Here is a 144,179-nt window from a genome sequence, read left to right on the forward strand (position 1 = left end):
TCTAAACAAGCAATGTGAGTTACTATATCAACCATCTTCTTATTCCATATTTGTGACCCTGGCTGGACCACAAAACCAGTCTTAAGTGTCAGTTTTTCAAAATTGAGATTTATGCATCATCTGAAAGCAGAATAAATAAGCTTTCCATTGATATATGGTTTATTAGGATCTGACAATATTTGGCTGAGATACAACTATTTGGAAATCTGGAATCTGAGGGTGCAAAAAAATCAAGTTGTCCCAAGGAAGTTCTAGCAATGCATTTTACTAATCAAAAATTAAGTTTTGATATATTTACGGTATGAAATTTATGAAATATCTTCATGGAACATCTTTTAAATATCCTAATGATTTTTGGCATAAAAGAAAGATCTATTATTTTGACCCATACAATGTATATTTGGCTATTGCTAAAAATATACCCCACTGACTTAAGACTGGTTTTGTGCTCCAGGGTCACATTTATGGTAGGCATGCACAGTATATCGGTACCATATCAGTTTTTTTTATTTATTTTTTTATATACATTTATCAGTCAAAAATTTATATTGTGCATCCTCATTTCTGTCGGTTCTTATCTTTGACATCAACTATTGCTCAAAAGCTTTAATAACAAATGATTTTATAACACTGATAAATGTCATATTTAGCAAGTCTCAAAATAAAAATCTCTCTTTAATACATTACCTTTTTTCAGTTTCCACAAATATATATATATATATATATATATTATATATATATATTATTATATATTTTTTATATATATATTATATGTTTTTCAACATATTTTTTCAACATTTATAATTGTTTCTTGAGCACCAAATCAGCATGATTTAGGATATTCTGTTCAGCTTTGCCATCACAGTAATAAATTGCAATTTAAAACACCCTACAATAGAAAACTGTTATTTTAAATTATTAATTTGACTACATCACATTTACATATATACATCTGTTTCTTTGATCTTTTATCAAACGAAAATTCTGTTCAACAGCTCTGATCACAAAAACAATCCTTCTATGGTCAGTTGTTTTATTTTAAATTATTATTATTATTATTATTATTTATCTCTTGTGCTGCCTTTATTTGACACAAATTACAGTGAAACATTAATATTGTGAAATATTAGTGAATTAAAAACAATTGTTCTCTATAATATATATTTATATATACAATTTATTCCTGTGGTAGCAAAGCTGAATTTTCGGCAGCCTGGAGTAATAGCTTCAGTAAATGGTCTTGAGTGTCACTTGAACCTACAGAAATCTTTTTAATATGATGATTAGTTGTTCAAGAAACATAAATATTGAAAATTTCTGTGCATCTTAATATTTTTTGTGGAAACTGATACTTTTTTCACATGATTCTTTGATGAATAGAAAGTTCAAAAAACTGCTTTTTAAATAGAAATCTTATGTAGTATTATATAAGCCTTTAATGACACTTTTGGTCATAAATAAAAGTATTAATTTCTTTATTTTTTACTGACCTCAAAGTTTTCAAAAGTGGTGTACGTAACTTTCCAAAGCTGTCTATGTTATGAGAAAGACAAGTAATATAAAAGCCTGTTGACCCTGCCTCACTTTCTGCTTTCACCTTCATCAGCCAAGGCGGATAAGAAGGCAGCACAAGCCAAGATCCAGCAACAAGAGCACAAGCGACAGGTAAAAGTGTGGGTGTACAGTTGTTGTGTGGGTGTACAGTTGGTATGTGAGTGGGTAGGGTTATTCCAGGTAGATCTGAACTTTAACGCTCAAGTTTTTGTTTTTTTTCGCCTCCCATCACAGGAACGAGAAGGAGTACTTCGTGCAATGGCACGGAAAATACGCATGAAGTGAGTCCGAGCATGTATATACATGTGCAGCATGTTCATGTTGTGGGAACTGTCCTCTTAGTTTGTAAAGAAGAGGATACAGTTTGGTCATTGTTTGGTCTTGTAGGGAACGGGAACGGCGGGAAAAAGAGAAAGATGAATGGGAGAGGCGCTACGGACGTCAGAGTCACTCGCCCTCCCCCAATGCCAAATACGGTGAGTTTATTTGGACTGTAAGAGCCTCCCACCAAAGAATCCCCTCTTCGTATAGTGATAGTCATGTTGTTATCCACATTATGAAAGACTCGTTCTGTGGACTGAATTGTGCTTTATTCTTGGTAGTGAAGGATTCTGTAGATACACAGGGTGGTAACAATTAAGACATATGCAAAATCTAACTCCTGAAGAAGATTCTAATCATAAATCTTGAACACTCCACAGGTCGAGACTACAGCTCATCCAGGAGGTATGCTGAAACCAGTCTGAACCAGACACATGTCTATTTCATCTAAATGTACTGTCGTTGAGGCTCATTTCAACCATTTCTACTGTCTTCCTCAATAGGAGATCACGCTCAAGATCACGGAGTCCTCATTACCGGCACTGAAGCATCTGCTGATAAAACAGTCAGGCCTCAAGACGTCAAACAGATGTTTAAGGAGTGAATGGTGACCATGATGGCAAGAGTTTACATAGAATTTTGGGGAAAACCATATCAATAAAATCAATTTCACTCACTTCTCTTTTACATCTTCTAAAGCAAGGGTGTTAAACTCGGTTCCTGGAGGGCCACAGCACTGAACAGTTTAGATATAACCCTAATTAAACATCTGATCCAGCTAATATAATCATTTAAGCTTATTTGAAAACTACATGGTATGTGTGTTGGAGCAGGGTTGGAACTAAACTCTGCAGGGCTGCGGCCCTCCAGGAACTGAGTTTGACACCCCTGTAGTAAAGGATGAAGTGGAAACAGTCATTTCTAAAATGTGAAAATTAACATGCTCTGAAAACACATTTCGTCTGCCATTCTTGATGTTACGCCGCAGGGCTGCCAGGAATGCTTTGAGCTGCTAGGATTCTAATAAGCTTTGCAGGTTATTTTGAGTCAATCTGTGGTGAATTTTGTGACATAAGATTGGGATGAATCTTATCCTTTCCCTCGTGTCTCTCACCCCCATTAAAGATTGAGTTCACCTAAAAAAAACTCTTAATTCTGTCATTTACTCACCCTCATGTTGTTCCAAACACACATGACTGACTTTAAGGAACCACGTCATTCTGCCTAATGTCTCCTTTTGTGTTCAATGGAAGAAAAACAAGATCAGCGAGGGTCACTAAAACTTGTTTTGCGGTTATCCGTCTCTATTAATGACGAATCTACACATTTTACCTCATCATTGTATATAATACATTCATTTAACAGTGATGAAATTTCTTTCACAGAAAATGTAGATTTTAAATGCCATAATCTTTTTTACTTGGCAATGTAAATATCTGGTGTTTTTTTTTTTTTTTTCTTGTAGTAGAAGCAGTCATCAGTGATTATAGATTTTGACATTGAAATAAAAACCTAATCGTTGATGAAAATATCCCTGGCGTCAAGTGTTTTCCTCATGTACGTAGAAAACAACCGTTACCTTTTGTAACCGCCAGATGGCGCGCTCCACCATTAGAAATAGCATGCGATTCGACTCATATTGCTGTTTTTTGAAATTTTGAATGGGCACTTGACCGCTTTATACACGAAGACACCTTCCAGCAGTCCTCGCGTGGCTGCACTGTCCACAAAAGAGAAGCAAGTGTCTGAAAGTAAAGCGACAGTTACTTTGGGTTTCGAAATAAGCCGGACAGCAAACAAACACCTGTCTCAGTCGACCTCGATAAAGCCACTTCCTCTTCACCCACATCCTTAACCAGCTCGTTTTATTGGTGTCAGAGCAGCAGCTGCGCGCTATCAAAGCGACTATTTACATAATTATCCTGTACGACAGATAGATAAGGAATAGAAAGAGTTTGGATCATTTAAAGTGCCCCTGATGCTGCTGCCTAAGCGGAGTTGTTTAACGAGGTCAGTTATGATAAGACTGAGGGCTGATGAGGATGAAGAGGATGAGGATGATGATGGGCGGGCTGGAGGCGTTCCTCATGCCCTCCTCCTCCTCCTCCTCCTCCTCCTGTAGGGCCAGCAGACAGTGTGAACTTGAACACTGACGGGCACGGAACTGAACGACAGTCAAGTCACGCATCACTGCCGTTTTATGAGATTTATAGTGTGCGCTTAGTTCTGGTGTAGTCTCAGAGGATCTTCTCTCACTATGTCCAGACGGAAACTCGGCAGCAGGCCGCAACACCTGAGCGCAATGCAAGGTAAGCTGGATTTAAGACAACTTTATCCACTTTTAAACGCTAAAACGCAACATATTTATGGAGAACCTACTATGGACCATGTGGGAGTGTGAGAATGAGAGTATGAGTGATCAGTAACCGATAACGCGTTATCAATGTAATAACTTTTCACGTGGTTTGTGGCTCTCTCCAGTGCGTGTAACGTTACAGAACTTGACATTGGAGTTGAAATAATAAACCTACCCTCATGTTTTTATTTGTACGTGTTGCTGACGAGCGTTCAGTATCTTATCAGTAGCCATTCCGTTCAAATTTACATTTACAGGCTATTTAAGAGATTTTAGGGTTAAGTGTCTCAGACACTCTGACCGAGTTAGAGCAATAACATCGCACTTCCTTATTGCATCTTCACAATATCTGTGTCTTGTGTCGTCACTTTCATACCTTAACGTGAACTTCTTAATTTTTCCATTAGGTTTCATTTTATTTACACACATCCTCATTCTCTGACGGTACTGAACACGTTTGTTTTACCCGTTGACAAGTGCGCTTCGTCTGAATATAATTTTGTTTATTGATCTAAATATTTGAATGATGAACATAGTCATCGTAAAACGTGTGCGTATACATATTGCTGTGAAATATTGTTTTGATCATGACAGGATCTTTTTGTTGTTTGTTTTATCTTCTCTAACTGCGGGCAGCTGTGCGTGCCTCGCCTGACCACAAGACTTGAGTTTAGTTTAATGTGTGTGTGTGTTATATTGTACAAACCGTAAATGTTCTTTGATTTGGATTTGTTCAGTGAAGGATTTCACTGAAAAAATAAGATACTTTAAAAACCGATTTCAAATGTTTATAAACTTATTCAAATGTTACGGCGTGATTGTAGCTATTTATCAACACGGATACGAAACAGTTGCATTTACGTAATTAATTTTTTTAACATAGTTTAATTTGAGATGCAAGTAAATTTTATTCTTGTTTATAATGCAAATACAAATTACATTTAGTTTCTAACTGACTTTTTGTTTGCTAAATCATGGCTACAATTGAACAGAGACACATTAAATCACAGTAAACATCCACATTAATAGAAAACAGCAATAAACCGCAACATGTGCCTATTAATGGCTTTACTGAGCGATTTAGAGCATGTAATATATTCCCACAGCGAGATGTTTTCACGTTATCACGTGGTCCTTGACAACCGCTAAACGCTCGAAAGAACCGATTCACTTAAATCAGTCGGACTTCCAGTTACTGATGTGTGTATGAGAAGAGCAGCCGCGCCTTTTGCGTGTCGGCACAAACAACCAGAGCTGCTGAAACAGGAAAGGTGACATTTTTGAGTAACCACTGGTGAAATCCTCCCTTCCTCGGGACTGTCTGTACCTGCATCGGCATGGACAGCCTAGCCCGGGCAGGTGGATCCAGTCCAGGCTGTGAGGTGTGTGTGTGTGTGTGTGTGTGTGTGTGTGTGTGTGTGTGTGTGTGTGTGTGTGTGTGTGTGTGTGTGTGTGTGTGTGTGTGTGTGTGTGTTTGCGCGCGCGCGCGCCCTGGAGTCCGTGATCACAGCGGCACCCAGGCCAAAGGGCAAGTTCCTCTCTGAAGTCGAAGTCTCTATACAGCCAAGTTAAAGGTGGTCGGAGTAGTGAAATAAAATAAAAATAAAAGATGTAGTAAAATATGCAGATTTGATCCACCTCAGGTGGCCCTAATGCTGCTTTGCTACTGTGTGAATGAAATGCAGCAACATTGCAGCATTGTCTTTTACTATTAGAGTTGGAGAGTATATATTTGAATGTTTCTATGTTCATGAATTCATTTTAAAAGATTAATTTGATAAAAAGAAAAGTAATTCTTTGTGTGTCCGCTGTGCAGCATTATTCAGTTTAAATGCACTTTTTGCAGAATATATGCAGCTTCTTTGCCACCTTGCAGTGTAAAAATAGCATTACATTCACTAAGGGACAAAATATTAAAGTGATTTCCAGTTTAGACACAGATACATTTTTAAAAGTTTGTGTTTACCCACTCAAAGTAGGCATTTTTTATTGTCTTGGTTGCAAAATCCTGTTTGGCTAAGCTTTGGCTTGGCTAGATTTACATACTGCATTGCTCATTCACCACAGCGGTTATGAGTGGTGTGAAAGACACCTTGTTTAGATCAGCAGACTTGTGAGTGTGGTAGGACGACTACAGTGCAATGTGCCTGATATATCAGCATGCTCTAATGGGCGAATTGCTCAAGTGGGTCGGAGCTGCATCGTGCTGCTTCCTGTGCAAAGCAAACCTCGGTGGCAGAGACACAGGAAGTGGTCAGTATCTGCTGACCAGACAGAGCCGTGCTTATGATGACAGTTTAGCAGTATGCAGACAAATGCAGAGAACTGAAAGTAGCACATTAGAAGAGAAACAAGGCTTTTGCAAAGCCACTCACTTGGGTCACTTCAAGAGTTCTAAGGGACTCTCTGAACAAAGAGTGTTTTTACAGCTTTTTTTGTGTTGTTCCGCTCACAGACGCTCTGGATTCCACAGTTATCCCCGCCGACTCTTCGCCATCACCTGAGCAGGTGCCTCAGCCTGATGATGGAGGCCGTGACCTGTTGACATGTGGCCAGTGTGGTCAAGCCTTTCCATTGGCCCACATCCTCACCTTCATCCAGCACAAACAGGGCGGGTGCGGCACAGCTAGAGCCAGGCCTCAGGTCCACACTCCTCCCTCTCCGGCCAATCGGACGCTGCGATACGGCCAAGGAACGCAGGTGGAGGCGGGTTACGTGGAGCTCCGGCGTATGACGGACAAGAGATGGAAGGAAGAGCCAGGTGTGAGGGTGGAGGCCAACCGAGCTGGTGAGTTCTAGGTGCTAATTAGTGTCTTTTTTTTTTTTTTTTTTTTTTTTGTAAAACTGTCCCCTCATTTAACAACCTTGTCCCCAGTCCGGCTCATTAGGCTGCCGTTGCTGTGGCGCTGAGGGCTTGGTGAGTTCAGGAGTTAGAGACTCTGGGCCTAATTGTGTGGAAGAGATAGGTAGTTCTGCTACACACGCGAGCAAACGTACACTTATGCATGCACCCTGGGGGATGGCAGAAAGGCACCTGAGCACACCTGAGCATCTCCTTAGCTCTGTCTCTCAGGTGAAGTGGCCAGGTAAACACGGCACAGTCAGGCCACCAAACTGCACAACTCCCAGAGCTCTCGCACACACACACACACACTTTCCTCAAACCCCTCATTATTCCAGCACTGTCAGTCAGAGCAGGTGCTGATATGGTGTTATTCCCAGAGTCCTGTGTGAATTGCTTCGTTCCTGTCCTCTTATGGCGCTATTTAAAATCGTCTCGAAATTTGATGTTTTTCCCGTTGTTGACCTTGAGTTATGAATCTGTTGCCTGTTGAAGCACCGCACAGTTTTAAAAATAAAGGTTCATAGAAAAAACATTTTGGGTTCCCAAAAGAACCTTTCAGTAAACAGTTCGTAACAGTTTGTTTACTCATCTTCATGCAGTCACAGATCTATATGATTTTTAATCTTCAGATGAACACAAACAGTGACTTTTAGAGAAATGATCCATCTCCGTGAGTCTATGTAATGCAAGTGTAGATGAACGCTAAAGTTGACGTTTCGAAAACCACACAAAGCTAGTAATCCATACGAATCCAGTTAATGAATCAATGTCTTCTGAAGCAAAACAATAGATATGTGTAAAAAAAATTCTAATTAAAGAAAATTAACTGTAAACTGTCACTTCCAGCCAAATGGTCATATGCAGGTTTTAATACTTTAACATATTAGTAATCTAAATAACCTTTTTAAAAAAGAAGTTATGGATTATTGAATTAGTGTAGACAGTGTATCAATAGTCTTATTAAAGTTTCCATGGATGTTGAAGGTTCTTTGTGGAAGCTAAGATGGCAATAAAAAAACCTTTATTTTTAAGAATGTAGAAGAATTGTGGTGAAACATTGAATTCTGTTGAATTTTTAAACAGGATGTTGGTGTGTGTGTCAAAGCTACTTCAGTGTTTTTCAGTGCAGTAGTTGGCCCTAAAGGGAATCGGCGGCCTGTGCAGGTGCTGGTGTTTCTCAGCCTGATGTTATTGAACCGTGACCTGAACTGCTTCCTCATATGGGCAGGATGCTTTCACCCTACAGCATGAGCAAAGCAAACATTTATTAGTTTATAACTACAGACAGTTTATAGAGGCAAGCAAATGATTATGATTGATCGTTATCAACGAAACATGTATTTGCTTTCAGGTCACTCCCTCCTGTACGTACACATGTTTGCGCTTCCTTCCTCTTTGTGCTCTGCTTCCGTCCGTCCACGTTTCTTGCTTCTCTGGGGTTCAGTCACTTTTGCAGAATTTTTTTTTTTTGGTTCAAAAAATTCCAAAATATTGTGTGTGTGTGTGTGTGTGTGTGTGTGAAGGTGTATGTTGCTGATAAAGGTGTCAGGGTTGAGAAGTGCAAAATATGCTTATGTGTTACTTCCTCACTGTCAACAGTCTTGGGTTATTATCGATGCAAAGATTTTGAGTCTTCAATGACAGAAGAATGAGAATGAGAGATGGGGTCTGAGAAGGAACTGCCTGAAGTGTAAAAGTTGTGCTTGATAGACAGTTCAAAATGAGTATATGTTATTAGTGTAAGTGAATGATGACTTGTTTTAACAGACAGGTCAGGGTTGCCAGGTCCATAATATTTCTTATCAATGTTCAAAATGGTTGTTGAACAGCATTTATTTAAAAATGGAAATATTGTAACAATTAAGACGCCTTTACCATCAGTATTGATCAATTTAATCCATCCTTGCTAAAAGAAGTATTAATAAAAAAAATCTTACTGATCACAGTCTTTAAAATCCTTGCCAATGCCACCCCAAAAACAAATACACTGAGTCCCTATTTTAACTATTTAGCATTTCCACATTTCAATTGTAGGAATAGGGATAACATATGATGTAGGTTAAAGCATTAAAAAAAAAAAAAAAAAAAAAAATCAAAGTTCATCATAACCATAGAAAAAAAGCCATTGCTATTTTTACCATATGTATTTTACTTGTGTTGTGTGTAGTTAGATCTATTATATTGGTACCATATCGCTTGTCTGCTGATATTAGACTTTGCTTTTAGGATATTAACCCATACTGGACACTCATATTCTTTAAAAACTCAATAATTTAATAACCATTAAAAGTAATCTTTAGTTTATCTCTAAACAAGCTTGTATTGATTTAAAAAGTATTTGTATTGGTTAAAAAAAACTGTATTTTTAAAGTCATCCAATAACCCCTCCCCCCCCCCACCCCCATAGGTGCCAAAGATTTAAAGTAGCCCAATTCTTGGCAAATCTTGGACCCCAAAAGGATAGATTTTTGTGCTGCTTGGGTGGATGAGGGCGTTTTATATGTATGTTGTATTTGCGCTTTCATTTTGACTCATCCAATGAAAATTCAGTTAGCCCACAACCCATGAGACAGGAGTGCGTGAGTGTGTGTGCGCTTATGTGTGGGTGTAAAGGTGACAGAGAGAGATTTTGGAGACCGCGGTGCAGCAGTTATGGATTATTGAATTAGTGTAGACAGTGTATCAATAGTCTTATTTTTATTTCCTCCAACTTCTCTTAGCTCTTCATTTCAACTCTCTCTCTCTCTCTCTCTCTCTCTCTCTCTCTCTCTCTCTCTCTCTCTCTCTCTCTCTCTCTCTCTCTCTCTCCTCTCTCTCTCTCTCTCCTCTTCTCTCTCTCTCTCTCTCTCCTCTCCTCTCTCCCTCTCTCTCTCTCTCTCTCTCTCTCTCTCTCTCTCTCTCTCTCTCTCTCTCTCTCTGTGTGTGTGTTCCCTAGAGAGAGAAGATTCTGCCTGCTGCTCGTTAGCGCTCTCAGCCAATCTGCATTTTTAATTAGCAGTTATTGCTTCTGCTTAATATGCAATTGCTACCCTGGGCCAAATGGGAATCCTTACAAAAAGAGTGAGGGGAAGAATGAAAGCGAGAGAGGCTGGGTATTGTGTTTCACTTCAAGACCCTGAGACAAAAGCCCCCCTCCACCCTCCTTGCGCTCTCCACCCGAGGGAGAGATTTGGAAGCAGAAGGGGTGTTGCTTGGAGCGGGCGAAGGTGCAGTCACAGGGGTGATGATTTTTCTGTTGTTTTTCATGACCTGTGCAGCTATTTCTTTTTGTTTTTAAATTGAACACTACTTCTTCCTTTTCGTCCCTGTTTTAACCTCTGTCCCCAGGGCTCAGAGATCGGCTTCTTGCTTTTCGACTCGAGTTCTTCTTCAGGCACAGAGTACAAGAGAAGAGAATAGGAGAGGCTCTTTTTAATCTTCTTCTTTGCTCCCTCCCAATAAAATGCAGAAGGATTTTGACTTGAGGAGATGTAAAAGAGGCTTATAGCACTCTGCTTTGAACTCTTTGTAAGAGAATGGAAAAAATGAAATGAATTTTCCTCACAGTTTTGGGATCCTCTTTGCAGACAGGCCCCATTTATCAAGGAGGCTGAGTCAGAACTCATTTGCATAAAACCTTCGTTTGCCCCGTTCTGCTAATTAGCAATTTGCAGCTTAATTGGCGAGCAGATCTCTGAAATAGAGACAAAGCTAACCACGTTTAAAAATATCACCAGAGCTGCTAAAGGAGCCCATCCGTGCTCATTTGCTTCTGTCTCAATCTTTCGCTCCGCAGTCATTCGGCTCTCCTGTGAGCACACCTTTAATCATGCAAGGCTTTCTGCTCAGGTCTGACTCAACAGTGGTGCTATTACCAGCTCATTACTCTGACACCTGCAGGGGTTTGTGACATGCAGCTTTTCTTAAAAAAAAAAAAGATTTGCCTGAGAAATTAGAAAAATGAGGAAAACGTGTTCTTGTGAGGTGATGTAGTAGGTCAGGGTGATGAGTTTTTGTCACTTGTATACTTTAGCATACTAGTAGGACTATTTAGCAGGATGCAGATGTTGATGATTAGCATGAAAACATATCCTGGTCGCATTTCTTTCGAAAATGAGAAGGGAAAAAAAAAAACATGAAAAATTATGGTAAAGATTTTTTTGACCTCAAGAAAATATTTTTATGATATTAACGATTTCCTCAAGTTCTCATTACCGTAAAGTTCGACAGTTTGACAAAATGTCACAATCTAAAAAATCTTAATGGTCCGAAAAATAGGCTACATTTTCAGAACAAAACAAAATGTAAGTTCTACTTTCTGGTAATTCTACTACTTTTGGCAAAATGTGCTGTATGCAGCTGGAAGTCATGTTCACCATGATTTCTCTTTCTTGAAATCACTATATAAATTACTAAAACTACTATATAAATTAAACCATATAATCTCTAAGATGATATCACCGAATTGAGCATGCATTGTATTGAGGTATTTGAAAATATTTTAAACCGTTACAGTTTAATTTTGTTTTTAGTATTGGGTATTATACAATTTGAGTTGTGCAATATGCTGTAAGAAGCATGTTAGTATTCTTTTCTAAACATAACCTTGGACTGTAATTACCCTGTTTTCACATGTTTTTGTGGTTTTACCTGTTTTGTTCCGCTTTCTGTAAATGATCAAGTTCGCCTGCAGACTTTCTTTCTGATGTTTCATTTTCATGTCGTCATGATGATCAACATATTTCCGGTCCATTCAGCATATTTTGTCAGAAATATACAGGGTGATATAGCATGAGAAAGGCTTTGTTTGTTTGCATTTGACCCACATTGAATCTCCTGAATGTACTGCCATTTATAAAATGCCATCTGTTCATGTGTTCTAAGTAATTTTAGCATGTAAATGTAGCTTTTAGGTTGTTTGACTAATAAATTTATTTTCTCTCTCTTTCTTCCTCTCCAAAACAGAAGAGCCCTCCATTTTCACCTGCCAGGTGTGTCAATGTGTGTTCTCCAGCGCATGGACTCTCCTCCAGCATGCTCAGAATGCACATTCTCTCAACATTTACCAGGTGGAGGATGACACCATCACACAGACGTCTAAACCGGCAGCCATAATGGATCCACGTCACCTGGGTGCTACACTGGCCTCTGCATTCCAGCTGTCATCTCAGCGATCTACCCCCCTTCACAAGCCTCCCCACGGCTCCAGCCATGCACCACGTGACCTGCAGGGCATGAACTTCTCCATGTGTTTGCAGCGCCTGGCGGAGGTTAGCTGCAACAACGGTGGAGTAGTACCTTCCCCATCCCCATCTCCACCGGCCGCTTCACCTTTTCCCCACTGTTCTCCGCCACTTCACGCAGCCTTCTCCTGCGAGCTTTGCGGTCAGGGTTTTCACTCTATGCGCAGCCTGTCCGCCCACCGCCGCACACACGCCTGCGATAGGCCCTACCACTGTGGTGTGTGCCAGCTCACGTTCTCCCAAAGTGGCGAACTGGCACGACACATGAGGAGTCACCGCCGCTCTGCTGCTGGACAGGAAACTGATCCCAACTTTGCCAGTGCAGATGAGGACAGAAAACTTTCTGGACAAGGAGATAATGATATTTCCAGTGGTCATGGAACAAGTATGGAGGCTGGGAAGCCTTCGGGAGGTACTATCCTGATCCTGACATCTTCGCAGTCCAGGGCTGTGGATCGCAATCTGCTGCGCTACTATCAGCCTCCGAGAGAAGCAGATGAGGAGGGTCAAGGTGAACCGCAGCAGCCGTCTCCCTATGGCAGCCCCTCAGAGGGCTCTCTGGAGAGCGGAGATACAGGTGGAAGCGGCGAGAGTGGGATAGCCAGCGGCAACTGCACACCAAAGCGTCCAGAACGGGAGGATCGTCCTCAAGGCGAATGGGATGGAGAGGTGGAGGCCGTGGAGATGGTCCAGGACTGGCAGAGGGAGAATGAAAGGAGGCAGGTCACCAGCGGAGGGGGCAAGAAGAAAAAAGAAGAGGCTTGCGAGTTCTGCGGAAAGTGTTTCCGCAACAGCAGCAACCTGACGGTCCACCGACGCAGCCACACGGGCGAAAGACCGTACCGCTGCGGCCTCTGCAGCTACGCCTGCGCGCAAAGCAGCAAACTCACGCGTCACATGAAAACACATGGCGCCCGTGGGACCCGTGCCCCTTTTCAGTGCCACCTATGCTCCGTCCCGTTCACCGTCTATGCCACACTGGAGAAACACCTCAAGAAGGTCCATGGACTCACTCACGCCAATGGCGGCGCCTACAGTCAGGGCCCGCATGCTGATTACAATAACCTCAACATCACAATGGAGGACGACTCGGTCCGTGAACAATCAGGAGCACCCATCACAATGCTCACAGAATCAAATGCGAACCTATCAGAGCAGCACAAAGAGGACGACGCTGAGATGAGGGTCAGCGATGATGAGCCACCTACCTCTGAGGAAACAGACAGCACTGTGGTGTTAGGTCAAACCACAGTATAAACATAGCATATGACTTCTACACGACACTCTGATCGTGACCAAAACCACCAAGCTTGATGATCTTCTGCCCGCAACCCAGTATGCGCATCTTATCAAAAAACCGAGAGGACCTTTGTCAATTTCACCACAGTACTTAGAAACACTGTAGGGTGCAACACTGATACTGTTCGAGATTTGATAGATTTTCATATCAGTACAAGTGCCTAATGTTAAATCCTTACATGCAATATCGAAAGACTTCTGAACTCTTTGGCCCAACCGTCATTGTCAAGGCACTTCGAACCCAGAATTGCGACTAGTAGAGCACTGTCAGAGTATATGGAGACAGTCGCAAGTCACCTTTTTATGAGCCCAAAAGACAATCATACAAGAAGACTGAGCAATGTGCAGGTGATCTGCCAATGTGATTATGAATTCTACAATGCAATTATGAAGTGGACACCTTCGGATTACACTGTTGTGGCACTCTTCTGCAGAGCCTTAAAGGTTCATGGTTTATAAAAATCGAAATTGGGAATGGTCTACATCAGGGGTGTACAGTCCTGCTGCTGGAGGGCCAGTGTCCTGCAGAGTTCAGCTCCAACTCCAATCAATCAAACACACACCTGAAACAGCTAATGGAAGTCTTAAGGACCTTTACTTAAATCTTTCAAGCAGTTATGTTTGAGTAGGTCGAGCTAAACTCTACAAGAGATTGACCCTCCAGGAGCAGGATTGTACACCCCTGGTTAGGTTAATAGTATGACCTGCACAAATGACAGAAGTCAGATTTGAGCTTGTTTTCCAAACTATCCGACAGGGTTGTTTCCTTTTTTGAGACTGTATGTTAAACAGGACTGATTGGGTCTGTGGCAATACATGTTCACTGTCACTTATTACTGTTGAAGAGAATTTGTTTGCCATTTAGAATGTCAGTGTGTAAATATAGATTTTAGTTTGTGCTGGCATTTTGTAACACATTCCACAAAAATGTATCACATATGTTTATTTAGCCACTCTACTGCACAACAGATTTTTTTCCCCTTGTATTTTGTGAGCCTGTTTAGTCTGTTTACAGACTATATTGTTTTACTGCCGATTACATAGAAATGCTATGAAAAGTTATTTTTTCTTTTTTTGTCAGTGGTTTCTCCAGGTTGTGTTTTGTGGTCGTGTGAATGAAAAGCCTCATTTCTGATGAAAGACTGGCTAGGAAACAAAAGCGCTGACCTTGTTGAATGGTGGCCCCTTTGAGAGAGCACTTCTGTATATGTCAGAAAGACTTAAGAGACTAGATATATGATGAATCTATACAGGGAATGTTTGCATTGTTACAGTTTTTTTTTTTATGATTATCAGTGTCAGGGAACTGTTATGTTACAGTTTATGTTTGTGTGGTAACAAATATGGTAGAATAAATAATCAAATGTAATAAGCAATTTTTTTGTATTAACAAATGTGAAAATAGATGGACATCCAGTTGTGTCCGTTTCTTCAGGGAGCAGCGAAAACAAAGCTCTTTTTGTCCTCTGTATATTGTTATAATAATTTTGTTGATTGAAATGTCATGTCTTATGTGGTTTCTCCCAGAATTCCCTGTGTAGCCCACAACTTTGCGGTGTAATTTGTTTTTCTATGCCTATTTGTATGGTAATTAAAAAGGCAGAGGCAAAGTCAGAAGGTGTGTGCGTGAGTATGTGAGAACCAGAAAATGTGACCGCACGAATGGTGAAGTTGAACCTGCCACTACATGTCTCAGATCGCATCACGAATTCACAAGTATTTGCACAGATGAACCACTCTTCTTTAACGGCTATCGTTGAGTCATAGTCTGTTAGTAGTACAGTCATATCTGACTAAACTGCTGGGTCATTCAGGTTGGCCTTTAAAGAATAGGGTTTGATGGAATAGATGACATTGTCAGGTACGTTACGTGTCCAAAAAAGTGAGATTCTACATATGGAGAGATGAGGAAGACAAAGCCTGGAAAAGAGTGCTGCGATTGAAACGGCTCTCTTCTTTTCAGTGGGACAAAACCTTCACGCCGGTATCTCTGGCCCCTTTTAATGAGTGGGACGCTCTATGATCACTATAGCTCATTAACAAGCAACCTTTTTAATGAGCTTTCAGCCTGGGCTGGGGGAGGTTGGATTGAAGGGACCATATGTAGCTCTCACCCCATCTCCAATTATCGCCATATCGGAGAACGGGAGAAAGATAGCGAAGCATAAGGAGGGGTCTGAAACGTCATTTACAACTCTGGTAGTTCAGCTAAAATTCACAATACTCTGAATCACAGGTGATCGCCCTGGGACCTACATCACTTCTCCTCTATCAAAACCTTATACACCCACCCCAGCCACGCACCATTTGGTGGCCGCACGGGCCCAATTACATAATGTAACACGAGCTTCTGCGAGTTAAGATGGCTTCTGGCAGACGAAAACATTCCCAGGTGCCCTTTGTCTCTTTTGGGCCGCCTCTCTGCACCTTTTCTCAAACACGTCGCCCTTGTGAGCTGGGACTGGCCCGTGTTTATCTTTACTGACCAATCACGGTGATGCATTCCTATCAGGGCGTGGTGACGGGGAACTGACCGCTCAAAACCTGCAGGTGCGTGTGGACTTTGAAATGTGTTATGAGTGTTTTGAGTTCGAGCACAAACCACAATAAATGCCCCACATTCGTAGCACTGCTACCTAGGTGAAAAGGGAAAGTTTGTGGTTTTGGGGTCTCAAGAAAACTACATCTAAACCTCCACGCCTTCTCAGGGTGGGAAATGTCTAAATGCATTTAACTGTAACTGTGTTCATTATGAATGTGTCTATATGAATGTCTTTAAAACACTCTCAAGACGTTCAATGTCTTTACAATGCTCTCGAAACATTGACAGAAACCTCTAAATCAGGCCAAGGTCCCTTTTAAATAGATAGACAGAGCAAGGGGGGCCCTGTTATATTGTGAAAAAAAAAACAATTGTCTGTCTAATAACATGCATATAGTACCATATTACATATTGTGTTGATTAAATTGCTTATGCATTAAAAATAATATTTTAATACATTAATATAAATATTGATTTATCACCTGCATTGATTGGGGCAAAGGGACATTTAATTTTTAATTTAATTTCTAATGTAATTTTTATTATTATTTCTAAATGTTTTTTTTTACATTTGTGTTATGAGGATTGCATATATGTAAAGAAATAATATTTTATATCCATAATGATTTATCGACTGTATTGATTATGGTAAAAGTACATTTACTTTGTTTTATTTCTCATTTAATTCTTCGTATTTTTAATATTTACCAATGTTTTACATTTAAGTTATGGTGCTTAAACTGCATATACATTAAAATAATATTTGTATCTAAAAACTGGATATTTTATCCATACTGAATTATCACCTGTATTGTTTATGGTAAGTGTACATTCATTCATTCATTTGTAATTTTTTATGTTTATTAATTGAGTTATGATGATTAAACTGCATATGCATAAAACATATTTTTAGTGTATATTGATTTATCACCTGTATTAGAGTAAGGGTACATAATTTTTTTTTAATTCCTTATTTAAGTTTTTATGAATTTTTTTATTAAAAAATATAATTTAGGAGAAACAACATTTAGCTAAACCTTTCCCTTTCCCTTTTTTATTTTTTTATTTATAGATCAAACAATAATTTTTTAGGCCCCTTGCAATATTCCCTACTGGTCATGGCCCTGTACAAATTGTGAATAAAAACAGAATGCAATGATGTGGAAGTTTCAAATTTCAATATTTTATTCAGAATACAACAAAGATGACATATCTATCAAATGTTTTGCTTAAACTGAAAATGTATCATTTTGTATTAAGGGGCTACTGTGTAAAACCCGATTCCAAAAAATAAGTTGATTTTAAATTTCATGGCATCAACACATCTCAAAAAAGTTTATTCAGACAAGGACATGTTTACCACTGTGTGGCATCCCCAACACTTCTTTTGTTTATAACAGTCTGCAAAACGTCTGGGGACTCACAGAGACAAGTTTCTCAAGTTTAGGAAAATGTTGTCCCATTCTTGTCTAATACAGGCTTCTAGTTGCTCAACTGTCTTAGGTCTTCTTTGTCACATCTTCCTCTTTATGATGCGCCAAATGTTTTCTATGGATGAAAGATCTGGACTGCAGGCTGGCCATTTCAGTCTCCGGATCCTTCTTCTACCCAGCCATGATGCTGTAATTGATGCAGTATGTGGTCTGGCATTGTCATGTTGGAAAATGCAAGGTCTTCCCTGAAAGAGACGACATCTGGATGGGAGCATATGTTGTTCTAGAACTTGGATATACCTTTCAGCATTGATGGTGCCTTTCCAGATGTGTAAGCTGCCCATGCCACACACACTCATGCAACCCCACACCATCAGAGATGCAGGCTTCTGAACTGAGCGCTGATAACAACTTGGGTTGTCCTTGTCCTCTTTAGTCCGGATGGCATGGCGTCCCAGTTTTCCAAAAAGAATTCAAATGTTTATTTGTCTGACCACAGAACAGTTTTCTACTTTGCCACAGTCCATTTTAAATGAGCCTTGGCCCAGACATAACACCTGCGCTTCTGGATCATGTTTAGATATGGCTTCTTTTTTGACCTATAGAGTTTTAGCCGGCAACGGCGAATGGCACGGTGGACTGTGTTCACCGACAATGTTTTCTGGAAGTATTCCTATAAGCCCATGTTGTGATTTCCATTACAGTAGCATTCCTGTATGTGATGCAGTGCTGTCTAAGGGCCTGAAGATCACGGGCATCCAGTATGGTTTTCCGGCCTTGACCCTTACGCACAGAGATTGTTCCAGATTATCTGAGTTTTTGGATGATATTATGCACTGTAGATGATGATAACTTCAAACTCTTTGCAATTTTTCTCTGAGAAACTCCTTTCTGATATTGCTCCACTATTGCTGCAGCATTGAGGGAATTGGTGATCCTCTGCCCATCTTGACTTCTGAGAGACACTGCCACTCTGAGAGGCTCTTTTTATACCCAATCATGTTGCCAATTGACCTAATAAGTTGCAAATTGGTCCTCCAGCTGTTCCTTATATGTACATTTAACTTTTCAGGCCTCTTATTGCTACCTGTCCCAACTTTTTGGAATGTGTAGTTCTCATGAAATCCAAAATGAGCCAATATTTGGCATGACATTTCAAAATGTCTCACTTTCAACATTTCATATGTTATCTATATTCTATTGTGAATAAAATATAAGTTTATGAGATTTGTAAATTATTCCATTCCTTTTTTACTCACAATTTATACAGTGTCCCAACTTTTTTGGAATCGGGTTTGTATAAACCACCAGGGCCTTATACAGAATTCCTAAAAGAATTTGTTGATAAACCGTTGTTAAAGCACTAATTGTCTGAGATTTTAACATTCACGTTGATAATAGAAATGAAGCATTATGGCTTGCGATTATCGACCAAATAAACTCTTTTGGAGTCAAGCAAAATGTCACTGGGCCCACTCATCGTTTTAATCATACGCTAGATTTAATTATATCGCATGGAATAGATCTTACTGATATAGATATCGCACCTCAAAGTGATGATGTTACTGACCATTTCCTTGTATCTTGCATTCTGCATATTACTGATATTAACTATATGGCTCCGCGTTTTCGTTCCAGGCAAAACTATTGTTCCAGCCACCAAAGACAGATTCACAAATAACCTGCCTGATTTATCTCAACTGCTCTGTGTACCCATAAATACACATGAACTAGATGAAATGACTAGCAACATGGGCACTATCTTCTCTAATACATTAGAAGCTGTTGCCCCCATCAAATTGAAAAAGGTTAGAGAAAAACGTACTGTGCCATGGTACAACAGTAATACCCACTCTCGCAAGAAAGAAACTCGTAGTTGTGCAAATGGAGAAAAACTAACTTGGCAGTTTTTAGAATTGCGTGGAAAAACAGTATGTCCAGCTATAGACAGGCTCTAAAAACTGCCAGGACCGAGCATATCCACTAACTCATAGAAAATAACCAAAACAATCTAAGGTTTTTATTTAGCACAGTGGCTAGATTAACAAATAACCAGACGCCACCCAATCTAAATATTCCCTCACAGTTTAATAGTAATGACTTTATGAATTTCTTCACTGATAAAATAAATAACATCAGAAATACAATAACAAATGTAGATTCTACAGCGTCTTGTACTTCAGCTTCATTCATCACACCCAAAGAAAAACTGCAGTGCTTTACAACTATAGGACAGGAAGAGCTAAATAAACTTATCACTGCATCTAAACCAACAACATGCCTGTTAGATCCTGTACCCACCTAATTACTGAAAGAGTTGCTACCTGTAGCAGAAAAACCGCTTCTCAATATTATTAACTCGCCGTTATCTTTAGGTCACGTACTAAAACCATTCAAGCTGGTGGTTATTAAGCCTCTTATTAAGAAACCACAACTAGATCCTAGTGAACTGGCAAATTACAGACCTATTTCAAATCTTTCCATTTATTTATTTAAGTTGTGTCTGCTCAATTGTGCTCCTTCCTGCAAAAAAATAAAAATAAAAAAGATATCTATGAAGAATTTCAGTCGGGTTTCAGGCCCCATCATAGCACAGAAACTGCACTTGTTAAAATTACAAATGACTCGCTATTGCGTCAGACCAAGGCTGCATCTCATTGCTAGTTTTACTTGATCTTAGTGCTGTGTTCGACACCATAGATCACGACATACTTATAGATAGATTACAAAACTATACAGGTATTCAAGGGCAGGCTTTAAGATGATTTAGATCCTACCCTTCAGATCGCTAGCACTTTGTTTATTTAAATAGGGAGTCATCTCATTTATCACAAGTAAAATATGGAGTCCCACAAGGATCTGTCCTAGGTCCTCTGCTATTTTCAATATACATGTTGCCCCCTGGTAATATTATTTATATTAATATTATTTATAATTTTATTATTTACTTATAAGGCCCTTAATAGCTTAGCTCCTGCGTACCTAACTAGTCTTCTACCACGCTACAATCCATCACGCTCCCTAAGGTCGTAAAACTCTGGACTTTTGGTAGTACCTAGGATAAGAAAACTCCTCTAAAGTAGGTAGAGCTTTTTCGCATTTGGGTCCCAAACTCTGGAATAGCCTTCCTGATAATGTTCGGGGTTCATACACACGCTCTCACTTTAAATCTAGATTAAAAACACATCTCTTTGGTCAAGCATTCAAATAATGCATCTCATAATCTTGGACTGCAGTTATATTAGATTAGATTAGATTCAACTTTATTGTCACTGCACATGTAAGGTACAAGGCAATGAAATGCAGTTAGCATCTAACCAGAAGTGCAATAAGCAGTAAGTACAGAACATACAGTGTCTACAATATGTACAATAACTATACAGATAAGTATTATGGACATAATTTACAGATTTTAAATTTAAATACTATCAGCATGATATACAGATGGTGTACTATGAACATACTATACAGATGGAATATGTGAAAGTGTATGTACACTACAGGCAGAACTATGAACATATGAACATAATTTACACTATTGCAATGGAAAGTAAAGTGCATAGAAATATTTCAGTGTGCAAATGGGTTATTCAGTGTTTCTGGATGAACAGACAGTAGTGCAAGTAATAGCAAGTTTACTGTTTTGCTTGTTGTAAATAAATAATAATAAATAAATCAGTCAGATGTAGTGATGAAGTGGGGGAGTAGTCTGTGTGTATGGTGTGGGGGTTGTCAGAGGGCAGAGTTCAGCAAGGAGACAGCTGTAGGAAAAAAGCTGTTCCTGGATCTGCTGGTCCTTGTCCGGAGGCTCCTGAAGCGCCTCCCGGAGGGCAGGAGGTTAAACAGTCCATGGTCAGGGTGAGAGGAGTCCTTAAGAATGCTGCGAGCTCGACATAGACAGCGCTTCCTCTGGATGTCCTCAATAGCAGGAAGTGGTGTCCCTGTGATGCGTTGGGCAGTTTTCACCACCCTCTACAGTGCTTTGCGGTCAGCCACCGAGCAGTTCCCATACCAGACTGTAATACAACTGGTCAGGATGCTCTCGATCGCACACCGGTAAAAGTTCAGCACTATGGCTGAAGACAGCTGGTTCTTCTTCAGTGTCCTGAGGAAGAAGAGGCATTGGTGAGCCTTCTTGACCAGGCTGGAGCTGTATATCTGATCAAATGCACATTATTATTCTTTAGCTTGGGTTAAACTAATTAATTTTACTTGGTTGGAACAGCAGCTACGCTAATTATGTCTCTATTTGTTTCTCTGTTTTGGTAACTAGGATTTACACAAGCTCCAGTCTGGATCCAGAACACCCGAGAAGAGATGATGCCAACACCTCAGAAGACCTCAGATGATGCCAACCATGAAACAACATACAGAACTACAAGAATTTTGCTATAAGTTTGATTGCATCATATAATAATTGCTGTTAATAGTGTTCATCCTCTGCTTTTTTATTTTTTTCATACATTTCTACCATATGTACATAAACTTACAGTCACCACTGATAAGCTACTACTAAATATTGTAAAAACTTGTTGCTTTGCAACGATTTGTATCGTAAAAAGCACTATACAAATAAACTTGAATTGAATTGAATTGAATTGAATGGTAAGATCAAAAGATACAAAACCAGTTCTCATGAAACATGATGTGAATAGTAAGACGGTTGGTGATTGTCAGGCTGGTACATTTACAGATATTAGATCAGATCAGAAGCACATCTGTAGACAATTAAATAGCTGCATATAATTGCATTATTTGGTGGGTTGTGCATGCCATGTACAGCCCTTTATGTGTATTAATAATGGAGATCTTTGCACTGTAGGCCAAGCTTAATAGAGACAGTATATATGAACTGGTATATGGTATATTCTTATAATTATTAATTTTAATAATTATTTTAAAAGCCAATTAATTACACAAAATAAATTTTATTAAGAAGTGCCACTGAATTCCTCATCTTTATTGCTACAGGACCATTTCTGCTGTGATAGTATCAGTGAAACTGGAAGGTTGTGTGAACGAGATAAACCACAGAAAAGCTCTCTAATGTTTCTTTATCCTCGTTCCCAAGCCTGCATCCAATACCATCCTCCTCCTCCTCCTCCTCCTCCTCCTCCTCCTCCTCCTCCTCCTCCGCCTCCTCCTCCTGGTAATGGTAATGTTCCTCCTTACTTCCGCAAAGACCACTGAGAGAAACCTGAACCCTAAAATTAACCCCCTGCCACAGTGATGTGTTAGTGGCCTTGCATGGGAGAGGAAGACCACGGTCCAGCTGTCAACAAACAGTCTGTGCTGGATGAACAGGTGACAATTCCACAGTGCCATGGAGGGAGATGCCACAAATATGGGTTTAAACATGACCCATCTCACCACAAAAAACACAGTGATAATCCTGTTACGACTGATACTCAATAACATTCCCAGCGGCTGTGGTGGAAGTGGTTTGGCATTTCATGTTTTCATTATAATGTGATGATTTCCAACCAAATCCACAATTAATTTTCTACCAAAACAAAATATGCAGCTGTTTTGATAAGTTTGAAGAAACCAGATTTTAGAGGGACAGTTTTCTCAAAAGTGAAAATAACGTCATTACTCAACATCATGAACCAGTATGCTATTATATTTTCAGTGGGGAATTTGTACAAATGTATTGTTGAAAATAACTTAACAAAAAGAACATAAAAATGTTAAGATTGATAACAACACTTAAAAATCAGTGGTGTTTGGCCACCAACAGCAAACAAAGTGCACTAAAATGTTTGAACCTGAAAATGAATTGACAAAATTTATATACAGTCATGGCCAAAAGTTTTGGCAAGGACATAAATTTTGTGTTTCGCAGAGTTTGCTGCTTAAGCTGCTGTGGTTTTCATTCATTCTAGTTTATTGTGTAGAGTGATCAGATGCATTTGAAATAATTGCTAAAAGCTTCATTGGCCAAAAAATTCACAAAAATGTTACTGTTTTTTTTATTCTGACACAAAATAACCAGCTAACATTAATTGGCTAATCATATCAGCAGCACATGTGAAAGTGTGAATGAGTACTAGTCAGGTAAAATCACTATCATACTAATTAGACTGTAAGAGCAGACTGATTGCTACAAAAGGAGGAAAGAAGTGCTTCCAATCATTGTGTTCTTGTTAGCAACAGTTACCTCCAAAGAAACACGTGCAGCCATCATCACTTTACATCAAAATGGCCTCACATGCAACGAAATTGCTACAAATATTATTGCACCTGAAAGAACCATTTACCGGATCATCAAGAACTTCAAGGAGAGCGCTTCAACTGCAGTGAAGAAGTCTTCAGGACGTCCCAGAATGTCCAGCAAGCGCCAGGACCATCTCCTCCTGAGGAGTCAGCTGAAATCGTGTCTCCAGCAGAGCAGAGCTTGCTCAGGAACGGCAGCAGGTTGGTGTGAGAGCATCTGCATGCACAGTGAGGCCAAGACTTTTAGACAACGGCCTGGTGTGAGGAAAGAAGCCACTTCTCTCCAAGAAAAACGTCAAGGACAGACTGAAATTCTGCAGGAAGTAAAAAGATTGGACAGCAGAAGACTGGTGCAAAGTTATTTTCTCTGAAGAGGCTCCCTTTCGACTGTTTGGGACATCTGGAAAAGCGATTGTTCGGAGAAGAAAAGGTGAACGCTACCATGAGTCCTGTGTTGTGCCAACAGTGAAGCATCCTGAGACCATCCATGCGTGGGGTTGCTTTTCAACCAAGAGACTGGGTCTCTCATAATTCTGCCCAAAAACACTGCCATGAATAAAGAATGGTCTCAAAAACGTCCTGCAAGAGCGACTTCTTTCAAAGATCCATGAGCAGTTTAGTGATCTGTGCATTTTCCAGCATGATGGAGCACCATGTCACAAAGCAAGAGTGATGAAGAAGTGGCTCAAAGATCATTACATTGAAATGCTTATTTTTTATGAAGTTATTTATACAAGGATTTATAGCTCCGGCACAAATGTGGCACAATAAGGTCAAATTAGGTGACAGGAAACCTGCGCAACACCTCTGCCTTCCCACATAAGTTTTCACACACATACAACAATTCTATGCCACTCCTTAATAACCTCCCAAACGGGCTGTATGTGATACTGAGAAGGTGGGTGGGGGTGGTGAATCACACAGCACCTGGCGACCTCTACTCTCACACAATGAGTGAGATACAGGTCAAAACAGCCATCTGAGGCTAGACAGACAGACTGGTTGAACTAGCCTTTACTCCAAAGAAGAGCTTGTGGGTCTCGTTGTCATGTTCCCAATGCTGTGACCTGTCCTGAGGGATCAACCCATACTTACATGAGTTAACTGACTCGTCCTTCGCCCCTCAGAAAACAACACCTTTTCAGTTTCTTGCACAGAATGCAGTGTCTAAGAACATAGACTGGGAAAAGAAGGAAAGTAGTGTAGATGTGCATTATGCATAGAGTGCATTATGTGATTGAATAGCATTTGGACACAAGTTCTTTCTACATATGTATGTGTTTAAATAGAGAGAGAGAGAGTAGCAGGGTGACACAAATGTAAAGAGTTAGAGATGGTTAAATAGAGTGCCACGTATTGAGGCAGGATAGTTAAATAGCATGATATAGAGTAATTGTCTTTCTATTCTTGACCTCCTGACCTTCTTTCATCCAATTCTAATGCATCCTTGCATTGGGCACCACAGCAGTGCCTGGGAACCGACTGGTGTTAATTGATGCCTGTGAGCAGATAGGCTCTGGGTTTGGGTTGTGGGAGCAGTAGGGGTCGTGGACGTGCCGGGAGTGTGATAATGTTCTGGGCGGGTCAGCGACCTTTGTCGTTACCACATAATCCTCTCCTAACTGAAAGACCATATGTAGCCTACAGAACATGGGCATCAATAACAGAGTTAATCATGAGCAATCGTTCACATCCGTCTCATTATGAGCTGTGTTTATTTAGCCCCTGTAAGCTTGTCTGAATGTCTTTAGCAAAGCGTGGCCAGCTAGTGAAAGAAAGGCAAAGTTTCAAGGTCAGGTGATTTGATTTGTACAAATGTGTTCATTTATGTTTATCTTCAGGTTAATCTTAATATTAGTGTGTTTGAAAGTTTCTAAAATATATATGATGTTCTATAATGCTGTGTGTGGTTTGGTTAGTGGAAAGAATAAAAATGGCATCTGACAGAGCAGTGGTAATGTCTAAATAAAAGAAATATATTTGTATTAATAGTTTTTGATGCATGACTCCATCTATACCCAGAAATAACCATTGTAGTGATAAATATATTTTCTTAGTTATCTCTAAAACTCATCTTAGAGGTAGTTGCCTTCGGTTTCTGACAATGCTGTTTGTCAAATCTCGTTACAGAAATATGTAAAACGTCATTATATGACAATATTTGTGTTATAAACCACTTTAAACTTTAAACGACAAAGTACAAGTAAAATATAAAATATAATTTATTGTTTAATCTACTTTTTATTGGATATTATGTCCTAGCAATGAGCAATTTTCGACCCTGTAGTTGTGCTTTTTTTATAGAAAAGAGTGTCGTTGATTATCCAGTGAGTAAAACATAACTGGGAAGAAATTGGAATTCATGTGTTTATCTAATTTAAAATCCACAACTGAGTAGAACTAAATCTGAGGTAGTGACATCGCAGCGCCATCTAGTGGTAAATGTGTTATTTCACACACACACACACACACACACACACACACACATAGGCATAACATATGTTGATTTTTGTTGAATTTAAATTCCCTGGTGTATAAATGTACGAATATATATTTTTAAAGGACGTTAGAGATTCAGCAACACCTACATTATTTTCTTTTTCTTATTTTTTTGGTATCGAAGCGTTCGTTTGCTAATAACAGACAATTAACTTATCTAAATATTAGCAGTAAGACTCGAGTAAGATGTAGATCGGTTAGCAGTCCAGATAGCCAGCTAGTCGGACATTATCAGACACGTCTCAAGTTTCTATGCCTCCCAGGGGCAGTGAACTTGAGAGGGTGGGAATAGGATGGGATGTGCTGCTGCTCCAAACTTTTCTAAAGCTTAAAAACTTCAGCACAGGCTTACAGTACTAGCACATCTGATCCTCCCTACTGATCTGTAGAGATGTCTGAGTTAGGCTCCTTTGACAATCCGGTTAAATTCAAAGATCAAGACTATGACGTCCTGCTGCAGAAGTGCCTCAAATCTGCAGTTCTGTTCTCAGACACGGTGTTTGCAGCGAACCAAAGCTCCCTCGGTATTCCTGTGGATCCTGCTTCACTACTTTGAGAATAGTCTGTTTTGTCATTAGCATAATTTAATTTCAATATATATATATATATATATATATATATATATATATATTAATTTAATTTCAGATGGACTTTTTGTTTCATATAGATAGATAGAAATATATATTGTCATTAGCATAATTTGATTCATAAATAACTTATTGTTTCATAATAACATTCATCAGAAATAGATAGATAGATAGATAGATAGATAGATAGATAGATAGATAGATAGATATGTTACAGGTTTGGATTGTATACCATTAATTTACAGCAAATGTAATTGATAAAAATGTATAATAACATTCATCAGCAGTCACATCCTACATACAATATTTGAAAGAAACTTTATTTATTTAAATTTATAAAAAAAAAGATAAATAAAACCAGAAAATAACTATTCAACAGTCTTTATTTATTTTTTGTTATTTAATTACAGTTGAAGAATATCAGAAAAGGTGGATTCAAGTAAAATTACATTACACATAAAATGAGACTGGATGAAGACAAAAAAAAACATACAAAACATTAATTCATTTCATAATTTATGCACCCACCAACCTTTATGCATTTTTTTCTTCTGCTGAACACAAAAGAAGATATTTTGATAAATATCCAAGTGTGCAGTGAGAATATTTAAAGGGATTGTCCACCCAACTTTATCTACAGAAAAACAAAAAAAAAACCTTTATGCATTTTTTTCTTCTGCTGAACACAAAAGAAGATATTTTGAAGAATGCTGTCAGCTAAACAGTTCTGGTTCTCGTTGACTTCAACTGTATGGACAGAAAATTCAATGGAAGTCGAAGGGAACCAAAGCTGTTTAGATATTCTTCAAAATATCATCTTTTGTGTTCCACAGAAGAAGAAAAAAATCGTACAGGTTTGAAATGGCATGAGGGCGAGTAAATGATTTTTCATTTTAAGGTGGATTATCACTTTAAGATAGACAGACCGACCCTATACCTGTATATTTCTTGTACACATGCATGTGTTTTCCGATGTCCTCATCAGTCCATCACATGTACTTGCAAATTGTTTTTGGCTCACACCCATTTTCCTGCCCCACCTCTCCCCCTCTTCAGGAAATCACAAGTAATGCTGTCTTTGTTGAGGGCACCATGGGCACCACCGATATCTGCCAGGGCCAGCTGGGTGAGTGTATGCCCGTGTTAGCGCATGGTTGTTCATATTTTATGCCAGGATAATGGGATAATGCCTTACTGCACCTCTCAGAAACCAAATCACCCGAAAGCACCCTCAAGGCATGAGCGCTATCAGTGAAATAACTGTCTTTGGCAATGCTCCCACTCTTCCTCTCCTTATCATGCAGATTCCCTTCCCCCCCATCTTCTTCCTCCCAGATCTTCCTCATCATGCTTAATGTACTATCCCCATTCTGCCCCTGTAGCCGCGAGCCACTGCGCTGATCTCAGGGCCTCCTGCAGAGTCCCTGCTGAGAGATGCAACATGGAGCCGCCACAGGCCACTCACATCAAAAACACGACAAATGTACTAGAAACAGGGAGAGATGAAAGCAGAGGGAAGAAAGAGGGAGTGAGAGGTGGGATTGGCATCATCTGTACACCCCTCCCTCTCCTGTCCCCCATTTCCACCCACCTTAAGAATATCAATTATTGTGCACAGCGGGTATTGTTTTATTGTTTTGACTTACCCCTCTTGCTCCCTCTCTACATATGGCGTTGATTTGGTGTTGATGGAAAGTGTTTTTGTTGATGTGCAGTGCTGGCGAGATATTCAACGTTTACACGCTCTGTTGTATTCTATAGTTTGGCATTTCCCAACCTTTTTTTGTCTTTCGTACCCCCAAAGTCCCATGAGAAAGGGACAAGTTCCCCTTTATCAACACCAGACCAGAAATCTGTGCCTTTTCAACTCATATCAACAAGGTATACAATATATCAGGTGAAATTATAATTTACATTAAGTCAATATGATGTAAAAGTCTTTGTTACAGAAATAAGCTTAAATCCGTAAAAAAAAAAAAAAAAAAATAAATAAAGCACTTAACAATCTAAAAAACACCAAAAATACGCAGCATGATAAAAAAACCAAAACCATTACACAAAAGAATATAAAAAACCAAAAAAAAGTTCACTAAGAAAAAAAGCTAATAGTAATTCATGACTATTATCAAATAACTCAAAAACTTAAGATCATACAGTTACTTTAAAAAAATATTGCTTTCATTTTCAGTTTATTCATTTACAGTTTGTATTTACAAAGTAACGTGTAAAAGATATGCACATACGTTAACCTTTGTAAATAAAAAAAAAAAAGCATATTACATTGCAAAATTGATTTTCTTAGAAATTAGGCCAACTCACTCATTAGCCACTTCCCACGTTAACCTTTGTAAATAAAAAAAAAATGGCTAATTACTGTTAAGATGCCATCAACTCCAAAATAGAGATAAACTCTGTGATGCCAATAATCAGAAATGACCTTTAAATTCTGCACCGTCCTCTTAATCTGCACAAAAGCGCTTTAATTTTAATTTAATTGCTGTCTTATACTTGGAAGGCTGCACCCTGGAGAGGTCACATTTGTTTGGAAGCATATGTCAAAAGTGAAACAGAAAACACACACAAAAAACAGGGAACACTGAAACACACACACACAAAAAAAAAAAAAACAAAAAAAAAAAAAAAAAAACACAAACAAACATGTACTTCTTCACACAGAACCCTGCATGCATCTCAAGTTTTTAAACACCAAAGCACATTCTATATGAGAGCCTTAACATGTTTTTGCATTCCACTCTGCTTCTTTTCCATTGTTTTTCTATGTAAACATGCAAACTGACACATTTGATCATTGCGCTTGCATTTTTTACAGAGTCAGAACTTTATGATTGGCCTAATTCAGACTTGTTACGTCAATGTGTCCAAACCTTGTACATGCTCATACCAGCAGTCTTATGTTTGTTCACATAAAGCATCAAAACTGTAATTTACCATAACTTCTCATTCCAGCAAACTGCCAGAATGGATTTACCAATATTTCCCAAAAGGTCCTGTTCACACATGATCTTTAAATGGTAATTAATCGTTAATTTTCTGGAAAGGGCTAACTCCCTTTTTGTATATCCCCAAGGACACAATACCATTTAAGGGGTATCCTTAGATACTTGAGTTGAAATACCAAACAATATCCTTGTCACGGCAACATCTGGCTATCATTTATTGCGAAATCCAACATTTCTGACTTTTTTTTTTTTGAGTTTTCTTGTGTTGGTGAAACACACATGCAAAGAACTTTGGGCCTCTTGCATCAAAGCAGGCAGATGCTTTGCTTAAATCATGAAGGGTGCATTTGCCACTAAGGATTTGGATGACCCCTCTAAATAATATATGAACATCGCAATGCATCACTAGAATAACAAACGCATGTAAATAATCTCATTTGAATGGAAATCTACCCAAATAATGCTTTATTCTTTGCACTTCAAGCAGAAATTTTAATTGTTTGTTTTCAAGTGACTTTCCACATTAACGTATCCAGCCCTTTTTCTTGTGGTCTGAAGATTAATTGGACGTATTCCATTGTAGAGCTCTGTTTGGTGTCATTCCTATGGGAGCTGCCATGTTAAGTATGTTTTTTATGAAGTGTTGTCATGCCGAATCCATTTCTGTTTCCCCCACACGAGGCAAACGAACAGCTGTTACCTGTTACAGAGGAATGTCACTGTGCATGAGACAGACTGTGTGTCTCCTGCTTCTTCAAAGCCTGGATTTCCACTTTGTGTTTAAGGCTGTGGTCTTCTGTCATAAATATTGATGGAATTGATGTGTTGTTTCGCCTGTTATCATTTCCTGCTGCAGGTAACTGCTGGCTGCTGGCAGCACTGTCCTGTCTCACAATGCACCCGCCTCTGTTTGTGAAAGTGGTTCCATCTGGACAAAGCCTGAGTGAATCCTACGCTGGCATCTTTCGTTTTAGGGTAAGGGGGAACAGGAATCCTAGATTAAAAACAAGACACTTATGAATATATGAGGTTATTCTTTAGAAATAATAAAATATGTCATGTTTTTCATCCACAATTGCTGTTTAATCTTAAATTAAACTGAAGTTAGTTAATACAATGTGTATAGAGAAAGCATGAAAGAACCCATACATATATATACGTCCAATATAGTACGTCCAAGGAAATGGTAATTAGAATCAGTCTTGGACCTTACCATCCTTAACAGCTGAGGCTCATTCCAGAAACAGCTCCTGTCATATTCCTTTTGTCCCTATGACATGTACATCTGCATGCCCCTCCCCCTTTAAACACGCACCACCTTGACAGAAATTATAATAATTCAGCTGTCTGTTTTTCATTCACAGAGAAGGAACATTGCGTTTCTGTTTGTTCCCATGTTGTATATTTGTTGCAGACTGCTTATAAAAATCAGCTTTCACCCTCTAGCTACAGTACCATTCGCTCAGTCCACTAATGATCTGATTAAAACCATGCCGGTCAATTAAATCCAAAGTTTGGAATGACCACACCTCTTAAAATTATCTTGGAGTTGCAAACTCTCACGTATCAGTGCTTGCCTACACATATTCCACAATTACTAAGAAAAAAACACAGATAAGACCAGAATAGTCTTTATTTTGTCCACCTCTCAGGAATCCTGTCAGGCAGGAACCACCAGAGAGATACACTTAAAAAAGAAAGATGTGCTTATAGCCTGAAAAAAGAGGCCCACTGTGAGACTCAAGACAACATGAAAGTGAACTGGTTTACTGAAAGAAGTGAAGGTGGGTGGAGTTTGTACATTAATCCCGTCAGTCACAACACAAGTCTATATAGAGTGCAAATTACAGGAGGCTTTAGGCTAAATTAAGTTTTATATGATTTTTTCTATTTTAATAGATACGTTTACTGACAAATTTAACTTCAAATTTAACTTCATGTAGAAAAAAAAAAAAAAAAAAAATGAAATAAAAAAAATATGTGGTATATATGATAAATAAACTACACATTTCACTCGCCTGTTCCTGAAGCAGGAAAGTGATGAATGAACCACTGCGGGTGTAATTATTACTGCAATTCTTTTTGTTTCAAAGAGTTCACCTTGACAAAGCATGCACCAAAACAAGCCACTACAGCTCTCGTGGCTTGTGTGTGTGGTTACAAACTGAGGTTAAACTTGTGTGATAATGGCACAGTTAATTAAACAATCAAAACATATTAGCACTGAAAAGCTCTTATGGAAGGTTGCTCAGCGTTATGTAATTGTTATGCCATCCTCATCATATCATTTCCTTCTGCCTGCCATAGTACTACATTCAGAGGCTAAACAGGTATGTGCAACATGACTTGACCTGATCCAGGAGGGTTAGAGAGGACAGGAAAGAAAGAAGACACATCAAAAACTGAGTGACAGGAGAGAAATTGGTGTTGATTGGTGGACGATTCCTGAAATGTCTATCGTTACTGTAGCCCAAGGACATGGACACAGACACATGGACATACACGTGCTACATGCAGGCCAACAGGTCCATACCTGCCTGTCTAATATCACATAAAGTCTTTCAAATTCACATTTAAGGGGTCATTCATGCAGTTTTTCATTACTTTAATAATATGTATGTAAGTGTTTTACATCAAAACAGTCATCATTTAGATTTCCATGACTATTTTTCACCGTTTTGCTGCTGTGCCTCTATGACTCTTAGCTAAATTAAAGTGCACTACCATTTGAAAGAAATTAATATTTTTATTCAGCAAGCATGCATTAATTTGATCAAAAGGGGACATTTCTAATGTTACAAAAGATTTCTATTTCAAATAAATACTGTCCTTTTGAACATTCTATTCATCAAACAATCCTAAAAAAAATTTATATACCATGGTTCCCACAAAAGTATTAATCAGCACAACTGTTTTTAACAATGATAATAAAAAGAAATGTTTCTTGAGCACCAAATCAGCATATTAAAATGATTTCTGAAGGATCATGTGACACTGAAGACTGGAGTAATTTTTTTAAATATATTGAATTATAAAACCATTAATTTAAATGTTAATATTTTGAGCAAGTAATACAGCTTTGGTGAACATAAGATATATATATATATATTTTTTTATATTTTTTTTTTGGTCTAAGTCATAGAATATCTATTGAAATACAATTGGTGCACATATATATATGTATATATGTATATACACAGTGGTGTGAAAAAGGTGTTGCCCCCCTCCCTGATTTTTTTTTTTTTTTTTTTTTTTTTTTTTGATTGCAAACGCTTGATTGCAGTTGTTGCTGCTAAGGGCGGCCCAACCAGTTATTAGGTTTAGGGGACAAACATTTCTTCACACAAGGCCATGTAGTTTTGGATTTTGTTTACCCTTAATAATAAAAACCTTAATTTAAAAACTGCATGTTGTGTTTTACTTGTGTATTTAAATTTGTTTGATGATCTGAAACATAAGATCTGAAACATTAAAGTGTGACAAACATGCAAAAAATAAGAAAAAAACAATTTCACAAAAACTTTTACACACAAATATATATATGTCTATAGATATATATATATGTATATATATATATATGTGTGTGTGTGTGTGTGTGTGTGTGTGTGTGTGTGTGTGTGTGTGTCAACAATACTAATAATAATAATATTAAAAAAATATTATTTAAAAAAAACACTTACCAAGCCCAATTTTTTTCCCTCAAATTCTTTTTTACATATTTTCATATAATGTACATCAAGTACATTGACCCCTTTCAAACAGAGGTAACATACTGGTCAAAATGTTGCAAAACTGTGACAGATACAGAACTGTAAAACAGTCTACTTTTTTTGGGTGCATCAACACCAAAATATGCTTGGACAGAGCAAATATAACCCTGTTCTCTCTCTCTCTCTCTCTCTCTCTCTCTCTCTCTCTCTTTCTCCGTGTGTGTGTGGTGTAGTTCTGGCAGTATGGTGAGTGGGTGGAGGTGGTAGTGGATGACAGGTTGCCTGTGAGAGAGGGCCGTCTGCTTTTCAGCTACTCTCGCACCACCAACGAGTTCTGGAGCGCCCTGGTGGAGAAAGCTTATGCCAAGTCAGTTCCAGCATATGTGTCCTTGACTGTGTGGGTGTGTGACTGTTCATTAGTGACACCACTCACGTGAAGGCCATTGTTCCTTTTGTGTTATTTAAAGACTGATATTTTTGGAAAAAACATCCAGTTGTGAAAAATTATCAAATGCAATTTACAGATGTAGAATAATTAATGTGGAATCAATAGAAGCCCATTAGTAATATTTGTGTGTGTGTGCCTGTCTGTTCTTAAAGGCTGATTGGCTCTTATGGCAGTCTGAAGGGGGGAATTGTCTCAGAAGGAATGGAGGATTTTACGGGGGGCATTGCCTACTCCCTCCACGTGTCTTCTCGGCCCCCACGCATGCTCTGGAGAGCCATCACAGCTGCCCTGGCCAGGAGCAGTCTGCTCAGCTGCTTCATACAGGTATAGACTCATATTCACACAGGCACAGCGACATACACACACACATCCACTACCTTTTAAATGTTTGGGGTCAGTAAGATTTTCTCTTTTAGTTTTAAAGAAATTAATACTTTAATCCAGCAAGGATGCATCGAGTTAATCAACAGTGACATTAAAGACATTTATAATATGACAAAACATTCCTATTTCACATAAATGTTGTTTTTTGAACTTTCTGTTCATCACTGTTTCCACAAAATATTAAGCAGCACAACTGCTATCAAAATTGAAAATAATAATAACCAGCATATTTGAATGATTTTTAAAGTATCATGAGATACTAAAGACTGGAGTAATGGCTTCTGAAACTTCAGAATTAAATTATGCTTTTAAATGTATTATAACAGAAAACACTTATGTTAAATTGTCATAATATTTCACAATATTAGTGTTTCTACTTTTACTTTCTAATGTGGCCTCAGTGAGCATAAAAGATGCATACAGTACAAGTATACATGACTATATACATATTAAACACGCATACGTTGTGTTTTGAGTGCAGGCTGCAAGTGTGAAGGAGATTGGCAGTGTGACATCAGAGGGTCTTATCAAAGGTCATGCCTATGCCATCACTGATACAGATAAGGTATGAATATAATACACACATATAATACACAAAAACACATAAATCACATTGTTCTTTAATATAGTAAATCATACAAAAATACATTACTTTATATTACAGTGTTCTTTAATATAGTAAATCATACAAAATTACATGCAACTAATCCAAAACCAAACCCTATTCCTGATTCTAACCCTATAGTAAGTACATGTTCTTAAAGGGTTACTCTTCCCCAAAATGAAAATTTTGTCAATAATCTTTTATCCCCATGATCAAAATCTAAACACAAATCACTTACCCCCATATCGTTCCAAACCCGTAAAAGCTTTGTTCGTCTTCAGAGCACAATTTAAGATTTTGGATGAAAACCAGGAGGCTTGTGACTGTCCCATAGACTGCCAAGTAAATAACAGTGTCAAGGTCCAGGAAAGTATAAAAAGCATCGTCAGAATACTCCATCTGCCATCAGTGATTCAACTGTAACATTATGAAGGGACGAGAATACTTTTTGTAGATGAAGAAAACAAATATAGCGACTTTATTCAACAATTCCTCTCCTCTGTGTCTCTCCAAATCAGTGTAGTGCCATTTTGGCAATTCTGAGCAGTACGCAGATGGCGTACACACTTCTGTGTCAGCCGCGCTGCACCGATATGCTGTTTGCTTTCAAACCAAAGCATAAATACACGTAAAAAATTTATCTTTGTGGCGAGGCTGATACAGAAGAGTGTAAGACGCCTGCGTACTGTAAATAAAGTTGTTATTTTTGTTTTCTTCGTGTACAAAAAGTATTCTCGGCACTTCATAATGTTACAGTTGAATCACTGATGGCAGATGGAGTATTCTGACGATGCTTTTTATACTTTTTCTGGACCTTGACACTGTTATTTATTTGGCAGTCTATGGGACAGTCTCAAGCCTCCCGGTTTTCATCCAAAATATCTTAAATTGTGTTCTGAAGACGAACAAAGCTTTTACGGGTTTGGAACAACATGGGAGTAAGTGATTAATGACAAAAAAAAATTATTTTGGGATGGAGTATTCCTTTAATTAATATTACTCAGTACTTACATGTATAATTATACTTAAAAAGGGACACTTTAATATAAAGTCAGAGAGTCATCCAACTAGTGATTTTAACAGCTTTTGGCAAACATCTCTGCGTGTTAGTACCCTTGAGAGCCTAATATACACCACATATGTTCTCACATGCTCTGTTTGTGTGTGTGTAGGTCCAGAAGGCGTCTGAAGAGGTCTTACTGCTGAGGCTGCGTAACCCCTGGGGGTTTGTTGAGTACTGTGGACCCTGGAGTGACAAGTGAGAAAGACCTCAACAGCTACTTTTTCTTACCATCTCCGAGTTGCATCTCAGGGCTGCTAAAGACTGCACATTTGTGTTTGTGTGTGTGCAGGTGTCAAGACTGGGATTTTATAGATAATGCTCAGAAGGCCAGACTTGAGTTGGCCAAAGTTGAAGATGGAGAATTCTGGTAGGTAAATGTCCACTGTACACAATTCTCACACAACTCACACAATCAGAATTTTACCTTGGGACATGCATAGAAAAATTATTATTTGTATATGAAAACATTTAATATCAGAAAACTGTAATAAATAAAGTGGCTTTAGTAGCTCTGCAGCATTCTAAAAATAAAAACAGGCTGCTCATCAGTTGAAGACGCAACTGGTGCTTCAAGTGTTGACAACACCATTGATTTTATCATGGGAGTGATCTCCTCACACACACACACATCTCTATCTCTGTCTCTTGCTATTGTTGAGCACTTGCCAAACAGGAATCAATTAAATGCCAAGAATTATATAACACTGCTAATACTACTACTAATAATAACTGCAACTGCAGTCAGCGCATCCTATAATAGGCCATTTAGTTAAAGGAATAGCTCACCCAAAAATGAAAATTCTGTCATCATTTAGTTTTTCCAAACCTGCATGAATTTTTTCTTCTTCTGTTGAACACAAAAGAATATATTTTGAAAAATGTAACCAAACAGTTACCATTAACCAATGATTTCCATGGCTACTATAAACTGTTTGGTTACCAACATTCTTCAAAATATCTTCTTATGTGCTCAACAGAAGAAAGAAACTCTTTTGGAACAGAAGAAAGGTTTGGAACAGCTTGAGGGTGAGTTAATGGTGACAAGATGTTCATTTTGGGGTGAACTATCCCTTTAAATCTGCCTGTGTCTGGAATTCTTAAGCATTTATGTTTTTTAGGATTGGAATAGAGGACTTTTGCCGGCTGTTTAATACAGTGGAAATGTGCAGTGTGAATCCGGACTCTATGTCGGGGGAGGCGAGTGATGACACGGCCACCCCGTCCTGGACACTGAGCTCACATCAAGGCACCTGGGTCCCAATGTGCTCTGCAGGGGGCAGCCGACGTTACCCCAGTAATTGCATGTTTGTTAATGAATATGTCTGATTTATATAATATAGAAAATATTATACACTCAGACAGTAATAAAGTAGAAGTGTGGTTATTTTTCACTATTATTTATTTGCTCTAAAAATCTTTTTACAATGTAACTACTTCCTCTGCTTCCTTAGCGTGCTTCCTCGTCACTTATTCCTCTTATTCAATCCTGCAGGATCTTTCTGGAAAAATCCTCAGTTCCAAATGATTCTGTCTGAGAAAGACGTGGATGAATATGATTATGGAGAGGATGAGGAAGGGGAGGAAGTAGATGGAGAAGACGATGAAGAAGGTGTTGTGGTGGCTCCTATAAGCAAGACTGAGAAACAGGGAGAGAAAAAGAAGAAGTGCACGGTACTGGTGGAGCTTCTCCAGAAATACCGCAGACAAAAAGATAAAGTCCACTTTCTCTACATCGCATTTCACATCTACAAGGTGAGAGATTAGGATCCCCTGTTACATATTATATAAAACTGAGAGGTGCACTTTCAGCCAGGCCTATAATATGTCTATAGTATCATAGTAATGTATTTTCATACTTTATGATGCAAAGTCATTAAATTAATCATTATTCATGTATAGAGTGATGCAAATGAGTAATGGCTGCGGAAAATTCAGCTTTACCATCATAGGATTAAATTACACTTTAAAATATACTGAAATAGAAAACAGTGTCATATGCTATTTTAAATTGTAATAATACTTCCCAATATTACTGTTTTAACTGTATTTTAAATTATATAAATGCAGCCTTTGTGAGCATAAGAGACGTCTTACAAAGACATTTAAAAAAAGTATATACTGTGTGTGTATGTACAGTATATACAAAAATATACAAAATATCATTTAGGCACATACAAATACTGTTACATGTTGTGTTTTGTGTGAAGGCTAATAAAAATATTTTAATAATAAAATAAAAATTATTTAATTGAAAAATGACAATTAGCTCCATTTTTTTTTTTTTGCAAATTTATAACCTTTCAGCTTTTTTTTTTTTTTTTTTTCTTTTTTTCTCTCTATTGTCTTACCTCTTCATTCTCTTTTTCAGGTTCCCCTTGAGATCAGTTTTTTTTTTTTATTGCAAATTTATTTAGCCCTTTTTTCTCTCTATTGTCTTACCTCTTCATTCTCTTTTTCAGGTTCCCCTTGAGGTGAGCAGCTGAATGAATATCAGCTAGCAGCATTAAAATACAGACTCACGGTCTTAAACACTTATCTAAAACATTTCTTGATACATGACGCTATTAAAATACAAACACACTTTCACATCTTCTCTCCCCTTAGCTGCAGGACAAACCAGGATCTCTTGATCAGCAGTTCTTTTCCAACAACCGTCCAGTTGCTCGCTCTGGAAAGTACCGCAGCATTAGGAGCGTGTGGCGGAAGGTGCACCTAGAGCCCAGCAGTTATGTCATCGTAGCCTCCACCTACAGGCCCAACCAGCAGGGGGAGTATACATGAGGGGAGTTCAAAAACAAGATACATTTATAAAAAACAAAACCAATAACGTGGTCAAAATCATGTTTGTGCCGTGTTTACACCAAAACCGGCAACATACAGGGGTACACAGAATGAAAAACATCTCATTTCTATCTGTTCTGCATTGTGATTTTGACACAGTGCTGTTTACAGTAAGTCCGTCCAGCGGTTAATCATATAAAAGTTTCAAATCTGCTTTATAGGTTCCAGGATTTCCCCTGCACCAACAACTACTCTGTGGTAAGACATATACTGACCGAAATGAGAAAGAAGAACAACCATCTGTATGTGTAAATACAATATTTTTATTTTATATTACTCTCACCATTTATGTGTGTGTGTGTGTGTGTGTGTGTGTGTGTGTGTGTGTGTGTGTGTGTGTGTGTGTGTGTGTGGTGTGTGTGTGTGTGTGTGTGTGTGTGTGTGTGTGTGTGTGTGTGTGTGTGTGTGTGTGTGCTTGTTGTTCCATAGATGGTGATGTCAAAGCCAGTTTTACCAGAGGATCTGTTTAGAGTGCAGAAGTGGTTTGATGAAAAGGCTGGATCAGTAAGCATCTCAGTCCCTTCCAGTCACATTCTAGTCTGGAAAAGATTTGTGGGCATCTGATGAATCGTTGAAAAAAACAAACATTTCCAGATATGTCTTTATGTTTTTCACTTTCCAGGATGACAGAGTGAATGCTGTGCAGTTTATGAATCTGGTGAACTCAGGTCAGGATGAACACATTTAGTACTAACTGTCTGTCACCGCAGGGATTGTTCACAACATTAAGCAAACATACTTGCTGTACCACAAATGGCCACAATGTGGAAGTATTATGTAGCTTCTCTTACAAAGTAGTTAAGTCGGTGAGATGAATTCCAGCAGCATGTTGCTATACATTAAAATAAACTAAAACTAAAAAGTGTAAATAAAAATTACTAGTACTGTATAAATAATGTTTATATAATACATTATTGTTTATAATGAAATTACTTACACATGACAGTAGCATCCATATCAGTAGCGTAAAGCTTTATTGAAAGGGGTCACCATGTCATAATACATGACTCACTAAACGTTTGCTTTTGGTTCACATTTGTTTCTGTTTTAATTGTGTTTTAGTGTTGGAAAAAGACTATGAACTTCCTCTGGAGACCTGCAGACAGCTCATCTTTGGAGAAGATGTATCTTTCTCCCAGTAGCTATATACACACACACACACACACACACACACATCTAGTCATTTAGCAGACTCCTTTTAGCCAAAGCGACTTACAAATGAGGACAATAGAAGCAAGCAAAACCAACAAAAGGGCAATATGTAAGTGCTGTGACAAATCAGTTAGCCTAATGCAGTACACATAGCAAGGTTTTTTTAATAATAAATATAGAAAAACAAGTAGATAGAATAGAAAACAATAGGGAACACTAAAGTTAGAGGGTCTTTTTTTTATAAAAAATAAAAGTCAAAAGAATAGAAAAAGAATAGAGAATGCTAGTGTTAGAGGATCACTTTTTATAATGAATAAATAGAAAAACAAGAAGATAGATAGACTAGAAAAGAATAGAGAATGCTAGCATCACATAAACACTCCCACTCTCACATCAAATAATACCAATAGAAATAAGTTTTTAGTCATTTCTTAAAGATGGCTAAAATCTCAAAATTAATATATATATATATATATGTATCATACTATTTCACATGGAACAAAAAAATGCATGTGTATTTTTCTTCCATTCTTGGTTGATATTCTTAACAGCTGTGTGTAGACTGGTGGCAGAGGCCGTCTGAACAGAGCTCAAGCAGAGAAGCTGCTCACCTCCCTACGCAATCTGCAGGTATCTTAGTTCTCATGCATGAAAAGGTCACTCTCAGCTTTGACACAGTGTTAGAAAGAGCAGTGAGGACGCTGAGCTGTGACAATTATCAGGTCGTCTTGCACAGACCAAAAGACCTTGGAATGTTGTTGCTGTTGTTGTTTATCCTGTTTATTAACTCATTTGCATCAGTGCTCTGTGCCAGTATCGTATCGGAGCTAAATCCCAAACACTGGCTTCCTTTCAAGAAAACATGGAGAAACTACTGCTTGATATTACAATGCATAATTCTTTTCCGCCGCAGTCTGTCTTTTTCCAGTTTGATGAGGATTCATCAGGAACTATGAGTCCGTTTGAACTCAGTTTGGCTCTGAATGCCGCAGGTGATCACATATTTACAAAAACACCACACCCTGTGTTAATATACAAAGAGAAAGTTACAGTCTATACACTCCTCTGAGGCACTCAGGTTTCCTCCCCCACTGCTGTGTCTGTTTCTGCCCTCAGGTGTGGAGTGTGACAATGTTGTGGTACAGATGTTGTGGGAGAGGTTTGGCGCTGGTGAACAATACCTGCCTTTCTGTGGCTTTGTGTCTTGTGTTGCCAGACTGCAGGTGCTCTTTGGTAAGTCCATGACCAGAGAGTTCTTCTGATCCATTTTTTGCAACACTATCCTTATTTAGCAACGCAGAACTAAGCTATTTTGTGTGAATGTTTGAGACTTCTGATTCATTAGCCTCTATATGTACTAGAAGAATAACAAAGTATCAAAACTTCCATTCTTCATCAACAGTTCACAAAACGCATACCGACTAAATTTTATAGTTTTTTAACTTATTCAGCATTAGGACAATTTTTTTTCTGGAATTATTCCTAATTTGAAATGCAGCATACACTACTTCAGAGGTTTGGGGCCATTTTTTGTTTCAAAGTAATGCTTTTTTTCAGCAAGGATGCGTTAGGCTGATCAAAAGTGACAGTAAAGACAGTTAGAAGGTTACAAAAGAATTCTGTTTCAAATAAATGCTGTTCATTTGAACTTTCTATACATCAAAGAAATCTGAAAAAAAAAAATATATATATATATATATATATATATATATATATATATATATTACAGTTTCCACAAAAATATTAAGCAGTACAGTTGTTTTTATCATTGATAATAATAAGATAAAAATACTAATATTAATAAATGTTTCCTGAGTACCAAATCTGCATATTAGAATGATTTCTGAAGGATCGTGTCATACTGATAACTAGAGTAATGATGGCTACCAAAAATTTAGCTTTGCTGTCACAAGTGTAAATGACATTTTTAAATATATTCAAATAGAAAACCGTTCTTTTAAATTGCAGAAATGTTTCACAGTATTACTTTTTTACTCTTTCAAAATAAAATAATTGTGGCCTAAGAGGCTTGTTTTACAAAAAGAATTTAAAAATCTTACCAACCCCAAACTTTTCAAGGGCAGTGGGTGTTCCTTTATAATATATAAATGCAGTGGTCATTTTATTAGCTACACCTTTTTAATATCCAAACAGCCAATCATGCAACAGCAATTCAATGCATAAAAGCATTCACACATTTAAATAATCAGTTGTCATTCAATCCAGAAGTCAGAATGAGGAAGAAATATGATCTAAGTGACTTTGACCATAAAATGATTTTTAGTGCAAGACAGAATGGTTTTCATTTCTCAGAATCTGCTGATCCTCTGCATTTTTGTGCACAACAGTCTGTAGAATCTGCAGAGTATGGTGTAAAAACACACACAAAAAACATCCAGTGAGTGGCATTGCTGTGGACAAAAATGCCTTGTTATTCAGAGAGGTCAGAGGAGAATGACCAGACAGGTTCAAATGTATGGGAAGGTGACAGTAACTGAAATAAGCAGGCATTACAGCAGCGCTGTGCAGAAGAGCCCCTCTAAACACACAGCATGTCAGATGTGCTACGGCTGCAGCAGGCCACGGGTTCCACTCCTATCAGCCAAAAATAGGACACTGTGGCTATAGTGGGCACAAACTCAGCAAAACTTGTCAGTAGAACACTGGAAAAACATTGCCTAGTCTAGGGAGTCCATTTCTTCTGTGACATGCAGATGAAGGGGTCAGAGTTTCTTGTAGACAGTGTGAATCAATGGATCCATCCTGTGGGAGGTCCAGGTCTAGAATCTCTGAGCATCTTGTTGGACCCATGTTATGATCAATTAAGCCTTTGTGAGGAAAAGTACACACAGAATATAAAGCTTAAAGGATTAGTTCACTCAAAAATGAAAATTTGCTGAAAATGTACGCACCCTCAGGCCATCCAAGATGTACATGAGTTTGTTTCTTTATAGAAACAGATTTGGAGAAATTAAGCATTACATAACTTTCTCACCAATGGATCCTTTGCAGTTAATGGGTGCCGTCATAATGAGAGTTCAAACAGCTAATAAAAGCATCACAATAATTCACAAGTAATCCACACGATTCCAGTCCATCGATGAATGTCTTATAAAGTGAATAGCTTGAAGTGTTTGTAATAAATAAATCAATTATTAAGACATTTTTAACTTCAAACCATTGCTTCCTGCTAAAATATGAGACCACTATCCATAATATTGTTTCCTTCAGTTAAAAAAAAATATATAATCTGAATCAGGAGAGAAATATGCACAGATCAAGCACAATTTATTAGTGAAAACAAATCGAAATAGTTTTAAACAAATATATCGGAAGAGTTTGATGTGAGAGAACAACAGGAGCGTGGGTATTTTCACTGGAGAAAGTGTTACTGTGGATTTTGGCCATAACTATAGTGATCAAATAAATTAAAAATTCCCTAATTACTAAACATTAACTTAAAAACACACAGCTTTTTACTTCACATTAATTGACCAACTAGAGTCATGTAGCTTATTGTGATGCTTTTATCAGCTGTTTGGACTCTCATTCTGACGGCACCCATTCACTGCAGAGGAACTGTTGATGTAATGCTAAATTTCTCCAAATTTGTTCCGATTAGGAAACAAACTCATCTACATCTTGAATGACCTGATTAAATTTTCAGTAAATTTTCATTTTTGTGTGAACTATTCCTTTAAGCCCTGAAATGCCGCTCTTTATATCACACACACACACTGCAAAATGATAAATGAACCAGATACATCTCTTTGTATGAATTCAAAAGTGGTTGGAGAGAAAATCATCTGTTAATGCAAAAACGCTACTCATGCTATCAATTATGATTTGTGTTACTTATTATCAGAAAGGTGTACCTTTTAAAGTGTCATCTGATTATAGGTAGCCAGTTATTTATTATTTTTTGTTAGATTGTATTTGTTATGCCCATTTACATATGGTTATCACGACCTGCTTCTAGTGTGAAAGTAAATATAATTGCGTATCACTGCATCTCATCATGCTGTTTACTGGCATGCCTAAAAGCTGCCGAGATGTTCATGACGTCATTAGCATAGATGTGAGAGTCTGTAAACATGTTAACTGGAAGAATTCAGCTTGCCAATTGTTTCTCCTCAGATCTTTTTGAGTCGGAGACCAATCCAGAGGTGAAGGACAAGGGCATCAATGCTGTAAGATCTTGTTTGTCAAAATCAGCTCATTTATTTCAGTCTCTCCCACAGCCATCTCTGATTTCCCTTTGACTGATGTTAAAATGAATAACACTTTTTAAAATCATCACTGTATGTCCAGCTATACTCAAGATAAATTTGATATAAGTTTCTTCCAGATTAAAGTTAAAGGCAATTACAAGTACAGGAAACAAGAAGTGTCATTTTAAATGTATATTATTAATATTAAATTAAATTAGAAATAATTAGCTAAATAAATAAATAAAAATGAAAAAGCCACAAAAACTCCTATTTCAATTTCTTCAGTACCTAGAAAAGGTTTTAATAGTGACATTTAAAGAGATATTTTGAACAAAAATGAAAATTCTGCCATTTACTCACCCTCATGTAATTTTCGAAGCTGTATAACTTTATTTCATCTTTAGAACGCAAAAGATGATATTTTGAGAAATGTTTTGAATATGAAAGTAAGTGGACACCAAAATATCTTTTATGTTCCACTGAAGAAAGAAAGTCGCACATATTTGGATTAACATAAGTGTGAATAAATGATGATAGAATGAAGATTTTTAGGAGAACTATCAGTTTATGGTTACGTAAATATCTATACCATGTATGTATAATATAAGGGTATATTCATTAATAATGTGCACAGCACGTTCCCTGAATCATTTCTCTGGTCTTTGTGCAGTGGCTGCTCAAGCTGTTGGCTGTGTGAGCCTGTCCAGACCCGACACCTCAGCGGGACAGACCTGCTAGGCCAAGACCACTCTGACGTCATCCACCTGAGCCTACATCTCCCCCTTCTTCTATCTCATTTGTGATCTGCGGACCTTTGCCCTGCAGTTGCATCCACCCACTCACCGCTCCATCAGTTGGGGTCTATGACCATATAGGTCATTACCGCCTGGATACAAAACAGGCTTTCGCATTTCATCCCCCTCGCCCCACCCTAACATAATGTGTGTGTGTATTTGCATTCATAATAAGCAAAACATTTGAGATATTTTAACAAGAATATTTTACTTGTAAATGAACATTCTGTCATCATTTACTCACTCTCATGTCATTCCAAACCCATATGACTTACTTTCTTGTGGAACACAAAAGAAGATATTTAGCAGGATGCCAAAGCTGCTGTTTTAATGAAAGTGAATGGAGACCAGGGACAGTCGTGATCACCATTCACTTTCATTATAAGGAAAAGAGAAGCTTGGACATTCTTCTAAATATCTTCTTTAATGTGATTTGGATTTGAAAGGAAGGTAAATGATGAAAAGAACAATGTGTTTAAATCTATATTTTAAAAGAATTACAGCACATTTACTCATTTCATTTGCAAAGCTGTCAATTTAATGTTAATTTAGGGTGATTTAGTGCCAGCAAATTTGATATGTGATTCATCAAAATATCATGTAATTTTGAGTTGTTAATTGCTTTAATTATTTTTCATGCATCATAGATTCTGAACAGTCATATATGCTTTCATATGCTTTTAGAAGTCGAGCAAGACTGTTAATGCATTTAAACCAGGGGATCGTTATTATGCTCATGCTTGTAACAAGGAGCCTAATTGCATTTTTTATTATTATTTTTTTTTATTCATACAGCATGAGTTGTACTTCCTCCTCTAGCTTTTTCCCCTCTTAGGAACATTTATGTATCTCTGCTCTGTCTTTAAAAGTTGAGAACGTTTTTTGCTTCCAAATATAAAAGTACAAGTCATAATCTTTCATCACGGGGCATTTCTATATTAATTTTTTTCTGTGCGTATACCTACACCTCCACACACACACACACACACACACACACACACACACACACACACACACACACACACACACACACACATTGTTCAGGGAGCAAGATAGTAGCTGTGGGTATTAAAAGCGATGTCTCAGCAGCCCTGCACGCACCGGCTCTATTCTTATCGCTCTGACGCCACGCACAGCGTCATCACGCCATCGCTCCCTCCTCCGCTACGCTCTCCCTGCATCCCTCCATCCAGCTCTCTCTAGTAACTGTCTCATTCTCACAATCTGCTTCCTCCTCCTCGCGTACCTTGCGCTCGCTCACTCACACATGCATGTATGCTTGCTCACACACACACTCACACGCCTGTACGCTCTTGTCCTCTCTCCCGCTGTTCCTATTAATAGAAACCTTTGCTCACACAATGCTTCCTCCCTGCCGTAAGGTGACCGAACAGAGGTTGCCCCCAGCAACAGTCCAAGCGCCTCTGGAAACGACTAGAAAAAGCAGGCACGCACGTCCGTCATTGCTCTCTCAATTACTTCCTCTTCCATAATTTTCCCAGTTACATCTTGTACTTTTTATACCATAATCCCTTAATGTATTTGCTTCTCTAAAAGCTACTCTTGACTCAGTTATCCCTGTCTGCCTGTCTTGCTCTCTGTCTGTGAAGTGAGCCAATTAAAATTGTCCGAAAATACCAGGATCCATTAGCATTTCCATTCATCTCAGCTGGCACAAGATTCCCAAAATGTATGCAATTTGAAATCTGCCGTCTCAAATCTTAAAATCAATTTGAAATCTGCCATCTTTGCTCACGGGTGCTCAGTTCGGCTACTTGTTTTTTGGACCAATCACTTGAGCCCCAAAATGCCTTGTGTCTAATCACTCTTGACTCGATTAGCTGATGGCAACAAAAGAACGCAAACAATCCCAAATCCTTGGGAGTCGGCACGAAAATCAGCAGAGAACAATATGTCCATATTACGCTTATAAAAGCTTTCCAGAAAAAAACAGGCACAGGTAAACATTGCCTATAATGAAATAATGGAAATATACAGAGTATTCACATAATTTTCAATGGCCATCAATGAAGAAAAATGCTTTTTGGGCCCAGATAGTATGGAACTATTTCACATTTCCACGGTTCTCAGAAGCTAAAGTATATAGTGGTGAATGGAAATTACAACAAATCTCATCTCATGAGTCATCAATAGAAAAATTTCTACACTTTGCCAAACAGGAAAAAAATATTAGAAGATCCGTTACGTTGGTCAGAAGATAGTAAAATTAGCTGTCACTTCCTCAGCCGTTGTACTAAAAAGCAGCATTAACCATTTTTCTGTAATTTGCCAATAATTTATAGTGTTATAAATGTACATTAATTTAAAAAAAAATGAAAATATAAAAATTGCTAGATTTACAATGCTAATAACTCTGGAAATACATCATCACAGTTTGCAAAAAGGGTCCATGGTTATGTGGCATCTACTAACACACATTCTTGCATTTAAATAATATATATCTAGTCCACCAATATAAAACTTCAAATTTACAATTACACCTGGGACACTAGGAATTAAATAAAACCCATGAAAGTTCACTTATCTTTGAAGTAAGAATACTGAAAATCCACAAAATACGTACCTTGCCACCAAATACATACCATTCTAAAGCACTTTTGTTTTATCAGTGATTTGGCTTAAAATAGAAATATTAAATATCCAAAAAATAGAAGGTTAGTGTTTTCCTGTGGATAGAATGAAAGTGTCAGCCAAAAACACAGCAGACCAAGGTTATTCACACAGACACAGTAGCTTCCTTACACATTTTGCACTTGGCTTACAAATAGCCAAGAAATATTAATTTGCTTGTTTTTGTTATTGTTATTTAGTTGGGAATTCATTTATTGTGATCAATTATTATTAATAATATAATAATAACAATATTAATATTATTTAGAGTAATTATTAAAAATAAAAATGAGCTTCTCCCTTTCAATGAGTGACTGATGTTTTGAACCTTTTACTGCTGCCATTTTTCTATTAAAAAGTTTGCCCAACTGAATGTGTACAAGCCAAGATGACAGAAATATCAAAAACGTGTGGAGTTTCTTTTCTGAGAAACGCGGACTAAAATAACTGAAGAGTTAGAATCGGGTCTCTGGCAGATAGAACATTTATTTTGAATCTAATTACTAAGGAGGAAATAGGCACAGCAGCTTGCTGAACATGTGTTTGTGTGACATAGACTGATTCAGAATTGCAGGGTTGAATGAATAAATTCCTCCAACCTTTTCTCCACCTCCCTCCATCTGTGTTCATGTTATCATTATTTTCTCCATCACCCCTTGCTACATTCCCCCATTGATCCCATTGGTGCGCCGCAGTGACATATTTGCCTCTTTCATTTCTTGCCGACACTTGGTCATTTGGTACAGTTCTATGGTACAGTTCTATGGGGGTGGCTACAGGAATAGCTCCAGAGTTGTAGTGCAGCATGTGTGGGAGCATTTTCCAGAGTGGAAGCTCCTTAAGGAAGGTGCCTTTTTTAAGCAGACTGCTAAGACGCATTTTTAGAACTGGCTGGAGAACACACTACTGAAATTGATGTCACAGGATGTATTTATAGATATTTACATGAAGTATTTCATGCATTTACAGGGCAATTGTGTCATATTTTGAGCCAAAGAGCGGCTGTCTCTGAGTGTCGCCATCCTGAGAATGTGCATCAGTCGGACGGTCGTTTTCACGCAAAACAGTTGTACTATAAATGAAGAGAGCATTTGGGAGTCAGTGCTTACGAACAACATCAATATGGGTAAAATGTCAACTCTTTGGGTGTGAGTGCATCACACATTGACTAATGCGTCACTCAAACTGCATTTGACTGTTTGCCCCCACACTGACTACTTAGTTAAATGTGTTCACTTTTACATAAACCCATTAAGGGCTGACGCATTAATGAAACTGGTGAAATTGTTTAAAAAAAAAAAATCTATACTGATAAATTGCCAAGAGGTGGCATGTTGGGCAGGAGGAAAAGAGTAAAATGGTTATAAAATATAAGAATATAGGCTGCTAATCATAAGGAAGATTTCTCCTCACAGCCCTGTTATAATTGCTAACTTACATCTTCTGTATTTATTGAATAACAACTACCATAATTGCTTATATTTGCACTGTTAAAAGTGTGTTAATGCTATATAATTTTAGACTGAAGTGTCTTTAGTCCGGTATAATGACACAAGTGCGGTGTTGTCTGAATTGCTCAGCTATTTAGTCTATGTGCATATCCCCAGTGGAACTTCATCTAGAAATCCTGCCTGTTCATGTTAGGATTGCTGTTGTCGTTGTCCTAGAGTACAGTATATTTCACATTGACAGGTTTGAATGCTTTATTTGAAACAGGCGATCAAAGAAGCTTCAAATCTCAGAGGCTCAAATCTCAATAACCAAAATGCCATAGGCTTATCATTAGTAAATATCTCCGAGGCTTTTGTCTTAGTACTAAAGAAATTAAAACCTTTATGTTACCCTATGCAGCTATTTCTAACTGAACAAATGCTTCAAATTTCACCTTAGACTTAGTAAGAATTTGTGATTTAAACAGCTGTCATCTCCCAAATTTATAATTTTGGGATTTTGGGAAAAATATGGGATTATGCGATCTCTCTCCATGTGTGCTGAAATCAGTCTGGGACGTTTACTACAGCTAACAGTATACTGGTTTATATTTAGATCCAAGACACTTCACTTAAAGAGATAGTCCAGGCAAAAATTAAAAGCCTGTTATTATTTATTCCAAAACTGTGTTTCTTCTGTGTAATGCTAAGAATATATTTGAAAGAACATTGGGAAACCAACTAATGCTATGTCCCCTTCACCTTAAAATCTCTTGTTTTATGTTACACAGTAGAAGGAAAATCATACAGATTAAATAAATAAATATGCATACACACAGACATTGTTTGTCAGCCTAGTCCATCGCAATGTGTATGCTCCTTTTTTTTTTGGTAGTACACTGGCTGCATTTAGTTGCAGATTGATTAACAGTTAATTTAATATATTTAGTTACTTATCCATGATTCATTTCATGATTTCAGTAGTTATGTTTGTCTTCTAGAACTGTATGTTCTTCTATGAAATTATATTTATTTAATTTAGATTTGAATGATGATTATTTTATAATAATAATAATGAATATATTCATAATATTAATAAAAACAGAGATAACAATAAAAATAACGTATTCTTCTAAATCATCCTGTGATTCCCCATTGGAAGTTTGTGTGGGGTTAACCTGTTAACGTTCTACTGTACCAATCTTGGTACACTCTGTGTTTTTGAGGGTTAACATTGTGACATACAACAACTCAAAAAAAAAAAAAAGATAAACGTCACTTATCTTTGGAAAGCTGAGATTCTTGTAGTTCAAATGATGCAAACCATTATACAATCAACACAGCAGGTGCAATCAGTGTCTTTGTCAGGCCGCCAACAAGGCTTCATGCTGTGATCACATTCTAATCACCAGCCCACAACACAATGTTATATTCATCTTCCTTCATGTTGTTACGAAAAAAAAAATGTAGCTGGAATGTTTTTTTTTTTTTTTTTTTTTTTTTTCAGTGTGTTCAAAGTTCTGTTACTCAATACCAGTAAGACTTACAGTGGCACTCTAAGGTGACACTCTGAGGTTTGTTCCTAAGCAGAACAAACCTTAGAGTGAAACCTTTTAAAAGAGACCAAAACTGTGCATATACTTCAAATGGCACAAGAACAGCATGCAATTTACTTTGGGTATTCCTTTTTTTGTGTATGCTAATGTTTTAATGACCACTACTGTGTGTTTTAGGCAATTTTACAGGAATGCTAAGGGTTTAAGAACCACTGCTGTAGTCTTAGACAGCTGTTACTGTGTTACAAAATTCACCTGCATGATGCCAAATTCACCTGAATTGGCGAAATTCAGCTTTCAGACACGTTATGAAGTGGAGATCATGTTCAATCTGCTACAAATGAAAACGGGGCTGTGAGGGACAAATGTTCAGTCCGTTTAATATATTGGTGTAACCCACAGTCCATTTTTATTTGTCAAATTAAATATGAACTATCCCTTTAAGTCTATTTTTCTCCCACGGTGCTGTTTTTAGTTTAAAATAAACTAATATTTATTTTTCCTTTTCGATTACAGTATGTTAAAGCATATAGCCTTAAATGATATCCAGTATTACATGAGTTAAAAGAAACACTTTTTTGTAACCATTTTATTTGGCGTCCCAAAGCAACCTTACACTCTTACCTCAATCGCAATAAATGCCAATCTCGCGAGTGTTTCAGAAAGCAAGGTTCATCTAGACTCGACCGTGGGTGAGCGGTGGGGGGGTGGAGGTGATGACGGAGAAAAAGAGTGGCACACGGGGGGTAGGGGGAGTCAGAAAGGGACAGTTTGTCTTCCACCTGACGTGTGCAGTGAGCACAGACAGCACTCCTGGACCCCCCCATCTCCATCATTCCCTCCCACCTGCTCTTTCAATCTTTCTTCCCTCACAACCTCCCCCATAAAAACAGGGCAACTGTTGCATAAGCATTGAAGGAGTGGGGGAGATGGATGCGAAGAGCAGGAGAGAGAATGTGGGGGTTGAGAGAAAGAATTGCTGGAGACTGATGGAAATGCAGAGAGGAGGTAGAGAAAGAGTGCAATCTCTCTCTCTCTCTCTCTCTCTGATCCAGCGTTGTGCCTCTCTGTCTGGCATGAGGCCTGCAGAAAGTAGGCTACGTTTGACGCGCTTGAGGTTTACGCTGTCTGAGTCACACTACGCTGCTGAATACTAAACTCACTGATTGCATTTCAGTAATGCTTTAGCCTGCCGGATTGCACAGTCTTACATGGAACAGAATGGCAATTCATGTTTTTCTACACATTGGAGTGCCAGTGATAGCTGGATTAAGACAGACAGTTGGTGATGGTGAATTTAAATTACGGTGTGATGTTCTCAGCAGATTTGACTTTAAAAAGTCTGTCATGTTCAAGCACTTTTCAGTGTTTATTTTCTAAAAACACATTCCTGCGGTCTGATTTTGATCGCAATGCGGAAAACAAGTTTAAAAATGTTCCATCGTGCCCCCGGTTATCAAAGACAACACGCAGTTTCCTTTTCCTTTACGGTTTCCTCGACTTCTCAGAGACATTATCCTGACAGGAAGTCGTGAATGTAATGGAGAAGTGTAGTTGGTCAAATAACTCCCCGTCACTGGTCTGCGGTTTAATATTGGGCAATGTAGTCATTGAAAATACTTGACTATGTAGGTCAGGGTCACCCAGACTGTTACCTTTGGGATGTTTATGAAGAACCATACACTGAAATAGAACCATTTTAGGTTCCCCGAAGTACCTTTCAGGGAACAGTTCTTAAAATAACTTTTTTTTTTTTTTTTTTTTTTTTTTTAGTGAGAAGAGCATTTTCCTAATCTAAACAAACATTTTCCACTAACGAACCTTCTGTGAAAGGTTCTTCATCGAACCACAGATGCCAGTAAATAAGATTAAAGAGAGTATTTCAAATATTAGATCCTGACTTTGTTCTACAGTTTTACAAAACAGTCTTACATTTGAGCTTTCAGCCACATGAGATTTGTTATAGCAGCAAGTTGAAATCCAGATTCTCTAAACAAGTTAACAGGAAAAAGAATGCAGATGCAGGGGAGCCAATCACAAGGCTCTGTTTCCAACAAAAATGTAAATTCCACAGCTTTTCTCTCACATTCTTTCAGCGCAGACAGACGTACACGCGTGGCGAACCCGGACGATGAGAGCGCAGGGGAGGCAGAGCAATGACCTCATGCTGTCTGCCCCTCCAGATGTTTCCAGACACGACTGAGAGTTTCCCCATTTATGAGACAAAAGAAAAAGGGAGAGTGGAAAAGACTAGTTTCTTGATGAACAAAGCTGATATAAATTACAGATATCCAAACGAATCAAACCTAAAATCATACTACAAGGAAGGCAGGAATGTTGAATGTTTAATGTATGTTGAAGCTTGCTAGCAGTTACTATAGTTTTAAGGTTGTTTAAACTGGCCAAGCTGGTGTTTACATGGTTTAGAGCATCTGAAAGTGACCAAAACCCCTCTAAAATAGTGGCTCTTAACATGGGGGTCAGGACCCACTAGGCGGCCTCAGCAAACTTTGAAAAGGGTCACAGGATGACTTAAAATCATTTACAATAATTACTTTTTAAGGTTTTTATTCATGGTTCATATTTCTAATTCATAGTTCAGCGAACTGATTTAAAATCATCATCATCATCATTATCATCATCATTATTATTATTAATGTTAAGAGAATACTTTGTCTGCTGTTTTCATTGTCTTTAACATCAACCTGCCAAGGGAGCACGGGTGAAAAGTAACTAGTTTGGCTAAATCTGACACATTTGTTTTGTATTATTAATGTGTATAATTGTTCCTCATTAAAAGGATACTCCACCCCAAAATGAACATTTTGTCATTAATCACTTACCCCCATGTCGTTCCAAACCCATAAAAGCTCTGTTCATCTTCGGAACACAATTTAAGATATTTGGATGAAAACCGGGAGGCTTGAGACTGTCCCATAGACTGCCAAGTAAATAACAGTGTCAAGGTCCAGTATCCCTTTAATTAAATAAAACTAAGACAAAATAAAAATCACACCCTCAACCATTTGTTTGGGGTTTTAATGAACCAGGATTACCAAAGCCAAGAAAAACCTAGATAGATCAGGTAGGCTAATTCTAGATGGCACAAATAAAACACCAAATGCATTTTTATAAAGAATATACATTTTTCTAGTTATGCCAAGTTCTAAAATATTTTGAGTAGAAACTGAGTAAAAATATTTTTCAAAATCCTTACCCAGTAAATTTCAAATATTTGGAAAAGTCATGTAAATTCATTGGTTTAAACAAGAAAGACTGAGAACCGCTGCTCAAAGAACCAGCTCTCAAACCACCTAGGACCACATAAAACCTTTTTTTGCGTTTTTTTCAGCATTGCATTCACGTTATGCTTTATAAGGCAAGTATTGTTTTTTAGGCAACTAAAATGTTCGCCTCATAGACAAACTCTGTGTAAACACACCCGCATGTTAATGGAAGTTATAGCAGCAGCCAGTCACTTTCAGTTCAACTCTTTGCAACTCGGTGCATCGGTGTGCAAACATGCCAGTCCAAAGAGTAAAAAAAAAACTACGAAGTTCATGCAGTGAAGGTCCAGGGCAATAAAAGAGAAGCAATACAAGCCAAATTCACATCGATTGTGCAGTTTTCTTTGAGAACGTGCAGAGTTTTATGAGGCTGCTAATTTTGATTTGTGGTGATGGGAAGTTAGTGAAAGAGGTTATGCAATGGCAAGAGGCTGCCAAGAGGGGTGTCTACAACACAGAGCTATTGTGGGACGGGCCTAGCTGTTGCCTGGTTACAAATATTTTGGGCAGGGAACCAGGCAAACATGTCCCGCCTCTCCAGGAAACAAGACACTCTCGTGATTGCAGGGGTTCAAGCTGTACAAAGACCAGAGAGACGAAAACAGAGAGTCGGGTAAACAAAACATACAGCACTCCCCTGCATTATGGAACTTTTTTGGGAGCAGGACAGCAAGGGTTAATTAAAAAAAAAACCAAAGCAAACAATATGGCTCTGAAGTAATGCCAAAACAGGAAAACTGAGCTTTATTTTTGCATAAAGCCAAATGAACGCATGAGAACAATCAAAAGCGAGGAGCGAAGCTGGGCAGTTTGAAAAAAATGCAAATGAACATATTTTCCTATTCATTGTTCTGCCAACACCACATAAATTGCAGCAACAGCAGTCTTCTCAGAAACAACAATATATGCAATGATCATTACAGTAAACGCTCCTGGCAAGTTAGTTAATGATTACTTGACATATCAGTATGCCAAATGTCCTGCCTATATGCTTACTTAACTAACAAAACATTTTAAAAGAATGCATTTAATTTCTACATGTATAACAGCTAATATGTTGAAATAAATTAGCATAGGAGCACATACTATTTAAAATGTAAAAGTAAAACAAATAACAATAGCTATATATATATATATATATATATATATATATATATACACACACACACACACACACACACACACACACAATTATATATATATAATAACAAATTAAAACATATAGGGCTAAAGTATTTTTTTCTCAGCAAAGCAATTTGCACATTAATATATAAAAAACCTAAACCTTAGGCTGCCTCATAACTTTGACCTGTATGCTGTCCTGCTTAAGCTGTTCCTGAAAAGGCCATTATTTCAGATTTTTTTACATTTCCATTTCTGTATCATCATAATCTTACTAGAGCTTTAATGACTTGCAGTGTCGAACAATTCACACTTCAAGTTTGCGAGTAATTTTTTGTACTTCATAGCACATGTACTTTCTCACCACAGCTTCTGTCTTTAGACAACTAGACTGTCAATGGAATAACCATTTTTATTAATATTCGGTTTTTCAGCTTACATACAGCACTGCATCTCTTAAATCAGTAATTTAATCATAATCTCCAACAACATGATGATCTAAAACCGGTGAGTTAAATAAGTTAGACACAAAATGAGCAGTGCTGTAGTTCCCACCAGGATTGAAAACCACGGTCCTTAATTTTATCGTAGCATACAACATTACAGTAAGGTTATAGGGGAGAGCAAAAAACCTACTCTAAACATTATACACAATATACAACAGTTAAATGTCAATCTCTTTAGTTGACATTAATGATAATGAGCTGTATATGATCATTATTTTGATAACATTTGCATAGTTGGCACACTAGTATTACATGACACTTGCTGTTTTTTAATGCCATGGTGCCACATTTTTTAAAAAGCTATTAATGGGTGCCAAATTTATAAAAAGATGTGGAGAACATGGTGTTCTGTTCCATACCATAACCTGCGAGTTTTAATTGCACCAACAGTAGGGAAATTCTAGTATTATGAATTTCATATTATTATGGACTCGTTATACAGGGTCAAAGGGCATGATTAATTGATTTCTTCTTTAATTTCCTAATTAATTGCAATAAACTGTCATCACAAATTTTATGTTGATTGTAGATACCTAGATGCAAGATGGAATTAGTTATCCTGTAAATATTTTTGAAGCAGTTTACTTGTGCAAAAAATAATAGGAACCTAACAACATATAGAAGTCCTTGAAAATCAAAGACTGTATAAAGATCAAAGACTGTATAAAGATCAGTGTACTGAATTTCACTTTACCGCAAAATATCTTTATATAATTTGTATAATCTGATGAACTACATTGCACAAATGTATTGTTGCACAGGGGCGTCGGACTGGGGGTAAAACCAGTACTGATTACCAGGGCCCCAAAGGAAGAGAGGGCCCTTGAAAAGTCTGGACTGCCTATGCATAGGGCCCAGGATCTTGTGCAATGCCCCTGTTGTTGCAACATGTAGTACATACTAGCTTGCATTAAATAACAAAAAAAATCAAAATATATATTAAAAAATGCACCACTGTTCGCTCATACAGCCAATGTTTTGTGCACTGAATTATTCATTATACCTGAACTTCCTGCTATGTAAGAAAAAAAGTTTAAATTATTTAAAAAATTCAAGTCAGTACACTTAGTTCACAGTACGAAAATAAAACTAATTCTTTATCCTCACAGTTTTAGAAGCCTTAAACTTGGTTTGATATGAGTGGGTTGTTTTCTACAACATGAACATCTTTAAAACAAAGACGCCTGAATTCACGACCACATGGTAAAGTTAAATTGTTACTTCAACTATTTGCAAAACAAAAATTACTAAACAGAAACAGTCAGATTAGTTTGCATAAGCTGTGTAAAAGTTAAAGAAAGAAGTACGACTTTCGATTTCGATTTCTAGCAGCCTGTCGTTGCTTACAAGACTCCAAGAGCCCACAACAGACTAAATATCCGAAAGATTATACACATTTCGAGCAGTCTGTCTCTTTAATTGAGCATTTAAACGTGATTTTGATACAGTGCACAGCTATAATGTACTTTTTAGCAACATAACAGCTATATTTGTTTGCAACGTCGCACAGTCATGTAACGTTATACGGGTCGCTTAGCACTCTGGCTACACGGCTAATGGGACTTACTGCAAAAATAAATGGCAACTAAAGTAACGTTAAGTCTTTGTGTGGTCTAAATACTGAAAAGCAAAGCACTCGCCTCTAAAGACCTCGTCAAAAGAATGTAAACATGCGCTCGCACACATGAAAGAGCACTTTCCCTCGTCTGCGAAACCTCACAGACTACATTAAACCACTGTGCCGCCCCTTTAAGTGTTACCACGGAAACCGGTTGCTACGCAGCAAAAACAAAAAAGTACCAATCGTCGTGAAGTTCTTGCGTCAGACGTGCGGGAACGACGTTTCCACGGCGACGAGACGTTGTATACACACGGAGGGCTGGTTGTAAACGTCGCGGGATTGTTTGCATTAGGAATCCGTCTAGTCTGTTTTGCATTAAACCACAAGATGTGAGACGGTTAAAAGACGTTTGTTTGTTATCGTATTGTTTCCCTTCGTCTGTACATTTATAGACTAGAGTGGAAATGTTATGGTGCAGATCAGCGGAACTTAAAGAGACATTTCACCCAAAATAAAAAAAGTCATAATTTACTTACACTAATGTTGTTCCAAACATGCACGCATTTCTTTCTCTCGTTAAACAAAAAGACAGAGTTGTTGGTGACTGACAGCTTCAGTCAGCGTTCACTTTCACTGTGTTAAAAGTGAATTGCGAGTGTCATTCTGTCTAACATTACCTTTTGAGGTCTGTGAAAGAAAAAAAGTGATATAGGGTTGCTGAGTAGCCTCAATTTTTTTATTAGCTAAATTACATCATAAACATATGAAACGTGCATTAACCAGACTGACTAATGCCCCTCAAACACCTGCTGCCACGCTGTTTTAAAGCGAAATATAGGTATTTTCCGCTATCTAGCTTATCTTTAAGCATCCACATATAATTTCTCTGACGTCAATTTTTAATGTTCTGGCGGGTAACGTACTGGTAAAATGTTTGCAGCACACAGAAGTACTCCGCATTAGTCATTCGTGTTCAGTCGTTGATGTCTGCCACCGGACACGGCGTTCTCCGCCGGTGACGTTCAACTGCTGCTGACTAATTGTTGTTATCCCCACCGTTCCCCACCGTCGAGGTGTACCAACACCGCCGTATGTTTTATATCTCCACACTTTACTTCCCGAGTTGATTTGAGTTTTACCTTAATAACGAGCAGCCACACTCATTTCCTTGCACGCAGAAATGAATCACGTTTGTTCCTACTTGAGGTGAATGTGACAGTAGCCTATGTGACACTCACTAAGACTTCCGTCACTGCAGCCCACCGCCCGACCTGGAACTTGTAGGCTACATACAGAAGCTTCTTGTAAATGGCGAGGGTATCAGCCTTAATAATGAGCGCTTTGTTTTGCTGAACAATAACACGAGAGCGAAGCTGACACATTCCGTTGATCGCCGTATACATGTATTTCAATCATTTTAAGCATTTGGTTTAGTGTTCATAATGTAAGTGATTGTCTTAAAACTGGCATTTAATAAACAGCCTACCTTTCTTTGAATATAGCAACGCTGAACCGATTTTGACGTATGTGGTAAGCAGATTTATATAATACACAAATAATAATAACAAAGAATTAGATGCATAGTTCCCAAACTTACCCACGATAGACAACGGTAATGTAAATCTCTGCTCCGACCGGTTCTCAAGACAGCATTCGAAGGAAGCTCCAGTGTATCGGGGATTCCGTGGGGCGTGTCGGTGAGAAAGTTTACGGTGGAGTCAAAAAGCGGGTTTCCCTTACCTCAGCAAAACATTCTTCAAGTAGCTTTACGACTGCTCCTGTGTTGTCTCCTGCTCTGTATTTGTACACATTTCTGCACTATAAACAGTGCACTAAAATTAAAAACATAAATGCTATTGCAATAAAACTTGTGTCAAAGTTAAAACATGCAGTGCTACGTTCAGTGCACTTTATCCACCACTTTTGATTTAATTAATGAAAAATAAAATGAAAATAGATGTAGAGATTATTCTGACTACTTGAACAGATTATGATATTAGCCTACATTATGATAAGACATAATAATGATGATTATTGTGCAGTCTATAGTTTTTCATAGCACTCAGGTAGTACCATGTTTCTTTATTTGAATAAGATTATTTATTTGTTAATTATTGTCCTGTTTAAATCTAGTGTTTTAATCTCTTGTCTTCGATATTTTTATTAAAAGATTTTTTTTTTTTTTTTTTTTTGAGAAAATGGTTTGTTTTAACCTGATAGTGTCATAAAAATTACATATAGCCACTGTTAAGCATAACACATTTTTTGACGTAAAAATATTTGCAAATCGTGTCGTTTCTAAATATTGTCCGTGAAAACCATGCAACAATTAAAAATATCTTGTGGAAGTAATAGTAAACGTACCTATTCTTGACCGCGATCGAGCTGTCTCTTTCTGTGGGTGAGGGAATCCCTTACACGTCATATTGCTTGGATACCGAAAACAAAAACAGTGCTTTTGGACCATATATGGGCACCTACGTCAACGGAACTCCAGTAAGAGGAGGAGCCAGGACTCCCTACTTTACAAAGCGTTCTCAGGCTTCATTCACAAGACGAAGCGCTGCTGTCGAAACACCAAACAACCTTCTACTCCCGTTTGTAACAAACACATTCCGGATTATTTTTTATGGATTTATAAATGCACATTTCACGCATTTCACGGACTGCACCAAGGCCTGGGAAGTGTTATTCAAGAAGAGATTGGAATTTAGAAGTTTCCTCCAGCAGGGAACTGGATTGATGTCTTAATGCAACTGTTTTGGAAAGAGACTAAGGGCATCTTGACGAAGACTCCAAATAAAACTTGTTACGGTAGGTGACTTAAATATAATGCAAATGTTTAAATGTAATGCATCCACTTTTCTCTTTTTATGGAGCATTACGGTTTACAAACGCAAGCGAATAGTTGATGTCCTGACGAAAAAGCGTTTCATGTAACTTCTGTTGGGTGACAGGTGACATCCCGTTCTCGCCGGGCACAGTAGGTGTTTCGGCTTCTCTAGGCTCCACCGGGGAGATGTTTCAGGGGTTCCCCGGAGACCCCGACACCGGCTCCCGTGGAAGCTCATCTCCTTCTTTTGAATCTCAGTACCTGTCGTCTGTGGAATCCTTCGGGAGTCCGCCCACCACTAGCGCACCGCAAGTAAGTCACGGTATTAATTCACATTTTAACATCGTGTTTGTCCGTGCAAATAACTGTTTTGCTAAACTGCACGGCTGCTGCGAGATTTGCTTGTTTCTGTTAGAGAAGCGGAGCGACGTTGCTGAAGGAATGCATTTGAATTCGTTCGAGTGTGTTTAGAGGTTTAAAGTCGGAATAGAATGTAATAGAATACTGACAAGTCAGCATGCGCGCGGAATCAGGCCGGTAGCAACGTGGTGGGTTTACAGCACGTCGCGAAACAGATGACAAAGCTGTGGAACTCTCCGACGTTCTCACACGAAGCTCCGCCCTGTGCTCGGCGCTGCTGCTCTCGCTTCTCAGACTTCGGCGTGACGTCAATGCGTTCTATTTTGGAGTGTTACGTTGCGTTGCTAGGGGGAACACCGGGGGTGTGACGGGGGCGGAGGAACAGGGACGGGAGGGGCTATTCGAGGCCGCTTATTGGCTACGGCGTACTGCGTGCGCCTTTGCCTAACACGCTTTATATGAATATTAATGAAACATGGAACTAACACTGGCAGCACTGGGCCTTTTTTTCCTAAAAAAAATAAGCCGTACCAATATAGATTTTTCTTCTAAATATGTTTTAATAGCTATGCACAGATATGTATTGTGTACTTGCATTTGGACACCCATTTGTTGGTAATTTGTTGGAATTTTTAAAACAGAGAATTCTGCTAAGAATACATGTCTTTTTCATATTTTTGTTGCTTTTCATTATCCTTACTCCTTTTTTCTGTTTTCATTAGTCTGTTATTTTTACATGGAGGAAGATACAGCTTTACAGCAAGTGGTATTTTACTATCATTGATATATTATTATAGCCTTATAAATAAAAAAAGCCTTAAAATGTATTTTTAGATTTTCGTTTTTTTTTTTGTTTTAATTTTATTTATAATTTTGTTGTGTTTTTGTCATTGTTATAGATTTTTATGTCTGTATAGTTTTATGATTATTTGTTTTAGTTTATCTCATTTTAGTTTTTTCATTACTTCAAGTTGAAGGGATAGTTCACCAAAAGTGAAAATTCTGTCATTATTTACTCTCCCTTATGTCATTCCAAACCTGAGCTTCTTTCTTCTGTTGAATATGAAATAAGATATTTTTAAGAACCAAACACTGTCTGGTCCCCATTGACTCCCATAGATTAGAAACAAAATACTGTGGAAGGCAATGGCTACAGTCAACTGTTTGATTACCCACATGCTTCAAAATATCTTCATTTAGAAGAAAGAAACGTATACAGGTTTGGAACCACTGTATTTCAGGGTGTTTTTCAGGGTGAGAAAATGATGACAGAATTATAATTTTAGGGCAAAATATCCCCTTAGATTGAACAAAAATGAGATTTTTTTTGTTTGTTTGTTTTTTGTATATTTCATTTTATTTCACTCAACTATAATTTTGCTTCAAAGTAACAAAATTGGGCTTTTATGGTTTTAGTTTTAGTTAGCAATAATAGCTTTGTTTACAGCAAGCTGGTGGGGCCTATAGTTATATACTGTTTATGTTTTTGGTTTCCAGGAGTGTGTATCAGCCACTGGTGTGGTAGGGGTGGGTGGTGGGTCAACCGGCACCGGGGCAGGGGTGGACATGCCCAGCTCATTTGTGCCCACAGTGACGGCCATCACCACCAGCCAGGATCTGCAGTGGATGGTGCAGCCCACTCTCATCTCCTCCGTCGCACCAGGGCAAAGCGGTGCAGGCTCCAGTACCATGACGCAGCCTGTTGCTTTGGATCCTTATGACCTGCCAGGCCCAAGCTTTTCATCTGGTGGAGGCTTCACCCCACCAAGCTCTGATACTCCTGGCCCAGTGAGACAATCTCGGAGCCGTCGCCGTGCACGGGATGAAACAGTGAGTAAGGACCATGACAGCATGGTTAGTCATTTAACATTTTGATTACATTTTTTTTTTCAACTAAATTTGTTCTGTTCCCAGCTGACAGCTGAGGAGGAGGAGAAGAGACGTGTTAGACGAGAGAGAAATAAACTGGCTGCCGCTAAGTGTAGGAACCGACGGCGTGAGCTCACAGACAGGTTACAGTCGGTGAGCGATGCTGTACTCACATATAATTACACTTGTTACTTTACAATATTTCATCCATAATAATAGACGAATGCAAAGGCATCATAATTACTGGATTCATAACATGCCAATCTGCTCATAACAATCATTTTTACAATGATAGTTTGTAAATGATTCCAACACACACATATGCATTATGCTGCATTGTAATTAGAACAAAGAGTGTAAACCCACCGTAATTATATTGTGGGAACTGTGTTCGCAATTAAGAAAATGGCATTTATTTTGTTGTTGCTCTTTGAAACTATAGCAACATGTATTTCTGAAGTAGCTCTGTGCCTGAACAACTATGATAAGAGGAAACCCTTGTTTTTGTCCTCATTTCATGTGATCATATAATCTCTGTCCCCTTGTGTCCTCCTCTTGTCTCTCCAACCTAAGGAGACAGACATGTTGGAGGAGGAGAAGGCCGAGCTAGAGGCTGAAATATCCGAGCTGCAAAAGGAGAAGGAGCGCCTGGAGTTCGTCCTGGTCGCCCACCAACCCGGTTGCAAAATTCCCTATCAGGACCAGCCCCCCGCGCAGCTGCCACTGCCGCAGACGTCCTCGCAGATGCCTTCTGTCTCCGTGGTGGGTTTGACTGTGAAGGAGGACACTTTCTACCTGCCGCCTGCCTACTCGTCCCACCACCACCACGTCCCGGTTTCACAGCCTACGCAGACACAGCCGGCCCCAGCACAACAGCAGCAAGGGATGATGCAGGAGGTAGCCTTTTCTAGTTCTTTCTATGGGCAGGGCCAGCCGGCGCCGGACGGCCCTTGCCTTGTTGCCGACGGTGGCGGTAACCCTGACGCCGGCAGCTACATCCCCTCATACACATCTTCATTTGTGTTCACCTACCCAGAGGGAGCCTGCGGGGCCAGCGCTAACCAGCGAACCAGCAGTAGCGATCAGTCCTCTGATTCCCTGAACTCACCCTCGCTTCTTGCACTTTGAGAGCTCTGCGTCTCTCTGCCTCTGCTTGCCTGTCGACAGCAACACATGCACACATACAAATTCAAACATTCGGTATTACACCTCTCAGACGTTGTACTGATCTTTAACATTAAAGCCTTTCGATTTGAAACCGAGGCCCAGATGCGTTAGCGTCTGAGTGACTTCATCAAATGATGTAAGTGTATATTAATTCACAATGAATTCAGGCTTAATATCAAGATGAGTCAGTAGCCCATGCACACACACACGCACACTCACACACATACTTAAATTGTCATAGACATTCAAATCCGTTTGACATAACAATAAAAGCACATCAGCGCACTCCCCCTTGCTTTTATCTTTTCTCGTTCTGGCTTACATTGGTGTATCATCTCCCTCCTTCTCTCTCTATCCATGCCAGGTGCCTGCTGTGTATTTGTCTAAGCAAAAAAAGGGGCACAGAACTGCTTTGTGGGTTTGGTTTTTCGTTTCGGGCTACCTTGCTACCCTTTCTTTCTTCATCCAGTTCATCCACACCTCTTCCTGTGACAAAGGGACATGACCACACACTCTACAGTACCTATCTGTCTTTTTTTTTCTCCCTCTGTTGTCCATCTCCACATCTGTTTCTCCTCTCTCCTGTCTCTATGTACCTACGGTTCTCTCTGGTCTTCGGCCCCTGAGAGCCCGTTGGACCCTGAAAGCCCATGGAACCTTGAGTGAGTGGCAGCCCACACCCCAACACCACAAACTCCCTTCGCACGGACCGGCCCACAGTGGAACCTCAAATTGAGCGGACATTTCAAAACCTCAAAACGAACCAGCCTCAGCACGCAGATCAAATGCCATCTCAGACGCCACCACACTGGCTAAAGGAACGGGACTCTTTATTTCTCCTCAGCACTGAGGATTTGATTTTGGATGAGCGGAGGCACACTGGCTAGACTTTGGCAAGGCCAGCAGAGGAGATTTGGAGAGCCCTTGGAATGTGGAGGTATGAGATGGTGAGAGACCATGCTCTACCAGTCATCTCCCGCTGGTCCTCTGAGAGCTTTCACACCGTGTTCAATCTTTCCCCTCTCTTGAGGAGTTTGTTTGTTTGTTTCATTCTGTGTTTCAATGATAGTATTAACTCTGATTTCAAAAGTGGCTTATCTGATGATAACATAAAAGAGTGGCTTGACACTCTGTGTTTGAAGAGCATTATAATGAGCAACCAAAAAAAAAAAAAAAAAAAGGACAACCTCTTGGTTTTGGATGAGTGGCCTCTGTGCTCCTAAAAGTCCTTGACATAGTCCTTGAGTTGTGGATGTGGTTTAGCACATCTCTTGGCTTTGATTGTGAATGGAAGTCACAGAGTACCACATCTCCAGTTGATTTCTTTCTTTAAAGGGGTTGTTGTTGTTGTTAAAATGGAAAAAAAGCACAAATGCCAGCTGTGGACGGAAGGAACACGAAACGGTTGCCAACCTAAAGGACGGGATGTGCTTTTGAATATGAACCGTTTACTTTCCTGTGAATGTTTTGAGTTACTGATTTTTCATGATGCTTTTTCACTTTTGCTCTTGATTGTGCCGTTGCTGCCAAATGGAAGAATTTTGTGGGGCTGTTAGCTGCTCCTTCTATCTGTTACTGTTGTCTTACTGCAGTTATCACAAATATTGTTATTATGGTTATTATTATTATTTCATAGTTATCTCATGTTGGCAACTAAAAAGGCATGTTGTGCACTATGAAAATTTTTTATGTCTAAAACTATATATATATATAAAATATATATTATGTATGCATACATATATATACATATTCAGAGTGTATATATATATATATATATATATATATATATATATATATATATATATATATATATATATATATATATTATATATATATATATACAATGATTGTAATGTAATGTATGAATGTTCAGAAAATGTTATTTTTGTCAATGAAGACAGAAGGGAGAGCTTGATGCACTTGGTTTTGGTTTAAACATAGATATTTTTCTAAAAGAACAAAAAATATATTATAATAAACAATAACAGCCCGCCTTTCCATTAATATGAAAAGCATTGTCACTGCCTTTCATTCGAAACATGTAATATGTATGATGACTGTATTGAAACTGTGGTGCATATAGTAATATGTATCACAGATTTGTGCTGTGCTTGATTTGTCAACAAGGTTGGTTCCACAGCCTTTGTTCATCAACCCCTGTGGACAAAACACACTGGACTCAAAATATCTATAAATGCTTAAATAAATCAATAAATATGCTAAAGAAAAAAAGACGATATGAATTGAGTGTCTCAATGTATTCTAGATGAGCATCTGATATTCAGCTGTGTTTCTCAAGCAGTGAGTTGCATTGATTAATCATGTCCAGTGTGTGCTGTCTTCCCTTTGGCTTTTATGTGTGTGTGATATTCAGGGCTTGATGGACAACTTTCAACCAGCCCTTATTAATTCATGTTATGGACATGATCAGAACATTATGTGTGTCGATGTCATACACAGATGGGAAGTATTTTACAATTAGATGAGGTCCATTGTTCCTATTAACTTTGGCTTCATCGTGTGGAGTATTTTATGGGGTGGAATTGATCATATTTGTACAGTTGTTTAAATCGGAATGCCTTTTCATTTATATACACAGGTGCACCATTGTCTTGGTGGTCGAATTTAGACCCAGAGCATCAAATTTAAGCTGAAATGGAGACAACTGCATGAGCTCTTTCCAACAGGGCCGTTTGATGAAATTATGTTCTCATTTGGCATTGAAAACTGAATTAAGGCATCTCAAACAATGACGTATTGAAGCCAGAGCTTTGATTTCACAAAATGGGACGTTATGATATTAGAAAACACATTGTCAAACAGCCCCATGCTCAATTACATTGATATCATTTGAACTTTTCTTCAAAATACTTTATTGTCCGTCACAACAGTTTGTGTTCTTTTGATTTTTCAGCTGTTGGTGCTTTTGTTACTCCTACACCAAAATGTTTTGTTACTGTATCTGACTCTGATATGATAGCATAAGGAGATGTTGGTTAAATGATACAGTATCAGTGACTCTGTGGTCTTCCACTTTGCAAAAACTTCTTGTTTAGATTGAGCTGCACAATCGTGTTCACAGCGCTTTGAATTGAGAGTGGAATGCAATATATCAGATACTCTAGGAGAACCATGTAGCAAATCAACTGAATTGTATGATACAAGTCGCTCATGCTACAGTGTCACAGTGAAGAATTGAGACAGTTTGTTTTGTCTTTCCAGTTTACCTTACGTATGATTCACTCTGCTGAGACCTCAATGACAGGATGGTTTTGCATTATTAGGATGTAAAATGTTAGTACCTCTCGGGCTTCATTGTGAGCGTCATTTGATATGTGAACTGTTTCACTTTCTAATGCACATTTGAATATTGCCTTCAGTATAAAATGGGTGAAATATTAGCGAACTTTTCCTAATGTTACAACCTCTTGTTCAAAAAACTGAAAAGATAGAGGGCTTACCTGTTTCTTGTACGTTTTTTTGCCTTGTTTGAAGGGAAATGAAAGTTAGGTGTAAAATGAATCACATAACATTTCAGAAACGATATGGTGCTTTTTCAATACTGTTTGTCTTTGTATATTCTTGATTAAGAGTGCCGATGACAGAGGTGTCTGGGAGATTTTAGGACACTCCTGATTTTAGAGTGTTTTTCTCTCCATGACTGCTCCAAGTTCTCATACAGAACAGCATATTTAATATACTGAACAACCCTTGTGAATTATATAATCCGCCGTTCTGCATTCTTTCTCTTTACTCCCTTTCTCCATTTAATTTCACTTTATGCTATTCTAGCCCTTTAATGAATGGGGAAGGACGTTTCATATTGTTACATAAACTGTGAAATCTTGGTGTACTGTCCTATCTTAATATCTTTGTATGACGTCCAATTTTTCTTGTAAAGGAAATGTCTACGAAATAAACATATACACAAAGAGTTACTATCTATTCGTTTACAAAAAAAAAATTAATCTGTAAAGTCTGTAAAAAATGTACTTTGTTAATATGAAGGAATTTTCTGCATTTCTATTTTGATTTATGCATTTCATTGTGTTGTATTTTAGGGTTGAAGGAGTTGCATCTAAACTTAAGTGATAATGTCCTGGCAGAAAATTACCTGGATCTTTTTTTTTTTTTTTATCTCAGTAGAAAAAGTAAAAATCGATTAAAATAAATAATTATGTACACACACATACATAAACACACACACACACACACACACACACACACATATATCCTATATGATAGTTTGCATGATAGGACTAGGTATTACACTAATAATCCATGTCCGTGGTTCTTGCCTCAATACACAATAATCAGTCGTGAATTTACAATTGCTTTATGCGAGACTGGGGAACCATAAGAAAAAGGACTAGTATGGTAAGATGGATAGATGAAGACGGTACAATTCTTGTCTGCAGTCATCGGCTGGGGATCCTTGACGTTTTGATGATGTTATGCTGTACATGATGTGTACTTATCTTTCATGTTGTAGCATGGGTGAAAGATGCCTTTTGTTGAGGTGATGTTGCCAATGACCTTTGTATGGTGTTTCCATTAGTGCAACACCATCAGCTGTGTAGCCCAGCCTCACTGGGGTTTTCACAAGACACTCCCAGCCGAGGCAGGCCCACCACAGGCTGATCAGACCCGGGTGTCATATCTCGCACAAGCATGATCATATTTAGGGGTCTTAAAGACTGAAACCCCGTGACACGCAATCAGGGACATTAAATTAATGTGATTTTGCCGCCCTCTATTGGATAAAATAGAAATAGCATGTTGCATTATACAATTTGCCAGACCTTAAATTAAAACATATTTTCACCAAAAAAAATAAATAATAATAAATACAAAAAAAAAACACTATTATTATATTTTGTTTACCCTGATGTTGTTATAAGGCTGTGGGAAAAGGCAGAATGTCATCATTCACTTGTATACATCACTTTTCCATATAATAAAAGGTGACCGAGGGTGTCATGGATAATTCCGCTTAATAACAAACGTCCAATAGTTTTATTGTCTGTATTTTCACACAAACTGACCCACCGGAGCAAACAGAACGTTAATAATACATGTTTTGGAGCCAGTGATTGCTCGGTTCATTCGGAACAGTCGATTTGTTCCGAAGACGGAGAGGATGTTACGTCACAATATTTCCGCAGTGCGTCGGTTTTTCCCTGGAAAGATGGCGACCGATACAGCAGGTAAGAGACAGAAATGACCCTTGTGTATGGAATATGGTCACTGTAGAGGTCCGCAAAGACGCTTAAATCAACCTTTAACAACCTGTGGTGGGAAATTCAGAGGAGAATGTCTCGTGGAGGTTAAGATACGTTATTCAAGAAGAGCTAAAGCGCAATACCGCGGCGTGGTTCAATCAAAACAGGCCAAGCAAGGTCTCGTTATGACACAACATTGTTATTTGTATGCTATTTATATCACACAGACGTGCTTTCATAGATCATATTAGCTGTTAAAGGGACATATTTTTATATTGTATAATTTAGTCATACTACGTGGTCTTACTTTATGTATACTTGTTTATATAGCAGTCCCTTAAAATGATTGTGGCAGAAAGCGTGTATCCAAGAACTCCGCTGCAAAAGAAGAAAAAAAAAAACATTTGTAAAATACCCAAACTAGTTTGCTTAACTAAACAAGTCTCCTAGATTGTTCAGGTTGGTCTGTTGGCTGATTTAAGAAGGATTTTGGCAACTTTTCCGCGTGAAGCCAGTTTGCTGACCAAACTTGACCAGTCTCTGAGATCAACTTAGACCAGCAAACCATTTTAGGTGGTTAATGTGGTTTTTTTTTTTTTTCCAGAGATGTACTGTAATTAACAGTTAATGCTATTGTATTCTCTAGTGTGCACTAGAATGCACTGAGACTGAAATACTGAACACTGAATGTTAAACCAGTTAATCCTAAATGGAAATAAACCTTTAGACATCTTAAGGTTTGGGTTTCTTTTGTAAATTCATTTTGACTGTATCCATTCAGTTTTGTTCAGCATGTGAACAGCCTTGAGCAGGAGAATTCTGTTATTGACACGAGACTTATGGCTTTAATAATAACACTCATACAGCTGCTCTAGCTGACCATGTGCTCATTTTGTCATGCTTGTCCTAAATGCTGCAGACCTCGTTTCAATATTGCGTCTGCAGCATTTTTCGTTTGTCTCCTTTATGTAGTTGTTTTTCCCTGACCATATGAAAACGCATGCTGTGTCATCCAATTAATGTCCAATATGTAAATTAAAATAAATTCTCGACCTAACTTGCCGATCAGCTAACAGTTCACAGTATTGTCTGCAAATGCTAACCCATCCTAAACAAATAAGCTACAAAATAGAGTATTGTTTCTATATCAACAGATCAAATGGTGATCTTGACCATAATATGTGTAACATTGCTGAAAGCTTTAATTTTAGTCACAAAAATGTACACATTTTTCTTCTCAAAATGTATGATATTCTTCAGAGTGCATATAATCACTGTGTTTTCTTTGCTGCTTTAGCCACCTCAGAATGGATCCAGTTCTTCAGAGATGCTGGGATCCCTCCTGGACTGGCTGTCAACTACGCTGTGTCATTTGTTGATAACAGGTACAAACAAATCATTAGCCGCTTTTCCACTGTCGGGCCTGTGCTACTGTAAAACCCTTCCTTGACACGCCTCTTTGAAGCAAACGTCACACAACCCCAGCATTTCACTAGCGAGGGGAAAATGAATTAAAAACTATGTCGTAAAATGGACGTTAGTTCCTTACATAAAGACTTAAAACTTCAACATAGATGTTTTATATGATTTACGATTAAAAAATTTATTTCACACAAATGTATTAATTCGTGTGAGCATGCTAAATCAAACTGTTTATCATCATTTCTTAAAAAAAGAGAACACACATACTTTATTTGTGACGACAAGAGTGCACAAAACAACTCCATAAGGGCTTTTAAGTCCAAATGCGACATATAATACTACAGAAAAATACTGACAAACCCTTGTATGTTTCCATCAAATTTCTTTAGAAAGAATAAGCATTGATATTAATCTTCAACGATTCATGTATTCTGAGGAGGTTTGACCGCTATCCCGTCTCACTGTACTGAAACCCAAAAAGACAAATCAAAAGATATAGATCAAATAAATGAAATTTATGACATGCGGATGCAGAAGTCCGGTATAAACAAAGACACATGGAGGAGGCAGAAATATTAAACCAAATAAATACATGCTTATAACCATAGATGATTTGTCTAGGTTCTTCAAGCGGTCTCTGGTATTTTTATAATCATAAAGTGTTCTTATTATAGTGATTGTTAGCATGCAGCTTTTAGGACCACGTATAATACATTCTGCCTCATACGGTGATCAGAATTCCCATCAGGTTGCAATCGTAAGTTAACTCAGACACTCTGGTGTCTGAAAGTGTGCTTTATATTTGTGAGGTGTGCGCGTGTCAAAAGATCAAATCTGATATGGAGTAGGGCTGGGCGATATATCGCATGTGATTGTCACACGCATTTCGTCAGTAAAGCCGGTTCCCTGATTACCGCTAAATCGCCATCACCTGCTTTCAAATGGAGCGGCATTTAATAGACAGAGCCGTAGATCACTGACAAGCTACGCAATATCACGTTCATTATCGCAGATGAATCACCTTCGATAATGAACGTGATATTGCGTAGCTTGTCAGTGAACTACGGCTCTGTATATTAAATGCCGCTCCATTTGAAAGCAGGTGATGGCGATTTAGCTTTACTGACAAAATGCGTGTGACAGTCGCATGCGATATATCGCCCATCCCTAATATGGAGTTATTTATTAAGACGCTATGTTTGGATTCATCAATCAGAATAATTTAATCCCCAATTAAACAAAAGGTGTCCATGTAAATGAAGCCACTATAGTGAAACTGTCCAATTAGACATGAGCTGGTTAATCTGGTTCAGTACAGAATCTATCTCGGTTTGCTTGTGTGCGCTTTACTTGCTGGATGTTTTCTCACCATTATAAACAGTCAAAAGCTGGCCTTCTCTGAAATGTGACGAACAACATTCTTCACAAAAGGTTACTCCTGTACAGCACAACTGGATGCTGTAAAAGCATCAACTACTTTTCTCTTTTCAGGATTCAGAAAAACATGCTCATGGACCTCAGTAAGGAAATAATGATGGACTTGGGAATCACAGTCATCGGGGACATCATAGCCATTCTCAAACATGCAAAGCATGTGTATAGACAGGTGAGTGCAAATGTAAATTTCTAGTATTTGGGTATGTAAAAATTTTGTGTTTTCTGATAACAGTCTAAATAAAGTACAAAAAAAAAAAAATGTTTAAAAAAAAGGTAAAAAAAAAAAAAAGTTTCCTTTTTTTTTTTTCAACATGATTATCCCTTCCTCTTTACTAGTTATCACGAAATCCACATGTACACCTCCTGTCTGAGGTGATTAGTTCACTAGAAAAATTCAGTCTAAGGAAGAGCATTTGATTAAAGGGATAGTTCACCCAAAAATGAAAATTTGATATTCAAAATCCAACACACATTTCATCAAAAAATAATTTTACAAATTTAACACAAAACAAAACAAACAAAACTTTTTAACTCAAACCCTTGCAGTCTATCACTCTAATAATCTAAGTGGATGGGAATCACAGCTAAAACATACAATAAAACAAAACAAACAAAACCGAATTAAACCCTGCGGCTCGTGACGATACATTGATGTGTAAAGACACAAAACGATCGGTCTGTGCAAGAAACTGAACAATATTTATATAATTTTTTTCCCTCTGATTCACGCAACATCTGAAGTGTTAGAACTCTTGTGAACACGCATTTTCAGCAGCAGGGCGTGTGGCATCTTCTTCTTGCTTTATGGCAGATCGCAGACTTATAAGTGCATTACCGCCACCTATCTCTCAAGTGGACCATTGACACGCTATCTACAATCTCAATTAGGAGTTTCAATGCTCCATTTGAGAGAGAGGTGAATAAATTCAAAAATAAATTCAATAGTTTTTGCTATGTTATTAATTGTAACCTTTAGTAATGTGTAAGTAATAGGACTCCCTATATATTTACAGCATTAGCAAATATAAAATTTTTTATCTTCAAGAAAATGTAATTATAATTGAATTTATTTAAAGACAGAGCATCAGTTAATTTAATTTTGAAGTGGATTTGTTATACGTGGAAGCATTAATTGAAGTTTCTTTATCCATAATGATCTATTAAGACATAACTGACTGTGTTTAAATTAATGGTGAATCATAAACAATTTTTGATATTTGAGAAGTGAGTCTGCATCTCCTGTGATGCATCAAAGCCACCTGCATTAAAGCTCACCATTCAAATTAATGCACGGCTCAGTCAAACTGAATGTAAAGTTTGCATGACTGCAATAAGTCTCTCAATAAGTAAAACTGGTTGTGTCTATTATTATAGATATGCAACATTTTAATTATTTTCAAAATAAAATAAAAATCTTAAAATTTAAAAGAAGTTTATACAAAATTTAATAAAGTACAAAAAGTACAAAAGTAAGAAATTAGCAGTGGTTGGGACAGACTTTCAGTATCATCTTCACTTAAAAGTGAAGTTTATGTGAAATAAGCCTGCTCCCGAGCAGGTTTGAGCTAACAGACCTGTTGCTAAGACAGCAACTCTGGGATGTGCTTTGAAGAACCTAACAATCCTGGATAATGTCAAATCGTCAACAATAAAATCCCGCTAACTGAGTAACCCACATAAGAAGAACGGACCCCTCGTCTCTAGATACTGGTATCAGCATTTGTTGATCACTAGAGGTTTTGTCTTTCATGCATACCCATGCATTGGCATGCTTCATTATTCTAAATGTGAAATAATGATCTTTTATCCTCTTAATGCAGGGTATGTGTAAAATGACAACTGAGGCCATTTCGTCTGGACAGACTAGTGTACAGGCAGAACTGAGACGTACTGCTAACACTCGTAAGTATCGTAAGTATTAAGTTGCTTAGCATATATAAATATTTGTACCATGTGTCCTTAATTGACAGTTTCCCTGCAGTTCTTCTACTGGTTGCTCATACAGGGAGTGATTTATCTTTGTTTGAGTGGGCTGAGGCTGTAGCTCTGGTAATGTTCATGTTCCCCTGACAGCTGCCACACGCATGATTGCCAATGCTTTGAGCCGGGACTCTCCACCAAGTACGCCTGCCCGGCACCCTGACAACCGAATTTCAGTAACGGTCTCCAACGCCAGTGCTAAAACAGGTACATGTGATTAGGTTAACAATTAGTGATGTCAAGTTTTTTACTAAATGCAAATGCTAGTCTTATAAAAAAAAAAAGTTTGGGGTTGGTAAGATAATTTTAAAATAAAATACAGTAAAGACTGTAATATTGACACATTAACTTTTAAAATAACTGTTTTCTATTTTAATATATTTGAAAATGTATTTCATTCCTGTGATGGCAAAGCTGAATTTCCAGCAGCCATTACTCCAGACTTCAGTGTCACATGATTATTCTAATATGCTGATTTGGTGCTCAATAAACATTTCTTATTATTATCAATATTTTTGTGAAAATTGTGATACATGTTTTTTCAGGGTTCTTTGATGAATAGAAAGGAATTGAACATTATTTATTTGAAATAGAAACAGTAATGGAAATAGAAACAGACCCCAAACTTTTGAATGGTAGAATACATGTTTGGATTAACTGTTTCTTTAAATGGAACAGGATGATTTAAAGGGCACCTATTATGCCCCTTTTTACAAGATGTAATATAAGTCTCATGTGTCCTCAGAAGGTGCCTGTGAGGTTTTAGCTCAAAATATCCCATAGATCATTTATTTATCATTTTGAAAATGCCTATTTTGAGTGGAAGCAGAAACAAACTGTTTTCGTGCCTGTATCTTAAAATGCAAATGAGCTGCTGCTCCCCGCCCCCTTTTCCAGAAGAGGACGGACACTTTACAGCTTGTACCTCAAATACTCTGCCAAAAAAACATCTGTTTGGTTTTGATTATCATGTCTATCGCACTAAAATCATGCATTTTAAAGCCATATCAGTATAAACTTCTGATATAGTGTTTTCTGAGCGCACACATCCGAAGCATGTGAGTAATAAAGTTCTCTTACATGTCTTATTGTGCTTAAACTGTCAAATACACACAAGATTATATTAAAAACACAGTCGGTTATGTTTGTGAAGATAAACAGCTGGGAAAGAAACCACATGTTTATATTAGATGTGTATTAAGAGACAGCAGTGTAATATATAGTACCTGCTGCTGCCTACGCAGTTATATTACCCAAATAATAAATAAAAACAGAAAACTCTTGACCGAATAACTTTTTTAGCTTTAATTAGAAGACATTTCTTACTTGAATGCTGTTTTTAAATGCTCTAGCGTGAAAATAAACATGGTGGATTATGTGTGGCTCGCTCAGGATGGGGTCTCTGCTAATATGACAGTGTCAGTCAGCGGCCGTGGGAGGGGCCTGAACAATATGACATCACAATGCTCAGAGAATCAAAACGCCATGTCTAATGAGACTGATTTGTTTTAATGAGCATAAAAGAATAAGGAGTAGGTGGATTTTTATCATTGTAGGGTGGTTGTGTTCACACACTGCCAACACACATTTATGTCCAAACGATGTAAAAGTGGATTTTGCATAATAGGTGCCCTTTAAAACGTTCTCCTTTTTTCACCCTCTTACAGTGCCCAGCAAGCCAGCAGATGAAAATGGGTTGCAAGTGAAGCGTCGGCAAGTCACAAGAGAAATTGAGGGGAAATATGTCATTAACATGCCAAAAGGCACAACAGCTCGCACTCGGCGCATCCTGGCACAGCAGGCCAAGAAAGGTGCCCAGAGATAGTATATTTATTGAGTCTTCAAGCTAATATATTATATTGTTGTAATTTGCTATTATATTATATTGCTGTAATTTGAACAAGTTTAAAACTAGAACTGCCTAACTAAAAATTTTAAATGATGAAGATGAGATTGATCTTATAATTTCCCCTTTCTTTGCCACAGCTAAGGTTTTAAAGCGTACGTCAGTGTTTGATAGACTAGGGGCAGAGTCTAAGGCAGACACCACCTCAGCCAATAAGGTGAGAAATTGTATTGTATTGATTTTGTCCATCAGATAAACAAGACAGCAAAAACCCAGACACTAAGAATTGTTTTCTCTTTATTACACACAGTATTGTTTAATGAATGTAACACTACAGTAATATTCATTTCAATAATATCAGTTCATTGCGTATCATGAACCAACAATGAACTGTTTTTTAGATCATTGATTAATCTAGGTTAATGTTAATTCCTACATGTACAATGTTAATTCTTGTTTGTTGATGATGCATTATCTAATGTTGATTTATAAAACTTAAAATGTTATAAATGTATATGTAGAAATTAACATAAACCAAAATGAATAAATGCTGTAAAAATATTATTCTTTGTTCATGATTCCTAATCCTGATGTTTCACATCACTGCATTCCTGGCTTTTTTTTTTTTTTTTTTTTTTCTTTTTTTCATGCAGCAGCCAACAGGTGTGTTTAGCCGACTGGGTAAAGCAGAGGAAGATGTAGCGGTTGGAGAAAAGACTGATGGTGTTGCAGATGCCTTCGAGGACCATGACAGCGACGGTGAGGGCTCAGTGCTGCAGTATGCAGGCGTCCTCAAACGACCCCCACCCACTTCTAAAAAAGAGACTGTTACCTCCAAATCTAAATCCTTCACTCTGCGTCGACTAGGTGCAAAGTACAAACTCCCCTCATTTGAAGGCACACCACCTCTCTCCTCCTCTACCTCCACCTCCACCCAGGAGGGGACACCCAAATTGGGTGTACTGCAGAGACTAGGCAAGGTCCCATCAGTAAACCCTACCTCCTCAAGCCCACTAGTCAGTCAGCCTGCAGACACCCAGGACAGTCGCGTTACGAGTAGCAGAAGCAAAGCCCAGGGCAGCTTTGCTCTGGCCAGCTCTAAGGTCAGTAGTAGCACAGGTGACACTCACGGGGCTCAGATGGATGCTGGGGCAGTTAGTGTATTCAAGAGACTGGGTGCCCGGAAAACCTAATGGCCAAAAAACTGAAAGGGCACCCCTTTTTTTTTATCCAGCTTGCCCTTTTTATAACTTAAAACCCACCTGAATTTCCATTTGAGTGAGTGGAGAAACTCTAGGACCATCCTTGATGGACTGGGAAGACGATATGCTGTACCTCATGGAGTGTAATGAGTTGATGATATTAGGGGAAAAAATGGACAGCTGCAATTTTTTTTAAATGTCAGTGTGGACATACCTGCTGTCCTACTTTTATAGCTACTCTCCTGTGCCCCTTTTGAGTGAAACAGTTTTCCAGAATAAAGGGGTTTGTAATAAAGATTTTTTTAATGCATGGCGCCCAGCATCAAATGCTCGAAATGTCAAGGTTTTTTCCCTCCACTACAGTAGCCAAGAGATGTAAATGAAAGCATGTGATATGTTTACCATAAACACCTCAGCTTACCGATTCCTCCGTGAAGTAAGCTCATGTTTAATGATCCTCTTACCCCTCAGTTTTTAAAGGGATAATTCACCCAAAACTGAAAATTCTGTCATCATATAATCACCCTCATGTCATTCCAAAAATGTATGATTTTCTTTCTTCAGTAGAAAACAAAATAAAGTGTTTTGTTGTTTGTTGTTGTTGTTTTTTTTTGTTTTTTTTTTGATCAAATGAAAGTCACCGAAATGATTTGGTAGTCAATTCTTCAAAATATCTTTTGTGTTCTGCAGAAAAGAGTAAATGGTGAGTCTTAATTTTTGGGTGAACTATCCCTTTCACATTAAAGATTTATAATAAATCTTTATAATAAAGTAAAACCATTTTAATGGCTTAAAACGGCACACATGAGCATTTCCATAAATTCACCTTAACCTGCGGTCACACTAGACTTAAAAAAAAAAAAATGTAACATATTTAAAATGAAAACAAAAATAATAAAACAATCTACTCCCTTTTCCTGCAACTCTGCAAACCTTCAGCTTTAAAGTTTGTTCTTTTTATTCAGCTAAGATTAAGAGGTCACATTGTGATGTGTCTTTCTTTTGTTAGTGACATGTCTTCACAATAGGAATTTGCAGGTCAGAGTTGACCAAACAATTTGACTTTTGATCACCCCAAAATGCAAAAAATCTTTGCATGAGCTTGCGCTTCCGGTCTCCTGCATTTACATGCATATGAATGAAATTGAAAAGTGATGTGTGTCCACCTTTTTATGACCACAGCTGTTACCTTGCTTGACAAAATCACAATCACAATCCATGTGTTCAAGTGTTGTTAAGTTTTACTTGGACTAAGAGAGCAAATATAGCATTGGTGATGCTGTTGCCATGCAACACACGTGGAGGTGGACCCTTATGTATTGTATAAGTTTTCACCCCTGTAACCACTAATCTTGCTGTTGTAATAGGAATTCACCTACACTTTGTGTTTTGTCATGTTTCCCGTTTTTTAATAAGTATTTTAATTTGAAGCATCTCAAAAGCAGAATGATTTACATTGCTATGTTTAAGGAATATTAAGAGAGATAAAACATTTTAACTGGGTAAGTTTATAAAATATTGATGAAGATTATTTGTCTTGGGACTAGATTGAATACAAAAGGATAAAACAGAAAAATCTTGAAATGTTTCTTTTATGAACTTTATAAAATTTTATGTAAAATGCATTGTTGATAACATAACTGGCTTTTGGAGCATATTGTAGATATGTTTTATCACATTTATAGTTAAAATTACAACCCTGCAAGTTGCACTTCCCTCTTTACATAAAGTGGTTTTAAAGAGATGGTCTTTTTTTCATTTATGTGGTTGTGTAGCAGAACATTAGCAAGTTGATGAATGAGGGTCTGCAATCATTTGTATGAACCACCAGCATTAATATCCTGCATTCTTACATTTAAGATTTTTACTGCATAATTAGTTTGATAAAGAATGTTCCAATACAGAGATAATGAAGTGATTTTAGTTCTTATTTGAAACTGATGTGAGCTTCCTTTAATGCATGCTCTAGTAAATGACGCAGATGGTGAGGACTACATAAGCCCTTATGTCTCCAGTGTTGCAGTACACTGAGCGATTTGTAAAAGGACTTAAGCAGTTCATCACTGTTCAACATTTGTCTCTTAATGCTGACTCAGTTTTTTTGTTAGGCTGTGTTATTAATTTAGTCTAGATATGTATCTGCATTACAATTTATAACTACACCAAAAAGATTTATTTGTATTTTTATGTTCTTATCAACTTAATGCATGAAAGCAAATTAATAGACACTTCTGGATAACACCATCAGTTTCTTTTTATTAATGACCTATATCTTAACAAACCTGCCTGGTCAGCCTTTAGATGGATGATCTCTTCAGCTTCAGCAGACTTCAAGGAATAGTTTGATCAAAAAAAATAAAATTTGCAGAAAATACACAACAATGCAGCTTTTCACTAGACGTTAATTGATGGACTGGAGTGATCTTTATATCAGTTGTTTTGACACTCATTCTGATGGCACCCATTCACTACAGTGGATCCATTGGTGAGCAAGTAATGTAATGCAAATTTTTTCCAAATTCGTACCGATGAAGAAAAATGAATCTACATCTTGGATGGCCCATGGGTGAGTCAATTTTAAGCAAGTTGATTTTTTCAGTTTCAGCTCTGGGAAAATTAATCATTCAAGCGCCCAGGGAGACTATTTCCACTTTGATCTGGAACCTAATTTAAGGACACATTTTACATGCTTCATGCATGTCTTTTTGTCCTGTCCTGGTCTCAGCTGATTTAAACTATCAGACCATTGTGAACCAGCAACAAATCAGCCACCAGCTGGTCATCTCAAAGTGGTTAAGTGGTTTTCAAAGTTTTTATTTTTATTTTATATATATATATTTACATCGTAGTTGATCAACCAGCTAATGACCATCTTAGACCTGCTACCATGTTCCAAAACACATCTACCAGATAGGTTGTGTTTCCCAACAGGGTTTTCTACACAGTGTTGCGACAATGGCCTGCCTGTGCTTTTTAATAATAATGACGTAAAGATGACCAGCCTTTGCATTTTTTATTCATATTTGGCTTTACTGCGTTTTGAGATTTACCGCTCCTCTTTGATGTAAATCGTGTTCCACCAGCAGCAGCATCTCACGATTAATTCTTCCCATAATGCCTCGCGTTAGTGCTCGTTGGCGCTGTCTGTGGTGCTGAAGCTGCTATCGCCAGCGGCAAGAGACCTCCTGCTCCAGCATCACCTCTGAGCAAAGGCGTTACGCGCTGGTCAGCGAGAGACAACCGTGATCACCTATTTGTTTATGTTCTTCGTGTCTTTTAACGCGTTTTAATAGTCGGGAATCTTTAGTGTTGAATTTAGCTCCCCTTGTATCCGTTCGCGCTTGTGTTTTTCGGTTCCTGTTTGGCTCGCATCCTTTATGCACAGCACGCTGCTCCAGCCCTTAAAGAAAACACAGGCATCCGTGTTGGAACAGCATGGCTTCCTGAGCGAGATGGAAGCGAAGCAGCACTCGATCAAGAGCTTGAAAAGCTATCCGGAGGCTGGGGGCCGGAGTCTGGCGGCGGCAGCGGGTGGGGACGTCGGCGGCGGAGGTGGAGGGTATCGCGTCGGCGGCGCGGAGATGGAGATGGAGGCGAAAATACAGAAAGCGATCGACTTCAAACTGGAGGGTCACCGATGCTACAAGGAGAAAAAAATCCGGGAAGCAATCGGGAAATATCACAGGGCGCTGCTGCAGTTGAAAGGGATCCATGTCGTCGACGGGACCACCGGATCCGAGGTGAACCTCCTGAACCAAGCCGCGGCCAAGCTGACAGAAGAGCAGCGGCGAGCGGTGGAGAGCACCGAGATCGAATGCTACGACAGCCTGACAGGTGAGACTCCGAGTCCCGAGGAAACAGCCGCTGTCATTGTGCTGAACGGCTCGCGGGAGGTTGCATGAGGCTAAAGATAAGGTGAAGGTGTTAGAGGATACACAAAGGGCTTTAATATAAGTCTAATTCCACAGCAGGAAAATGGATGTGTTTTATAAAAACAACACTGAAAACAATCAATAAAGCCACTTTTTGTGCTTAACGACCAGTTTGGCCTTCTTTGTTCATGAGCCAGTGTCATAATAATCCAAGTTCATTTAATTTTCTATTTAATTTTCTATAAAAATCTATTTTAATACGTAGCCTACTAGTAAGTGCGCTAATCACTTCATTTTTTTTACTTGCCTTTCAATTCAGTATACAACCAAGGATAGCTTCTATAAACAGTTACAACAAAATAGCTGGTTTAGTTTGTAGTAAACCCGGAAGAAAATAAGCGCGTTCGAGACAGATTCCATCGGGAATTTGTTTGGGTTGTTTTTGCAATAGCGATTTCAATTTTTGAGAAAAATAACGTGTTGTTAACACTACTCGAAGAGGTTTTAGCGCAAAACCGTTTTGTTTTATATAAAGACTACAACTAATGTGAGATTTGTCATGCACATGAACTCATTTCATTGTGGTCTTTGTAGAAACGTGTTAGCTTGTTTTTGAAACACAACAGCTTCAAAATTGAAGCTTATGGGAATTTTAAACACGAAGCAAATAAAAGCATTATATGGCTTCTAAATCATAGTCTAGTGAGTATCATTTTATTATGGCTATGTGTAGTCAATACATTCTTTTATTGCGTTTTCAGTCTTTAAATTACAAACCCTATGTGATTATAGACCAATGCATATTGTTTCCCATATGACATACACTCTGTTAGTTCAGTTGTCGATAAACAGGGGATAACATAAAAAAAGATCAGAGATTCCAGCTGTGTTTGCTCATTGGAAGAATTTTGGTTAATACTCATGCACATCTGCTTGATCTGGATGGGGGTGATGCCTGGTGTTCATGGTCCTTGATGTCTCTGGTGGTCTCACATGGTGGTCGATTTGAGGTTTGATTTGAATGTCACAAATGTGGCAAACACTTCAGGCCCTCTGGGGGAAGCATTAAGGCGTGAAAGAGAGAGAATGGAAAATTTCACCGGCCACCACTGCAAAATTTCCATTTGTTTGAATTCCTTCCCACAGTCACCTTCCTTTGTTTGTCCTCCTGCAGTCATGATGATGAGGGTGAGCTGGAAATATATATAGAAATTATATAAATGGCTATATAAAGATGCATTTTATAGTTACATACAGTGCTTAGGGCCTCTGAGGGTTGAGATGCATGTACGTAGGATGCAGACAGAGTTTTGCATTTCATCCAGCTTTTGTCAACTGTACTTCTTTTAAATAGAGACGAGCTGTTGTCATGGTTTGTATGTCTTGAAATTTCATGTGCAAAATCTTTAAAGCTAATTTCTCATCTGGTGATGTAGTCACAGTCAAAGTACAATCCTTGATCCATGATACAACTGATTTTAACTGCTTGTTGTAAGGTGCCTACATGGCGTTGTGTTTTCAACAATCACGTGACAAGTAGCCCATTGCTTGTGTGCTGTTGCTGGCCTCAGCGATTGTACTGGGGGGGTGTGGATTGCCATGTAAGGGCAAGTAGATGGGGGAGGGGGGGGTGCAGTAGAATAGCCTTCTGTGCGATCTGCAAATCTGAATGATGCTGTTGTGTGTGTGTGAGTGTGTGAAGTAAAGGGCCTTCTAACCATGGTTTGTTCTGACAAGGCAAGGCCTTCCATCTGTATTGTTCAACTTCAGCCAGCCACAGCAACTTCTTCAGCACTCTTTTACAAAGCCTGCTGAGTCGTCTCTAGCAAACACACGAGTCTTGGCTCGGCAAGGTGTCATAAGTTAAGCTTGACAGGTCCAAGAGGCCATACAATATACTACGTCTGAAGCTAAACTGAAAGAGGAAGATATCAAAACATGAAACGGCTGAGCAAAGAGATGTTATGAGAGCTAGCTTGCAAGGAAATAAAGGCGAAAACCATTTGTACTGTTTAAATGAAAAACAAAAATCAAGAAATACATGTGGCAAGTACAGTACAATTACCTAACTTTGTCTGAACAGCAAGAAGATGAATGGTTAATTTGCCATCCTTATTTATAATACCATGTCTAAGCCGTGCATTTCCAAGAGGACAGGACAGCATTTCTAAGTGGGTTATGCCTACATTTGATTGAAACTTTTTTTGGTAGTGCAGTTACGAAAGATACAGAGAAACTCTTTTCAGCACACACCTTGCATACCCTGTCATAAAACTGAAGATGAAAAATATAAATAGTAATGTATACAGTATCATATATAGCTGTTATCTTACATCATCTACTTGCCAAACAGTATTCATTAGACTAACATGCTCTTCAGTAGTGTATGGTGGGAAGAGTGTGCGTTTGTTTAATGTGTTGTGATTTATATTGCATTTTGTCTAACCACTGTTCATTCGAGGCAGTGCCATATATAAGCGCTGAAACTGAGAGCTTGTGAAATCACTGTGGAATAAAAACAACACTGTCATTTTAGCACATTTCAAGCTGTATTATCATAGATAGCTTAGACAATAATGCTAATGCAAACAGAGTAAAGCTGTTTGGATACGCTTTTTATTTTATTGGTACTCACAAACCCAGCTGTTGTGCTTTTATCAAGCTCATGTTTCAACACATTTTGTATTCTTATCATGTTTTCAAGAAAAGAAAAAAAATCTAAGCATATTTAAACAAGATAGATTTTCTTGAAAAGCCAAACTGCATAAGTTTGGATTCAGTAATATTAAAAGAAGTCTCTTACGCTCACAAGACTTCAATTATTTGGTCCAAAATGCAGTAAAAATTTTAATGTTGATGAAATGTAATTATAATTGAATGGCAAAGCTGCATTTTCAGCAGCCATTACTCCAGTCTTAAGTGTCACATGATCCTTCAGAAATAGTTAATATGCTGTTTATTATTATCATTAAAACATTTAAATGATACATTTTAAACATTAAAACTGCCTAACATTTTTGTGGAAACTGTGATACGTTTTTTTTTTTTTTTTTTTTTTTTTTCAGGATTTTTGATGAAAACAGCATTTATTTTAAATAGACCCATTTTGTAACATCATAAATGTCTTTACAGTTACTTTTGATCAGTTTAATGATTTTTTTTCTTTTTTTTTTGAGAATATTTCACTTTCACAGTTGTTTAAAAATATTTATTTTAATTATTTAATTGTAAAGGTATGTGTTAAGTTTAAAGTTTTATTGTTTTAAGTTGTTTTAAATCAAACAAAATTTGCGTGTTACACTTAATGGTGTGCTTCATATTTTTTTTTATCACTTTTCAAATATAAATGCTAGAGTATTCTTTTCAACACAAGGCTTGTGGGAAATTATGTGAATCATGTGTCTATATAACGCTTGTTGACCTTTTGTTCTCTCATTACAACGGATCGCGACAGTCAATGAATTTCTCAACCCTGATGTCCAATTAGAATAGGACGTATTAAAATGAAATCAAGACTTTCTCTCTTTCACTCCTCTCTCTCTCTTTGCCTGGAGAGTCCAGATAGGGGTTGCATTACATTCATCAACTCAAGGAAACGTTCTTATCACAGTCCCAAGAGCCAAATGCTTAAAAAGGAAAGAGATATTAAAGACTTTTTTTCACCTGCCAGATCTCTATGTCTAGAAGACTTGCTGATGTGCATTAGGTTTGAATAAAAGGTAAAGGGAAGAAGAAGCGTGATGGACGAAGTGTCTTTGTTAATTATTGTGGTGGTTGGCCAGCAGAGACAGCTGGTGCCAGGTCCGCAGATGGCATGGCATCGCCACAGGGTTCCTCTGGGCACAAGCTTTACTTACTGTACAGTACACTGTATTATGTTATAGCGCTTTGCCACGGCCGGGGGGATGGAGGAGAAAATGAGAGAGATCATAAAGTACTGGATCAGAGGAGGTTTGGCAGCGTGTATGTGTGTGTGTCCGTGGATATGCAGAGAGAATGCATATCTGCTTACATTTTCTAGGTCTGTAGAACCTGAACATGTTGTTTAGGTCCCTCTGCGCTTTCCTGCTGAAGTTGTGGGTCATTTTTCATGGTAAGAAGATGGCCACCAAAGCCAAGAATGCATCCATAAGAACTGCTGTCACTGCAATAAAGGCAGTAAGGGGAGGAATAGGAGCACTTTAGTCAACCTCGGCTAATATTAAAATGTGTAGTTTTGCTGGCTTGCGTTGAAAGCATATTTCTAATAGATGTTTGCTTGTCCAAAACAAGATACTGACCAAGAAAACGTTGACTTCAGAAGAGCAAAATTTCATTTTTATTGATAAATAAGCAATAAGTAGGCTACTGGCAACTTTATTTGAATGATCTGATCTTGATGTCAGATAGCTGATATTTCAGTTTTGACATCTCAGAGATGAGCTCTGCTACTCAAGCTATGGAATAATTATTAATTAGTATTGAAAGATAATATTAAAAATGTCTGAGTGAAATAAAACTGGCTTGATATTATATCTAAATGGCAAATCAATGTGGAACTTCTACAGACCACACAACTAAAAATCAAGGTGAAGAATATTATAATTAATACAATTTCACTTTATGGTCTCATGATAAGTTTACATCAGCACAAGCTAATAAACATTAATGTGCTCAGCCTTACTATGTAATGACATCACAAGCTGCTCATCTTTGGCGAGAGACTGTTATATGAATAATACAAGCAATATTTATTATAAAAACAGGCAATGTCTTATGATGCTGAGTCATGTACTGATGCTTGTTTGCAAGAGGGAGAGAGGAAGCACACCCCGGTACATCAACACAATGCTAGTCCTCCCTCAAGATAATCTCTCTAAGGGCCACTTAAGATTTCTCTTGACCTGAAACACTTCTGTGTAAAGGCCTTATTGTAAACAGTTTAGTGGAGTGATGTAGAAGCCGCCGTAGTGTCTCGAAATTAAAGGGATAGTTTAAAAAATATATATATATATATTCTGTTATCATCTGCTCACCCTCAATGATAAATTTTCTCTGTGATGTTGCATTTTAATCTAGGATGCTTTTTCTTATGCAGTGCCGTTGTTTTGGGGGAAGCTCTGCACCTGAAAGCCCTGCATGTGAGCTTGCACATGTTTATGTGTGAATATGTTTTAAATAGAGTAGGTTAGAGCTCCAGATGGTTGTAGTGATGCTGACAGCAGCACACAGCTCCAGATGCAGCCTTTGTGTGCAGGATTTAAAATGAAAACCCTGAAAAAGTCTGCTGTTGCATTCTTATTCCAGCGAGAAACAGGATGTTCCTAAAAAAAATAAATAAATAGGTACAAAGTATACTGAAAGTGGTGTGGGTGAATTAATGGTTGATGTAATGGTTGAAAAAAAATTCAGCCTCATGTAGTTTTCAAAGCTGTATGCCTGTATTTCCTCTGATTTTACTAGCTTTACAGTACAATTTTACTGGTTGCTATTTGGTTGCTTCAGTGGTAGGTGCAAGCAGATTGAAGGAATGCATACAAATGAAATTGTAGTTGTACAAATTCATATGAATTTCCCACCAGTTCTCCAAAACGTAAAATACTATAGTTACAATTTGCCCTCAGAGGGTGTTGGGAAAACAGCAACCAGTGCAAACTTCAGAATTTCTCCTTTTGCGTTCCATGAGGTGAACCTGTAGTGCAAATAATGACAAAACTTTGGGTGAACTATTCCTTCAATGTATAACATTGCTGTGGCCTATAGCTGTTTTCAGTGGACTTGACAAGATGTCACTCACTGTAATCCAAACTGCCAAGCACATTGAAGCACCAAGAATATTCACTGGAAGCTGGCCAGCATGATATTCCTGAGAACTTCTCTATTTAGATACATCACTGCAACAAAACATTTACAAAAAACAGCCATTTATTTTTACTTGAGTCTACGTAACAGTGAACATACTGCATGGTTATAGTTCCTGCTGCTTGAATTGTCAACAGTGTTGTTAACAGAAGTGTAATTATGCTGTTTTTAGTGAAGGATCCAATGTTTGCCTGCTCAGTTGAAAAGCAAAAAGCTGTTGTCGTCTGGTTGTGTTTGTCCTCTGTAGGGGGCTGTACTGCTGATGCACCATTGGCCATTTCTAGGATGCAGAGTCATTTAGGGACAGTCGGCACTATGGGTCAGCGACACAACACGTTTCCTGCCTGGAGATGTCCAAGTGAAAAAAACTCCCTGTGTTTCAGTCATGAATTCTCACATTCATGATGCAGTGTCATTGGTATGATACATTAGTAAGGCACTTTTGTATCTTATTTACAATCTACTCAAAGATTACATATTAGTGCCTTAAAGTGTACATATTAAAAAATAAATGGTACTTACAGACATAGCATCATGTCAAGGGTACTGCCTTTTTTCTTTCTTACTTGTAAGTGTGTTCCAATGCCATTGAAAATAGACAGCAAAAATAATTTTTTAATTAGTATTTTTCTTTTATTGTTTCCTAGTAAAAAATAGTTTTTAAATACTGGTATCCTCTGGTAAATAGATTTTTTCTTGTTTTAAAGTGTAAATATTTATGATAAAACTATATAATTTTTATTTTTTTTTAATATATATATATATATATATAATACATTTAAATTATTAAAGAGAATATATATATATATATATATATTATTTATTTATTTTTTTTTACCAGTGGTGGGAAGAAAACTAATATTAAAACATACTTCAAGAATGATATATAAATAGATATAGATACATTTAAATTATTAAAGAGAAATCTATTGAATTATTTATTATTAATAATTAAGATATTAAAATATTAAGACAGAGAATGTTCTCTGTTTTGTTTGGACTTTTATGTTGAAGTCCTTTGTAGTTTTATTTTTGATTAGTTCCCTGTGATTCCCAGATGTGTCTTGTTTTTCAACGTACCCTTGTGTATATAGCCCTTGTGTTTTATCCATTCTCTGATGTTGTTCCTTCATGGATGTCTCATAAGCGGCCCCAGGTCTGTTCCTCTTTTCCTGGTTTGTGTATTGTTATGTATTTTTGCCATTATTGTAATAATTACTGTGCACCTGGATCTTTCTCTCTCCCATCTTTGCATTTATATATTTTTTTATTTATATTCTATTATATTTTTTCTTCAACAAAAATCCTGATTAAGATTTTCATTTGTTTATTTCATTTATTTATTAAATTTTATTATTTATTATTTATTTATTTTATTATTATTATTATTTTTAATTTAATTTAATTTATTTTATTTTGTTTGCATTATTTCATATTATTTTGCAGTGTACAAATGTTGTACAACCACCAGACTTGAGCACTTTAAGCATTTTGGAAAAGTTCACCCCAAAAAAAATATTATTAAGAAAAAAGTATTAAGTGACCTCTCTAAGGATCCATATCATCTAGCTCTTTCCACTGTTATGCATATTCATCAAGTCTCTGTTAATGCCCGTGTCTAAGTGGAGTTACATTGGTAATGTTTCCATACAGTCATAATGGTTTACCGAAACCTCTGGTGCTAAGTGCATCGCTTAAGGTCTCTGACTGGGAATCCAGCCGGCTGCAGTCTGCTCATCATCCTCTAGCCTCAGCATCACAATTCAATCACGGAATATACAGGTGATTCTCAATAAATTAGAATGTTGTGGAAAAGTTCATTTATTTCAGTAATTCAACTCAAATTGTGAAACTTGTGTATTAAATAAATTCCATGCACACAGACTGAAGTAGTTTAAGTCTTTGGTTCTTTTAATTGTGATGATTTTTGTCTCACATTTAACAAAAACCCACCAATTCATTATCTCAACAAATTAGAATACTTCATAAGACCAATAAAAAAAACATTTGTAGTGAACTGTTGGCCTTCTGGAAAGTATGTTCATTTACGGTACATGTACTCAACACTTGGTAGGGGCTCCTTTTGCTTTAATTACTGCCTCAATTCGGCGTGCCATGGAGGTGATCAGTTTGTGGCAGTGCTGAGGTGGTATAGAAGCCCAGGTTTCTTTTACAGTGGCCTTCAACTCATCTGCATTTTTTGGTCTCTTGTTTCTCATTTTTCCTCTTGACAATACCCCAGAGATTCTCTATGGGGTTCAGGTCTAGTGAGTTTGCTGGCCAGTCAAGCACACAAACACCATGGTCATTTGACCAACTTTTGGTGCTTTTGGCATTATGGGCAAGTGCCAAATCCTGCTGGACAATTAAATCAGCATCATTGGTCAGCAGAAGGAAGCATGAAGTGCTCCAAAATGTCTTGGTAAATGGGTGCAGTGACTTTGGTTTTCAAAAAACACAATGGACCAACACCAGCAGATGACATTGCACCCCAAATCATCACAGACTGTGGAAACTTAACACTGGACTTCAAGCAACTTGGGCTATGAGCTTCTCCACCCTTCCTCCAGACTTTAGGACCTTGGTTTCCAAATGAAATACAAAACTTGCTCTCATCTGAAAAGAGGACTTTGGACCACTGGGCAACAGTCCAGTTCTTCTTCTCCTTAGCCCAGGTAAGACGCCTCTGACGTTGTCTGTGGTTCAGGAGTGGCTTAACAAGAGGAATATGACCACTGTAGCCAAATTCCTTGACACATCTGTGTGTGGTGGCTCTTGATGCCTTGATCCCAGCCTCAGTCCATTCCTTGTAAAGTTCACTCAGATTCTTGAATCGATTTTGCTTGACAATCCTCAGAAGGCTGTGGTTCTCTCGGTTGCTTGGGCATCTTTTTCTTCCACACTTTTTCCTTCCACTCAACTTTCTGTTAACATGCTTGGATACAGCACTCTGTGAACAGCCAGCTTCTTTGGCAATGAATGTTTGTAGCTTACCCTCCTTGTGAAGGGTGTCCATGATTGTCTTCTGGACAACTGTCAGATCAGCAGTCTTCCCCATGATTCTGTAGCCTAGTGAACCAAACTGAGAGACCATTTTGAAGGCTCAGGAAACCTTTGGAGGTGTTTTAAGTTGATTAGCTGATTGGTATGTCACCATATTCTTATTTGCTGAGATAGTGAATTGGTGGGGTTTTGTTGAATGTCAGCCAAAATCATCACAATTAAAAGAACCAAAGACTTAAACTACTTCAGTCTGTGTGCATTGAATTTATTTAATAGACAAGTTTCACAATTTGAGTTGAATTACTAAAAATAAATGAACTTTTCCATGACATTCTAATTTATTGAGAAGCACCTGTATAAAAAAACAATCTCCACACATTTTAAATCACAGGCATACGATCAAGTGTCCATACAGGGATGTTTTGATTACTGTCAGCATGTGCATATGGTGTTTAAGGGCATTATGGGAGGGAGCTGCAGGGATACCCCATTAATATTTCATCCTCTCCTCTTAAACATGATCAACAATTCTATCTCTGCTGAGGTTCTGCAGCATGCAAGCAGATCTGACTGAGTAATCTAGACTTTTTCTCTCTGCAATCCATGTTGCACTGTGGGTAATCCATGCAGATAGGACAGTGGACATTGATGACTGTGAGGGATGAAGAGGGAAACATTGCAGTCTGTACAGTGCTTTTTTATTTATAATTAAGGTGGAGAACACATTCTTAGCATTTTTACATGCCCCAATGGACAAAAAAATTGTATACACCCCTGTGGAGAAGATGAGTCATCAATATTTTGGTCAATTTTCCAGAGCGGTAAAAGACTATTTAATGCAAATACCTGCAAAATGTGTATTTTGTCAACTAGAGATGTCAAAAGTGTCAGTAATTGTCTGTGAAATAAGGATCTGAGATGGTTGTTTTTTTCTTATTAGATTTAAAACTGCAGAGTCATATATGCTGTCAGCTCCCCTGGCGTACATGTGCATGGTGTGGTGAACAAGGCTGTCATTCTGTGATTACAGATGGTCAGAGGGAGAGAAAGGCAGAGGGAAAAGAGGGGGAAGGGGGTGGTAAGCAAAATATGGTGAGTGGGCCTCATCGAGTCCCTTTAAAAAACAAGTCAGTGTTCAGTGCGTGACTGCAGTCTTCACCATCACCCACTCCAGCAATCAGTATCACTTCAGTCCTTCCAAACCCCACCCCTTCCGGGAGAAAAATCATATTCATTTTCTCCATATAGATTTTTAATATCAGTCTTTCAACACAGACTGGCAACTATGAGATTAAGTGATGATTAAGGTATATGCTTCAGTTTTGATAAAAAAATAAAAATAAATCACGTTCGTTTACTATATTAATTCTAGGTAGAGAACTACATTACCCACAATCCATGAATACAGATCCACCAATCAGAGAAGTTATTGCTAACATGGAAATGTGAACAGCAACAAAAGAGCTCAGCAGAGACCTCCCATTCTCATGAAGCATTGCATATGATATGAGTCTCACTACCCTCTTTATTTATTTATTTGTTTAATTTGTTTTTGTTTGTTTGTATATATTTGAAAATACATTTTACATATATTGTTTTTTATACTTTTTTATACGTTTTATGTTTTAACTTAATACTTAATGTCAAGCAAATTATGCCCACCCACTCCCATGAAACACTGCGAAAGACATAATCAAACCAGTCTCCCTGCGCTCTCAAATATTTGTATGTATATGCAGATTTTGCAGTAAACATAAAATGTTATTTCTTTATACACAATCAAAAAATATAAATCAACCGTTTTATATTTATCCATTGTTTTTCATTTGATTATGTCACAATGCTCTATGAGATTGACTTTTTTTACTTTTTTTTTATCTCTATTGGAAAAATGAATTCAAACAAATACTTCCAGAACCAAGGTTACTGAAAAAGTGGGCGAGCACTGTTGCAGTCTATTGTGAACTCGCAAACTTCTGGTTGATTATACACTCACTCTTTATTTGCTGTTTATAGAGCCTTGATGCTGTCTCAGAAACAGATGTGATTTCTCAGGACACCTGTTTCAGTGATATCTGTCAGGTACTATGCCTGTTATGCATGGAACTTATTACATTCGTGGAAAATGTGAATATTATAAGAACAAAGACAAAGACTGTGATTTGGAAGATGAATGAAGATTTGTAGATGAATGAAGAAGGGTAAAGTGATTATGCAGTTACCAAACTTGGAACAGAAATGAGATTCATACAATATGAATAGGTCATTTACTCCTAATCAGAAATAGTGAGCTAAAAATGAGAAGCTGGGAGGGGAGGAGGGAGGGATGGATGGGACGAAAGAGAGCCATCGGCGGTTGTTAAGTCTCGGGGGCCTCGTGATTTAGGGCAACCTTCCTCTTAGCGTCCTTCAAGCCACAGTGCACTGACTGACAAGGCCATTATTAACAGTCTTCAGAGCAGGGGAGAGCAACTAGCATTTAGCAGTAACTAATGTTTGAATTATATACATGTGATCTCAGGGTCCCTCAGCCTTGTTAAATAAGACTGAAAACCAACTCAAGCACATCTGCTGCTAAACTCTTCTGAGACCCACTATTATCTTTTAAAGCAGTCTGTTACTACTTGCTGTTGGGGGTGATATGTTTTGTTTGCTAAGGGTTGAGTGACTACCTTATTTAAAACTGCATGAAGAGGAAAGCTTATACTGCTGTGTTTTATATGATATTGATATAATGTGACAAAATGAGTAAACAAACAAATGCATCACGCTAAATTGGATAAAATGAGTCATGTGTTTATCATTGCACTGTAAACATATTACCACGTAATGTCATATGGTTGCTTATGCTGACTAGATGAGACTAGATCACTAGATCACATGGAGAGGAGGATGGCGTTGGCTGTTATGTAGTACCAGCCTCAGTATATTCTTGATCTGTCAGGCTATATTCTGATTGTCTGTCTTTATGTAACTTCCGGTCCGGCGAATCTATCTATCTATCTATCTATCTATCTATCTATCTATCTATCTATCTATCTATCTATCTATCTATCTATCTATCTATCTATCTGTTATTCATTTGTTTGTCTATTCTATCATTTTGTCTGACTGTCTAGTATAGTCAAATTTAAAAGTTTGTTCAGAATAGGGGTGTGTGATATCACGATTTTTGATCTCACACATTCTATCAGTTGCAGTTCTGGCATCTCCGTCTCAATATAGACTACTGTATAATGGCACATACATTAGGGTGACCAAATGTGCCATTTTCCCAGGACACGTCCTGGCCAGGATATCTATATTGCCTAAAATATCCAGGTTTTGGCTTTGGTTTCCTGTTTTTATACTTAATGAAAGTAATGATTGTTTGATCAATAACATGCAGATATTGTACGTAATCAACCAATCGCAGGGCGTGAGAAGGTGGGATCTACAGAGAACAGTCCCGACCGGTGTATGACATCAAAGTACCGTGAGAGCGATTCAAAGCACAAGAAGCCATCTGCTCTCTAGAGCTTTCACGGTACTTTGTCATACAACAATTGTTCTGCGCAGCGCAAACAATGCCAAAACGTGGATATTTTAGGCAATATAGAAATCCTGGCCAGGATGTGTCCTGGGAAAATGGTACATTTGGTCACGCTAACATACATTCATTTCAAATGTAAACTCAGTGGTAGGGTTACACTCACGGACACAGCACTTATTCACAATCACAAAAGTACATTAATTGCATGTGCTTTAAAGCCTTGGCAGTTAAACATTTAATTTGTGTGCCATTCGCTTTTCCGACTTTGATAAAAATACTATTGATGCCACATTCTTCAAAATAACTTTTACTGTGCATATAGAAAAGAACCCCCCACCCCCTTAAAATAATCATATTTTGTTGCTTTGCAGCCTGAAATTAAGACAGGCACAGTTTTTGTTTTATCCAGCTGTATTTACTCAGTGCAACCAAAATTCTTACTTGGCCTCAGCACCAAACTATATTTCTGGCGGAAATCAAATACAGCTCACCATCCAAATAACAGCATACCTACAGTAAAGCATGGAGGTGGTAATATCCTGTGGGTCTTTCTCTGCAGCAGGGACTGGAGCACTTGTCAGGACAGAAGGAAAAATGGATGGGGCAAAATACCATCAAATTCTTGAGGAAAATCTGCTGCCCTCTGCCAAAAAGTTGTCAAGATGACGATGACCCAAAGCACACAGCAAAACTTAGCACACAGTGGTTGAAGGAGAAAAAAGTGAATGTCCTTTTTGGCCTACTTAGAGCCCAGACTTAAACCCCATTGAAAATCTGTGGAATGACTAGAAGACTGCAGTCCACAAACGGTCACCATCAAATTTAACTGAACTGAGCAGTTCTGCAAAGATGAGTGGGCAAATATTGCAAAGTCTAGATGTGCAAAGTTAGTAGAGACATATCCCAACAAACTAGAGGCTGTAATTAAAGCAAAAGGTGGTTCAACAAAATACTGACACAAGGGGTGATCCTTTTTCCAAATCACTGATTCTGTTGTTTTTGTTTGTTTGATATTTTTTTTAATTTTTTTATTTATTTTTTTTACTTTTTTCTGACATGTTGGTGTTATATCTTTATAAGAGCCGTATGTTATAAAAGTTATATCTTTATAAATACAGCTCGATAAAACAAAAACTGTGTCTGTCTTCATTTCAGGCTGCAAAGCAACAAAATGTGATTATAAGGGGGTGATTCTTTTTCTAAACCCATTGTATGTTTAACAGAAGAAAGAAACTAATTCAGGTTTAAAACAACTTGAAAGTGGAGTAAACAATAACAGAATTAAAATTTTTGGGTGAACTATTGCTTTGATGTTAATAAAAACAAAAAAAAAAAAAAACACAAATAATAATTATTCCATTACATTTATATAGCACTTTTCTGGGCACTCAAAGTGCTTTACATAGAAGGGGGGAATCTCCTCAACCACCACCAGTGTGCAGCATCCACCTGGATGATGCGACGGCAGCCAAACCACACATCAGCATATTGGTGGAGAGGAGAAAGAGTGAGGAAGCCAATCAGTGTATGGGGATGGTTAGGAGGCGAATTGTGGTGTTCTCTGTGAGCGAATTTGGCCAGGATGCCGGGGTTACACCCCTGGGATTTTTAATGACCACAAAGAGTCAGGACCTCGGTTTAACATCTCATCCGAAAGATGGTGCTTTTTGTCAGTATAGTGTCCCCGTCACTACACTGGGGCATCGGGACCCACACAGACCACAGGGTGAGCGCCCTGTTGGCCTCACTAACACCTCTTCCAGCAGCAACCAAGTTTTCCCAGGAGGTCTCCCATCCAGGTACTGACCTACATAGCTTCAGTGGGCAACCAGTCTACTAATACACTACTTTCTTTTTCTATTGGTCTCTGGAATTGCCAGTCTGCTGTAAACAAAGCAGATTTTATTACTTCAATTACTAGTCATTCAAGACTAAACCTCATGGCCCTGACAGAGACTGGGATCAAACCAGAGGACAATGCTACACCTGCAGCACTCTCCAATAATTTCTCTTTTTCCCACTCACCCTGTCTGACTGGAAGAGGTGGAGGTACTGGTCTGCTTATTTCTAATGATTGGAAATGTAATCCTTTACCATCTCAACAGCTCAGTTGAATCACATTCAGCCACTATTACCCACCCTCTTAAACTCGACCCCCAGGACCACTAGGTAACTTCATGGAAGAATTAGATGTGCTGCTCTCAACCTTTCCTGAGGACGGTACTCCCCTAGTTATGCTTGGAGACTTCAACATCCACCTAGATAAACCTCAGGCTGCAGACTTCCACACTCTGCTTGCCTCTTTTGATCTCAACCATGTGTCAACTACTGCTACTCACAAATCAGGCAACCAGCTGGACCTTATTTACACACGACACTGTTCCACTGATCATGTACTGTTTACTCCACTGCACAACAACAAACACCCCCCCCTAACTCTAAAATTCAACAACACTCATCCACCAAACATGTAACCCTCACCATCTCGCTTCCTAATGTAACCTACGCTCACTCTCACCCTCCCAGCTATCTGCTATGGTTTCATCTTTGCTTCCTTTCCCTAAACAGTTATCATCTCTTGTTGTTAACAGTGCTACTGATACTTTCTCCTCCACTCTTACGTCTTGTTTAGACACTGTCTGCTCCTTGTCTTCCAGGCCAGCTTGTCCACCTCTTCTGCCCTGGTGTTCTCTGTGAGCATCGTTCTAAGTTCAGAGCTGCTGAAAGAGTATGGCACAAATCACAAACCTTAATGTATATCGATCACTCAAATCACAAACCACCACAAAAAAATAAACAACTAAACTAACTCTCCCACTACCCAAAAACAACAACCTCCCTATCTCTTCCACCCACCAAAAAACATCTTACAACCTCCACATTCCTCCTCCTCCCCCTCCTTCATCAACTCTAACAGCTACAGACTTTGCCACATTCTTCATTAATAAAATTACAAACCTCCACCATAATTTGCCACACCACAAACTGTCAAACACATCTTAGCAGCAAACATACACTCGTTTTCATCCTCTGAGGCAGAAGTCTCTAAACTCATCCTTTCCAATCATCCTACTACTTGTTCGCTTGATTCTATTACATCTCATCTCCTTCAAGCCATTTCTCCTGCCATTGTACCTGCACTCACCCACATTGTTAACACATCCCTTCACACTGGTGTTTTTCCCTCAACATTTTAACAGGCTCGTATAACCCCACTTCTTAACCCACTCATAACCCAACTCTTTTAGAGAACTTCAGACCGGTTTCCCTTCTACCTTTCATTACAAAAACACTTGAACGAGCTGTGTTCAACCAAGTTTCTGCCTTTCACACACAGAACAACCTCCTGGACAGCAACCAATCTGGCTTCAGAAGTGGACATTCGACTGAGACTGCCTTGCTCTCAGTTGTTGAACCCCTAAGATTGGCAAGAGTGGCTTCCAAATCTTCTATACTTATCTTGCTGGATTTGTCCACTGCTTTTGGTACGGTGAACCACCAGATCATCCCGTCAATCCTATTGGCAAAGGGCATCTCAGGAACCGCACGCCAGTGGTTTGAGCCTTACCTCTCAGATAGGTCCTTCAGGGTACCTTGGAGAGGTGAGGTGTCCACGTCGCTACATCAAGCTACTGGGGTGCCTCAGGGCTCAGTTCTTGTACCACTTCTATTGTCTGTCTTCATGGCATCACTAGGTTCTGTCATTCAGAAACATGGCTTTTCATATCACTGCTATGCTGATGACAGTCAACATACCTTTCATTCCATCCTGATGATAGCTGCTCGCATCTCAGCATGTCTAACAGACATTTCTTGTTGGATGACGGACCATCACCGTGAACTCAACCTGGCTAAGACAGAACTGCTTGTGGTTTCAACAAACCCATCACTTTATCAAAATTTCACTATTCAGTTAGGCTCATCAACCACAACTCCTTCAAAAACAGCTAGAAACCTTAGAGGTGTGATTGATGATAAGCTGAATTTCTCAGACCACATTGCTAAAACTGCCCGGCCCTGCAGATTTGCTTTATACAACATTAGTAAGATAAGGCCCTTTCTATCAGAACATGCAACACAACTCCTTGTTCAAGCTCTTGTTCTGTCCAGGCTGGACTATTGCAATGCTCTCTTGCTAGGACTTCCAGCCACTTCTATCGAACCTCTACAATTAATCCAAAATGCGAATGCACGTCATAGCTTTGTTCATCAATTTGTGCATAGCTCTGCATCAGCACTGGCTACCATATTTAAATGAGGCATGAAAAGCCTACAAAACCACCACTGGCTCTGCACCCCTTTACCTAAATTCATTACTTCAGAGTTATGTGTCCTAGAAGCTTGCGTTCTGCAAGTGAACGATGCATTATTGTGCCATTGTTCTATTGCTTTGGATAAAAGCATCTGCTAAATGACTAAATGTAAATGTATATTATGTGTGTTTGTAATATGCATCTTTGTTCTTATTTTTAATAACAAAGATAAAATAATGACAAAGATTTTTATCTTTGCCCACTTTGGCCTAAATATCTGCCATTCTTTTTTTATTTTATATTTTGTTACCTAAGGCTTTGTTTTTAAAATATGAAAATGAGTTTGGCTGTACTGCTCAGACAGCTTGCAAAATAGTAAAACCAACATGACAACGATTCGTGATAAAATTATGAATCATGATTTTTCTCAAAAAAAAAAAAATCGTGATATGATATTTTTGCCATATCGCCCACCCCTTATTCAGAATAATATATGGTATGATGAGGTCAGTGTGCGGGTGAGTAAGGACACAGTGGGAGGGGAGGTGTCATTTAGACTGATGGGTCCCTGCATCAACCATTAAGCATCAAGAGAACTAATTACCATCAGTGTGACAGCAGGGTAATCACCACAAACCAACACCGCTTTAAATTAGTTCCACTCACCTACCTGATGCTGTCGGCCCTGCACCTGTCAAAAGAGCAGCACCCCTGAGAGAGCTAAAGGGACAGAAAAAAAGCACAGAGAGGGAAGAGAAGATAATAAGGAGGGCAGAAAGAGGAGAGGGAGTGATCCAGTCCACTGGAGATGGATGTTCCTAGAAGAGGGCATTTGAAATAGTTTGCCCTCAAGTTCTCACTCCCTCTGCCTCACCTTTTTGCTATTCCATGCGCTTCACAAACAATGATCCGCTCTCTTCCTGTTTTGCTACTTTCTCCTTCTTTCTAACATTTGTATCTGGTAGCTTTTCTGAAGAAAAAAAACGTTTTTGGTTTTTCTTATGTGAAGGTGTAAATATGAGGGGGATTCTCAACATTTGCTAACCACTTCTACATATTGCTTGTCATCTCTTTCTCTCTCTCTCTCTCTCTCTCTCTCTCTCTCTCTCTCTCTCTCACACACACACACACACACACACACACACACACACACACACACAACAGCTGTCCCTGCACCTGTTCAGTTTTAGGGTAAATATAGCCAGTGATCTCCAAAATCATCTTAAAGGGATAGTTCTCCCAAAAATAAACACACTGCCATTATTTTAGTCCACTTCCTTTTGTTCCAAACCATTATGACTTTATTACTTCTGTGGAACTTAAAAGAAGATTCTTAGCAGAATGTTCACACTGCTCTTCTTCATATAATGAAAGTGAATAGAGTAAGTTACTGCTGAGCTCCAAAAAGACACTGTTAAAGTAATCCATATGATTAATGTGCTATATATTTCAAGAAAGCTAAGAGAACAAATTTCAAGCTGTTAGCTGTTTGGTCACAGAAAATGTAATATGAAAATGTTAATGCATTACAACTTAAATGTGTTATGTTTTTTGATTGTTTTTATTATGTAAATTTATTATGTAAATATGAAATGACAGCATTTTGGGGTTTGTTTGGGTTCTTTGCACAAAAATCAATCTTTTGAAAACTAATGAACCATGAAAGAGAACTGACACGTTTCTGTCAATATACAGGTCCTTCTCAAAAAATTTGCATATTGTGAAAAAGTTCATTATTTTCCATAATGTAATGATAAAAATTAAACTTTCATATATTTTAGATTCATTGCACACCAACTGAAATATTTCAGGTCTTTTATTGTTTTAATACTGATGATTTTGGCATACAGCTCATGAAAACCCAAAATTCCTATCTCAAAAAAATTAGCATATTCATCCGACCAATAAAAGAAAAGTGTTTTTAATGCAAAAAAAGTCAACCTTCAAATAATTATGTTCAGTTATGCACTCATAATTGGTCGGCAATCCTTTTGCAGAAATGACTGCTTCAATGCGGCGTGGCATGGAGGCAATCAGCCTGTGGCACTGCTGAGGTGTTATGGAGGCCCAGGATGCTTCGATAGTGGCCTTAAGCTCATCCAGAGTGTTGGGTCTTGCGTCTCTCAACTTTCTCTTCACAATATCCCACAGATTCTCTATGGGGTTCAGGTCAGGAGAGTTGGCAGGCCAATTGAGCACAGTAATACCATGGTCAGTAAACCATTTACCAGTGGTTTTGGCACTGTAAGCAGGTGCCAGGTCGTGCTGAAAAACGAAATCTTCATCTCCATAAAGCTTTTCAGCAGATGGAAGCATGAAGTTCTCCAAAATCTCCTGATAGCTAGCTGCATTGACCCTGCCCTTGATAAAACACAGTGGACCAACACCAGCAGCTGACATGGCACCCCAGACCATCACTGACTGTGGGTACTTGACACTGGACTTCAGGCATTTTGGCATTTCCTTCTCCCCAGTCTTCCTCCAGACTCTGGCACCTTGATTTCCGAATGACATGCAAAATTTGCTTTCATCCGAAAAAAGTACTTTGGACCACTGAGCAACAGTCCAGTGCTGCTTCTCTGTGGGGAATGCGGCACCTGTAACCCATTTCCTGCACACGCCTGTGCATGGTGGCTCTGGATGTTTCTACTCCAGACTCAGTCCACTGCTTCCGCAGGTCCCCCAAGGTCTGGAATCGGTCCTTCTCCACAATCTTCCTCAGGGTCCGGTCACCTCTTCTCGTTGTGCAGCGTTTTTTGCCACACTTTTTCCTTCCCACAGACTTCCCACTGAGGTGCCTTGATAAAGCACTCTGGGAACAGCCTATTCGTTCAGAAATTTCTTTCTGTGTCTTACCCTCTCGCTTGAGGGTGTCAATGATGGCCTTCTGGACAGCAGTCAGGTCGGCAGTCTTACCCATGATTGCGGTTTTGAGTAATGAACCAGGCTGGGAGTTTTTAAAAGCCTCAGGAATCTTTTGCAGGTGTTTAGAGTTAATTAGTTGATTCAGATGATTAGGTAAAATAGCTCGTTTAGAGAACCTTTTCATGATATGCTAATTTTTTGAGATAGGAAATTTGGGGTTTTCATGAGCTGTATTCCAAAATCATCAGTATTAAAACAATAAAAGACCTGAAATATTTCAGTTGGTGTGCAATGAATCTAAAATATATGAAAGTTTAAATTTTTATCATTACATTATGGAAAATAATGAACTTTTTCACAATATGCTAATTTTTTGAGAAGGACCTGTATAGCAGAGCAGATTTGTTGTGCTTTTTTTTAATTTCTTCATCAAGGATGACAAACCTATCAACCCCCTGTTATCTCAAGATGGACCCTGTTAGTCTCTGCCCTGCTCCGATGACCAGCTCTGTCTTTCTAGCTGTGCTCTTAGCAGTTATGTTCTCATATAACTATGATGCAGCATAAAGTGCATTGGGTCCATTAATATGTGATGGCATCATTATTACACTCATAGAGCCACTCAGCAGACACTTAAGTGCAATATCCACAATGCCACGCCTTATCCATTTGTGTGATGAATCAGTCTGTAGGATTTGTGTGTGTTTGTGTGCGTGCGTCTGTAGGAGTGTTGTGGAAAGAGAGTAAGGCGCAGAGAGAAAAAGATCAGGATATCACAAGAGTTAGGAGCCATTAGACCATTATTGCCTGAAACTGAATACACTGAGAGCTTGCCATGGTTCTACTTGCCCAGAATGATGATGGACAGGATGCTCGATGAGCGTGATGGTGGTGTGCTGAAAGGCAGTTTCTCTCTCTCCCATCCCAGGCCAAATGAGACAGGCCAACCCAGTTAATCACAAAAAACAGAGATCACAGTTAAGATGCATGAAATGATTCCAGGAGAGGGCCTTTACTCTATCACTAAATTGCTGTATTGTCTTAGAGGTAAAGTCAATACAGCTCAAACGCCACATTATTGTACTACAGGACAATTCTTCTATTTATGAGGGACTTTCTGTGACCTGAAATTTCAGACAGTGTTATCTTGAGAGTATTTTATTGGGAAAAGGGAGAAAAGAGAAACCAGAGGGAAATTATAACAAATGAAAAAGGCTGCATGAGATGGTTGGAGAGAAAGGAAGCCTTTACAAAACTCTCTACTCGGAGTGAAATTCCAGTTATAATGAACTAATATAGATTAGATGATTCCTCTCACAGCTTTTCATTTGTCACCTAATCATCGTTTATCTCACTTCTGCTCTTGTTAGTTGGTCCTTCTGTTTTTATAACCTTCATTAGGTTGGGTTTTTCACTCCCTTTCCTCCACTGACTATATGTCTGACTTAACAGCTGTTTGAGCAGTCAGCAGATGTCTGCTTTAGTTCATGTCTGTACAGCAGCACACAGCCTTCCTTTTATCAGCGATCTGTTTTCTGGTTCTTATGTCATCATTCACCCAGCATGCCCACAAACCAAAGGGCTTTGATAATGATGAGGAATACAAAGGTTTCTGGTTGTCTTTGATAGTTGATCGTTTTCAATGTAGTACACTATGTTCTCATCATGTTTCTCCAGAATTCCTTTACTGTTTGTAAATTTGTATTTGTCTTAGCATTTTATTTATACATACATATATACAGTATATATATATATATATATATATATATATATATATATATATTATATATATATATATATATATATATATATATAGCTGTTGGTAGATTTTGGAACTGATACAAGGGAAACTACCTTTTCTGTTAAGCGGCCAGTTGGTTATATAACTTAATTAATCATCCAGGCACACATATTGGTCTGTCACTCATTTTTCATTTATTTGTGATTTTTCCAGATGGTTGTGTTCATTTACTGCCAGTTGGCCACTTTGAATGCTGTGCAGAATGTGTGTGGTGAGAAATTGTCTTTTAGAGATTGAATTTGTGGTGGACTGATCTTTTTTTGTCCTGTGCTCTGTCATTCTGCCTTGTGCCGATACCCCTGACTCATGATTTCCACAGAGGTGTAAGCCACAGGCCAAGTGATGGTTGGAGGAATGTAATAGGAAAGGACAGAGGGAGGTTGTCAATATAAAGCAGCAGCTTTTGTCAGTATGTTTGGTAGTCAGCAGCCTCTCAACTGCACAGAGAGACATTGACCTTGGCAGGGGTCAGACCTCTGCCAGTCAGACCGGGCCAAAACTGGTGTCGCACTGGAGCAGTAAACAGGTACTGAATGAGATAAAATTTAGAAGATACAGTGGGGTCACAGATTTTCACTGTGGTTTTACTTTATTTGATGTTTGATGATGGAATTAAAAGTTGGAATTAAACAACCTAAATAGCATATATAAATAAAAATCCATTAAATAACAGAATGAAATAAAATATAAATACAAAAATTATATAATAAATAATAATATATTTATTTACAATACCATTCAAGAAGCTTGGACCAGTATGGTTTTTAATTAATACTTAAAAACAAACAATCATACAAGAATGATTTCTGAGGACTGAAATGTAGCATGGTTTCCACAAAAATATTAAGCAGCACAACTTTTTCAGCTACAATGAGCATTTGAAATGAGCACCAAATCAGCATATTAGAATGATTTCTGAGGACTGGAGTAATGGCCAGCTTTGCCATCACAGTTATACATTTTAAAATATATTAACATAGAAATCAGTTATTTTAAAGTGTAATGATATTTTACAATATCACTGCTTTACTGGATTTTTGATTAAATAAATAAACGCAGCATTGATGAGCATAAGAGATTAAAAAAAAAAAAATAATAATAATAATAATTAAAAACTCTTAAACAACTCTTACCAACCTTACATTGTTGCTTCATTCCTACATTCAGCTGGTGCATAATAATGTAAGAGGTGAATTCAGTTCATTATTAGAAAACTGCAGAGAAGTGAGCTTATGCAAGAGCTTAAATGATGAATTGAACAGAACGTCCTAAATGCCTGAAGATTCCAGACTCATGCCACATACACACACCACAACCAGTGAGCTCAAATTGAAATATGAAATTGAGTTTCCCAGCCCCTGCCATCAGTGTCCAGGCATGTCATCTGCTTTTGGAATAAATAACCCTGATTGGATGAGGGGTTGACAACATGCATCAGCTGCCTAGCAGGCACCACAGTAATTCATTTGGCGTGCAGATGTTCTTTCAGGGCCAATGCATCTAATTAGCTACAGCTTTTTTTGAACCACAGACCTCTATATTTAATTAATTCAATGAATATTAGAAATGGAATTAGAAAATTCTCATATTATAATCTGTCTTTAGCTATTATAATTTCAAAATCCTGTATTCTGTTTGGTCACAGTGGAAGTAATATAGCATCATACAGTCATGTGTTTCTCATAATCTAATTTAAATCTAAATGTGCATATATTAAATACATTTTATACTGTATATATATATATATATACACACACACACACACACACACACACACACATATATATATATATATATATACACACACACACACACCCCTTTAAGCATTCATCTCCTGTTTTTCAATAAAGCATGCACAGTTCAGATGCATCCAACTCTTTTAAGCAGCAGTTTTAGATTAGGATGCGTCTCATTTGGTTTATTTTCTCATTAGACAGCAGATAAAACAATTACTTCAACTGTGTCACTGAGCCTAGAGAGGCTAAAAGATGCAATTAGGCCTTCACTTTGTGCTAATGTGGTTATCCGAGACCAATAGCATTAAAAACTGCTGCTCTCAGACCTTCAGTGCAACTGATGACCACGAGAAAACATATTGTCCCTTTTTCTACTTCATCGATCAGACCAGGGTTTTGTACACCAGTATGGATATTTTTACTCCCTTCTCTCTAGCTGTTCACTGATTTATTCATTATAGCTGTTTTATTGTTTTGTCCTGTCCTTTTGACTTTACTTACTACCCTCCTTCTCTTTCTCTTTTCTCTTTATAGCGTGCTTGCTGCAGTCGGAGTTGGTGAATTATGAGCGGGTTAAGGAATACTGTTTGAAGGTACTCGGACACCAGCAGGATCACTTTAAGGCCATGTACCGTGCTGGGATTGCCTTCTACCACCTGGGAAACTACGAGTGTGCCCTGCGTTACCTACGTGATGCCAAGTGCCGTGAACCCACAGGTAGAGGTCTTTAATAGAGTAGTGCTTCTCAAATGTAAATGTAAATGTAAAAAATGGGAGATGAGCATTTCTAAATTAAAAATTCCATCATACTGATTGATAACCAGAGCTCATGCCTCCCCAATAGCTTATCATGCAAAAGTAATTAGAAATGCCCTTAAAATCGGACTGAAATTTATTAATAGGCACAATATTAATATACTGTGACAGTTGAATTTGCTCCAAAATATCTATGACCCAGTGTTATTTTAGTCTTATTCATGTACTATTATAGTATTTCCTAATATTTTGAATGACCTTTTATTTTTATTTTAGTTTTAGTTGGTGTATTAGTATATTGCTATGTGTAATTAGTTTATATTATTTATATTTCTTTATAGCTTTAATATATTTTTATTTCAGTTTTAGTTTTAGTAATTCATTTTCAATTTCATTAATTCATTCATTAATTCAGTTTATATTATTTTCAGTTAGTTCCCAAGGCAAAATTTCTAGTTATTGTTTCAGTTTTTATGTTTTTTTTTTCAATCTATATATTTTTTCATCCTATTTCAGCTTTATTTGAATTGACAAAGACTATTTTTAATAGCTTTAGTTTTAGTTAACGAAGACAACACTGCTGCAATTCAACTGTTAAGAACCAAAATATACACATACACACACGTATATATATATATATATATATATATATATATATATATATATATATATATATATATATATATATATATATATAAGCATTTAGCTGTATTTATGTTAAGTTGATGTGTTTGCTTACTAAAGCAAGTTTTAGTTTTATTTAGTCTTATGCTGATGTCTTTATTTTTATTTTTTTGTCCTTTGCTCTTCTTATTTTCTGTTCTATATCCTCTCTCTGTCCAGACACAAACGTGCTGCGATACATCCAGCTTACGGAGATGAAGATGAGTAAGACCAGTCAGCAGGTGCGTGAGAGTGGGAAAGAGTCATTGGGTTAATTCAGCCCGACCCCCTCTCCATGCCACACCCTAAGCCTGATAGAAAACCTCTCTTCTCGAGTCTTTCCCCTTTTTCCCACAATTGATCCCTTGGACAACCAGGATACATGTGCTGTGCCCCTCTCTGAAAGCGGACTTGAAACGGGCGCAGCTACAGCACAGCACCCCGCGACTGTCTTTTCTCGCTCTGAGATTCTCTGTCCCTTTAAATCCAACGACCCCGGTGCTTTTCATTTCCCAGGTATTGAGAATTTGACTGATGAACAAAGAACACGAAGACGAAAAAAGAAGAAATGGTGTCTTGTAATGAAATAAGCAATGGGGGTCTGACGTTACAATTTAAAATCACATGATGGATATTAAAATGTGTATAATGTTTTGAATGAAAAACATGGGTGGCAGAATTAAATATCTAGGTAGAGAATAAAGCACACATATCAAAGCCACACTGCTACTTAAGCGCAGATGGTGAAGGTCAATGATTAGGCTAGTGACCTTTGAACTCACCCTGATCCATTGAGAAGCACTCTCTCTGCTTAATACAGAAGAGAAGCAGAGAGGTCAACATTCAATTCACGCTCACCTGCCAACGCCTGTTACTTTCCGTCTCCTTTTTCTCTCTCTTGAATTTGGGCATATCTCAACTCAATTTCTGAACTGTTTCAATTCAAGGGCTAATTCAATTGTTTGTAATTTGTTCTTAGATATCGATTTTGTTTTGCCTCTTGGTTTGCTGTACTATAGTGGTTTGAGCAAGTTGTTATCTTTCCCTTTACAACATCCTCCGTACTAATGTTAGTAGATGTTTTGTGAACCTTGTTGTCCATTTCCTTGTATAGGACTGTCGCATAGCCCCCCCTCCCCCAAAAAAGAGAAGAGCGCATCCTGATGATGTCACAATGGTTATGCAGCCTGTTGGAATATTATTAACTAATGGAGCCATATAAAAAACTCTTGTGTCAGATGAACAACATCTGAAGTGCTTGATAGAGGTCTGCTAAACTTAAATAATATATCTACCACAAAAGATCAGTGTTACCAAATAGTGGTAAGTAAAAGGACAAAAATGCTCCGGTAACTCTGAGAATTGTAGTTTTGACAACCATTAATTAAGCGTCACGTGTTTGTCCTCTTCTTAGTGTTATGATTTTTTGTGCTTTGTTATGGAATGATGTTTTGTTCATTTGTTCATTGAGGCAACATCTCCGGTGGATTGGTTTGAATATGGAGAAGCCTGTGACAGTACATGTCTTTCTGAGTTTAGTTTGGATTAATGGATTTTAGGAGATGGGGACAGACAGATGAAATTATCCAGCTGACCTAATATAAGACAGATTTAATTGTGTCAGTGGGACGCTTGGGATGTTGTGCCATGGTTTCAAATGAGAAGATGCTCTGATGAGATTCAGAACACATGGCAGGCCATACAGCCCCATCTCTTTGTTGCAGTGACACTTCAGGAAACTGAGGAATATGGCGATAAAATAAGGTGGATTCAGTTTTTCTTATTTTTTTAAAAAAAAATATACATACAGGGAGTAGAACATTAAGTGAATATAATTAAAATGATAAATACTCACATGCAGTCAAGACTTTAGTCATATCTTCTGATTTATTCCACATGGAGCGGGTTGCCCTCTCAAGGGGCTTCTATGTCTAAAGACAACAATGTCAATAATAAAAATTATTAGTTCATTATTATATAGTAGGAGTGTTCAATGCACTTTACAACACAGAAATGAATGAAAATGAAGTGAACAGCAATTAATACACAAACCCCATACATCCACGCTAGTAATTGTCAGCATACACTTCTCTAAGGTGAAAAATAACTTGTGGAACACAAAAACTTTTCGAGTGCACCTTTTAACAAGAGGGTCTGGCTGCAAATTTTAGTGCTCTAGCAGTTAATAAACAGAACTGCATGCATCCCGCGGAAGAACATTCTAACCGGAGCTACTTCTCCATGTTTATGTCTATGGTGATTCACGCAGGTACTGTATGTGTTACTCCGCAGCGGTGACGACCCGAACAGGCTACAATAGTCCAAAAATATTCACTTATTATAAATGTACTGTAGTGATTTGGGATAAGACAAAAAGGCAGTTTGGTAGATGATTTTATGATGTATTCGCTCATTATATACATTTTGCAAATTTTGAACACAGAAAAAGTTACATAGTGTTGCTTTAATGCTCAAAACACCTTGATTATGAATAGATTGGCAAGAGAAATCAAGGTATCTCTTTACTGTGCTGTTCTAACTCAGTCTTGTGAGAAAACATAACTATTTTATGAGGTGACGGTTTTGCATGAATTTGCAATGTTTATGTTTACAAAAATGTAAGCATAAAGCTCCATCCCTAAACCCACCCAAAACCTAACCTTCAATGGGACGTAAGATGATCGTATAATAATGTACAAAAGAGGTTACATGAATTAGCCACCAATATGTTATACATATTAGACACCAAAAATTAAAATAGTTATGAATTGCCATGAGAGTATGTTGGCTGTTTTGACGCGTTTCTCCTTTCCAGCTCTGTCTCTTGTCTCAGTTTTGTGGCAGTTCTCTCTCCACCTTACCTTCGATATGTTCTTTTGATTTCTGTAAATGGTAAAATTCATTTTGTCTACAACAGAGCAATGCTGACAATGCCGATGTCCTGTAAAGAATCTTGGTCATGACCTTTGCTTCTTTCAGCTGTGATCCATATGTCCCCATGTGCTGGATCTCTTTCTACACAGATGGAGAAACATCAAATCTGACTGTTGTCTACATACAACAACAAAAGCACAAACTGGTTTATGGACAAGCAAATAAACTTTCTGTACTTTACTTTTTCTTGGATGTCACTTGAGGTATGTGTTTGTTGAATGTCAAAGTAGACTTGTGCGGTTTTAAAGACATTAAAATGGTTGTCGAAAGCTTTACTTTATTAAATTGTTTTTATCGATATGTAAGAGAGCAAATGAGAAGGATAATTAAAAGAGATTTATGGAAAAATATATTTAACATTGTGAGGGGCAGCTTTGTACCTGTGTATACTCTATGATCAGTTTTCCTCTTGTATCTTGGCTTATTTGTGATGTCTTAGCCTTGTTTTTGTCTGTTTGCCAGTCTGAGGATTCAGGGTTTGCCCTTTGACCTCCAGGGCCATCTGGGGTGGGTCTGGAGAGAATGACAAGGGATTTTGCAAATGAGGAAGAAGGGGTGAGGGTACCCTACTGTCCAGAAAGAGGGATACAAATCCACTGGTTTCTTTTTCCTGTTTTCTTGCCTGTTCTGGAGAGAGAGAGACTTTGACCCTCTGGTTGTTCTGGTTATAATGTTAATGCATTACTGCGGTCATTCATCGCTTCTTTGGGAAGTACTGTACATACTTCCACCAGACATCAGAAGACCTGCAAACTGGTTATGTTTACCTGCAAGTTCAGGAATGCACTATTGATTGGTATCTGAAGTCTACAAATAAAGTTTAAAAAGAGAAACTGTATGAGTATTATTGTTTGATTTTTTTTATGCAAAACCAAACATTTACAGAAGAAACACAAAGAAAACTATGGCCCCTACAACAACAACAACAAAAAATGAAATTCTGATGTTCCATTAGTATTTCTTTTTTCTTTTTTTAAATAATTTGAAAAACAAAAAAGAAGTTCTTCATTGGAGTATAGAGCTTAGTCCATTTAGATGTCGTATTGTATTTAACGCGGATGAAAATGAGGTTGTGAGGGACAGAATTGCAGTCTTTACAATGCCATGCATTGTACAAAGGTTCTAGTTCACTTTTTTGTTTTTCCCCGAAAGACATTTCATCAGCTGAAAAAAACTACATTGTTATACTATACAATCCATGACCACACTGTACACAGCAAAATCCCCAGTGTTAATTTAACACTCTGAGTGTGGACTCATACAAAAAAAAAACTAAAGTAAAAATAAAAACTAAAACCAAAGCAAAATTTAAAGTAAATAATAAAATTAAACTTAAAAAAAAAAAAGCATCTATCAGATTAGGCCAAAATGCAAGGTCTTGTATTTTGCATTTAACTTATGTAATAAATAAAGACAATCCAACTCAAGTATTCAGACCCAAAACACAACCAACAACACATGATCACATTTCCTCTGTTTGTCTGTTATAACTCAGTTACCACAGCCACACAAAACCTGAAGTTAACCACTTAAACTAAAGCAAACTATAATGGATAAACACACAATTGTGATTGTATTCTTTGGTGATGCTTTAAAATCAGGTGTCTTCACAATCCACTCAATCAAACACCTAATTATCTCATTAACTTCAACACTGCTTCAGTGTTACTTTTACCACACTACTTCGTGTTTATATGAGTCCACACTCAGAGTGTTAAATTAACACTGGGGATTTTGCTGTGTACTACCATCCCTCATAGCTTAGTTCTAATTTCTGTCATAAATAAATAAATACAGCACTGCCTACTAAACTATCACTGTCTTTAAGCCACTGTAAGGGGTTGTTCTCACAGAATGCGTTTTTGCAGTCCACTGCGTTGCTTTTCCATTGTTTTTCTATGCATGCACTCGTGTCTCCTGTCTTTTGCACCATCTAGCCCAGATGTATCCAGACCCTTATATAGAGGGCCACTGTCATGCAGTGTTTAGCGCCAATCCTAATTAAACAAGGCTGAACCAAAGTAATCAAGGTGTTAAGATTGTGTCAAGAAACTTCAAGGCAAGTGTGTTGGAGCTGGTTGAAGCTACACGCTGCAGGATTGTACAGCCCTGATCTACCACAGGACCGTGTTCAAGTTAAAACATAAAACTACTTTGATCTAAATCGTCTTTGATCGTCTTTTGCATCTCGCACATGACATGCCATTCCAAAAATGTGGTGCTCAAGTTTAAATGAGTTATTTTAAAAAAATGACATTGTGTGCTTGCTACAGTGACTCATGCACTTTATTTTGATTTTTAAGCTTTGAGCTTTGCTGAAATGTTTGGATGCACAAAAGCATGAATGAGAAATAAAAGCTAAAATGTTGAATGGCTCCTCACACAAAACTATTAGATGGATTAAAAGGGTCACAATGTGGTGCATGAGTCATACTAAATATATATTGCTTTTGTTATACATTTCGGAGCTTGATAACCCCTGCCCAGTCACTGTATGTAGATGTATTGTATGTAAAAGCACAGCTTGGACATTTTTCAAAACAATCTTTGTGTTCCACGGAAGAAAGAGAATCATACAGGTTTGGAACAACACGAGGGTGAGTGAATGATGTTAGGATGTTCATGTTTGGGTGAACTATTCATGTAATGTGCAAACAGTTGCGGTGTTGCATCTGTACCCATCAGGTTTCTCTTTTCAAAACACTGAGCACCAGCAGCCAAGCATCCAGAGATTCAGTGTGTGTTCGAATCCTCCACAGATTTTGAACTGTATCCCCGTCTCTTTCTTCCATCTCTCTCAGTGGGACATGGTGTGTCTGTCACCACTGACTACCTTCCATAATGTCATCCAGGCTTGTGAATGCAAAAGGTAAGAGAAAAACACAAAAACGTACACACCTGAATAAGAAAAAAGGAAGAAGATAAATGATGGGGACGCAATTACAGAGCAGAGCGAGATAATAAATTGCATAATCTTACACTTACAAAAATCATTTGTAATATCAGAACGGATAATGATTAGTTAGGGGTGGCCAATTTGTATTTTAGGAATTAGAAGGCAAAAGTGAAGAATTTGTTGAATGGAAAATATACAAAGCTTAAAACAACATTATTAAATCATCAGAGGAAAAAAGGTTAAGTGGGCTATGTATATTTGGAGGTCAAAATATGATCGCATGAGTGTGTAATTCTTCTGACACACTCACATTTGTCATGTCCACCGTCTTCCCTTTTTTTCTCTGTTGTTGCTTTTTATAGCATTGCCATGGAAGTGAAGTGTGGTTGCTAAGTAACTGGCTGGCGTCTGGAAGCGTAAGGATGGTTGTGGCTGGAAGGGATACAGCTACGGCTGGAAGTCACAATAAATGTTCGACACATACCCCTTACAATAATCCAAATACCGCAATTATTGTTGTAAAGAGAGGCTTTTTCACAGACAAGAGCAAAGGAAAAGACGACGCTGTCGATGTTTGAGTGTAGTGTAGTGTAGTGGCGAGTCTGAGGCGGTTATGATTTAATGTATGAAAACAGCTTTGGTCAGCTTTTTATACTAAACTGGAGGCAGAGTCAGGCCCAGGATTTATTTTTTATTTTATTTAATTTTTTTATTTTTTTTTGCATTGATGGGATAGATATTAAATATTTTTCGTTTTAAAATGATCACATACAAAACCTTTCCCCCCTTCCATAAACTTATTTCTCTCTTGGAGAGGAGTATCTCAGTCTCAGTGTGGTATCTTCCCATGGTGCTCAGAGAACAATCGCTGATGTAAACAGACCAGTTTCTTGCTGCTTATGTCATGCTATAGCTATGCTCTTAAAGCTCAATTATAAAATGTATTTTTGGGTTTGCTTTGAGAGTTTATGACATTATTTTTATTTTATAAAAAAATAAAGCGGAAGTGATTATAAAGCTGTTGTTTTTGTGCTTGCGTAAACGTAAAAGCACAAAACAACAGTCACTCTAGGAATCCATTGCGTTATAATTGTACTGCGGGACTTTGTCGACATCTAGTGTTCATTTAAAATATATATATATAATAATAATAATAATAATAATAAATATATATATATATATATATAATATATATATATATATATATATATATATGCTGGTCATATAATTAGAATATCATCAAAAAGTTGATTTATTTCACTAATTCCATTGAAAAAGTGAAACTTGTGTATTATATTTATTCATTACAGACAGACTGATATATTTCAAATGTTTATTTCTTTTAATTTTGATGTTTATAACTGACAACTAAGGAAAATCCCAAATTCAGTATCTCAGAAAATTAGAATATTGTGAAAAGGTTCGATATTGAAGACACCTGGTGCCACACTCTAATCAGTTAATTAACTCAAAATACCTGCAAAGCCTTTAAATGGTCTCTACACAATCATGGGGAAGACTGCTGAATTGACAGTTGTCCAAAAGACGACCATTGACACCTTGCACAAGAAGGGGAAGACACAAAAGGTCATTGCAAAACAGGCTGGCTGTTCAAAGAGCTCTGTGTCCAAGCACATTAATTGAGAGGCGAAGGGAAGGAAAAGATGTGGTAGAAAAAAACGTGTACAAGCAATAGGGATAACCGCACCCTGGAGAGGATTGTGAAACAAAACCAATTCAAAAATGTAGGGGGAGATTCACAAAGAGTGGACTGCAGCTGGAGTCAGTGCTTCAAGAACCACTACACACAGACATATGCAAGACATGGGTTTCAGCTGTCACATTCCTTGTGTCAAGCCACTTTTGAACAACAGACTGCGTCAGAAGCGCCTCGCTTCAAAAAGGACTGGACTGCTGCTGAGTGGTCCAAAGTTATGTGCTCTGATGAAAGTAAATTTTGCATTTCCTTTGGATATCAGGGTCCCAGAGTCTGGAGGAAGAGAGGAGAGGCACACAATCCACATTGAGGTCCAGTTGGCTCAGTGATGAGGTCAGCGTGCATGTCCATGTCAAGCCACGTGTTTCTGAGGTCCACTGTCCGTATACCATATGAGGTTTTCCAAGGCACTTGGACTGGCATGACTGCTTTTATGCTTGAAAGTTTCCTTTAGATATCAGGGTTTGTGGAAGAGAGGAGAGGCACACAAATCCACATTTCTTGAGGTGTGTGCCATGTCATCCGTGATTTGGTCCACTGTGTTTTCTGAGGCCAAGGTCAACACAGCCGTATACCAGGAGGTTTTAGAGCACTTCATGCTTCCTGCTGCTGACCAACTTTATGGAGATGCAGATTTAATTTTCCAACAGGACTTGGCACCTGCACACAGTGCCAAAGCTTCCAGTACCTGGTTTAAGGACCATGGTATCCCTGTTCTTAATTGGCCAGCAAACTCGCCTGACCTTAACCACATATAAAATCTATGGGGTATTGTGAATAGGAAGATGCGATATGCCAGACCCAAGAATGCAGAAGAGCTGAAGGCCACTATCAGAGCAACCTGGGCTCTCATAACACCTGAGCAGTGCCACAGACTGATCGACTCCATGCCACGCTGCATTGCTGCAGTAATTCAGGCAAAAGAAGCCCCAACTAAGTATTGAGTGCTGTACATGCTCATACTTTTCATTTTTATACTTTTTAGTTGGCCAAGATTTCTAAAAACCCTTTCTTTGTATTGGTCTTAAGTTATATTCTAATTTTCTGAGATACTGAATTTGGGATTTTCCTTAGTTGTCAGTTATAATCATCAAAATTAAAAGAAATAAACATTTGAAATATATCAGTCTGTGTGTAATGAATGAATATAATATACAAGTTTCACTTTTTGAATGGAAATTAATGAAATAAATCAACTTTTTGATGATATTCTAATTATATGACCAGCATCTGTATATATATATATATATATATATATAAATATAAATGTAACAATATGAATGTAACAAATCCTCACCATGACAGATTTGTGCTGCTACCAGTAAAAAGTTAAATTTAGCCGTGGACTGATTTTTGATCTTTAAAACATTTTAATTAAAAGCTTATGCATAAATGCTTTAAATTAGTTTAGTAAAATAAATAACTCGGCTGGAATGAAGTGTAACTGAAAATTATTTAAAATAATAATAATAGTTATTGTTGCATCGTTTAACAGGATCTTGTGTAATTATAAAAACACAAGATAAGATTTGACAAAAAAATTGTATCAAAACAAACACATCACTGCTTGTAACGATTATTTTAATAAATACTCTTAGTGTTCCTTCACACAGGAAATAAGAGGGTGGGTTTGTTCAACCCCTGCACACAGAATTACCCCATAAAAATGATAACAATAAGAACACAAAACATGCGCGCACACACCTGTCCGCTCACACACACTCGCATACAGGCATACTCATTGATGGACAGTCAAAAAAAAAATACTGTCTACTACCAGGTTTAACGGTTCAGCACAACGAATTTGACAACCCTCCAGTGTGCATTTCTCAGCACCATTCAGTCCGCCAAAAGGACATCCTGCATTTCCTGCACAAGTGTAATGTCATTAATGATCTCATCACATGTCTCTTTCCATGTGCCCTGACATGCCAGTCTCCTTCAGAATGCTCTCTGTGGTGTCTCTTCAGTTGAACTGTTCAGTAGGTGGAGGAAGAATGTCACTTACGGAGGTAAGGAAGTGTCTGTCTGGTACATAAAAAAACAGGTAGTACATGTTTGCTTTTTATTGCCAATTGTTACAAAAACCCTAATTTTCCCATTTCTCTCCTCAAAATGCTCCTTACAGGAGCTGACATTGTGTCGAGGAGAACAGAGGCTTTTCAGATGAGTTTACGATGAGAGGAGGAAGTAAATGCTTTTCACTTGAAACACTCTAGAACAGAATGAGTTGGAATAGGGGCTTACTCATCCAGTTTTGGTCAGATTGACATGCACAGTAAGAAGCACTTTCCATGAATAGAGTACAAAAGCTTAACCTTCAGAAATGATTACATTAAATGTTTCACTCATTTTCAGTATGATTTGCAACTTGTTTGACATTGATAATAATAAGAACTATTTATTGAGCACCAAATTAGCATATTAGAATGATTTCTGAAAGATCATGTAACACTGAAGACTGCTTATTTTTAATTTGTTATAATATTGTCACAATATTACAGTTTTTACTGTATTTTATCAAATGAGTGCAGCCTTGGTGTTCATAAGAGACTTCGTTCAAGAATATAAAAAAAATATTTCCAACCCCAAATTTTTTGAACAAAAGTGTAGAATTGATTTGGGATCACTAAACAGAGTTTACACCCATTTTTAGTAGATTTTTTATATATATATATATTAATATATATAATATATATATATATATATATTATATATATATATATATTTATATATTATATATATATATATATATATATATATAATATATATATATATATATATAGACAAAATTTAAGAAGAGTGATGCTAATGGGGCTATCAATAGTATATAAATTATTTCTTTCTAAAACAAAAATATTTACATGAAATTTTTTTCTTTTTGAAGACAAATATTTTTTTTCTGTAATAGCATAGGTAACAGATGAAAGCTGTGCTGGTCAAATGCAGTCATTCCTCCAATTTGTGTGAACACTGAGAACATGCAAGGAGATTTTTTTTGCTTATATGTATTAAATCATGCAGGGTTGTGCACAAATTGTGAGACAGGTAAATAGGACTTTTGTAGTCATTAAAATATATTAATAAACAACAATGAATTGAATATCAGTTTATATGTGTTATATGTATAATGTGTATATATTCTGAATGTATATGTGTATATGTATAATTTATGATTATATTTGTTGGATACATTAAAAAGTTCAAGGTGTCTGAAGTGGGACAGGCCAAAATTCACATTTTAAGTTAATTCATGATGAGTTCACCAAAAACATGAGATTTATGCCTCTAATGGTTTTTTATTTTTATTTTTTATAAAGTGTACCCTATCCTTGGAAAGTGCCAAGTACCTCCACACATGGAGAGAAAGCATCTGCTCATGTTTCATTTGACATTAAGACTGCTCTCACATTCTGATTTGGTCATGCAGAGAGTAGTTTGAGATGTAGTTTGTTTGTTTTTATCCAAAAAAAAAAAAAGAAAAATATAAAATTCTGATGGTACACCTATTTTTATATTGTATCAATATATTACAATTAATGCAACTCGCAAACGAGCTCCCTGTGTCATTGCAATTAACTGCATACACAATTCTCCTGAATGTAAATACAGAAAGCAGCACTGAACTTTACAATGTACACACTGGAGGGGATGATGTTGAAAAAAAAAAAAAAACTTATTTTTCTTCCAGGCCAAAAAACAGGTTGTACCCATGGAGACCATGATGAAGAAGAAGAGACGAGAGAGACTTGCCCTATGATAATATGGATATGGACAAACAAGGAATGTCACAGACCTACAGTAGTTAGACTGCCCTCTCCTGCTCACTAATAGGCCACCGTTTAACCAACCGTTCTCAGCCGTTATATGGCCCATTATACTTCCAGAGAATGAGTCATTACGGACAGGGTGTGATAAACTAAATCAGTTCATTTATCTCTTAACCTGTCCAGAAGGTGTCTGTCTAGCTACTGCAGAGGGCAGCTTTTCCATAAGAGCTGCCAGAGAACGTGGTCTGATGGGATCACGGGGCAAACTGTGGGGAAACCTCTTACGACGGCCATAGATTGCCGTTTAGGGTGCATCAGCCCAGACGGTGGGGTGTCTGTCTTTCTATGAGAAATGCTGACCGCATAGAGTGGCCTGTGGGTGTTGTCCGCACAGGGGGGTGGTGTTGTCCTGGTTCTGGCCTTCCATGTCCATGTCGAGAAGGCTTTTATGGACGACTCCTACTCCAGCGCTCACTCCGCTGTCACCCGAGCCCAGCGGACTGTCACAGCTGCTACCTGGAGACGAACTGAGCGTCTGGGACAGAGATGATAGTTTCCAGGGGTCTGGACGTGCCCGAGCCGGGGTTGGTCGGGGGCGAGGAGCGAACTCTAGGGTTTTGGGACGCTCGAGTGTGCCCGTATGGCTGTCTGGCTCTGGCACGGGGATGGGAGGAGGAGGTTTGCGTCGATGGGCTGAGGGATAGACCACAGACGGGTCAGGCAGGCGAGGAATGTCAAGAGCTTCACGAGAACCTGCAGGAGAACACATGAAGGACTCTTTAAGTGACATTATAATTCACATTAAAGAAATTAAAAAAAAAATGATTAAATCAGATTTTCAAGAGATATGAGAGACACTAAAAAAAATTGTTAAAATATATATATATATTTTACTTAAATATGAAAATAAAACATGATTAATATATATATATATATATATATATATATATATATATATATATATATATATTATACACAATTAAATATTACATATACTGAAATACAGCAAAAAGCAAATGTAAAAGAAAAAAATATTAATAACACTTATGAGAATCACTTCTAAGAACAATGGGGAAAAAATTCATTCTCATTGCTGTAATATGAAACAAATCATGTATTATTTTAAATATTTTAATTGAACATGTATATTGTATTAATATATATTAAATATAATAAATATATATACTGTATATGCTGTAATATACATCAATAAAATATTGTTTTACAGTAATGACAATCACTACTGAGCATAATGAGAATTACAAAAAAGTTAAGACAAAAATTAATCATTTTAAAAGAATACCTTTATGAAAAATATTACATAACCACTGCAAAAAATCATTCTCATTACTGTTTAAATGAAACAAATAAAAATATATAATATATATATATATATAATATATCTGTTTAAAATATATTTTAAGCAACATATATATGATATATATATATATCTTTCTGTACGCATTCCTCTAAAGCAAACATAAAGTAAATATTTTATATAATATTTTATAATTTTTGCAGAGTACTTACACATAATGGAAGTAACTGTTATACTTTATGCAAAATAAAACATTTCATTTTACAATTAAATGTTCATGTAAATAGCAAATAGTATTTAAAGTAAAATGCTGCACCTGTATATGGTGTAATGGTCGGGGCTGGTGTGGGGATGAAGGGCATGCTCCCATCAGAGGGGGTGCGTCGATGCCCCACGACCGTCTGTGCTCGAGGACGGATGGCCCCATCAGAGGGTGTGCGGCGGTGCCCACGGTTTAATGCCATAGCTGCAGAGACGTGGGTGGGTGTGAGGGACTGATTGGGCTCTCGTTTGAAGCTCTCTGCCCTCAGGTCCAACAGAGGGTTTAATGCCGGTGCAGAAGAGATCACTGGGGGAGCACTACTAGGGGTCGGGGCAAAGTCATCAGGATCAGAGGGCAACAGGGACTTGGTGGAGTTGCAGTCAGAGAGGGAGGACAAAGAGAGGAGGGTAACGGAAGGAGACGGGTCCATGCTGGGCAGGATAGAGTCATGATGGCGGTTGTGGGACAGGGAGAGTGACAGTGTGCGGCTGGGTGGAGAGGTGCTGCGTCTAAATCGGCCCGTGCGCTGGAACAAACCCTCCTTCTTCTTTCTCTGCTCCTCTCGCGGGTCCTGCTCATCTTGACTCATCTGAACACATATGAATGAATAATGTCACATTAGTTCAACAATAAGGTCAAACAATAATAATATATATAGCAATAAATCAAATGAGAATTACAAATAAATGAAAAATACAAATAAATAAAAAGAACAAATTTTAGTGGTGTTAAAAATATGTTCTTTATGCAAAATAAATATTCTATTTTAAATTACTGGTGCTGAACATGTTTTTTTAACGTTCCCTTATTTTGTAACATTCACTCATTTTAAAGAAAGAAAATATTAAAGTAGTATTAGTATATAAAAATGTAGTTACTCACATATGGTAATTCAAATGATTTAATAATTACTTAATATGTAATGATTATATTAATTGTGAAACTATTTATTTCAATATTAAATTACAAATATTAATTCACACAAGTATTACAATTAATTGTTACATGTATAATAATTACATAGTAATAATCATTATTTGTTGTCTTGTTTATGAAAAATAAATGGACTGAAAAAACACTATTATCAACTCTCCTATTAAGACTCTTTTCTTCTGTTCCTTACTTTCTTTTCCACTTTCTCAGTCTCTCATGATGTGTACCTGTTGTCGTCCCAGCTGGAAGATGTCAGAGCCCAGGCCCACAGCGGCCAGTACGGAGGCACAGCCCAGCAGCAGCAGGTCACTCTTTTTCCTCTGACTGCAGCGCCGAACTGAATCCTGTGAGCCTATTCCCGGCCCTGAACTCGCTGATCCTAAACCCAGCTCCTCCATCGCTCCATTACTGCCCAGCTCAGGAGCCAGGCATCCTGGGGAACTGTCATCAAACTCACAGTGCTCCTCTACACAGAAAATAAAGGTAGTGAATTAATAATGAATGAAGAGAAACAGATCATGAACTTCCTATAATTTCAGTTGATATCAAGATTAATCATCATACTGTGTGTCTATAAGCATGTGATTCAGACTCACCCATTTCATTTAGGCTTGAGAACCCAGTTGTCATAGGAGCATGTTTTGGGGACTTCCCCAGATTTGGAGCGCTGGAGGACCACACCTTACCCTCCCCAAGTGACTTTAACCTATAAACAAGGGGGGGCTGGATCAGCTTTGATTACATTTTAATTTAAAATCAATTGAATTATATATTTTTTACATACATACACACAGATATATATGTGACCCTGCACCACAAAACAATAAGGGTCAGTTGAAATTGAGATTTATACATCACCCGAAAGCTGATTAAATAAGCTTTCCTTTGATGTATAGTTTATTAGGATCAGACAATATTTGGCCGAGATTCAACTATTTGAAAATCTGGATTCTGAGGTTGCAAAAATATCTAAATACTGAGAAAATCACCTTTAAAGTTGTCCAAATTAAGTTCTTATCAATGCATGTTACTAATCAAAAATTTGGTTTTGATATATCTATGGTAGGAAATTTACAAAATATCTTCATGGAACATGATCTTTACTTAATATGATTTTTGGCATAAAAGAAAAATCATTAATTTTGACGCATACAATGTTTTTCTGGCTATTGATAAAATATACCCCAGCGACTTAAGACTGGTTTTGTGCTCCAGGGTCACACACACACACACACACACACACACACACACACACACACACACACACACACACACACACACAGCCTGAAGTTATATATATATATATATATATATATATATACATACTTCTGGAAATCTGAATAATTTAACTTTAAAGTGGCTTATAATTGTCTTCAGTGTTTAGAAGCTAGGCCCAACCAATCATCATAGAATCATTAAAAAATTTATACAAAATTTTGTATTCTTAAAGATAATAATAATAAATCAATAATAAATCATTAAAAACATAAGTGGACTTCTAAATAAAATAAATCAAATCAAATCAAATATAAAAAACTAGTTAAATAAATAAATAAAAAAACAATAAAACTCTTTTAAATGTATTTTGTTTTGGTCTACCTGTCCTCTCCACCGACTCTCTCCCGCTGATGTGTGGAGCTGGGCCCCCATGTCCGGCCCTTCTTCTTGGTCCCTAGATCCTCTTTCTTACACACTGCCGTCCGGCCCCACGTCTTCCTTCCATCACTGGGCGTCACTAGACAACACAGCAATACAAACGCATTTCAGAAAATATTCAATATTATCTTTGCTTTAGCATACTCAACATGAAGTATGGATTAAATAGAAACACAAGCATGTAATCTAAGACAGTCTCAATGCACTTCACAGACACATTCAACTCTTTTAAGTGGTATTGATTGTTGGCACATGGCAGAGCAGGCACACATCAGTATGTACTACTCCAGCAATGTACTGTGGTCCTTGTTTATTCTCCTATATAAAACCAAAACATTCAGGCATTGACTTACAGCGTATGGCTCTGAGGCGAGGGATGACCCCTGGGCTGGCTGGAGGAGTGGTGCTTTCACTACCCTGACCTTTCCTCTTGTCCACACTGGGGGACGCTTGCACTGTGATCTTATGTTCAAAACCTAAAACAGAAAGTTTTCATTCCCACTGTATGATAAAAACATTTTACTGGACAATAACACTGATTTGATTGGGCGGGGGGGGGGTTCTTTTGAATATAAATGTACAGCAATACTGTGAAATATTATTATTGTGATTTGAATACAGTTAAAACAATAATATTACGAAATTTAAATATGATTTAAAATAACTATTTTCTATTGCAATATATTTTATGATATTTATAATGAATTTTGAGCAGCCATTACTCCAGTCTTCACAGGAATAAATTACATCATAAAATAGATTAAACTAGATAAAAGTTATTTTAAATTTCACAATATTACTGTTTTTACTGTATTCAAATCACACCACAGACATATAAAGAAGAACAACATTAAACAATCATAATTATTCTGAATTTTTGTCCAGTAGTGTATATTCCTATTCCACCCACCAGACGGCAGACTGATGCAGTTGCTGTCCCTGCCAAGTTTGAGCAGTCTGCTCTTTTTGAAGTGGCCTTTGCGTTTTTTCACGTGTGGTTTCTCCTGATACATCTGATGGATAATGATGTTGAGCTCTCTCTCCACGATGTCGATCTCCCTCTCGGCTAACTCCTGCTCACGCCTCCTCAGGTGCTCCTCTTGCTCCCTCTGCTCCTCAGCTGCCCGCGCCAGAGCTTCCTCCCAGGATCGCAACTCCTAATGAACAGGCCATTATTTAGACCAATAATCCACTGAGCCTACAAGTTACTGCTTATAATATTGTTGCTAGTGTAATTTCTCTAGGCGTAGATGATTAGATTTTCCCACACATTAGGCTCTCTTTGGTGCTATTTATATATTGGTTCACAATACTTGTGTGTAAACACACACTGTAGTCTTAAGCATCTAATCTGTACTCTAGCTTTATTATATCCTAAATTTATAAAATATCTACCAGTAAATGTACAGTACCGGGTCAGTAAGATTATTTTATTTTATTCAGCAAGGACGCATTAAATTGATCAAAGGTGACAGTCAAAACTTTACACTGTTTTAAAAAAGTCTTAAATTTCAAATAAATGCTGTTCTTTTGAACTTTCTATTATAATTTTCTTGAGCACCAAATCAGCATTTTAGAAAGATTTCTGAAAGATCATGTCATTTTCATATATTATTTTCAAATATTTATATTATATTTTGAAAATATTACTGTTTTTACTGTATTTCATAAATGCAGCCTCTGGCAAGCATAAGAGAAAACATAAAAAAAAACATGTACATATTGTATTTTTTTTTTTTTTTACATATTATAATTTTTCATTTGTATTTATTTTAGTATTCTTTTTAAATAAAAAAAATTAACATTTAAAATGATAATTGGGTATTGGTTGCTAATTGACAGTACAGAAATAAAGCAAACATTTAAAAAAAAGTTACTGTATTATTAAAGTTATTTTATTTGAAATTTTAAAAATGTTTAAAAAAACTAAATTTACAAGACTTTAGTTTATAGAATATTAATATCAATTATAATATTATTCATATGGTTAAATGTGTAAATTATATGGTATTATAGAACTGGTTGACAATAAAGGGTAAATGGTAATCCACATTCATTATCCAAATGGTTTTTAATAGCAACAGAATATATATAAATACGAACATTTTTCAGAAGTTCACCACATGCCTCTCGTATTTTCTCCTTGAGATGTATTAAATATTAAACATCAATTTATGGTCCTAACCTTCTCTTTTGCTCGTAGTTCATCAAACATCTGCTGTATCTCCAGCCTCCAGTCTTCCTGCAGGGAATGGAAAGACTCGAGGGGCATCTGGAACATGGCTGATTGCTCAATGTCCACCAGCCTTTTCAATATACTCCCAAAAGAAGGACGTCCATGTGGGTTAGGACACCAACACTCTACAGAGAGAGAGTGATGATGTAATATCGCACAGGTCAATGTTTCATGTGGTTCATCCGTAACTGTTCTTACCTCCCAGCAGCTGTGCAAAGGCCTCAGGGCAGGTGGAGGGGATGGGAAGGGTCAGCTTGTTCATAGCAACTCCATAGGCCACAGCCAAAGCATCGATTTCACGGTATGGCACCTCACCAGTTAGCAGCTCCCAGAGTAACACTCCAAAACTGACATGGAAAAGACCATAATCAGCCACAAAACCTCAAGTTAGGCCACAAATAATAGTCCACGGGAGGACGGAAGCTCACCTCCACACGTCGCTGCTTTTGGAGAACAGGGACAGCTTGATGACCTCTGGAGCCATCCAGGCATACGTGCCCGCTGCGCTCATCTTTGTGGTGCGATGCCATTCCCGAGCAAGGCCGAAGTCTGTGATCTTCAGAGTCTTCCCGCTCAGGTCGTCTCTCTCCACAGGCTCCAGAATCAGAACTGAAATGAAGAACAGAGAAATATGAAGCCAAAGTGGGTTGGAGATGAATGGAGTGAATTTTGGCTCTCTGTTGATATTTCTGAATAATGAATATTGGAAACAATAACAACTTCTGCGTGTAATATCCAGTAATTAGTCTCAGTGGTGCTCATCAGAAGTCAAACCACATTATTTGGCACACAGAGGCTTTACACAAAGATGGCAAACAATATCCTTGATTTGCACTTCAGATAAAACTGAAGCGCAAACATAGGTAACACAACGTTTGAGTCATATGACAGTGTGGGAACCAGTGAAGTAAATACACAAAACTGCATCTACAGATCATATTAGATCAAAATATCAAATACATTTTATAATAATAACTATTATTCTTTTACGCATTCCTATTCTCACAAGTTTTTTGAGATGAATTAGTATTCGCAACTCATTTTACTTCGATCTGTGACGTATTTCTGAGTGGAACAGGATGCTCAACGGGAACAAAATCTAGGGCGGGATTTGATTATATGCATCAGAAATCAACTGAATCATCAAAAGTGACAGTACTACACCAGAATGAGTTACAGTATCCTCCTACACTATTACAGAATTTTATTTTCAGGCTGATGTCTAAAAATTTTAGAATTGTTCTTTTCATCTAAAGAAGAGAAAGTGTACACACAGTAAATAACAAAAGAAATAAAATCAATTTTCTTTTCATCTAAAGAAAGAAAGTCACACACATTTTGGACAGTATGAGAGTCAGTAAATAATAAGTGTATTTTCATTATTTGGGGAAAGTAACCCTAAAAAGGACATGCGTCCATTCAAACTCTATGCTACTCTATTTGCTACAAATTAATGTCACTTAGAAGAAACTAGTCAGATTATGCTGAGACCAACATAGACTGTTTGCTTGTCCTAAAAACTAGTGCAACCTGACTACATTAAATACAGTTTGTTTGTTATTGTGTTGGGTCGCCGCCTGATGGTGAATGTAAAATTTAGATCCTGATGCAAAAACAGTTGATAATCTGTCCTAAAATGCTACCTAAATAGATGTTTGGCTTTTGTTAATCTCACAAAACATCCCACGTGGCCCTCAAAAGAAAAGAATTTGTTTCAGAGATGGACTTGGTTGCTACATTTTGATGAAAGCAGATAAATATTTTTTGTCTTTGAGATAATGAACTGTATACACCATTTAAAAATATGGAGTATTAATAAGTCTCTTATGTTCACCAAGCAGGTAAAATGCAGTTAAACGGTAACATTATGAAATATTATTACAGTTTAAAATAACTGTATTTATATATATATATATATATATAATTTATTCCTGTGATTGCAAAGTAAAATTTTCCACAGCCATTACTCCAATCTTTAGTGTCCTTCATAAATCGTTCTAATATGATGATTTGGTGCTCAAGAAGCATTCTTATTATTATCAGTGTTGAAAACAGCTGTGCTGCTTAATATATGACTTTACCATCACTTTTGGTGAATGTAATTTGTCCTTGCTGAATGAAAGTATTAAATTCTTTCCAATAACAAAAATAAATCTCACTGAACCCATATTTTTGAATTGATACTGTACATAATGGAATGAATGCAATGTATACCAGAATGGAACAATGTACTGTAAATCATTCACAATAAGACCATGTATTAAGTAAGTAAACCAGGTCAAATTTTGATAGCCTCTGCAAAATGAAGACTTCTTGACTTTTACGGGGAGTTGAAGGACTATACTGTATCAAATATTTACCAGCCAGTAGCATGTGTGCAGGCAACACAGAGCCCCAAAAAGTAACTTTGACTTTCACCTAACTGAGTGCACACTTATCTATACGCTAATTTATACACAACACAAATAGCTTTACATCACAAGTGAGACACATGACAAGCTTTAACTATACACACATACACATAAGAGGTGCCAGTTATCTGCATGGGGAGAACAATGTCAATATTTCACAGAAGTGGCATTAGACGACACCGATCCTGGTATTGTTATCCATGAATTCAGATCTGTCTTTACTGAAAATACCAAGATCCACACAGTTTATTAGACCAAGAATTATAGAAGTCAATAGGTACATAAGACAAAAAAAGGTTGGGAAACACTGGTCTAAGCCTTACTGTCACGCCACATGAGATAATACAGTTGCCATTAAGACTTAAAGGGGTCATATGATGCTGCTAAAAAGAACATTATTTTGTGTATTTGGTGTAATGCAATGTGTTTATGCGGTTTAAGGTTAAAAAAACACATTATTTTCCACATACTGTACATTATTGTTGCTCCGCTATGCCCCACCTTTCTGTAACGCGTTGATTTTCCCAAGCTCATCATACTGAAAAGCGAGATGTGTCTTTATTGGCCAGCTATCCAGTGCGTTGTGATTGGCCGAATACCTCAAGCATGTGATGGAAATATTATGCCCCATACCAAACTGTGATGAGTGTCCTGGTGCGACGAGACAAAATAAAACCCACTACAAACGAGGCATTTGTTGCATCCAGTGGGGACATAATTACTGATTATAATGACTTATACTGTGTTTTTACGCATTTTGTTGTGCTGCGTATCACGCTGCGTATTGTGCTGCATAAACATAAAACCATGTCTGCATTTATGATTGGCGAAGTGACAAACAACAAGCGCTACTCTACACTGCTCAAAACTCACGTTTGAATCATCAGTGGCAAATTATTTAAATATGAAAATGTACTTACAGACTGTAAGTCAGAAGCACCATACTGTCCTTGCAAAGTTGGAATTGACCCACTTTATAGAAACAGACACCGGCATTGTAGGCTACTCTTCCAGGTAACAGTCCTCCGTCAAATGTGCTGCACACATCTGAATATTTGGGTTGAACTGTTCTGGAACAGTGCTGTAAACACAACTGAACCACTGATTTCTATTTGTGTCCTCTTTTGGCAACAGAGAGAATAAAAGTTATGCCTTCTTTCTTTGCGTGAACATTTGGGTGGTGTTATGCAAATCTTCCCACATTGTGACGTAGACGTGGGGGCGTGTTTAAACGAGCCGTTTCAGGAGGGCGTGGTTGACTCTTAACTATTATAAAGAATATCTCTTTGGATTTGAGACTTTAGTCTTTGCAACTTTACAGATCTTCTTTATTCACCAAGAACTTGTAACACTCCAAAGAGAAAGGAAAACTTGAAATCGGATCATATGACCCCTTTAAAAGAGCTCAACTAGACTTTCTGTCTAGTTCACATTTACAAACATGAGTCACTCTGGATGGAAAAATCTCACAAATAAATCAATGTGAACTATATCTTTCTTTACAGTATACTTCATATTTGTGTGTGTGTGTGTGTGTGTGTGTGTATTACATTTATATATAAATACTGTATGTGAGTCTGTACTGTATGAGAGAGTGATGCTAGTTTGTGGTGCCCTGTTCTTTCCCTCCTCCCTGTATTTCCTCCTGTGTTTCCGTATGCGGGCAGGCTATGGAAATGTTTGGAGTGTCAATACCAACCTTGACTGATTTTATCCTGTGGGGGACGGGTGGAGTGCAGCCTGCTATTCCATTATCACCACACATATGCAAAAGGGAGCAGAGAGAGAGAGACAGGAAGCGAACACAGCTGAGTTTCTGTTTGACCAGCACATCACAAGCTCAGGTTGAACAGGTGGAACCTTTCTCTTTCACATCCATTAAATAAACTAATACATTAAAAATTGTTGTGCCACTTATTAATATAATATAATAATATTATAGAATATGAAATATAGAATTTTATATTATATAAATATAATTTAAGAACTAGATGCATGTTATTTTACAACTAGATGTTTTGTCAATAAATATAAATTATGATAATCTTTTATATTGATCCTACTTTTGTATTAAATAACAAAGATGAAACTTAGTATTGTCTATATGCATTTACAATATATAGATAACAGAATACAGGGGAAAATAACAAATGTTTGCTCTACATATGGATATTTTAATAGAAAAATACAAAAACTAAAAGTGAAAACAATTAGTTCACATTATGAAAGATGCCTTCATTGATAAATTCTTGGAATATCAGATTAAAAGATGACAAAATATAGCAAAAACACTGGATGTAAATGAACACTATTATTATTCAATAGATGCTCTGTTTTTTGGCAGAAACATTGTGTATTTCATATACTTCATGTATTTGTAAACATGGACAAACTTTCTGCTAAAAATATCTTCTTAGAAGGTTGACTGCCAAGGCAAAACTTACTGATAAGACAAAGGAAAAATCTTTCAATGGAACGAGAAAAAATATACATAACATATTCAAGACACGCTGTTATTACTGTATAAGCTAGTATTGTCAGTTTTGCTTCTTAGCTAAATGTAACTGTTTTTACGGATGTTCAGGTATATTAACTGTACAGAAAAGTACTGATTAACATAACATCAGTTCTCTACATTAGTAAACAAGATCTAACAATGAAAAAAACTTCTAAAGAATTAATTATAAGTTAATATTATAGCAGCAATAGGAGCAATCAAACTGTTAGTCTAACTCAGTCCACACTAGTGTTAGAGGGTCATTTTATATAATGAATAAAAATAAAACAAGTAGATAGAAAAGAAAAAGAATAGCTGTTAATTAATGTGCCAACCAACTGTAACTAATGGGATCTTACTGTAAAGTGTTACCGATATTTTTAGTGAACTTAAAGGGATACTCCACCCCAAAATGAAAATTTTGTCATTAATCACTTACCCCCATGTCGTTACAAACACATAAAAGCTCTGATTGTCTTCGGAACACAATTTAAGATATTTTGGTTGAAAACCAGGAGGCCTGTGACTGTCCCATAGACTGTCGAATAAATAACAGTTATAACATGCTCTTCTGTATCATCCGTGCCACAAGGATGCGCTGTTTCTATGTGTATTTAGCTTTGATTTGAAAGAACACAGCGCATACTTGTGGTGCGGATGATACAGAAGAGAATACGCAGCATACAGTGATATGGAGAGACACAGAGGAGACTGTTGACAAAGGAATTGTTGAATAAAGTTGTTATTTTTGTTTTCTTCGCTTACAAAAAGTGTTCCCGTCGCTTCATATAACCCAGATTGCATATCTGATGGCAGATTGACACTGTTATTTATTTCTCACACAACTTTAAAGTACCATGACACTGTTATTTACTTGGCAGTCTATGGGACAGTCACAAGCCTCCCGGTTTTCATCCAAAATATCTTAAATTGTGTTCCGAAAACGAACAAAGCTTTTACGGGTTTGGAACGAAATGGGGGTAAGTGATTAATGACAAAATGTTTATTTTAGGGTGGAGTATCCCTTTAAGCTATGATTTTATATTTCCCTGCCTCATCTCTAACGGTGTACATTTGTGTGTGTGTGTGTGTGTGCATATGTTTCTGCCTCTGGTGTGAGGGGAGATTAGGAGAATAGGAGATGGCTGCTCACAATGTTAATAAGGCTTTGTTATTTGCCTGTCTTAGTGGCCATGTCACCCTGAGGAACAGTTGCCACCAGAGGGTTATGAGGGGGTGAATGTGTGTGTGTGCATGTCACAGAGAACGAATATATAGTGTGAATTGTGTGATTGTGTGAATATATGTGTGGAGAGAGAGGGTGTTCATGAGAGTGAATAATGAGGCACAACATTCGTTGAACATGGTTGAACAAGCGAGGGTGTGTCAGTGATGGTAAATGTGTGTGTGTGTGTGTGTGTGTGTGTATGCGCACTGCATATACGTGCATGTTTGATCCAATTATCTTCTGTTGCAGCTCTTCACTAAAGGCCACTGCCGGCCATTCAGGGCATGCATGGAAGTGTGTGTTTATGTGTTGGGATAATATATGAGAGGACAGTCATACAGGTTTTACAACTAGCAACTATCTAACATCAAACACTCTCAAACACTCTATTCACAGGACATCAACCATAACTCCCATTCATAACATATTTACATATTTACACTTTATGTACAATCTAGCGTATCAGATGAATCAACTTGATTCTGATTCGCTACATCCCACAGTATATATATATTTATTTGTTTGTTTACTTGTTATGTAGCCAGTTATTGCCTTCACCTTCCCTACCTTAATGATCAAATACTTCTGTCTTCCACAGAATTACACACTCTGGACCCCCAACTGGCATAAAATACAACCTAATTAGTATTTCCTTTATATATATCTCCATCTGCAGCTACTTTAACCTAAGCCTGATGATGATTAAGTGCAGCATGGTGTCAGGGCACACACATCTGTCACGCTGCAACCCTTGTTTAACTGTTTGTCATTACAACAAGCAATTTGACCCTTGACCCTTCATGATCCGATTGAAGACTAGACCATTTGTCTCTTCGGCAATCCATGAGATCGTCTTCACAAAGCAGTTTAGTCAAGAGTCAAGGGTGATAAAAAATATTTGAACAGTCACTGATTTATAATTAGCCAATAAAGAAATTATTGTGCTAATGGCTTTTATTATAGTGTGTGTGTGTGTGTGTGTGTGTTTACCACAGAAATAAGCATTTTATAATATTTGGTAAATCACACAAGATTGGCACAGTCCTGAACTTCGCCTGATTTGTCAGGCATACAATCCAAGAAAGAGACAAGCTGTCTCTGAAACACATTCTGTCACCCACACAGTGCAGTCCTTCTTTGTCTCCCTAAAGCTCACTGAATAGGTCTGTGTCTCAATCAATTGCTGAGTCGCACACTCTTTCATATCTTCTAATCTGAAGGCACGAATTCTCCCCTCAGTGCCATATTTAGTGCACACTCAGTAGGGAGCATAAAGGGTGAAATGAAACTGTCCTCTGAAGGCAGGAACAGCTGGTACTGTGGCTGAATCAGGAACCTCCCGCCTCCCATCCCCAAATTCTACCTGCCGCTTCAGCCCAGGTACACTACACTACACTACACTGCTGAAAGAGAGATTTTTACAGTCCCACATGCTGACATAGCAGTTTGAATCCATCGTTTTGTATTTCTCAGGGGAAAAAAATTTCAGGTCATATATCCATATAAATAAAACGATCCATAAATATCAGATATTTGCAATGTTTTTTCTGGTTATATAAAATACAGCAACATTGTGAATATTACAATCAGGTGTTATTGTGCTGTTTTATTTGCCCATTCATTTTCCTGAAGACTAATTTTTCGATCTTTAATTACAAAATGCTGTAATTAATTTCTGTCAATCATTTCAGACTGTTTGTTCTGAAAAAAAAAATTAATTAAAAATTCACCACTGAATCAATGATTACTTTGCATCATCACTCAAAAATTTTAATCGTGCCATTTTTTATTATTTAGCGAAACATATGTTTTACTATATGCATATGCACCTGCATATGCAAGTGCATTTTTTACCATGTTGTTATATTAAAAATGAATAATTATTCTTCCTTTTGTTTATTATGTGAAGATTGTAGAATATATTGATCTTTTTAACTAGATTCAGTGTTTTACATTAAACTTTTACATTAATCTGCCTACAATGGCTGTTTGGTTACAATTATGGTTTTTATTATAAAAATAAAAACATTATTCCACACCATTTCAGAGAAAATATATAAACAACAAGACATCAAATATCATTAAAAGGCATAAAAATATTAAGATAATTTTTTCTATGTCACCCTATACCCAATACAGAAGGTATATATACTCAGCTTTCAAAATATATCTCCTAAAAAAACATATGTACATATTTCTGGACTAGAATTCTTATAGTTGATTTTAGCATAGTAACCTGCACAGCCATAAAAGCAGAATTTCACTGAAAAGGTTATTGACTAAGAACGCTGGTGGCAAGTATGACTGTGGCCCAATCAGCAGAGGCATGACTAAGCTGGGCGGGGCTTGTTTGGACCAATCATTGATCGTGGCCCCCTTCTCCTCCCTATCCTCAGCAGTCTCTGGGAGACTGCATTTCCTCTTTATCACTGTGCCCTACAGACAATCCCTCTCATCCCCCTCTCTCTCTCGTTCTCTCCATCTCTCTCTCGCCCTGCCTACCTCCCTCCATTCCTGTATGAATCAGATTCCAGCTGTCCCCTGCCGAGACATCCATTCTTACACTCAACCAAAGGGGGAAAGAGAAAGAGAGAGGGATGATGGTGGGAATGGGTGAACAGAGAATAAAGGAAAGAGACAAGGACAAGAGGAATTGGGGCATATCATCAGTGTGTGTGTGTGTGTGTGTGTGTGTGTGTGTGTGTGTTTGCATATGTATTTGTATTCTTGTGCTTGTGGCTTTGTGTGCTTTATATGTGGGAGTGCTAAACATAGTGAGTGATGTGGATATTTTAGACAGCAAGCGGCATCAGAAAAAGGCAGCAAAAGAAAGAAAATTAGAGAGAGGTGGATATATATAAACATGAAAGAAGGATTAAAGAGGAGCTATAGATGGAAGTCTGTTTTGGCTTGATAGTGTCTATTAATACATGCATCATACAGATTGATCCCATTCAGTTCATAAAGCCATGTTTAAAGTGCAGTTCTGCAGTGGCTTCAGTGTATTGTATGTGGTTGTTTTGTATCTAGCATACACTACAAGACTTTAGTCTGACACGAAAACCTCCAGATCATAGCAAAGTCTTAAAATTAGAGATTGTAAATAAAGTCAGGGTGGAGAATGATCTCTACTGTGAAACAGAAACATAATATAGCCAGTGTATGCTGATTCCTGAACGAATATCTCTAATGAGTTGGTTCTTTTTTTAGTGAATCAGAAACATACAGTGTAACCAATGTAGTCTGATTTCCAAACAATTACTCTAATGAGCTGGTTCTATTTGTGAGAAAAAAAAAACCTACAGAGCAACTAGTTTTGTTTGATTCCTGAACAAAGGACTCTAATAAGTTGGTTCTTTTTAGTCCGAGTTTCAGACTGCCACGATTTTCCAAGTAGTCGGGTCAATGTTCTTTTCACACTGCATGACTATCTCGGGCCAGCATTCAGTCGCTGCTGTGTTTGCACGATGGATCGGCGACAGAAGCTTTCACACTGCATGACTTTACAAATAGGAAGAATCGCCGACAAACTCCCTGTCTGGCATGCAAAATACGTTTCACAACCAAACACAACGCGAGATGTGACGAGGGAAAACAACGCGATATCAAGCATGCAAGACCGGAGTTCTCACGTGAGACTGGGCTAGCTCAGATGAAACGGTCAAACAGACACGGGCTGCTCCTGCAAATTTCTACTAATTTTTCTTCCATTTCTTGGGTCCACATAGACCGAGAAGAAGGCTTTTTCTGAAACGAAGCCATGCTTGCTGATATTGTGATCATAACTCCTCCCACAGCATGATTTTGAATCGCCAACAGGTCCAGATATTTATCACACACAACACCTAACATATTTCTCATTAAGAACACCTTCAACTAGCCTTGCTGCTCAATACAATATATAGCCGAGCTTGTTTGTTTTGTCGGATAGGTTGGCGTCGTCGGTGGGACTCGTCGGCGATTCTCTCAGATCGCGTCTTTGCTCATTCACACTGCGTGATTGTCACTCGCGTGCACATGAATGAGCACGATTTGCCTGTGATTTCGGGCATTTGTCGGCGATTTCTCAAAAACCTGTCGAATCTTAAAAATTAAATGCAACCAGTGTAGTCTGATTCCCAAATTTAGTGAATCTTAAAAATTAAATGCAACCAGTGTAGTCTGATTCCCAAATGAATCATTCTAATGAGTCAGTTTCTTTTTAGTGAATCGATAACATAAAACACAAACAGTGTAGTCTGATTCCCAACAAATAACTCCAATGAGTTATTTCTTTTAAGTGAATCAAACTATTTTATATAAAAGTAAATTAAATGATGTTGCCTCATTTTCTGTTTTTATTTATTTATTTTTTTTAGTATTGTTTAATATATAGTTAAAGCCATTTTTTTAACTGTACGCAACTTCTATTAAGACGTCATTAAAACATCTGTCTATTTCACTTTGTTAATGGAGTTGTTAAAGGGGTCATATGATGTTTCTAAAAAGAACATTATTTTGTGTATTTGGTGTAACGAAATGTGTTTATGTGGTTTAAGGTTCAAAAAACACATTATTTTTCACATACTGTACATTATTGTTTCTCCTCTATACCCCGCCTTCTGAAACGTGTCATTTTTTACAAAGCTCATCGTTCTGAAAAGCGAGGTGTGCTCTGATAGGCCAGCTATCCAGTGCATTGTGATTGGCTGAATGCATCAAGCATGTGATGAAAATGTTACGCCCCTTACCATACTGTGATGCGTGTCCCGGTCAGAACACCGGCGAGACAATAACAATAAAACCCATTACATAGGAGGCATTTGTTGCATCCGGTGGGGACATAATTACGGATTATAATTGACATTATGTTTTTACGCGTTGCATCGCGCTGCATAAACATAAACCATGTCTGAATTTTTTATCGGAGTAACAACAAACGCTACTCTACACTGTTCAAAACTCACGTTTGAATCATTTCAGTGGCAAATCCTTTACATATGTAAACATATAGACTGTGAGTCAGAACAGCCGGCATTGTAGTCTTCTCTCCCAGGATCAGGAAACAGTCCTCCATAAAATGTGCTGCACACATCTGAAAATTTGGGTTGAGCTGTTCTGAAACAGTGTTGTTAATACAACTTAACCCCATATTTCTAGTTGTGTCCTCTTTTGGAAGGCCAAACAAAGTATTTTCACTTTCACAATGAAACAGCATCTCCACAACATGGCGCTGGCAGCAACAGCGAGAATCAAAGGTTACACCTTCTTTCTTTGTGTGAACATTTCGGCGGCGTTATGCAAATCTTCCCACATTGTGACGTAGACATAAGGGGGCATGTTTAAACAAGGCGTTTTAGGAGGGCGTGGAGGAGTCTTAACTTTTATAAAGAATATCTCTTTGGGTTTGAGACTTTGGTCTTTGCAACTTTACAGATCTTATTTATGCACCAAGAGCTTGTAACACTCCAAAGAGAAAGGAAAACTTGAAATCGCATCATATGACCCTTTTAAAGAATCAGAATCGATCAGAGCAATCACATTACTTCCCCATTCCCATCCCTAGCAAAGTGCTCACTAACACACCAGAAAGAAAGAAACCATAAATTTAAATGTGCGCAGGGTTTCTGTCTAGCAGAGTGTGCTTGGTTTTACAAAGACCTCATGTCACTGATACCTTTGGTTGGCTGCAGAAGCAACACCAACGGCTCATTGAGCTTTAATCAGTTCCAGCACGGCACAATGTTGCCCTCCAGGAGAGATATTATTATGGCTTTGTACCCATACATTCTTCTGCCTGGTGACTTTCAGTCATTAGATGCTGCTGCTTTGTTGCCTGTGCTTTTAAAAAGTCCTTGAGGTTCTGCATTCTTGATTAGAGTCAAATTTCTGCCTCTATTCGAATGTCAATATTAGACTGGCTGTAATGTCAATAGATAACAGCGTAATTAGAACCTGTGGTAGACATGCATTGAACCTCTTTTAGGGACATTTGGAATGCAAACCACCAACCAGGAACTGCATGAAAATTTGCCTGAATAGGGATGAGAGAACTGCAGTCGAACTTTACAACAGGGTCATTCCTTCCACTTCACTGTTTAATCCTCTCTAAACACTAGCATTTAACTTTATTTTATCTTCACATATGAATAGTTTATTTCAAGTAACAAATAAGGAATTTGAATTGTTACTGACATTCTCTTCAGTTGATGTAGTGTTTAATGAGTTGTAGTAATGAGACACCAGTGGTGGTAACTGCACAGCCTCCCTCTCCCACAGGGTTAAATGTACCTGCGGACGCCAGCTTTTCCTGCGTCAGCTGTGCTGCTGTCAGGCCTCTTTGAGGTAAATGTCACCTGAGGCACATGCAAAGAGACACTCCATGACAAAAGCAGCACCTGACAGTCAGCAAAGCACCTGCCTGCCAGAGCTATTCCACTTATCTGTTGTCACACTTGCAAGGCACACTTTTTTTTTCTTGGCTGTTCTTAAATAATTAAAGCATTGTATTAAACTCAAAATGAGCAAACCATCTGACAGCTTTATATCTTAACTTTTTTTTAAATATAACAATCATATTTACCTTAAACGTTAAGTAGTTGCTGAACTACACATTAAACTGAATTACAAAAATAATGTCTGTTTTCAAACAGGTTTCCCAAACACTCCCCCATCGGCCGTTATGGCTTAAACCGAAACTAATGCCCAAAACTAACTCCATTTGTTCAGCCACTGTTGCTGGTCAGGATGCTAAGGGAAATCTATATCAATAGCTTACTTACAGTTGACTCTCCATATTAAGCTGAGAAAATAGTATTTTAGTATTTTATATTCAGAAAGAAGTACACAATTGAACTACACTGTTTAAAAAATAAAATTAAGGAAACACCTAAATCACACTTCGGATCTTGATGAATGAAATATTGAAGTTGAAGAACTTATACATAATTTGTTGAGAACAAAGTTAAGTGACAATTAGTCTCAGCCTCAGACGTCACGGCCATGGACCGTTGGCTGAACGTCTGATGCATATGGCACACAATAGGAAACACTTCAGAAGTTTCTAAGTTGCCACTGGATTGGTTGAAATATACAGGATTTCCTGGAGACGCGAGTCATGTACTTTAAAGGAGTCATCAGATGCTACATGCACTTTTACAAGTTATTTGAACTGAAATGTGTACTATCATCACATATACACAACCACCCTATAATGATAAAAATCCTCCCAGTGTTTTTTTTTTTTTTTAAATCTACTAAGATCTTTACCCCTTTCTCAAATCGAGCCGATCTCAGATGCCTGTCTTGTAACGTCACACAGACAGGCCCCTCCCATGATAGTTTGATTGACAGTAGCGTTTCAGCACAGACTGGACTGCCGTCTTACCTTAGACCCGCCCTGAGTGAGCTGTCATCAGTCCGCCATTGTTTCGATGCCGGAGCAGATGAAGACAGAAATGTCTCAAGAATATAGACAAGAATGTCTCCTAAGCGATTGAGGTGTTCTGTTGTTGGATGTAATAATGAACATAGCAGTCGTCATTTACTCCCGACATCTGAACCACTGAAGATGTAGTGGATTACAATTTTTTTTGAAGGGAATGTGCCCCCGATCTACATAAATGTGTCTATCTTCGCGTGAATCGTTCATGGTGCAGATTCACCAACAGAAAAATTGAGTATAAGGTTTTTAATGAATCTTCGCAAATCGCCTTTCCTAATAATGTGCTAATTAGCAAGTCTCTCTGAGAGCAGCTCGGAAGAGAGGGACGGGATCAGCAGAGCTCATTAACATTTAAAGAAAAATGCTACCAAACGGCTTGCTCTAAAAAGAGCTGTTTTTGACAGGGTAAAAAAGGACTTTTCATTAAGACCCTAAAGAATCATATCAACTTGTGGAAAATGGGCATCCGATGACCCCTTTAACATTCCACTGGGAAACAAAGATGCCATGCTGCCAAACCATGGAAGAAGAAAGCCGTTGTGTTTACAACTTTGGCAATTAGCGTTTATCAGGATAAACTAAATTCTGGATTTTCAAAAGTATGTGAAATATGTAAAGTTCAAGGTATAGATTGTTTAAAATAAGTCTGTTATTGTGGGTACATTTCCATGCCCCTTAACATAACGCGGCACAAAGCCAAACATGACTGGTTGCTTTACTTGTCACTTATATGGCCTCTTGGGTGGTCCTTGGCCATTCAAAGCGGCCAAGGATCCCAGACCTTCTGCCGTCAGTTTGAAGGTCTGGCTACGCAAGACTATGCGTAATAGTCAATGGAAACCAAAATCATTAACCCACTGAGGGCTGGATTCGAAATCACACTGAAAATAAAAGTAAGACTAAAATTACAGGCTGATCGAACGTGCATGAAATTCATCAACACAACTCATAATGTCAGTATATAGGCTGATTTATACTTCTGCATCGAAACTACGCCATAGCTATGCCATAGGTTGTGCGTAGTACGTGCAGGCTACAACGTAGCCTGACATGCACCTCTCTAAAAATGTCACAGCATGTCAAATCTACGCGGACCGCAAGGGCTGTGATTGGTCTGCTAATACCCCTCCCTCCGTATGTATTTGAGTTTTGTGTGAGTTTTTTGCACTTTGATATATTATAATGTTACACCTTCTTATTTAAAATAAAACAAAACTAAGAACAAGTGTCTAATCATTTATTATAAAACGTACGTAGCATTACACCACTTTGTTGTTCGCGACAAACATTTGTTCTTTCATGGTACGTTACAAGTCCTTGTGGAGATTGAAAGAATGCCATCTTCTGCTGTTCCGTTGTCATCTCTTTTTTGTAGTTTTAAATAAATTATCTGTTCTTTGATATTTATTTGCCACAGTCACAGATGATTCTTCTCCGACAAGCTGCTTCTTCTTTGGCTTTTGTCATGGCCTGCGGGTTACACAAGCAACATACCCGTGGACACTGCAGACTAGTGGTCTGCATGTGTACTGCACGTCGATGCGGACAACAACGCAGAAGTATAAATGAAAACCGATGCACAGCATACGGCGTAGAGGCTATGGCGTATGTCCGACACAGAAGTATAAATCAACCTTATGGCCCCGACATGCCTGTATACACTTCCGACAGCATCTAGGCATGCTCCTGATGAGACAGCAGATAGTGTCCTGGAGGATCTCCTGCCAGACCTGAATCAGGGCATTAGTGAGCTCCTGGACAGTCTGTGTTTCTGCTTGACTGATTAAGATGCTCCAGTACATAACGTCCCAGAGGTTCCCAATTGGATTCAGGTTTGGGGAACGTGAGGGCCAGTCAATGGCATCAATATCTTTGTCATCCAGAAGCTGCCTATACACTCTGGCCACACGAGGCCAGACATTGTCGTTCACCAGGTGGAACCCAGGGCCCACTTCACCAGCATGAAGTCTGACAATAGCTGTGAGGATATCATCCCAGTACCTAACAGCAGTGAGGGTACTGTTGGCTAGCATGTGGGGTTTTGTGTGACCCTCCAAGGATATTCCTTCCTAGACCATCAAAGACTCCCACTGACCCCGAGGCATGCAAGCATTTTAATGCATATACACTTAAAATAAAATAGAAATAAAAAATACTAACTTATCTAATGAGTTAATTGATACTTAATTTTATAAAAAAAACATTTACAGAAATAATTGCACTAATTACTTTCAAATGCATAAATGTTTCTCTCTTCTCATCTATAATTTTTTATTTCTCTTGTGCTTTGTATCATGTACCTCTAACCTGGAGATACATAGGCAATTTTAAATGTATAGGCCCATTTTAAAATAAAATAAAATAAAACTAAATACAAAACAAAACAAAAATGTAACAAGGATTACTGGACCACGTTTTGTAATCAATCTTTTCTTATTTGCAAACAAGCATCAATACAAAACAAACATATGAAGGGCCATATGAAATCGTTTTTTTTTCTTCCCCAAATTCCATCTTCCCATTTTAATTTTTCTGGATTCCATTTTTATGGTTAAATAAAATTTTTGTAAGGCATGCCTAAATCAAATCGTGAAACGTACACAATTTAACAACAAAAGCTTAATAAAAATAAAATTTTCAGGGGCCTATAAAAGCCATTTTATTTTTTCACAATTTGCCTTTTTTTCCCCGTTTACATCTTCTTTTCTGTTCTGTTCTTTGCAAGTGTGACCCTGCCGACACTGATTTTTGCCATTTCTGATTTTTTCTAAGAACTATAATTGACAGCATATACAAACAAAAATCTACTTTTTTTTTTCAATGCAAAAAAAAAAATATTTACATAATTTTGGCAGTGAAATTAGCAAAATCAGTCAATATTGTGTCTAAAATGTAAGTTTTCTTGTCTATCGAACTACTATTGTATAAAATCAGTGTCACATTGCATGCAACAGGTTTTGTTTTTTTTGGCCGGGCAAGTAAAATTCTCTCTAACTTGCCCCTTTAATAAATCTACTTGTCCCAGACAAGCCTTACTCAAGCCCTGTGGTTCCCCTATAGTTTACTTTGGCCTTACACGCATTACAAATTGCAAACTTTGTCTTCACTTACATGAAGAACTTCCATGCCGACAACATTGCTTTGCAGCCTGAAATGAAGTTTCAGGTACAGTTACAGATACAGTTTTTGTTTTATCCAGCTGTATTTAGTTAGTGCAACATATAACTTCCAAGTGAAAGATATAACACCAACATGTCAGAATTTTTTTTTTCAATAAAAATCACTGAGTTGGAAAAAGGATCACCTCCTTGTGTCAGTATTTTGTTAAACCACCTTTTGCCTTAATTACAGCCTTTAGTCTGTTGGGATATAAAACAAAAACTATGTCAGTCTTCATATGAGGCTGAAAAGCAACAAAAAGGGGGATGATTCTTTTCTATACAAATTGTATATTGTAATATATATCACCACATTTCAGAGAATTTTTCTTATCACTGAGCTGGAAAAAGTAGACAAATGTGGCCTTATTTACCATTATTCACCTAGCTACAATTTAAAATGAGTTCACTCTACATTCTCTGAGAAAACAAACATTTTTACGTCAAGCTATTGGTTAATGAAAACATTGCTGCTGTGTAATGATCTGTTTACAGGACCCTCTTATACAACCTGTTGTAGGAAGGCTCTGCCTTGCTCCCCTTGCTCCCTTCTGCCTTGTTTTCAGTGCTCCAACAATAGAAGAGCAGGCCACCGATGGGCATTGTGCCGAAGATCTCTGACACTCGGCCATGCCAGTGCGTTCTGAGTACAGAGCTATAGTGGCTTGCCTGTGTTGTCACATTTGCATGTATTGTTAAGTGTTCTTTTTCAAGGGTATGTGAACTACAACACTACACACTCTGTGTCTTTCTCACCATATCCTTGACATGCTCTATGCTTTGTCATGTGATGGACATGGATGTGAAGTATACTGTCTGTGTTTACTGTGCCATAGTAACACCTGTAAACACTTCTGCAAGTGTAAATGTGTGTATATTAGCTGTGTGGGCAGGTCTTGCTTTGATTATTGACTCTGTGCTGCTGCAGTTCATAGTAAATGTGTGTGTGTGTGGTGCATTATAGTGTATGCTCAGTTTGGGTGTGGATAAGCACTTTGTGTGTTTTCTTTGCTTTGGATCACGTGACCTCTGGGCCAAACCTTGGACTCTAACTCTTTAAATAGAAAACAACTGAGAAATTCTCATGCCTCCAAAAAAGTGTCTGGTTATGTATTAAAGGATTAGTTCACTTTCAAATGAAAATTTCCTGATAATTTACTCACCACCATCTCATCCAAGATATTTACGTCTTTCTTTCTTCCGTCGAAAAAAAATAAGGTTTTTGATGAAAACATTCCAGGATTATTCTCCTTATAGTGGACTGCAATGGCTACCAAATGGTTGAAGGTCAAAATTACAGTTTCAGTGCAGCTTTAAAGGGCTCTACACAATACCAGATGAGGAATAAAGGTCTTATCTAGCGAAATGATCTGTAATTTTCTTAAAAAATAAAAATATAAAATAAAATGTATAGGCTTTATAAACAGAAATGCTTGCACTGTTCTGCGATGCGCGTCCACGACTTCACGCAATACGCAATTACGTTGAAAAGGTCACACTTGACATAGGCAGAAATTCCGACTCAGTCAGTGTTTACAAATTTAATATAAAAAAGGAGGACTGCTCAAAAGTTGTTGTATGTTCAATCACACACATTCAGTTTTTTTGTAAACGGTGTCTGACTTGGTCTTTGCAGGTTTGACTTGTAAACACTGATTCGGTACTTCCGCCTACGTCACGCGTGACCTTTTCAATGTGTAGGGCTGGCCGATATATCGCATGCGATTGTGACGCGCATTTCGTCAGTAAAGCCGGTTCCCTGATTACCACTAAATCTCCACCACCTGCTTTCAAATGGAGCAGCATTTAATAGACAGAGCCGTAGATCACTGACAAGCTACGCAATATCACGTTCATTATCGCAGATGAATCGCCTTCGATAATGAACGTGATATTGCGTAGCTTGTCAGTGATCTACGGCTCTGTATATTAAATGCCGCTCCATTTGAAAGCAGGTGATGGCGATTTAGCGGTAATCAGGGAACCGGCTTTACTGACGAAATGCGCGTCACAATCGCATGCGATATATCGGCCAGCCCTATCAGTGAGATTACGTATTACGTGAAGTCATGGATGCACATCGCAGAGCAGTGCAAGGCAAACATTTAAATTTCTAAAGCATATACTTTTTTTTTTAAAGAAAATGACAGATCATTTTGCTAGATAAGACCCTTATTCCTTTGTCTGGTATTGTGTAGAGCCCTTTGAAGCTGCACTAAAACTGTAATTTTGACCTTCAACCGTTTGGTAGCCATTGAAGTCCACTATAAGGAGAATAATCCTGGAATGTTTTCATCAAAAAAAAACTAAAATTTATTTTCGACTGAAGAAAGAAAGATGTAAAATTCTTGGATGACATGGGGGTGATTAAATCATCAGGAATTTTTAATTTGAAAGTGAACTAATCCTTTAACTAGAAAAGTTTTAAAGATACTCTGTCATATGAGGGCTATAGTCTTCAGTTCATTAACCTAGACCATCAGGACTACTCTTTATAGATTTTTGTGGCAGATATTGTGTGTATTTACTATTTGGCTTACATTTTAACTGTGTCAAAGTTTAAGCTAAGAAAGACACTGACCTACACCAGTCTCACTCACACATGTCTAGACAAAATATGACCAATACGAATGGTCTCTAAACACACCTGAACTGCAGATGTCTAAGTTCCCACAAAAATGGACTCTGACCACTCTGATCTCTAATGCTGGAGCTTCATTTTACTGGATATACCCTATATCAAAGAGTAAATCAATGGGAAATGGTGTGAAGTGATGTATTTATTGAAAAAAATTAATAAATAAATTTCCCCCAAAAAATAAACAATATTAATATATTTTCCAAACCATGCAAGGCACCCTTTAAAGATACACTGTAGATTGTTTAAATTCACCATGAAAAGGAAATTGCAATCGTTTTTTCTTCCCTACTGTGACGTATATTTAAATGAAATGGCTTCTTGAACTAGAAAACATGTAGAGTCAGACTTGATTTTGTCTATCATAAATTGATTGGATTGTTGGATCGTTGTCGTTTATATTCCATAAAAAAAATAAGAACTGTCCATTTTTGATGTCATGTAGAGTTTAAAGTTGTGATGTAACATAAGTATCGACAGAGTTTTTTTTCCTTCTCCATATTGTGGTGTACATTCCAGTTAAACAGATTATTGGAAAGAAAATATGTCAGGGTTTTGGTTGTATCAATCATTTGTTGATTAGATGGAGGCAGATCTGAATGTGAGCATGCATTTGATTGTTTAAAAAAGTCTGAAACTTCACTGGAAGATCGAGTTGAGACATTTTGATTAAACATAACAAGATCAAAAATTACTAATAAATAAATAAATAAATATTAAAATGAAATATATTCATGGGTGAATTGTTCACAATAAGATTAATAACATGGATTTCAAAAATCAAGAGGGTGAACTTGCCATTTTATGCCAATTTTAGTACAGATTCAATTAACATATAACACCTTAGAGTGTAAGTTTCTCCCAAACAGAAACAACAGAAGCAGAACAAAATGTCAGCAGATTGGACATATTTCACAATTAATGATGTGCATGATATAAATTCAATACCAATTTTCACGCCTGCGTAGAGCTGCTGTTGAGTGCAATGAGTGTGTGCAGAGCCACAGACGAGCAAATATATAGGGCACACTTTCCTTGAATCTCCTGTCTCTCAAGTAATTCTGGGAAATTCAGTTAATTGCACGGAGTTGCTTCACTGGATGTTTCAATATAAAAAGAAAAATGATTCACAGACTTCCTTAGAGTGAGGACACGGGAGAAATTGATGTCTATTACTCGTCAACTACATGCAATCAAAACAAGAATAAGAGAAATGTAATGCAAATACTAAAATAAAAGTATAATTTGAAAAATAAAGAGCAATTCTCTACATAGATAATAATGTGATTTAAAATGTGATAAAAAAGCTGCAGGATTTCTGTGCTAGTTTAGGGTTGCAAAATTTGGTGATTACACATCAATACGACTTCAAAAATATACATTATTATTATAACTTTTTTATTACTAATAAAAATGAATATATTATTAATTATACTTTGTTAATAACGTTAACAAAACAAAATTACTGTTGTAATAATTCACAGTATAATAAAAATTGAGTACTTAAGAAAAATATAATAATAATAATTGTTAACCATACAGCAGTATCTCTCTTAAATTCTTCATTTTCAAACCTTAAACATTCAAGCTTTTATTATGGCGGAAAACTTCAGGGAGCCCTTAAAGCTTCTCTTCTGTTGACAGCAGCCTGATAACCCAAGGGCAGTAAAATAAGAGCTCTTAGCCAATACTTTGTAATACATAACAAATTTTTTTTTTTTATAACACACTACCCTCAACTTATCAGTCCCACTGTACTATACTTTAAAATTATGGCTTAACTAAATACAGGTAGCGCTGCTCAAACTCAGCCTCTAAGAATGGTATTGGTTCATAATGATTAACACATAAAAGGCTGGACAAATGACTCATGGTCACTAACCAGAGTGCAGACAATGCAAAAAGTCCATGGCCCTACTTTTACCACCATCCCCGTCTGACTCATTCCAATCGGTGGGAAAGGAATGCATCCTATTACTTATTAATGGAACACCTAAAATTGTGGGTGACATTTGTGCATTACATGAATGTCATAAAAGGCAGGAGAGTGGCTTTGTGAAACTGTCAGGCATCTTTTGAAAAGTTTTATACAGAGTCTGTGTAAAAGAGGCTGTAAAAACAAAAACTGCAACACGTTAAAATGCCAATATAACATACATTTCAGTCACAGTTAGATACAGTAAGTACATAGTTTGCGATGTAATGTCATGTGCAAGTGCATATATGCATTTGGCAGATGCTTCAAAGTGACTTAAAAGGCATTCAGTGTGTATTTAGTGTTCTCTGACATTGCCATTGCTAGAACCAT

General features: G+C 37.7%; 6 protein-coding genes and 1 pseudogene across 15 annotated transcripts in view; 6 read left to right on the forward strand and 1 right to left on the reverse strand.

Moving 5' to 3' along the window:
* LOC109110694 (CLK4-associating serine/arginine rich protein-like) overlaps positions 1-3,406 on the forward strand; it is a 12,739-nt gene extending 9,333 nt beyond the window's left edge. For 2 of the 3 annotated variants that reach the window (XM_042775117.1, XM_042775119.1), the window contains exons 16-21: positions 1-14; positions 1,607-1,665; positions 1,789-1,835; positions 1,942-2,030; positions 2,256-2,280; positions 2,379-3,406. The exon at positions 1-14 is cut by the window's left edge and continues 47 nt beyond it. In XM_042775117.1, the coding sequence (XP_042631051.1) occupies positions 1-14; positions 1,607-1,665; positions 1,789-1,835; positions 1,942-2,030; positions 2,256-2,280; positions 2,379-2,421 (277 nt within the window). In that variant the 3' untranslated portion in view covers positions 2,422-3,406. Of the gene's footprint in view, positions 15-1,606; positions 1,666-1,788; positions 1,836-1,941; positions 2,031-2,255; positions 2,281-2,378 lie in introns of those variants that run through there. The other variant, XR_006162471.1, reaches the window with a different exon arrangement.
* Positions 3,407-3,547: 141 nt separating this feature from the next.
* Positions 3,548-15,211, forward strand: LOC109081728 (B-cell lymphoma/leukemia 11B-like). 3 transcript variants are annotated; one of them, XM_042775121.1, is made up of 3 exons: positions 3,548-4,184; positions 6,705-7,019; positions 12,021-15,211. In XM_042775121.1, exons 1-3 carry the CDS (start codon positions 4,133-4,135, stop codon positions 13,553-13,555), a joined length of 1,902 nt encoding a protein of 633 aa, XP_042631055.1. In that variant the 5' UTR covers positions 3,548-4,132; the 3' UTR covers positions 13,556-15,211. The 3 variants fall into 3 exon arrangements, with proteins under 3 accessions (XP_042631055.1, XP_042631054.1, XP_042631056.1); XM_042775120.1 differs by having other exon boundaries at positions 3,554-4,184; positions 6,687-7,019; XM_042775122.1 differs by lacking the exons at positions 3,548-4,184; positions 6,705-7,019 and adding an exon at positions 10,101-10,296.
* An 11,342-nt stretch (positions 15,212-26,553) lies between these two features.
* On the forward strand, positions 26,554-45,648 carry LOC109081710 (annotated as a pseudogene).
* Positions 45,649-59,662: 14,014 nt separating this feature from the next.
* On the forward strand, positions 59,663-67,297 carry LOC109051138 (protein fosB-like). 3 transcript variants are annotated; one of them, XM_042775129.1, is made up of 6 exons: positions 59,663-59,948; positions 60,092-60,279; positions 61,825-62,157; positions 62,242-62,349; positions 62,770-63,093; positions 63,233-67,297. In XM_042775129.1, exons 1-6 carry the CDS (start codon positions 59,885-59,887, stop codon positions 63,296-63,298), a joined length of 1,083 nt encoding a protein of 360 aa, XP_042631063.1. In that variant the 5' UTR covers positions 59,663-59,884; the 3' UTR covers positions 63,299-67,297. The 3 variants fall into 3 exon arrangements, with proteins under 3 accessions (XP_042631063.1, XP_018924234.1, XP_042631062.1); XM_019068689.2 differs by having other exon boundaries at positions 63,976-67,297; XM_042775128.1 differs by having other exon boundaries at positions 62,770-67,297.
* A 1,158-nt stretch (positions 67,298-68,455) lies between these two features.
* Positions 68,456-76,696, forward strand: LOC109110163 (uncharacterized protein C19orf47 homolog). 4 transcript variants are annotated; one of them, XM_042775125.1, is made up of 8 exons: positions 68,456-68,570; positions 69,883-69,970; positions 71,499-71,613; positions 73,265-73,355; positions 73,518-73,631; positions 75,092-75,235; positions 75,411-75,487; positions 75,924-76,696. In XM_042775125.1, exons 1-8 carry the CDS (start codon positions 68,504-68,506, stop codon positions 76,461-76,463), a joined length of 1,236 nt encoding a protein of 411 aa, XP_042631059.1. In that variant the 5' UTR covers positions 68,456-68,503; the 3' UTR covers positions 76,464-76,696. The 4 variants fall into 4 exon arrangements, with proteins under 4 accessions (XP_042631059.1, XP_042631061.1, XP_042631057.1 ...); XM_042775127.1 differs by having other exon boundaries at positions 68,457-68,570; positions 73,265-73,346; XM_042775123.1 differs by lacking the exon at positions 68,456-68,570 and adding an exon at positions 68,577-68,762.
* A 2,682-nt stretch (positions 76,697-79,378) lies between these two features.
* Positions 79,379-108,566, forward strand: LOC109110164 (tetratricopeptide repeat protein 9A-like). The gene is made up of 3 exons (XM_042775130.1): positions 79,379-80,306; positions 103,910-104,092; positions 104,975-108,566. The coding sequence occupies exons 1-3, from the start codon at positions 79,850-79,852 to the stop codon at positions 105,067-105,069; spliced, it is 735 nt and encodes a 244-aa protein (XP_042631064.1). The 5' UTR covers positions 79,379-79,849; the 3' UTR covers positions 105,070-108,566.
* Positions 108,567-115,228: 6,662 nt separating this feature from the next.
* LOC109112840 (mitogen-activated protein kinase kinase kinase 10-like) overlaps positions 115,229-144,179 on the reverse strand; it is a 34,780-nt gene continuing 5,829 nt past the window's right edge. Inside the window, exons 2-11 of the mRNA XM_042775131.1 lie at positions 122,945-123,125; positions 122,715-122,863; positions 122,466-122,641; positions 121,191-121,437; positions 120,634-120,756; positions 120,224-120,359; positions 119,221-119,330; positions 118,852-119,090; positions 117,746-118,280; positions 115,229-116,864 (exon numbers count right to left, since the gene is read on the reverse strand). Of these exons, the coding sequence (XP_042631065.1) occupies positions 116,455-116,864; positions 117,746-118,280; positions 118,852-119,090; positions 119,221-119,330; positions 120,224-120,359; positions 120,634-120,756; positions 121,191-121,437; positions 122,466-122,641; positions 122,715-122,863; positions 122,945-123,125 (2,306 nt within the window). The 3' untranslated portion in view covers positions 115,229-116,454. The remainder of the gene's footprint in view (positions 116,865-117,745; positions 118,281-118,851; positions 119,091-119,220; positions 119,331-120,223; positions 120,360-120,633; positions 120,757-121,190; positions 121,438-122,465; positions 122,642-122,714; positions 122,864-122,944; positions 123,126-144,179) is intronic.

Source organism: Cyprinus carpio, chromosome A18 (genome assembly GCF_018340385.1).
Source record: "Cyprinus carpio isolate SPL01 chromosome A18, ASM1834038v1, whole genome shotgun sequence".
In the NCBI taxonomy this organism is placed as follows: domain Eukaryota; kingdom Metazoa; phylum Chordata; class Actinopteri; order Cypriniformes; family Cyprinidae; genus Cyprinus; species Cyprinus carpio.

What these genes read in the sequence shown, in the direction of transcription:
- LOC109081728 (XM_042775120.1), top strand. Translation starts at nt 4,133, where the DNA reads ATGTCCAGACGGAAACTCGGCAGCAGGCCGCAACACCTGAGCGCAATG. An exon ending in ACACCTGAGCGCAATGCAAG is followed by an intron (nt 4,185 to 6,686) that starts GTAAGCTGGATT and finishes TTCCGCTCACAG; the next exon opens with ACGCTCTGGATTCCACAGTT. An exon ending in GGTGGAGGCCAACCGAGCTG is followed by an intron (nt 7,020 to 12,020) that starts GTGAGTTCTAGG and finishes TCTCCAAAACAG; the next exon opens with AAGAGCCCTCCATTTTCACC.
- LOC109051138 (XM_042775128.1), top strand. Translation starts at nt 59,885, where the DNA reads ATGCAACTGTTTTGGAAAGAGACTAAGGGCATCTTGACGAAGACTCCA. An exon ending in TCCAAATAAAACTTGTTACG is followed by an intron (nt 59,949 to 60,091) that starts GTAGGTGACTTA and finishes GTTGGGTGACAG; the next exon opens with GTGACATCCCGTTCTCGCCG. An exon ending in TCACAGACAGGTTACAGTCG is followed by an intron (nt 62,350 to 62,769) that starts GTGAGCGATGCT and finishes CTCCAACCTAAG; the next exon opens with GAGACAGACATGTTGGAGGA.
- LOC109110163 (XM_042775123.1), top strand. Translation starts at nt 68,597, where the DNA reads ATGGAATATGGTCACTGTAGAGGTCCGCAAAGACGCTTAAATCAACCT. An exon ending in ATCAAAACAGGCCAAGCAAG is followed by an intron (nt 68,763 to 69,882) that starts GTCTCGTTATGA and finishes TTGCTGCTTTAG; the next exon opens with CCACCTCAGAATGGATCCAG. An exon ending in TGCTAACACTCGTAAGTATC is followed by an intron (nt 73,356 to 73,517) that starts GTAAGTATTAAG and finishes TTCCCCTGACAG; the next exon opens with CTGCCACACGCATGATTGCC.
- LOC109110164 (XM_042775130.1), top strand. Translation starts at nt 79,850, where the DNA reads ATGCACAGCACGCTGCTCCAGCCCTTAAAGAAAACACAGGCATCCGTG. An exon ending in ATGCTACGACAGCCTGACAG is followed by an intron (nt 80,307 to 103,909) that starts GTGAGACTCCGA and finishes TTCTCTTTATAG; the next exon opens with CGTGCTTGCTGCAGTCGGAG. An exon ending in CAAGTGCCGTGAACCCACAG is followed by an intron (nt 104,093 to 104,974) that starts GTAGAGGTCTTT and finishes CTCTCTGTCCAG; the next exon opens with ACACAAACGTGCTGCGATAC.